Source organism: Centruroides sculpturatus, unplaced genomic scaffold (assembly GCF_000671375.1).
Source record: "Centruroides sculpturatus isolate CEXI.00-Female unplaced genomic scaffold, Cexi_2.0 scaffold309, whole genome shotgun sequence".
Lineage (NCBI taxonomy): Eukaryota > Metazoa > Arthropoda > Arachnida > Scorpiones > Buthidae > Centruroides > Centruroides sculpturatus.
The window spans coordinates 589812-729385 of NW_019384521.1; the positions used below are offsets into that span (position 1 = coordinate 589812).

The 139574-nt window shown below is 31.2% G+C and overlaps 5 protein-coding genes and 1 long non-coding RNA gene across 8 annotated transcripts; 5 read left to right on the top strand and 1 right to left on the bottom strand.

Annotated features, from left to right (window-relative positions):
• Positions 1 to 19126: 19126 nt before the first annotated feature.
• Positions 19127 to 22135, top strand: LOC111622738. Its single transcript, XM_023365155.1, has 3 exons — positions 19127 to 19541; positions 20873 to 21097; positions 21859 to 22135. Exons 1-3 carry the CDS (start codon positions 19137 to 19139, stop codon positions 21985 to 21987), a joined length of 759 nt encoding a protein of 252 aa, XP_023220923.1. The 5' UTR covers positions 19127 to 19136; the 3' UTR covers positions 21988 to 22135.
• Positions 22136 to 36716: 14581 nt separating this feature from the next.
• On the top strand, positions 36717 to 40544 carry LOC111622756. Its single transcript, XM_023365183.1, has 3 exons — positions 36717 to 37255; positions 38587 to 38811; positions 39573 to 40544. The coding sequence occupies exons 1-3, from the start codon at positions 36851 to 36853 to the stop codon at positions 39699 to 39701; spliced, it is 759 nt and encodes a 252-aa protein (XP_023220951.1). The 5' UTR covers positions 36717 to 36850; the 3' UTR covers positions 39702 to 40544.
• Positions 40545 to 41024: 480 nt separating this feature from the next.
• Positions 41025 to 79061, bottom strand: LOC111622755 (protein odr-4 homolog). 2 transcript variants are annotated; one of them, XM_023365181.1, is made up of 11 exons: positions 78904 to 79061; positions 69674 to 69847; positions 69393 to 69488; positions 64506 to 64609; positions 64397 to 64433; positions 58767 to 59072; positions 56317 to 56442; positions 53959 to 54046; positions 52886 to 53068; positions 47521 to 47604; positions 41025 to 41662 (listed from the first exon to the last, which is right to left on the bottom strand). In XM_023365181.1, exons 1-11 carry the CDS (start codon positions 78997 to 78999, stop codon positions 41592 to 41594), a joined length of 1365 nt encoding a protein of 454 aa, XP_023220949.1. In that variant the 5' UTR covers positions 79000 to 79061; the 3' UTR covers positions 41025 to 41591. The 2 variants fall into 2 exon arrangements, with proteins under 2 accessions (XP_023220949.1, XP_023220950.1); XM_023365182.1 differs by lacking the exon at positions 78904 to 79061 and adding an exon at positions 73631 to 74077.
• A 6715-nt stretch (positions 79062 to 85776) lies between these two features.
• LOC111622739 lies at positions 85777 to 100058 on the top strand. Its single transcript, XR_002756331.1, has 5 exons — positions 85777 to 85987; positions 87052 to 87140; positions 98508 to 98556; positions 98661 to 98693; positions 99657 to 100058. It is a non-coding gene; the product is annotated as an uncharacterized LOC111622739 (long non-coding RNA).
• Positions 100059 to 117614: 17556 nt separating this feature from the next.
• Positions 117615 to 126535, top strand: LOC111622758 (PI-PLC X domain-containing protein 1-like). 2 transcript variants are annotated; one of them, XM_023365184.1, is made up of 3 exons: positions 117615 to 117915; positions 120555 to 120695; positions 125118 to 126535. In XM_023365184.1, exons 1-3 carry the CDS (start codon positions 117780 to 117782, stop codon positions 126338 to 126340), a joined length of 1500 nt encoding a protein of 499 aa, XP_023220952.1. In that variant the 5' UTR covers positions 117615 to 117779; the 3' UTR covers positions 126341 to 126535. The 2 variants fall into 2 exon arrangements, with proteins under 2 accessions (XP_023220952.1, XP_023220953.1); XM_023365185.1 differs by lacking the exons at positions 117615 to 117915; positions 120555 to 120695 and adding an exon at positions 123112 to 123287.
• Positions 126536 to 134142: 7607 nt separating this feature from the next.
• On the top strand, positions 134143 to 136635 carry LOC111622740 (calcium-activated potassium channel slowpoke-like). The gene has a single exon (XM_023365156.1). The coding sequence runs from the start codon at positions 134290 to 134292 to the stop codon at positions 134758 to 134760; it is 471 nt and encodes a 156-aa protein (XP_023220924.1). The 5' UTR covers positions 134143 to 134289; the 3' UTR covers positions 134761 to 136635.
• Positions 136636 to 139574: the final 2939 nt, after the last annotated feature.

Genomic DNA, 139574 nt, shown 5'->3' on the forward strand with positions numbered 1-139574 from the left:
AAAAAATGTGAAAAGTTCTGCTATATGTTTTGAAATGAAAAAGTGTAATAGAAAATTGATGGAAAGCTCTTTCTATCAAACATTCATTTTTTTTCCATTTTTGTTTCCACTCATGTCCTCTTAGTGCTCAATGAACACTAAAAGGTATGACCCACATTGAGGCCAGACCCATAATGGATGGTGATGAATGGAACATATATGCAAGACAATTTTCTAGGGCGTTTGCCCGGATTCAATCCTGGATAGCCTCCCACAAAGTGATAGGCCTGGCTATCAACTTTTTCATTTTAAAACATACAGTAGAAAATTTTTTATAGTTATTACTAACAAAATGAGTTTAGTGTTATTTATAAATTCAATACTGATATTTATATAAAACGGTAATAAAAGTAAAATGCTTTTATTTAATTCTAAAAATACAATGATGATCTTATAAAAGGTAGCTTCAAAAAGTTCCCAGAATTATGCTAGGTTAGTTAATTAATTAAAGGCAATGAAAAAGGGAACATGTAATGCATGTCTTAGCTAAACATATCAGGAATAGAGAAATAGGTTCAAACAAATCCATACTCACTGCAAAGATGACAACAGTTACCATTCACTGAAGGTCTTGTTAGTGGAACGACGTGAGACAGAGCCTGGCAAAAACATCTGTGGAAGAATAATGTGCATGCAAAAATCAAATTTTCTGTATTATTGAGGAAAAACTCTCAGAGACCTTGAAGATGCTTCTGGATGCCTATGTTGAATTTGCCACAAAGCATTCTCAAGTTTATGACTGGCAAAAAGAAACTTATGGATAAGAAGAATTAGTTTTTAGTAAAATTTCTCGACTTCTGCTTTAAATATATGTTAAATATGCCGCTTATAATTTTCATCACATCTTATAAAGTTTATGATTATTGCTCAGTAATGTATAATAAACATTCAATTTAAAGGAGATCGTGGACTACAGTTTATGAAACCTTGACCTAAGGAACGAGTTTTTAGTTAAAAATTAAAGCATGATCTACTAAGTAATGATATTCAAGGATTTTAATGTGTTTTTTTGTTTTTTTTAATTTACAAAAACGTTTAGGCACACATAATTTCTCAGGCAAGAAAGGAGATGGCGGATGACTGAAGAAGTTAAGGTATTACCTTACTTCCCTGGGCGACCAGAGATCAAATCCGGGTAGTTAAAAACACCAGGAATTTTTCGGGTATAATTTGTTCCGGGTATAATCGGGCCTCGTCCATCACTACCCAACCGCCCAGTTGTAGGCTTAGCGAACCTACAATAGGCCTGAAAAAAGACCTTCATAGCATCCGTAGGGTAGAAAGAATAATAATAAAAAAAGACAAATAGCATTATTATTATTTAAAATTCTTCACAGAAACGACATTCGAATTTGTTAATCATATGACTCACTTTAAAGCAAGTAGATACAATATATATTAAAAATATATATAAATAAATAATCAATCACTTACTATTATAAATAGGTAAATTATATTACTTTTATTTATTTAAAATATTCAACTGTTTTTACAAATAATTGATATGAAATGGATATAACAGAGATTAAATGTAACCATATAAATTAAAAAATACTAACAGAGGATAAATCATAAAACGATTTTTAATTTGACTGTCAAAATTACATTACATAAATTTAACAGTATTACATAATGCATAAATTCAGCCCATACTGCTGCTTGAGTGAGAAGTTTGCGACACTTGAGTGTTGCCATACGGAGTTTGCCTGACTGTAGTAGTTCTGGTTTGATGCGATCCCATTCCCGGATTCATATAGCTTGTTCCCATTCCCGAGTTCATTGCTGTAATTGGCGTTCCGTTCACGATGCCGATAAGGCCGACGAACATAGAAATGATGAAAGCAATCTTCATATTTATAATGTACATTCTTCGTTTCTGGATTTACCAGAATTGGATTTCAGCCGATTTATATATATTCCAACGTCAGCTGAATACACATTCGTCTTTCTTTGATTTTACGTCAAATTATAAACACAACGTTAACTTCCGTCATCTATAATTAACTTCTAATAAAGTTGCTGCTTACAAAAATTAGAAACAAAAATTGAAAATTTTACATATGTTAGGCTTAATTAAAATATTTTTTGGTTGTGGAATGTTGTTTACTTTTGAAGTAATACAATTTGTATTTTTACTTATTTTTTTAAAGGCCTTTTTCAGTGCCAATTGTTAATTAGATTAGGTCCATAACGGTGGAGGACGACACCAGACATATCCGGATCAAAATCCTTGAAAGTTTTTTGTTTCTATCGGGATTCAAAACACGCCAGTTAACACCTGGCAATCGAATTTATAAATATAGTTTTGAAAGTTGTTTAGAATATTTAATAATTCACTTTGACTTAGAAATATAAATAACAGCAGCAAAATTAACGAGAACAATCTCTAATATTCAGATTTTGTATCTAACATTACAACATTTATACACAAAGGGTTTTTTTGTTGTGAATGTGTCTCTTTAATCCGATCAATTCAGTTCGGTAGACTATCAATATAGCTTTCAGGTTAGATACTTATTTTTTGAAAGGCCTTTTTTTCGCCTGGGATGAATTTTTTCGAATGGGATGAATTTATGCATAATGTAATACTGTTAAATTTATGTTATGTAATTTTGACAGTCAAATTAAAAATCGTTTTATGATTTATCCTCTGTTAGTATTTTTTAATTTAAGTGGTTACATTTAATCTCTGTTACAGTGGGTGATCGGTTAACGAACATAATCCGTTCCAAGACTTTATTCGCTATCCGAATTGTTCGTTAACCGATTATGAATTTACCATAGGTTTGTATGGGAATTTGATTAATTCGTTCTGGAGACATCCCAAAATAAAAAATATATACTTTCTTACTACGTTTATTTATATGTATACACAGATGTGCATTTTTATTAGTTATGGTTTTTTGTTTGTGGGGGTTAAATAATCTGTCTAATGTCGATTGCTTTTCTCTCTTCTTCGGGATTTTTCAGAAGTAATTAATAGCATTGTAATTGTAGAGATCCCCAAGCCTATTAACCTCAACCTGGTTTGTATGCCATTCTAAGACCGTTGATCTGACATCCCCCATTTCTTCAAAAGATCTTTAATTAATAGCAGATATCGGCATTAATCCTCTTTTTCAGAATAAAACATATCTTGCCGAGTTTCTTGGTGTTCTCTATTCAAGAGTTCTTGACGTTCTTCTGTCGTCAGATCCGTTTCAGGTTCCATTATGAGCTCTTCATTGTTCTTTATTTCTCAGATGTGATTTTTGTTATTCCTTTAGCTGCTTGAGTCTTCTTGATAATACAGTATCTTTCTTAGATAAGATTGAACTGCGGCCTACTGTAGACCTGTTCAAGCCATACTGTCCAGCAACATCAGACATCTTTTGCGCACTCTCTACCTTTGCTATTATACTCTCACCTTTCGAAAATAAAAACCGACACAAAACTTAATGAGTGCCCGCCCGACAGTCTCGCGAATACTATAAAAGAATTGTTTGTCAGAAAAATAAAAGGTTGGAATTACAAGGGAGTATTTCAAAGTTCGAGGGATACTATCTAATCAGTATATTATCAGGTTGAGCGTCGACGTTGCGGTCTCCCGCGCTCCAAAAAGTTACCTGAAAACAAAGGAAAATCAGTCGGTATTTGCTATTTCCGTCGCTTCTTTTTATGTCTGTTCAGTGAAGTGTTCGTTATCTGATCATGTGTTCGTTGTCCGATCATAAAAATCTTTCGCGAAAGTGTTCGTTATCCGATTTGTTCGTTAACCGATCTGTTCGTTAACCGATCACCCACTGTATATCCATTTCATATCAATTGTATCTAACCTGAAAGCTGTATTGATAGTCTACCGAACTAAATTGACCGGATTAAAGAGACAAATTCACAACGAAATAGCAGCTACCATAAGTGATATTTAGAAGGTTTTTCTTTTTTTTTAACAAGCCAATTATGTGTTTACAGGCCATCAATGAGGTGGCCGGATGGTGAGGTGCCGGGCCCGGCATATTCGTTCGGACCACTCCCGAAAAAATTCTGGTGATTTTTCGACCCGTCCTGGTTCGATTCCGATCACCCAGAGCAGTAGGCTGCCACCTTGACATCTCGGCCATCCGGCCGTGAATATACAAAGGGCTTAAAAGTAGGTTTATACAATTGTTGTTATGGATAAAACAGAAGGGATAAAAACGTTTATTTTTTTATAAAAAGAAGTAATTCAAAATAAGGAATGCAAAATAATGAAAGATAAAAAATAATAATAATGAATACCAAACATTGTATTTTTCAAATTTACCACTGTAAACCTAGTTTAGCACCTTTACCGTATATGGTGGGTACTATAAAAGTGTTTATTGATGAAGCATGCATTCAGCAACGTGACTGCAGACAATGATAATGTAATATAAAGGTTTGGACGTAGGGAGAACAAAAATAATTTTAAATATCTCAAATTAAATTTGGTAACTTTATCCAGAGTTATGCTTAATATTTACAAGAAAGAGTTATCTTATTCAAAAGAATATTTCGTTTAACTAAAACCAAATTTCTTTCATTCTATGTTTTTGTCTATAGCATTCTTTTAGAATTTATCGTAATTGCTAAAAGAATATATAATTCTGTACAAAATGCTCATTACTCTAATGCCTCTAACATGGCTCATTACGCAATGAGCCATGTTAGAGGATGGCAACTAAAGAAAAACAAGCTTTTATATTTTCATTGTTTATTTAAATAAAAAAAGACAATGTAATAAAAATGGCTATTTTATGTAATTATCCTTTACATCAATGATGCATTATGGTGTATTTATACCATATATGTCATAAGGATTCGGGTTACAGATGTCCGTACTATGGCACTTAGCCCTAGAAGATATTTGAAGCAACAATCATAAAAGAAAAAAATCAAAAATTTTTTACTTATATAATTTTCTAATATGACTAATTTGCTCTATTATTTCAAGCAAAAAAAGAATTGCTTTATATACTCTTCGTAGATACAAATATGTACAGTATATTGGATGAAACAATCAAAATTATATTTTTACATACTGTATTTGAAATATCTAGAAATGTTTATGATATGTACAATTTATGTACAATTTGGCCTGCCGATCAAAAAGTATGCTCCTCGCTGATATATTTGAAATAAGAAACACATAAATGAAATAAAAATTATTTATTTTCAACTCTAAAAACTATTGAAAAACACATCTTTATTGATTCAGCAAGTTTGTAGAGAATTGCGTGAATTTTCGGCATTTCCTAACTCATTATTCGAAGCTGCCCTTGTATTTAGCACGAGACAAGGTCGAACGTTATCCGAATGTGGAAATACAGTTAACTCTAGTATTAAAATATAAACGCAAGAAAAATTATATCTATTTTGTGTACAATAATCATTCATTTACAGTAGTTTAAAATATATATATTATATTATTATATGTATATTCATTGTATTCTTCTTCTCAATGATTTGCACTCTTCTGGTGTCTTGGTCCGATAGATTGACATCGGGTACATTCCATTTATCGGATTGACATCGGGTACATTCCATTTATCGGACCAAGACACCAGAAGAGTGCAAATCATTGAGAAGAAGAATACAATGAATATACATATAATAATATAATATATATATTTTAAACTACTGTAAATGAATGATTATTGTACACAAAATAGATATAATTTTTCTTGCGTTTATATTTTAATACTAGAGTTAACTGTATTTCCACATTCGGATAACGTTCGACCTTGTCTCGTGCTAAATACAAGGGCAGCTTCGAATAATAATGAGTTAGGAAATGCCGAAAATTCACGCAATTCTCTACAAACTTGCTGAATCAATAAAGATGTGTTTTTCAATAGTTTTTAGAGTTGAAAATAAATAATTTTTATTTCATTTATGTGTTTCTTATTTCAAATATATCAGCGAGGAGCATACTTTTTGATCGGCAGGCCAAATTGTACATAAATTGTACATATCATAAACATTTCTAGATATTTCAAATACAGTATGTAAAAATATAATTTTGATTGTTTCATCCAATATACTGTACATATTTGTATCTACGAAGAGTATATAAAGCAATTCTTTTTTTGCTTGAAATAATAGAGCAAATTAGTCATATNTACATTTTTTAAAACACACACACACACACATATATATATGTATGTTTAAAAAATGTAAAAAATATATTATTGAATACACAAAAATTTTTGCAGTCTTCTTAAACGTCACGTCCTTTCACGATCACTGGAACACAATCGACACTGACAGAATCAACTTTCTTTTATGGGTTTTCCCCGTATTTATGGATGGTCACCTCCACAAAAAACGCTTGTGTTTACTTCTTTATCGTTAATATCTTTCTGTAGAAGAATACGTATGTGCTTCACATCGTTCTGTTCATTTATAAGTTATATTTGTTACATAAATACTTAAAGTGATAAACAATGACATCTCGGAGTGTTTTTATCACATTTCTTTTTGTTTGTGAAGAAATGATAAAGTAAAGTATGAGTAATTATTCCGTTAACGAGCATAACTATTTTATAACCATTATTAAGTTATAACTAGTATAAAGTTTAAGTTTTTACAATTACATAATAAATTTTTAGTTACTTATTTTATGATTTTTTCACAAATAGATTATATTGTAGAATACCGTATGCATCAAAGCATCCCATGATCGAGGGTATAAGATTATAATCATAAAATTGATTGAGATATGTAATCTGTGGAGTTTTTACTTGCTCCCGAGGAACAAACGCCTAATTTGCCTCCTATGAGAACGCCCACGTAAGAAATGTTTTATTAAAAATAATATTTCAAGGGAAAAAAATCAATACTTTTTAATAATAAGTAGATTTAAATTAAATTGAATACGCAGGTTTTAAATCCCAATTCTAATTTCTCTCATCTCACGCAGATTTAAAATTTCGTATACTTATTCTAAAAATTACTGCTTTTTTAGCAATGTTCATAATTTTTTTTTAAATAATTATCGTAGGCAATCCTGCATATAGCATTAGAAAATTACATTTTTATAATCTTACATAAAAACTGCCATAAACGTCTCTTTTAACTAATATATATTTTTTGTCAACTTGGACATTAATTATTAATAGGACAATTATACTGGTTTTTAAGTTTTTACGCAAGAACTGAAGAAAAGTTCTTAAAGAAAACAGACTTTCTTTATTGAGCTACCTGTACACATACATCTGTTCATATCTGTGTTTCGGGCTATTATGCCCCTCATCAGCAGGATTACAATTATGATCATGTTGAACTATAAAATAACAGATAGATAATTAAAAATTAAGGTTAAAATATTACAATATATCTATAAAACTTCCAATATACAAGCTTCTGATACCCGACAATAATTGGTTTTTGTATTGATGACTGAAATGCTTCATATTCCTATTATAAAAATTAATTTTATGAGAACTAAAACCTTTTCATAAACTACTAGAAATTATTTCTAAAGGAAACATTTTACCTTTACAATGCACAATCAAGATTCACGATGCTGGCGCTTGTTAAGCACATTAACATATTTATACGCATTCTTTATCTAAGATGGCTGATCATGATTGGTGGATAATCCTGCCTAAATTATTATTTATTCTAATGTTTTCCCTTTTTTATATTTAAGTGTTATTATTAGGAACAAGAATTAGGAAAATTAGGAACAAGAATAAAAGAACATATAGGAGCTATAAAGGGGTAATTATGCAAATTCTGCAGTGGCTGAACATTGTAACACTTATGGTTGTCAAATAAAATTAGATACTGTAAAAATAAAGAAAAAAAGAACCAAATAATTAAAAAAGGCAGTTATATGAACACTTAAAGCATTTCAGTCTACAATACAGAAACCAATTATTGTCGGGTATCAGAAGCTTGTATGTTGTAAGTGTTATAGATATATTGTAATATTTTAACCTTAATTTTTATTTTTAATTATCTATCTGTTATTTTATAGTTCAACATGATCATAATTGTAATCCTGCTGATGAGGGGCATAATAGCCCGAAACACAGATATGAACAGATGTATCTGTACAGGTAGCTCAATAAAGAAAGTCTGTTTTCTTTAAGAACTTTTTCCTCAATTCTTGCGTAAAAACTTAAAAACCAGTATAATTGTCCTATTAATAATTAATGTCCAAGTTGACAAAAATATATATTAAGAAACTAAATGACAGTAAGGCAATAATAATTATGTTTAACTATTTCGAAGTTTGTCCAAATAAAAAAAGCTGGTGCGTGGCTAGAAAAATCAAACAGAACAATTTAAAAAGCATCATTTACTGTATTAGTACATGTGATTGCCAGCTAGTGTGTTGAACAAATAATTCATAAAGTTTTTTTGTGTTTAAAAATTTTTTTTCGCACTGTAGGCAGCAAGAGCTACAGAACGAAGGGATTGAGTAGCCCACCAAATTTTCCCTGCTAAAAATCAAAGAAAATTTAAAATGTAAATCGGAAACACGAGCGCACACCGCTTCAAGTATCATACTTAATGCGTGGTATTCTGTTGAGGCTCTGGAAGTTTTATAAAGTTCAAGAGACTCGTTTTAATAATGCATTGTATATAATGTTTGTGAATCATTTGATAAATCGGAAATATGATGCAAAACCGAAGAATCTAAGGCCCATTGTGTGAATAGTTTGTCGGGGTATGGATCAACGGCTGCAGTTCGATCGGAATCATTGTTTTACCTTCGTTTGATACTATGTAGCCATGGTAGCAAACTTTAGTTTGTAGGAGTTGGCATTTCCGTATGTCCACTTTCAAGCAGAATTGCCGGAAACAATTGCAATACTTCGTACAGGACATTGATATGTTCGTACTGAATTATACGCATGGGTCATAAATGTACGCAACAGCTATGTCGTGCCATTCCAACTCTCTCACCGCTCCGCCCATGACTTCCATCCAGGTGGCTGGTACGTTGCAGTATCCAAAATTCTTCATAACGCATTTGTAACGACTGTCTGTCGTCGTGAATGACGTGTGGATGCCGTCTTCGTGATTTGATTTATATACGCCTTAATAACTTATGTGCAAGGATAGTAATTGGAAGTATTCTCCTTCACTCTTTAAACCTTTTTAAATTGCGGAGAAACTTGTCTGCGCAATTTGTTTTAAGATCAATCTTTAACACTGTGTGTGCAACTACCGCAGCCAACTAAATGTTACCTGAGTGTGTAGTGCTGCATCCTTGTCGGGGTTCTTTTACCCGTACCGGACACTATATAAGGGCACTTATCAGGTGATCTGCTTTCAATGTTGGAATCAACTCTTGACATGCCCAGCAGGGATCTACTTAATAGACCTCAACAGACCACAGCGCTGCAACTCTTCAGTACATAACCACCAGCATTATTTTTGTTTCTATTAACTTTTTTTTCCCCCTCGTAATACTATGTAAACCATTATAATTGTCGGTTGTCTACTTTATTTTATTTTATTTTTCTTTGCTCAACATGAACAGTATATTTGTATATGTATACTTATGTCAATAATTGTAAAATACGACTAACTTCCGACTATTGTATTGTTATCACTACATTTATATATTTTTTATAAATAATTGTAAGCAGATTATGCTACTGCGGAATCTGCAATGTAACCTATGTTACGAAATAAAAAGATGTGTGTGTGTGTGATTTGGTTTATTTGTTTACGATAGGAATACTCAAATCTTTTTGAGTCTTCCTATCGTAAACTATATGGCATGAAGACTCAAATCTTTTTGAGTCTTCGTGTCATATAGTCAGCATAATTATCTTTCAGAATATTTAAGCGTGCCAAAATTTTGGACTTCGAATAACGATATTTAAAGAAATGAAACAAACATGCCTTAATTGGAAAAACTGTAAAGAAGCTGATTGAAAGATGATCAGATAATAAATGAAATAATTACCTGTATTTAAAAACGATAGAAGGTAATCGTATGACACTTTATCTTTTATGTGCCAGTTGATTCTCCCAACTTTGGGCATGCGAGCCATTGATTCGCCATTTCTGGTTTACGGTAAAAAGAAAATGTGACACGTGGATGATGCTTTCCGAGAGGACTTTCTAGGTGAAACTGCCCTTTCTTAGGTGTTAAAAAAGTGTAAAAACCTGAAAAACTCTACGTGGCGAACCCGCGATTAACTACTAGTGTAAAGTGGTTTTATCCACTCGTCCACTCGTAGGCTCGCCATCTTCGTGAATCTTGATATTAAGGAATTCCTGTTTGGTGTCAATTGCCGAAAGGCCTTTTTCGATTTTGTTTATTGTATCGTTAATTCGTGGCATTGAGTAAACGCGGTTGATTATCTTACCATTCAGTTTCTGACAGACAACCTAGTCTTAGCGCCGTTGCGCGGTGAGACAAAATGTCGCAAAGTCTGGACAAAAACTAGAAGATGAAACTTTTTAGATATGTACCAAAACTTGAAAAAAATGTCTCTTCTAAAAGACACAGTACCGAAGGGTACATTATCAAAATTATCAGTATTTCTAACAGAGGGAACATAACCACAAAGAGGTATGATGTTTTAGTAAATATGTTCCGAAGCTTTTGCAATAACATATTAAAAAATTTCATGCACGATATCACCTCCTACCATCTTGAGAGATATCAGCGATTGACTGAACGTTGAGCGGATTAAATTGGATTAATAAATTAAGGAAACGTAATATTTGGGCGATCTGCCAAGGGGGTGCTCACAGAACTTTGTATAGGAAATTGTCCGTATTTAGAATTTAAACATGTAAAGAAAATCCGGAAAACTCCATACGTTGTTCGTATAGACTCAGTCAACTAAGAAATGTTTCGTCTTTCTATAAGTGTCTTGATTTCGTTCTTTCAGTTGTTCCAAACTCGTGTAAAACGTTCAACTCTGTTGTGCTAATAACGTGCAGGTTTCGAAGTTGCGTTGTGGGTGAATAAGAGTACAGTGTCATTGCATATCTACCACGTATTCTAGTCTCTTTCTTTCGTATTCATTGATCCATTCTTTCAGTTACTCATCATAGCTCCGGGCAATTTCGGCAGCATCAGTGATAAGTCGTGTTATGAATGTTTTTGGAGTTATATCTTTCTGCAGTAATTTCACTAGCATGATCTTTAATTGTTGTGTTGCTGTTTTTTCTTTGCCTACGTTTGAGATTTCCTACTTTTTTAGATTTGCTTCTGCGTATGAGCTTGTGCACTGATTAAATCATAAGTAATGAAATATTTCGTATTTGTCTTATTTTCTTCGTTTAGCATTTTTAAGATGGCAGACACGTTCTTGTAGTTTCTGGTTGATTTATAACGAATTATTGTTTTCTAGATAGTAACGCTATTGAAATTTCAAGCCTTTTTTTGACGACTGGATGACCGAAACTGGGAGGATCCTAAGACCTACTGCTCTGGGAGAACCCGGATCGAACCATGATGAATTCCATAAAATTTTCTTGAGCGATCCGTCAAGCTTCGCTCTTCACCCCTCACTCGCTCATTGTGACCTGGCCAAATCCACGATGGGTATGAAAAAATAGCTCTCTTAGTGTCTTCGGGATGGAAAGAGCTAAAAATGAAAAAAGCTCTATTTTCGCCGGTTTTATACGATTTTGGCTTCTTACCTAAACTCATCATTTGGTACCAGTAAGTTTGTTTTGTTTTATTAAGTTATGGCAACGCAACACTTGGGAATGCCTAGGGGAATGCCTTCCGGGAGGTCTTTTTAAGGGTAACTGGCCTCTATTCAGGCGTACAGACGTGGAGAAACTCGGAAAACTCCACGTGAACAGCCCATCCTGGCGAGGCGCGAACCCACGACCGAACTCCAATTGTACAGGAAACAAAACCGCTTGGCCACACAGGTAAAAGACTTTTGTATTAAACAACAGATATTAACTTTAATCAAAAGAAATTACGCTAACCAAAGTTTTTAGTTTTGCGCCATTTATTTTTTAATATCATCCGGAGTGCGATCTAACCTCTTCACTCATAAAAAAAAAGATTTCCTCCTTTGCATTGTCGGGGGTAGATTTCAATAATACATAATACACAGAAATAGAAGTCAAGAAATGGTTCGTTAGTTCACATCAAATTACCTTTCAGAAGTCGCGTTAAAAAACGAACGAGAATATCAGGAGAATTCTCCCGAAAAATTTCCCCGAAAAAAAAATGTCTTTAGTCAATCCTGTACAGTACACTACATAGCCCAAAAGTAGCCGAGTGGATAAAACCACTGAACACTGGTATTTATTTAGTCGTGGATTCGCGCCTCAACAACGGGCCGGCCACGTGGAGGTTTCTGAGTTTTCTTCACGTTAGTAATATCTAAATAGGAGCAAGTTTCCCATAAAAGACCTTCAGGGAAGCATTCCCCTAGGCCTAGCATTCCCATCGCCCATGTGTCGGATGGTTGTAATCCAATAAAACCAAACCAACACTACATGCTGCCTCTAATTAAAATTTGTCTGTGTCCCGTAAAGCTATAATTATCCACAGGGTGTTCGACATGGCCTCCACCACAACGTATAACAAAATTTAACCGAGTAACAATGTCCGTACCTACAGAGTGCAGCAGGTCCGGATGAATGGATGTTACCTCACGGTGACAATAATTTTTCAATTTCAAGAATGTGGAAGGACCTAATCGAATTTCATAATCGGTAATTTAAATATTTCCACAATCAGAAGTCACATTGATTTTATCTAAATAAGATTGTATTTTTAGATGTATATGAAATTATTATCCTAACTAATTTTTTATTATTCTAACTAAATTTCAAAAAACATATTTATTGATATAATTTTATATGTAAACTATTATATAATTATGTAGTTATTTTTGTTGCATGTTTTTTTTTTATAGATGTGAATTTTGGGTAACAGCATCGATTGTTAATAATCTTATATTCCAGAATTTTATTAATTGTATTGTGAAATTCTGTTTTAATTGTATTAAACGAATGTACATACATTACCAAGTGTAATTATTAAATGAAATAAAAATTTTAACTTTGCTATCCAGATATGTCTTTTCTTTAGGAAAGTGAAACAATCGTATTTCTAATGTTAAAGACGTTATTATATATCCTGCTATTATATGCTATCAATTCGAAAAAAAAACAAAAACCATGTTAATAATGGTCGGTATAACCACAGCCCACAGAATAAAACAGCCTAACCATTCGCTCTTAATTAGTGTGTCGTGCCTGCAGATTTTTCTACAGAGCTGCGCTGCTGTACTGCCTGTACTGAGATGAGTATACAGTAATACCAGTGAGCAGCGCTTGCCATTCCTAGTACATTTGTACTTTTCGGATATATTTTGCCTTTTCGAGTTCATTGAAAGTACACTTAGATTTTTAGTACATTATAATATTTCAGTACCATTTATGGTACAAAATAATATTTCATGCCTTAACGAAAAAATGCGAAAAAATTAGTTTAAAGTCTCACTAGTGTCACTGCTTGCTAATTTGATTTACCCAATCATACACATGGCCTACGTCAGTCGACATCAACAACATACAGATTAGGTGCGTTTACTTTTCGCTAGCTTCCAAGCTCGCCGAGCTGACACCTAGCGCGGCCTGACGTCATACTAGCACGCTCGTAAAAGTATACACAGTAACGGATGCTCCATCTTTGAACAAACTCCAAGCTTTTTGTAAATTCTTCGAGCACACCGAGCGCACTAGGAATGCTAGCAATGACGTCACGGGTGCGAAAAGTAAACGTCGTTCTCATTGGTAGCTATCAAAACGTATACAGACTGAGCGCGCTAGGGCGAGATCTGAGCCAAAAGTAAACGCACCCAAATATTATGACTCAGTGGTTCTCTTTCACACGTTTCAGTCGTCTACACATTCTCACGAGGACCTTGACAAAATTTTTCACGCCACGTGGTCCAAACAATTCAACTCTGTCAGACAAAAATAATGGACAGATAAGGAAATCAATGATTTTAAAATTTTGCCATCAATAATATCAAAATATCCGTTAAGTCAGAGTCTAATTATTACACAAAATAGTTTTGAAATTGTACAAGTATAAATAATATAAATACTTTTATATTATTTTCTACCACTATAATTTAATTTTTAATTATGGACTTAAATTTTAGTAATCTTGGTAAAAGAAATAACTTTTTTAAATTTGAATCTGTCCGCGCATGTTTAATTTATAATTTTTTTTATCCTTCACTATAATATTTAAAAAAAATCAACTTTTAATGCTATATTTAACAAAAAACCATAGAAACTATTTTCATAAAATCTTTTTATGAAATATTTAATTTTAAAGTATTCATATTTAACAAAGTATTCATGAATATGAATTTGAAATAAGCACAAAAATTGAGTATCATGGTATATTAATATCAAAAGTAACCAATCATAGAAATAGTACATTTTGAAGGAAAATAGTACATTTTTTGAAGGAGCTTCAGTACATTTTGAAATTTCATTGTGGCAACGCTGCCAGTGAGACTGTGAAAAATGTGTCAACTGATGAAATTAAAGGTGTCAAAGAGTTACTGAAGGTAATTGAACCAGAACTGAAACTACTTGCAACCAGACCTCGTAACATTATATATACCAATATTTATTCTGTAACAATGGCCTACATTGTTATGTACTTAGGGTTGTGGAAGAGAATATTGATTGTTCTGGCTGTTTGGATATAATGGACCAGTGAAGACTCGTGCCCCTTCTATGAGTCTAATAAATTTAAATGATTATCAGGGACTTTTATATCCAAATCCAGAATTTATTGTATTTTTTTTACAATTATAAAAAGCAATCGAGGAAGGTTTACCATCTTTTATTCACTAGCCAGCTATGATGTTTCGTCCGTGCGAGATAATTCAACCGTGGATGGAAAAATCCAATACTTTCATGTAGCAAAGATTAAAAAAAAAATGAATGTAATTTATAATTGGATTTTAAGAAAATTAATTAGTTCCTACATTTCAAACTACACACAAACTTTAAATGATGTATACATAAGGAAGAAGCATGGACTCTGAAGCAAAACTTTACAAAGCAAACTCCTGTCCAAAATAATTACCAAAGTTGCACCTTTAAAAATGTAAATATAATTTTGAATTTAGTAAAACAACTTTTATTTTTTTTGTTAGCTATAGTCATTTGATAGTTCAAGGATGAGGAAGACTTAATTTAAAAGTAATAATTATTTATTTATTTAATTTGTTTTGCGTGGAAAAACCGTATAAAAATAGGCACTATCCTATTCGAAACAGAATTCTGCTCAGGTCGTTTGGAATTTTCTATGGTTATAAGCAGGATGATGAGCCCGAGAAAAAGCGGAGCCTGGTGCAAAGTTGTCGTGAGGGCCTTTTAATAATAAAAAAAAATAGTTTTGAATAATAAAATAATATTTTAATAGTAAACATACCATCCGTTAAATAGATTGGCGAAAAAATGAAATGATCAATTTTTAAATTTCTCAAGAGTTGGGTCTTGCAGGATCGCGGAGCTTTGTGCAGTCACATCGTTCGCACTGCCCTCCGGCCTGCCCTGGTTATAAATTCTGCAGACATGTCATTATTCCAATGAGACGTTAAGCCAAGATACTGTACGATTCCCTTGCTTTAGCATGAAAAAGATCCACACCACAGAAACTTTAGAAAAGAGGTTGGGTCCTGCAAAATTGTTCAGTAAGTCATCATCTTCGTCACTTAGAGATTAAGATTTAAAAGCCTTAGAAAAATAGAGAAAATTAATCAGTCTAGATGAAAACAATTCTGTAATATTGCATTTTATTGATAAAACTTTTATATTTTTGGACTTTGAAACGTCGAGAAATAAAAAAAAAAATTTGGGATTTTTTTTCTGTATTTATGGATGTTAGTGTGTGTGTAGGGGCGCACGATTCTGTTCACTCTCTTTGAAGCTTAATAACTCCTACGCTTTTTATGGAAACTTTCTGAAATTTTGCAAGGACTTGTGTACTAGGAGATTGTTATTATTAAATTTTGATGGTTAAAGGTCGAGAGACTGGGGAGATAGGAGGAGTCACGTGTCATGTCTCGAGTAAGGTTGGACTAGGTTTTCTCATTTTCCGGTCTTTTGCTTGTCTCGAGATTTCGGGAAAAAAATAAACTGTTTCCGGGGATCCCGGGATAGAATTAATTATTTTTAAGATATACAAAATATCTTGAAATCAAATGAAATAATTNAGATTAAGATTTAAAAGCCTTAGAAAAATAGAGAAAATTAATCAGTCTAGATGAAAACAGTTCTGTAATATTGCATTTTATTGATAAAACTTTTATATTTTTGGACTTTGAAACGTCGAGAAATAAAAAAAAAATTTGGGATTTTTTTTCTGTATTTATGGATGTTAGTGTGTGTGTAGGGGCGCACGATTCTGTTCACTCTCTTTGAAGCTTAATAACTCCTACGCTTTTTATGGAAACTTTCTGAAATTTTGCAAGGACTTGTGTACTAGGAGATTGTTATTATTAAATTTTGATGGTTAAAGGTCGAGAGACTGGGGAGATAGGAGGAGTCACGTGTCATGTCTCGAGTAAGGTTGGACTAGGTTTTCTCATTTTCCGGTCTTTTGCTTGTCTCGAGATTTCGGGAAAAAAATAAACTGTTTCCGGGGATCCCGGGATAGAATTAATTATTTTTAAGATATACAAAATATCTTGAAATCAAATGATATAATTATTTTTCATTTTTTAAAGTAATTTAATACGTTCTCCAACCTGCAAAATCATATTAATAATGCTGTGTAAGATATATTAAAAATTACCTTTGAATTACGTAGAAATTTTTACAAATAGAAAAAATTTATTAAAGTTTGCTAGAAACTGCATACAACTACAACAACAACAACAAAAAAATGCTTTGAATTGAGTTGAAAATTAAAAAAAAATGAACTTAGATCAAACTTCTAACTTAAAAGGTAATTNCCTTTGAATTACGTAGAAATTTTTACAAATAGAAAAAATTTATTAAAGTTTGCTAGAAACTGCATACAACTACAACAACAACAACAAAAAAATGCTTTGAATTGAGTTGAAAATTAAAAAAAAATGAACTTAGATCAAACTTCTAACTTAGAAGGTAATTTTCGTTTTTTAAATAAAACATAGTACAAAACATTATCGTAAATTTTTATAAGATTTTAAAAAGCAAAGATGGTCGATACTCCGATCTAATTCTTATTTTAGTAATGAAAAGTCTCGCTACCGAGAATTCCCTTTCCGATTCAATTGATGCGAGTGGAATCGTGTTTAATGCATTTAAGAGAAGACATTATGTGTTTTTCACCTGTAGCCTGGAAGATTTCTAGTTCGTTTTCGAGATTGTAGTACTTCTTTTGTTCTCTAGTATTCTCGATTTGTCTACCTCGGCTGGTTCAATAGTAATATCAAGCTTATAGCCCAATAATTCGGCAGTTCGTTTGTCTTAAATCAGGTTTATGAAGAAAAACTCCTTCATACTCGCAGACTTCGTACTCGTTTGTATCTTTGCCCAATTTGCACAACCTATGTTACACAATTATTGAAGCTACTGGGCATGGTTAAAAACTATGACAGCGTAAACACAATTATTCCAGGTTCTGACATGTAAACAATTTTCAGTCCTGGCATAAATAAGCTACGTATTGATTATTGACCATTTGTGACATGTCATAACGAGCAAAAATTTAAAAAAAGGTTTAAAATTAATAAATACAAATGTATTCTGACAGTTTATGAGTTAATTATATTTGCAAGATTTCCTCGACCTTAATACAAAATAAAAAAAAAGTAAACTTTTAAGAAATTTGCGGGATTTCCCGGGTTAAAAAACAACCGGGATCCCTAGATCTTGTTTGAGAAACCCTAGATTGGACATAATGACGTTATTAGCATTTATAATATTTTATAAAACTATCCCTACTCTCAAAATTAAGCTTTTTGCCATTTTATAATTAAAAATATAATAAATTTTTAAAATAAAATAGCATAACAGATGGCGCCGGGGACGTTAAGCAACTGTTTTCTGAATTTTTTTCCAGTCAATAAAAACCCGCACTGGCAGTAGTCACCACGAAAGTCGCACTTCATTCCAATAATTCTTCCATATTTTATTGATTTTTTTAATGAATTTGCCCATCATATACAGTATTTACTAATTTAATTGCGTGTTCACATTACAGCTATAAAATATATGAGATGCACATCTAATGTATCTAGACGCACTAAAATTTATAACATAAATGTAAACAGAAGCTAATTGAAAGACTTTCGTCTTAGAATTCCTTTCCAATGATCTTTATTAATATTGATTATGTGCATGTCGTTTGCGCAGGTAGTAAATATCTTGCATAATTTCCTCTTTAAATTCCGTAATAAATAATGCTATCAAATTCATTACGAAATTGAAAGTGGAAATTAAGCAATGTATTTCCGCCCCAAAACGGATGAAATTATTAACGAAGGCACGTTAAATTTAGCGTAGAAAGTAGCTTGTGGCACACAGTGCCCGACAACTATAATTTCAATTTTTAATTTATAAAATGGATCCTATGTATTGTAATCAAATTTCCATTTTAACAAGCAAATATGCATAATTATACAAAACAATTTGGTGAATACAGTTGCTTGACTTGGCAATTTCACTCAGTCGCGGTTGCTGGTAGATTATTCGGTTTACATCTGATGACAAAATGCAAATGCAGTCAAAAGAATCATCAATCTTCGGATGCAGCTTTCAGAATCTATGTTAACATTATCGAATTAATTCTATGGGTAGCCGTTTTATTGATGACGACGAGTGTTAGATATTTTCCATGCAGAAAATTATTTCTTATTTTCGGAAAATATGCTTTTCACGTCAATTTTGCTCACTTTATAATTTCTGTATATATCGCCCTACAGTTTAGCATCATCAAGAGAAAAAAGATATGTGTATGCTACAGGAGAAGCTCTTATGATGGCGAAGAAGAAATAGTTAACAAATTTGAATGTAAGCTAATTGGATTTCTTGCCCTCCTCTTTTGCTTGCAAGAATTAATTTGTATTATAACGAGTTTAACGATTTTTTCTTATCTTAAGAAGGAGAATTGCAACAATTTAGAAGCTATGTTTTGTTCTGTTGCAGCACAAATATATTATATTTATATAACTGGGCAAATGATTACCATTCTTGTTTGCTGCTCCGAAGGTCTATTCGTTATGGCAATGAGATCGGTTCATTTATCTAAAGAGTTACAAGATATCGAAGATGATGCCACGGCCGTATTTTTCCAAGGAATGATGGAGAAGCATTTAGAGATAAGAGAATTTTTTCAACAGATAAACAAACAATGGAAAATACTTTTTCCTTTAGTCTACAGTCATTCAGTATACCTCTGCTGCATTTTATTGTATGGAGCTATTTTTGTCGACATGGATGAATCGTTGCGTCAAGTTACCGCCATTGTTGCGTTAGTAATGCTTATAGGGTGTCTGTTCGTTTCCTGGGCTCTATCTGCTATGACATCAATGGTAAGTAAAATTTCAAAACGTATCTACAGTAATTTTAGCGATATTTTGTCAGCATTATCTATATAATGTATTAAATGATTTTAAAAATAGATTAAATGAATACAGTACTTGAAAAACTGGGCACAACACTATTTTAAAAACCCTGTATTATAAATGTTTACGCTAGTTTTTCATATTTCGGTGTTATATTTTTTCCATCAATATTTAAATGAACCTACTAATCTTTATTGTATGTAGAGACAGTCTTCTTCGTCTTCTCTTTTCCCATGTTTATATTGGGTCTGCATTTCCTTCTCTAATGTTTTCTCCATTTCTTCCTATCAACGACATCATCACTCTTAAGTCCCCTCTGATTCAAGTCTTCCTCCACCTTATCTTTCCAACGCAGCCTTGGTCTTCCTCTCTTCTTCCTCCCTTTCACTACCACTTTTCTGACCCTCATTCCAATCTCACTATTTCGCTCTACGTGGCCAAACCACCTCAACCTGCATTCTTGCATCTTCCTGCTCAAGGGACCCACCTTAACCTCTAATAAACTAGTTCTTTATTCTATCCTTCCTTGACATTCCACACATCCAACATTCTCATCTCCGCCACTTCCATCTTTCTTTCTTGGGCTCCTGTGATTGCCCATGTCTCAGTCCCAAAAAACATTGCAGATCTAACAACCGATTTGAACAATTCATTTTTTAGTTTGCAGCTAAGTTTCTTGTCACATAACACACCGCTCAACTTCCTCCAGTTCAATCGTCCACATTGAATTCTATGTTGAACTTCCGAGTTCAATCCTCCTCCCCCATCTCGACAAAAGCCCCTAGATACTTAAAACTCGGAACCACAGGATGCGACACATTTTGGATTTTAATACGTATTGCATTCGTCCCTGCCATCAGAGTCACATAAGCTGTTTTAGTTCTGCTAATCCTCATGCCCCTTTCTTCCAAAACTTTCTTTCTCTCTTCCAGTTTCTTCTCAGACTTGGTCTGGGAAGGTTCACACAGCACAATATCATCCGCAAAGTTGTTTAACATATGAAAGTATGGCACTGTTAACTAACTCATTTTCAACTAAGAGGGTTAGACCACTGTTGACCTCAACCTTTCAGTTAACTTCTATAAACAGGTTAATTTTATAAATCACAATGGATAATATCAGGCGATTTTTATTTCATATTATCATCATCTGACTTTTCTGAACATCAGTAGATATAGGCCTATATTATATATAAATAATATATATATATATATATATGTCTATGTATTTTTCCATTTCAGTTCATTTTCTTCAAAAAAATTAATTAAATTAAACATAAATGTTTTTTATTTTTTCAGATCTACGACAATTTTGTATCAGTAGCAGTGTTTTCTTCTGTTTCGTTCCCATTGAGATTCAAATATAAAGTATGTATTTTTATCGAATATTTCATTATTTTCTCTTATCTTATTTGTGTTTTACTGTTTGCACAGATGGTTTGTTTCCTGAAGAGATTTGGAAGAAACCCAATAGGATTATCAATGGGCGGATATTTCTTTATCAAAAGGAATTTTTTAATTCGAGTAAGATCCAGTTATCGTAATTTGTGTTTCCTCAGTCAAGTGTTTTTTTCCCGTTGAATCTTAAATTGGTGCCCGGAGAGAATTTTTCCAATCTTTCTCTTTTCTGATAAGTTTTTAAAATTTGCTTTGTCTTAATCTTGCAACTTAGATTAATTCTTTTCTAACTAAGATAGACAGCTGAAATTTTGAAAACATGCATGTCCGATAATAATGCATTTTAATGATATTTTAGGAGGTTCCTCACATCTTCTCTAGTACGAAACCCGATAAACGACCAAATGTAGAATTGAATCGCATGTAAATGCATTGTAGTTACGTATATGGTGGGGATGACTGACCTCCATCCCCCCTCCCAATCTCGAATTTAGGGAGTATCTGCATCCCTTCCTACGGTTTTTCCCGAGTAAAACCGGTAGTAAATAATTTTATAAGATACATTATTTCCTTTCTGCATCCCCTCTAAACTTCCAATTTCTGAATTCGCCACTGCAGTTAGAGGACATTCATTATTTTCAACTTCCAGATTAAAATTCAAATGAAATGTAGATTCCAAATAACAAATTTGCTCTTTTTGATTTACATAGCTCTCGTTTTTAACAATGAAATGCCTATATATATATATTCATTTTAAAATGAAAATATGGCCATCTTTAATTGTATTATTCTAAAAGTTAACTTAATATTTTGAAATTTTAAATAAGAATAACTAATATTTTTATATTTCTTGTATAATTAAAAGCTTAAGTGGATATTCTTTACAGATGGCAAGTGGACTTTATTCAGAATTTTCTACTTTACTTCAGTTAACTGGAGTTTTGGATCGAAAGAAATGCACCAGACACATTACGAATGAGTACAGGATGTCTTTACAAAACGAAACGAATGTTTAAGATAGGTCACACTTGCATTCAGATAATCTCATTTCAGAACTGAATATAGAAATAAAGACTATCGTAACTATGGTCCATTCGCTGTAACTTCGTGCATGAAACGAAGTAGTAAACCAAATCCTTCATCACTTATGCTACAAAATGTATCCCTCCACATTACCTGTATCTTTGTAAAAGCAATAAGTGTCCTAATAAAAATGTGAACATCCGTTAATTATTATGAATTTAGTCCCAGAGACGATTCTAATGAAAGAATGCTGATTTCTGTAAACTATTTCTTACAGAAGCATGTATATAGTTATAGTGACACACAACAGCAATTTAAGTATTAACTACTATTAATATGCACAAATGATTGTTTAGCATATAAAATTATTTTAAAATTACGTTAAAGTAATCATTGTGAGGCTCCAGACAGGGTTCAAACCCTCATCAAAAATTTGCTCTCCCAAAAAAAAATTGTTCAATTAGAAAAAAACCGAAACAAGACACAATATTTTCGTTTAAAGTTACACTATAACAGAAACTGATAAACAGTGTAAGTCCTAAGATCAACCATCTCCAGTTGGGGTTGGAATTCGGCATTGAATTAAAATGTTTCAGCTGATCTCGAATTACCCCTGAAATAGGTACTGTATGAGACCAATCAGAAAACGTGGAAACGAGACTAATCAGGTTGGGCTATCGAAAGGCCAAGCAGATAAAAACTCCTGTCCCAAGGACCTGAGGTTCCTTTTTGATATTCGTGTCAATCAAGCCTCTTCTCAAGTTTCACTTTCAAAGTGCTTTTTTACAAAGTTACTTCTCAATGTTCCTTTCTTTGGGTCTTACTCCTCAGGTGATCAGCTTCACGTTCCTGTGAGAAAGAATCAATTTCTATATGCCTTGTTGCATCTGCTTTGTCGCAACTTGGAAAAAACTAGTGTTGCTTTGCACTTTTTTCATCTGATAGTTCTTTGCTCATTGAAGTGTGTACTGACTTGACTTGTGGATCCAAAACTTTTCCCCTTTGTCTGATGGACACTTTGAAGCAGGAGTTTCATGGATCTAAGGACTTTCTTTGGTGTGATGAGTGACCAAACTGTAGAACTGTGTAAGATCCTCTCTCTCAATAGATGACTTTGAACTATCTGAGTCCTACGACATTCCCTTAATTATGAGAACAATTATATGGGAGTGTCTCATATCTCAATCACTTTATGATTATAATTTGTGGATATTTCTACTCTATCCCAGGAAAGTGTCCAGTTTCCCATCTGCCAACGCCTGGTTAAATAATGAATGCTGTGATGTATTGTATACGTTGACTTTTGATAAATGCATTAAAAAGTTCATATAAATTTATTACTGAAGTGTACACATATACATATTGACACACTGTACATTTACAAAATGCTTTTTCTTCTTAATTTTAAGAAATTGCCCTAAATCCATTATTTAAAATAGAAAATTAAAATTATTAAGAATATATAACCAAAATTAAAATAAGAAAAATATATTTAATAATTTTGCAATCACTTTTAATTTCAATTTTTCATAGCCATATAAAAAAATAGATTGTTTTTGTAAGTCATCAAATCAAAGGCACAACAAAGCTCTTTTGTAATTTTAAATTTCATATAACTGACAAGAAGTGATGGATACATTGCAACTCAAAGAATTAAAACAGGTATCAAAATTAATGTAATGCTGGTGAGTTTGAGCTGAAATTACATTTATATCATTAGGAATGATCTCTCAAAAATTGCAAACAACGTCTGGTATTTAATCATTTGAAATATTACTTCACATTGAAAATAATTTAAATAGAAAATATTGCTAATGAAAATCAGATTACTATCATAAAGAGCACAACTAATAAATCAGATGACAACAATTCAATTCAAATTTCAGATTTCTTGTGAAAGAAAATATGTAACTCCAAAAGCTAAAACAGCCACTGCAGCACCAACTATAGGATCTAAAATAATAATAAAAATTTTACTATTAATTTTTATATATTAATATATATGTGAAGTTTCTATAAAATTATTAATGAAAAAAATGTGAAAAGTTCTGCTATATGTTTTGAAATGAAAAAGTGTAATAGAAAATTGATGGAAAGCTCTTTCTATCAAACATTCATTTTTTTTCCATTTTTGTTTCCACTCATGTCCTTCTAGTGCACAATGAGCACTAAGAGGTATGACCCACATTGAGGCCAGACCAATAATGGATGGTGATGAATGGAACATATATGCAAGACAATTTTCTAGGGTGGTTTGCCCGGATTCAATCCTGGATAGCCTCCCACAAAGTGATAGGCCTGGCTATCAACTTTTTCATTTTAAAACATACAGTAGAAAATTTTTTATAGTTATTACTAACAAAATGAGTTTAGTGTTATTTATAAATTCAATACTTATATTTATATAAAATGGTAATAAAAGTAAAATGCTTTTATTTAATTCTAAAAATACAATGATGATCTTAAAAGGTAGCTTCAAAAAGTTCCCAGAATTATGCTAGGTTAGTTAATTAATTAAAGGCAATGAAAAAGGGAACATGTAATGCATGTCTTAGCTAAACATATCAGGAATAGAGAAATAGGTTCAAACAAATCCATACTCACTGCAAAGATGACAACAGTTACCATTCACTGAAGGTCTTGTTAGTGGAACGACGTGAGACAGAGCCTGGCAAAAATATCTGTGGAAGAATAATGTGCATGCAAATATCAAATTTTCTGTATTATTGAGGAAAAACTCTCAGAGACCTTGAAGACGCTTCTGGATGCCTATGTTGAATTTGCCACAATGCATTCTCAAGTTTATGACTGGCAAAAACGCTTTTGTGAGGGACAAGAAAGTATTACTGATTATTTGTGAAGTGGTCATCTGTCAACATTAATGTCTGAGGGGAAAGTGTCAGTTGTACATGAGATTGTGCGGTCAGAGAACCTCATACTCACAACTCAAAGTAAAAATGCCTCTGCTCCACTAAATAGTACTACAGAGTACAAAGAGACTGTACTTTAATCACAGGTCTGGTCTGCCATCCAGTAATCACTGAAGTTAAATGCTCTGTCTCTGGTGATACAACCAATGGGGACTAACCTTCCTTGCCTTCCTCGCCATCAAGTTCAACCCTCTTACAATGTCGTACTGTTTTGTGTGCAGCCTGTACTGCACTTACAAGTTAGAGTACTATATCAATGAAAAGCCAGCTTTTATAAACAATTAGCGGGATCCCTATCCTAGAAAAGGGGATCCCGCTGCGTCTACTGAGCTTATAGGTTGAAGAGACCTATTACTATTCCCATCAATTCCTTTAGTTTCAATAGGTTTCCTTTACTTGCTGCAAGCATTTGAAGTACTTGTTTGTAAGGCTTAGACCAGTCAACCTGGTCAGTCCCTCGGCAGAAGTCCTTGGTTAGAAGACCTTCAAGTACATACTGCCTCGTGTCACCACAAGGACACCCACAGGAGCAGCTACCATCTCCTTGTCCAAACTTGGACTTGAAGTGGGGAAACCTCCCATGTCTGGTCAGTATTTGCATTGTATATCATTCACAACTCACTGGAGTTCAGCCACAAAGATATAGGTTGACCTACCTATTGTACTTTGAGTCCAGCACTCTTGCCAGTATGTCATAGACCTTTTGAAGCAGAGTACTTTTTATGTAAGAAGTTGAGGGTTCAACATCCTCATAACAAATCGACCCCTGGCTGCTTCCTTGGCCAGTTGGTAGGTACACTCATTGCCCGGGGTTCCAATGTGGCCTTGGATCCACCTCAGATCAAATGTCGTGTGTGCCTGGCCCTCTGTATCATACCCCTGATCTCCTGTACCGACTTATACTTATGATACAGCCTGAAGCGATGACTGGCTATCAGGTCAGACAGCCAGCAGTCAATTGTGCAGATTGCCAAAACAGCAGAAATTTCGGTTGAAAGTTGTCATTCCATCCTGCATGATCAATGAACTTGCACAGTGTTTGCCAACACATGGTGCCACCAATGCTCATGGCAGACTTCATGCTATTTCTATCTCTTCCTCAGGTTGAAAGATGACATCAAGGGATGTCACTTCAAGAATGCAGATGAGATTGTACAGAGTGCAATATCTGCATTGCAGGCACTGTTGCAAGATGGCTTCCAAGAATGTTTTCAGTAGCTATACCAGCATTGGTAAAAGTGTGTAGTTGCCAAAGGACAATATTTTGAAGACACATTGCTTGATTTGTCAATTGTACAGAAACTTTTGAGTAATAAACCAATTCTGGAAATTTTTTGAAGCTACCTTGTATATTTGTTATAAGAGCTTCATTGTAAGATTTATATACACCTGTATTTATCACTTCTATATAAAAATATGGCTTTGATAAACATACATATACAGTCATACTTTAATACCTGAATGTAAATTCCTGAAAATGAATATTGGGAATTCAGATATTGGAAAATGTTTCCATTATTTCTTATCGGAAAAATTCTAGCTTGTGCCTAAATAACTAACCAATTTTTTCAAATGACACTAAAATATTGATCTATCAATTCATGTTCTTAACATGATATTAACGTTACAATTCCAATTACCCTACTAAAAACACTTAATGAAGTCATTGCAGGATATGTTAGTAAGTAGTAATACAATGATAAATATAATATTACATATTAAGAATTCTATAAGAATTGCATTTCCTTTAATATGCATTAGATAGCAACAAAAAACATGAAACAATGCAGTACATTTTATATCAAAATATTAGTATATAAAAATAAAATAATAAAAGATAAGCTCTTAAGAGTGCACTAGAACTGTGACAAGCATCACTAAATTGAAAAATTGCATATAATACAGACAGTGCCACTGAAACAAATGAAAACAGACACTGGAACAGAATCGATTCCAACTTTCCACCACTTTTACTAAAAAAAAGTTTTGAATTTTTCACAAATATGCTTTTAATAATTAATTATCATCAGAAGCATATTAAGAGGATTATTTGATTTGGATATCATGATCAGGTATTAAACTATGTCTTTCAAATACTGAAAACAGGATATAGGGAGTGAGATACCGAAGTATTGCTAGATAAAATGACAAAATACTAAACTTGTATCAAGTAGAGTGAGACATCTAACAATCCATTTTACCATTTCAGGATTAACATTATTTTGTAAAAGATTTAAAACTATTTTAAAACTTTGTTATTTTAAAGTTTTTAAAAAACTACTTTTGATTTTTCAACAACTCTTAACTATTTTCTAAATTTTTTAAAACTAAAATTTCAGGTCTTAATTATCATTGCCTCTCTTATGCATTATCATTCTTTTCCTAAACACACTTTTAGTTACTCCTATGTAGTAGATATTTCTTTAAGTTTTAAAGGANTACGTTGCAGTATCCAAAATTCTTCATAACGCATTTGTAACGACTGTCTGTCGTCGTGAATGACGTGTGGATGCCGTCTTCGTGATTTGATTTATATACGCCTTAATAACTTATGTGCAAGGATAGTAATTGGAAGTATTCTCCTTCACTCTTTAAACCTTTTTAAATTGCGGAGAAACTTGTCTGCGCAATTTGTTTTAAGATCAATCTTTAACACTGTGTGTGCAACTACCGCAGCCAACTAAATGTTACCTGAGTGTGTAGTGCTGCATCCTTGTCGGGGTTCTTTTACCCGTACCGGACACTATATAAGGGCACTTATCAGGTGATCTGCTTTCAATGTTGGAATCAACTCTTGACATGCCCAGCAGGGATCTACTTAATAGACCTCAACAGACCACAGCGCTGCAACTCTTCAGTACATAACCACCAGCATTATTTTTGTTTCTATTAACTTTTTTTTCCCCCTCGTAATACTATGTAAACCATTATAATTGTCGGTTGTCTACTTTATTTTATTTTATTTTTCTTTGCTCAACATGAACAGTATATTTGTATATGTATACTTATGTCAATAATTGTAAAATACGACTAACTTCCGACTATTGTATTGTTATCACTACATTTATATATTTTTTATAAATAATTGTAAGCAGATTATGCTACTGCGGAATCTGCAGTGTAACCTATGTTACGAAATAAAAAGATGTGTGTGTGTGTGATTTGGTTTATTTGTTTACGATAGGAATACTCAAATCTTTTTGAGTCTTCCTATCGTAAACTATATGGCATGAAGACTCAAATCTTTTTGAGTCTTCGTGTCATATAGTCAGCATAATTATCTTTCAGAATATTTAAGCGTGCCAAAATTTTGGACTTCGAATAACGATATTTAAAGAAATGAAACAAACATGCCTTAATTGGAAAAACTGTAAAGAAGCTGATTGAAAGATGATCAGATAATAAATGAAATAATTACCTGTATTTAAAAACGATAGAAGGTAATCGTATGACACGTTATCTTTTATGTGCCAGTTGATTCTCCCAACTTTGGGCATGCGAGCCATTGATTCGCCATTTCTGGTTTACGGTAAAAAGAAAATGTGACACGTGGATGATGCTTTCCGAGAGGACTTTCTAGGTGAAACTGCCCTTTCTTAGGTGTTAAAAAAGTGTAAAAACCTGAAAAACTCTACGTGGCGAACCCGCGATTAACTACTAGTGTAAAGTGGTTTTATCCACTCGGCCACTCGTAGGCTCGCCATCTTCGTGAATCTTGATATTAAGGAATTCCTGTTTGGTGTCAATTGCCGAAAGGCCTTTTTCGATTTTGTTTATTGTATCGTTAATTCGTGGCATTGAGTAAACGCGGTTGATTATCTTACCATTCAGTTTCTGACAGACAACCTAGTCTTAGCGCCGTTGCGCGGTGAGACAAAATGTCGCAAAGTCTGGACAAAAACTAGAAGATGAAACTTTTTAGATATGTACCAAAACTTGAAAAAAATGTCTCTTCTAAAAGACACAGTACCGAAGGGTACATTATCAAAATTATCAGTATTTCTAACAGAGGGAACATAACCACAAAGAGGTATGATGTTTTAGTAAATATGTTCCGAAGCTTTTGCAATAACATATTAAAAAATTTCATGCACGATATCACCTCCTACCATCTTGAGAGATATCAGCGATTGACTGAACGTTGAGCGGATTAAATTGGATTAATAAATTAAGGAAACGTAATATTTGGGCGATCTGCCAAGGGGGTGCTCACAGAACTTTGTATAGGAAATTGTCCGTATTTAGAATTTAAACATGTAAAGAAAATCCGGAAAACTCCATACGTTGTTCGTATAGACTCAGTCAACTAAGAAATGTTTCGTCTTTCTATAAGTGTCTTGATTTCGTTCTTTCAGTTGTTCCAAACTCGTGTAAAACGTTCAACTCTGTTGTGCTAATAACGTGCAGGTTTCGAAGTTGCGTTGTGGGTGAATAAGAGTACAGTGTCATTGCATATCTACCACGTATTCTAGTCTCTTTCTTTCGTATTCATTGATCCATTCTTTCAGTTACTCATCATAGCTCCGGGCAATTTCGGCAGCATCAGTGATAAGTCGTGTTATGAATGTTTTTGGAGTTATATCTTTCTGCAGTAATTTCACTAGCATGATCTTTAATTGTTGTGTTGCTGTTTTTTCTTTGCCTACGTTTGAGATTTCCTACTTTTTTAGATTTGCTTCTGCGTATGAGCTTGTGCACTGATTAAATCATAAGTAATGAAATATTTCGTATTTGTCTTATTTTCTTCGTTTAGCATTTTTAAGATGGCAGACACGTTCTTGTAGTTTCTGGTTGATTTATAACGAATTATTGTTTTCTAGATAGTAACGCTATTGAAATTTCAAGCCTTTTTTTGACGACTGGATGACCGAAACTGGGAGGATCCTAAGACCTACTGCTCTGGGAGAACCCGGATCGAACCATGATGAATTCCATAAAATTTTCTTGAGCGATCCGTCAAGCTTCGCTCTTCACCCCTCACTCGCTCATTGTGACCTGGCCAAATCCACGATGGGTATGAAAAAATAGCTCTCTTAGTGTCTTCGGGATGGAAAGAGCTAAAAATGAAAAAAGCTCTATTTTCGCCGGTTTTATACGATTTTGGCTTCTTACCTAAACTCATCATTTGGTACCAGTAAGTTTGTTTTGTTTTATTAAGTTATGGCAACGCAACACTTGGGAATGCCTAGGGGAATGCCTTCCGGGAGGTCTTTTTAAGGGTAACTGGCCTCTATTCAGGCGTACAGACGTGGAGAAACTCGGAAAACTCCACGTGAACAGCCCATCCTGGCGAGGCGCGAACCCACGACCGAACTCCAATTGTACAGGAAACAAAACCGCTTGGCCACACAGGTAAAAGACTTTTGTATTAAACAACAGATATTAACTTTAATCAAAAGAAATTACGCTAACCAAAGTTTTTAGTTTTGCGCCATTTATTTTTTAATATCATCCGGAGTGCGATCTAACCTCTTCACTCATAAAAAAAAAGATTTCCTCCTTTGCATTGTCGGGGGTAGATTTCAATAATACATAATACACAGAAATAGAAGTCAAGAAATGGTTCGTTAGTTCACATCAAATTACCTTTCAGAAGTCGCGTTAAAAAACGAACGAGAATATCAGGAGAATTCTCCCGAAAAATTTCCCCGAAAAAAAAATGTCTTTAGTCAATCCTGTACAGTACACTACATAGCCCAAAAGTAGCCGAGTGGATAAAACCACTGAACACTGGTATTTATTTAGTCGTGGATTCGCGCCTCAACAACGGGCCGGCCACGTGGAGGTTTCTGAGTTTTCTTCACGTTAGTAATATCTAAATAGGAGCAAGTTTCCCATAAAAGACCTTCAGGGAAGCATTCCCCTAGGCCTAGCATTCCCATCGCCCATGTGTCGGATGGTTGTAATCCAATAAAACCAAACCAACACTACATGCTGCCTCTAATTAAAATTTGTCTGTGTCCCGTAAAGCTATAATTATCCACAGGGTGTTCGACATGGCCTCCACCACAACGTATAACAAAATTTAACCGAGTAACAATGTCCGTACCTACAGAGTGCAGCAGGTCTGGATGAATGGATGTTACCTCACGGTGACAATAATTTTTCAATTTCAAGAATGTGGAAGGACCTAATCGAATTTCATAATCGGTAATTTAAATATTTCCACAATCAGAAGTCACATTGATTTTATCTAAATAAGATTGTATTTTTAGATGTATATGAAATTATTATCCTAACTAATTTTTTATTATTCTAACTAAATTTCAAAAAACATATTTATTGATATAATTTTATATGTAAACTATTATATAATTATGTAGTTATTTTTGTTGCATGTTTTTTTTTTATAGATGTGAATTTTGGGTAACAGCATCGATTGTTAATAATCTTATATTCCAGAATTTTATTAATTGTATTGTGAAATTCTGTTTTAATTGTATTAAACGAATGTACATACATTACCAAGTGTAATTATTAAATGAAATAAAAATTTTAACTTTGCTATCCAGATATGTCTTTTCTTTAGGAAAGTGAAACAATCGTATTTCTAATGTTAAAGACGTTATTATATATCCTGCTATTATATGCTATCAATTCGAAAAAAAAACAAAAACCATGTTAATAATGGTCGGTATAACCACAGCCCACAGAATAAAACAGCCTAACCATTCGCTCTTAATTAGTGTGTCGTGCCTGCAGATTTTTCTACAGAGCTGCGCTGCTGTACTGCCTGTACTGAGATGAGTATACAGTAATACCAGTGAGCAGCGCTTGCCATTCCTAGTACATTTGTACTTTTCGGATATATTTTGCCTTTTCGAGTTCATTGAAAGTACACTTAGATTTTTAGTACATTATAATATTTCAGTACCATTTATGGTACAAAATAATATTTCATGCCTTAACGAAAAAATGCGAAAAAATTAGTTTAAAGTCTCACTAGTGTCACTGCTTGCTAATTTGATTTACCCAATCATACACATGGCCTACGTCAGTCGACATCAACAACATACAGATTAGGTGCGTTTACTTTTCGCTAGCTTCCAAGCTCGCCGAGCTGACACCTAGCGCGGCCTGACGTCATACTAGCACGCTCGTAAAAGTATACACAGTAACGGATGCTCCATCTTTGAACAAACTCCAAGCTTTTTGTAAATTCTTCGAGCACACCGAGCGCACTAGGAATGCTAGCAATGACGTCACGGGTGCGAAAAGTAAACGTCGTTCTCATTGGTAGCTATCAAAACGTATACAGACTGAGCGCGCTAGGGCGAGATCTGAGCCAAAAGTAAACGCACCCAAATATTATGACTCAGTGGTTCTCTTTCACACGTTTCAGTCGTCTACACATTCTCACGAGGACCTTGACAAAATTTTTCACGCCACGTGGTCCAAACAATTCAACTCTGTCAGACAAAAATAATGGACAGATAAGGAAATCAATGATTTTAAAATTTTGCCATCAATAATATCAAAATATCCGTTAAGTCAGAGTCTAATTATTACACAAAATAGTTTTGAAATTGTACAGTACAAATAATATAAATACTTTTATATTATTTTCTACCACTATAATTTAATTTTTAATTATGAACTTAAATTTTAGTAATCTTGGTAAAAGAAATAACTTTTTTAAATTTGAATCTGTCCGCGCATGTTTAATTTATAATTTTTTTTATCCTTCACTATAATATTTAAAAAAAATCAACTTTTAATGCTATATTTAACAAAAAACCATAGAAACTATTTTCATAAAATCTTTTTATGAAATATTTAATTTTAAAGTATTCATATTTAACAAAGTATTCATGAATATGAATTTGAAATAAGCACAAAAATTGAGTATCATGGTATATTAATATCAAAAGTAACCAATCATAGAAATAGTACATTTTGAAGGAAAATAGTACATTTTTTGAAGGAGCTTCAGTACATTTTGAAATTTCATTGTGGCAACGCTGCCAGTGAGACTGTGAAAAATGTGTCAACTGATGAAATTAAAGGTGTCAAAGAGTTACTGAAGGTAATTGAACCAGAACTGAAACTACTTGCAACCAGACCTCGTAACATTATATATACCAATATTTATTCTGTAACAATGGCCTACATTGTTATGTACTTAGGGTTGTGGAAGAGAATATTGATTGTTCTGGCTGTTTGGATATAATGGACCAGTGAAGACTCGTGCCCCTTCTATGAGTCTAATAAATTTAAATGATTATCAGGGACTTTTATATCCAAATCCAGAATTTATTGTATTTTTTTTACAATTATAAAAAGCAATCGAGGAAGGTTTACCATCTTTTATTCACTAGCCAGCTATGATGTTTCGTCCGTGCGAGATAATTCAACCGTGGATGGAAAAATCCAATACTTTCATGTAGCAAAGATTAAAAAAAAAAATGAATGTAATTTATAATTGGATTTTAAGAAAATTAATTAGTTCCTACATTTCAAACTACACACAAACTTTAAATGATGTATACATAAGGAAGAAGCATGGACTCTGAAGCAAAACTTTACAAAGCAAACTCCTGTCCAAAATAATTACCAAAGTTGCACCTTTAAAAATGTAAATATAATTTTGAATTTAGTAAAACAACTTTTATTTTTTTTGTTAGCTATAGTCATTTGATAGTTCAAGGATGAGGAAGACTTAATTTAAAAGTAATAATTATTTATTTATTTAATTTGTTTTGCGTGGAAAAACCGTATAAAAATAGGCACTATCCTATTCGAAACAGAATTCTGCTCAGGTCGTTTGGAATTTTCTATGGTTATAAGCAGGATGATGAGCCCGAGAAAAAGCGGAGCCTGGTGCAAAGTTGTCGTGAGGGCCTTTTAATAATAAAAAAAAATAGTTTTGAATAATAAAATAATATTTTAATAGTAAACATACCATCCGTTAAATAGATTGGCGAAAAAATGAAATGATCAATTTTTAAATTTCTCAAGAGTTGGGTCTTGCAGGATCGCGGAGCTTTGTGCAGTCACATCGTTCGCACTGCCCTCCGGCCTGCCCTGGTTATAAATTCTGCAGACATGTCATTATTCCAATGAGACGTTAAGCCAAGATACTGTACGATTCCCTTGCTTTAGCATGAAAAAGATCCACACCACAGAAACTTTAGAAAAGAGGTTGGGTCCTGCAAAATTGTTCAGTAAGTCATCATCTTCGTCACTTAGAGATTAAGATTTAAAAGCCTTAGAAAAATAGAGAAAATTAATCAGTCTAGATGAAAACAGTTCTGTAATATTGCATTTTATTGATAAAACTTTTATATTTTTGGACTTTGAAACGTCGAGAAATAAAAAAAAAATTTGGGATTTTTTTTCTGTATTTATGGATGTTAGTGTGTGTGTAGGGGCGCACGATTCTGTTCACTCTCTTTGAAGCTTAATAACTCCTACGCTTTTTATGGAAACTTTCTGAAATTTTGCAAGGACTTGTGTACTAGGAGATTGTTATTATTAAATTTTGATGGTTAAAGGTCGAGAGACTGGGGAGATAGGAGGAGTCACGTGTCATGTCTCGAGTAAGGTTGGACTAGGTTTTCTCATTTTCCGGTCTTTTGCTTGTCTCGAGATTTCGGGAAAAAAATAAACTGTTTCCGGGGATCCCGGGATAGAATTAATTATTTTTAAGATATACAAAATATCTTGAAATCAAATATAATTATTTTTCATTTTTTAAAGTAATTTAATACGTTCTCCAACCTGCAAAATCATATTAATAATGCTGTGTAAGATATATTAAAAATTACCTTTGAATTACGTAGAAATTTTTACAAATAGAAAAAATTTATTAAAGTTTGCTGGAAACTGCATACAACTACAACAACAACAACAAAAAAATGCTTTGAATTGAGTTGAAAATTAAAAAAAAATGAACTTAGATCAAACTTCTAACTTAGAAGGTAATTTTCGTTTTTTAAATAAAACATAGTACAAAACATTATCGTAAATTTTTATAAGATTTTAAAAAGCAAAGATGGTCGATACTCCGATCTAATTCTTATTTTAGTAATGAAAAGTCTCGCTACCGAGAATTCCCTTTCCGATTCAATTGATGCGAGTGGAATCGTGTTTAATGCATTTAAGAGAAGACATTATGTGTTTTTCACCTGTAGCCTGGAAGATTTCTAGTTCGTTTTCGAGATTGTAGTACTTCTTTTGTTCTCTAGTATTCTCGATTTGTCTACCTCGGCTGGTTCAATAGTAATATCAAGCTTATAGCCCAATAATTCGGCAGTTCGTTTGTCTTAAATCAGGTTTATGAAGAAAAACTCCTTCATACTCGCAGACTTCGTACTCGTTTGTATCTTTGCCCAATTTGCACAACCTATGTTACACAATTATTGAAGCTACTGGGCATGGTTAAAAACTATGACAGCGTAAACACAATTATTCCAGGTTCTGACATGTAAACAATTTTCAGTCCTGGCATAAATAAGCTACGTATTGATTATTGACCATTTGTGACATGTCATAACGAGCAAAAATTTAAAAAAAGGTTTAAAATTAATAAATACAAATGTATTCTGACAGTTTATGAGTTAATTATATTTGCAAGATTTCCTCGACCTTAATACAAAATAAAAAAAAAGTAAACTTTTAAGAAATTTGCGGGATTTCCCGGGTTAAAAAACAACCGGGATCCCTAGATCTTGTTTGAGAAACCCTAGATTGGACATAATGACGTTATTAGCATTTATAATATTTTATAAAACTATCCCTACTCTCAAAATTAAGCTTTTTGCCATTTTATAATTAAAAATATAATAAATTTTTAAAATAAAATAGCATAACAGATGGCGCCGGGGACGTTAAGCAACTGTTTTCTGAATTTTTTTCCAGTCAATAAAAACCCGCACTGGCAGTAGTCACCACGAAAGTCGCACTTCATTCCAATAATTCTTCCATATTTTATTGATTTTTTTAATGAATTTGCCCATCATATACAGTATTTACTAATTTAATTGCGTGTTCACATTACAGCTATAAAATATATGAGATGCACATCTAATGTATCTAGACGCACTAAAATTTATAACATAAATGTAAACAGAAGCTAATTGAAAGACTTTCGTCTTAGAATTCCTTTCCAATGATCTTTATTAATATTGATTATGTGCATGTCGTTTGCGCAGGTAGTAAATATCTTGCATAATTTCCTCTTTAAATTCCGTAATAAATAATGCTATCAAATTCATTACGAAATTGAAAGTGGAAATTAAGCAATGTATTTCCGCCCCAAAACGGATGAAATTATTAACGAAGGCACGTTAAATTTAGCGTAGAAAGTAGCTTCTGGCACACAGTGCCCGACAACTATAATTTCAATTTTTAATTTATAAAATGGATCCTATGTATTGTAATCAAATTTCCATTTTAACAAGCAAATATGCATAATTATACAAAACAATTTGGTGAATACAGTTGCTTGACTTGGCAATTTCACTCAGTCGCGGTTGCTGGTAGATTATTCGGTTTACATCTGATGACAAAATGCAAATGCAGTCAAAAGAATCATCAATCTTCGGATGCAGCTTTCAGAATCTATGTTAACATTATCGAATTAATTCTATGGGTAGCCGTTTTATTGATGACGACGAGTGTTAGATATTTTCCATGCAAAAAATTATTTCTTATTTTCGGAAAATATGCTTTTCACGTCAATTTTGCTCACTTTATAATTTCTGTATATATCGCCCTACAGTTTAGCATCATCAAGAGAAAAAAGATATGTGTATGCTACAGGAGAAGCTCTTATGATGGCGAAGAAGAAATAATTAACAAATTTGAATGTAAGCTAATTGGATTTCTTGCCCTCCTCTTTTGCTTGCAAGAATTAATTTGTATTATAACGAGTTTAACGATTTTTTCTTATCTTAAGAAGGAGAATTGCAACAATTTAGAAGCTATGTTTTGTTCTGTTGCAGCACAAATATATTATATTTATATAACTGGGCAAATGATTACCATTCTTGTTTGCTGCTCCGAAGGTCTATTCGTTATGGCAATGAGATCGGTTCATTTATCTAAAGAGTTACAAGATATCGAAGATGATGCCACGGCCGTATTTTTCCAAGGAATGATGGAGAAGCATTTAGAGATAAGAGAATTTTTTCAACAGATAAACAAACAATGGAAAATACTTTTTCCTTTAGTCTACAGTCATTCAGTATACCTCTGCTGCATTTTATTGTATGGAGCTATTTTTGTCGACATGGATGAATCGTTGCGTCAAGTTACCGCCATTGTTGCGTTAGTAATGCTTATAGGGTGTCTGTTCGTTTCCTGGGCTCTATCTGCTATGACATCAATGGTAAGTAAAATTTCAAAACGTATCTACAGTAATTTTAGCGATATTTTGTCAGCATTATCTATATAATGTATTAAATGATTTTAAAAATAGATTAAATGAATACAGTACTTGAAAAACTGGGCACAACACTATTTTAAAAACCCTGTATTATAAATGTTTACGCTAGTTTTTCATATTTCGGTGTTATATTTTTTCCATCAATATTTAAATGAACCTACTAATCTTTATTGTATGTAGAGACAGTCTTCTTCGTCTTCTCTTTTCCCATGTTTATATTGGGTCTGCATTTCCTTCTCTAATGTTTTCTCCATTTCTTCCTATCAACGACATCATCACTCTTAAGTCCCCTCTGATTCAAGTCTTCCTCCACCTTATCTTTCCAACGCAGCCTTGGTCTTCCTCTCTTCTTCCTCCCTTTCACTACCACTTTTCTGACCCTCATTCCAATCTCACTATTTCGCTCTACGTGGCCAAACCACCTCAACCTGCATTCTTGCATCTTCCTGCTCAAGGGACCCACCTTAACCTCTAATAAACTAGTTCTTTATTCTATCCTTCCTTGACATTCCACACATCCAACATTCTCATCTCCGCCACTTCCATCTTTCTTTCTTGGGCTCCTGTGATTGCCCATGTCTCAGTCCCAAAAAACATTGCAGATCTAACAACCGATTTGAACAATTCATTTTTTAGTTTGCAGCTAAGTTTCTTGTCACATAACACACCGCTCAACTTCCTCCAGTTCAATCGTCCACATTGAATTCTATGTTGAACTTCCGAGTTCAATCCTCCTCCCCCATCTCGACAAAAGCCCCTAGATACTTAAAACTCGGAACCACAGGATGCGACACATTTTGGATTTTAATACGTATTGCATTCGTCCCTGCCATCAGAGTCACATAAGCTGTTTTAGTTCTGCTAATCCTCATGCCCCTTTCTTCCAAAACTTTCTTTCTCTCTTCCAGTTTCTTCTCAGACTTGGTCTGGGAAGGTTCACACAGCACAATATCATCCGCAAAGTTGTTTAACATATGAAAGTATGGCACTGTTAACTAACTCATTTTCAACTAAGAGGGTTAGACCACTGTTGACCTCAACCTTTCAGTTAACTTCTATAAACAGGTTAATTTTATAAATCACAATGGATAATATCAGGCGATTTTTATTTCATATTATCATCATCTGACTTTTCTGAACATCAGTAGATATAGGCCTATATTATATATAAATAATATATATATATATATATATGTCTATGTATTTTTCCATTTCAGTTCATTTTCTTCAAAAAAATTAATTAAATTAAACATAAATGTTTTTTATTTTTTCAGATCTACGACAATTTTGTATCAGTAGCAGTGTTTTCTTCTGTTTCGTTCCCATTGAGATTCAAATATAAAGTATGTATTTTTATCGAATATTTCATTATTTTCTCTTATCTTATTTGTGTTTTACTGTTTGCACAGATGGTTTGTTTCCTGAAGAGATTTGGAAGAAACCCAATAGGATTATCAATGGGCGGATATTTCTTTATCAAAAGGAATTTTTTAATTCGAGTAAGATCCAGTTATCGTAATTTGTGTTTCCTCAGTCAAGTGTTTTTTTCCCGTTGAATCTTAAATTGGTGCCCGGAGAGAATTTTTCCAATCTTTCTCTTTTCTGATAAGTTTTTAAAATTTGCTTTGTCTTAATCTTGCAACTTAGATTAATTCTTTTCTAACTAAGATAGACAGCTGAAATTTTGAAAACATGCATGTCCGATAATAATGCATTTTAATGATATTTTAGGAGGTTCCTCACATCTTCTCTAGTACGAAACCCGATAAACGACCAAATGTAGAATTGAATCGCATGTAAATGCATTGTAGTTACGTATATGGTGGGGATGACTGACCTCCATCCCCCCTCCCAATCTCGAATTTAGGGAGTATCTGCATCCCTTCCTACGGTTTTTCCCGAGTAAAACCGGTAGTAAATAATTTTATAAGATACATTATTTCCTTTCTGCATCCCCTCTAAACTTCCAATTTCTGAATTCGCTACTGCAGTTAGAGGGCATTCATTATTTTCAACTTCCAGATTAAAATTCAAATGAAATGTAGATTCCAAATAACAAATTTGCTCTTTTTGATTTACATAGCTCTCGTTTTTAACAATGAAATGCCTATATATATATATTCATTTTAAAATGAAAATATGGCCATCTTTAATTGTATTATTCTAAAAGTTAACTTAATATTTTGAAATTTTAAATAAGAATAACTAATATTTTTATATTTCTTGTATAATTAAAAGCTTAAGTGGATATTCTTTACAGATGGCAAGTGGACTTTATTCAGAATTTTCTACTTTACTTCAGTTAACTGGAGTTTTGGATCGAAAGAAATGCACCAGACACATTACGAATGAGTACAGGATGTCTTTACAAAACGAAACGAATGTTTAAGATAGGTCACACTTGCATTCAGATAATCTCATTTCAGAACTGAATATAGAAATAAAGACTATCGTAACTATGGTCCATTCGCTGTAACTTCGTGCATGAAACGAAGTAGTAAACCAAATCCTTCATCACTTATGCTACAAAATGTATCCCTCCACTTTACCTGTATCTTTGTAAAAGCAATAAGTGTCCTAATAAAAATGTGAACATCCGTTAATTATTATGAATTTAGTCCCAGAGACGATTCTAATGAAAGAATGCTGATTTCTGTAAACTATTTCTTACAGAAGCATGTATATAGTTATAGTGACACACAACAGCAATTTAAGTATTAACTACTATTAATATGCACAAATGATTGTTTAGCATATAAAATTATTTTAAAATTACGTTAAAGTAATCATTGTGAGGCTCCAGACAGGGTTCAAACCCTCATCAAAAATTTGCTCTCCCAAAAAAAAATTGTTCAATTAGAAAAAAACCGAAACAAGACACAATATTTTCGTTTAAAGTTACACTATAACAGAAACTGATAAACAGTGTAAGTCCTAAGATCAACCATCTCCAGTTGGGGTTGGAATTCGGCATTGAATTAAAATGTTTCAGCTGATCTCGAATTACCCCTGAAATAGGTACTGTATGAGACCAATCAGAAAACGTGGAAACGAGACTAATCAGGTTGGGCTATCGAAAGGCCGAGCAGATAAAAACTCCTGTCCCAAGGACCTGAGGTTCCTTTTTGATATTCGTGTCAATCAAGCCTCTTCTCAAGTTTCACTTTCAAAGTGCTTTTTTACAAAGTTACTTCTCAATGTTCCTTTCTTTGGGTCTTACTCCTCAGGTGATCAGCTTCACGTTCCTGTGAGAAATAATCAATTTCTATATGCCTTGTTGCATCTGCTTTGTCGCAACTTGGAAAAAACTAGTGTTGCTTTGCACTTTTTTCATCTGATAGTTCTTTGCTCATTGAAGTGTGTACTGACTTGACTTGTGGATCCAAAACTTTTCCCCTTTGTCTGATGGACACTTTGAAGCAGGAGTTTCATGGATCTAAGGACTTTCTTTGGCGTGATGAGTGACCAAACTGTAGAACTGTGTAAGATCCTCTCTCTCAATAGATGACTTTGAACTATCTGAGTCCTACGACATTCCCTTAATTATGAGAACAATTATATGGGAGTGTCTCATATCTCAATCACTTTATGATTATAATTTGTGGATATTTCTACTCTATCCCAGGAAAGTGTCCAGTTTCCTATCTGCCAATGCCTGGTTAAATAATGAATGCTGTGATGTATTGTATACGTTGACTTTTGATAAAATGCATTAAAAAGTTCATATAAATTTATTACTGAAGTGTATACATATACATATTGACACACTGTACATTTACAAAATGCTTTTTCTTCTTAATTTTAAGAAATTGCCCTAAATCCATTATTTAAAATAGAAAATTAAAATTATTAAGAATATATAACCAAAATTAAAATAAGAAAAATATATTTAATAATTTTGCAATCACTTTTAATTTCAATTTTTCATAGCCATATAAAAAAATAGATTGTTTTTGTAAGTCATCAAATCAAAGGCACAACAAAGCTCTTTTGTAATTTTAAATTTCATATAACTGACAAGAAGTGATGGATACATTGCAACTCAAAGAATTAAAACAGGTATCAAAATTAATGTAATGCTGGTGAGTTTGAGCTGAAATTACATTTATATCATTAGGAATGATCTCTCAAAAATTGCAAACAACGTCTGGTATTTAATCATTTGAAATATTACTTCACATTGAAAATAATTTAAATAGAAAATATTGCTAATGAAAATCAGATTACTATCATAAAGAGCACAACTAATAAATCAGATGACAACAATTCAATTCAAATTTCAGATTTCTTGTGAAAGAAAATATGTAACTCCAAAAGCTAAAACAGCCACTGCAGCACCAACTATAGGATCTAAAATAATAATAAAAATTTTACTATTAATTTTTATATATTAATATATATGTGAAGTTTCTATAAAATTATTAATGAAAAAAATGTGAAAAGTTCTGCTATATGTTTTGAAATGAAAAAGTGTAATAGAAAATTGATGGAAAGCTCTTTCTATCAAACATTCATTTTTTTTCCATTTTTGTTTCCACTCATGTCCTTCTAGTGCACAATGAGCACTAAGAGGTATGACCCACATTGAGGCCAGACCAATAATGGATGGTGATGAATGGAACATATATGCAAGACAATTTTCTAGGGTGGTTTGCCCGGATTCAATCCTGGATAGCCTCCCACAAAGTGATAGGCCTGGCTATCAACTTTTTCATTTTAAAACATACAGTAGAAAATTTTTTATAGTTATTACTAACAAAATGAGTTTAGTGTTATTTATAAATTCAATACTTATATTTATATAAAATGGTAATAAAAGTAAAATGCTTTTATTTAATTCTAAAAATACAATGATGATCTTAAAAGGTAGCTTCAAAAAGTTCCCAGAATTATGCTAGGTTAGTTAATTAATTAAAGGCAATGAAAAAGGGAACATGTAATGCATGTCTTAGCTAAACATATCAGGAATAGAGAAATAGGTTCAAACAAATCCATACTCACTGCAAAGATGACAACAGTTACCATTCACTGAAGGTCTTGTTAGTGGAACGACGTGAGACAGAGCCTGGCAAAAATATCTGTGGAAGAATAATGTGCATGCAAATATCAAATTTTCTGTATTATTGAGGAAAAACTCTCAGAGACCTTGAAGACGCTTCTGGATGCCTATGTTGAATTTGCCACAATGCATTCTCAAGTTTATGACTGGCAAAAACGCTTTTGTGAGGGACAAGAAAGTATTACTGATTATTTGTGAAGTGGTCATCTGTCAACATTAATGTCTGAGGGGAAAGTGTCAGTTGTACATGAGATTGTGCGGTCAGAGAACCTCATACTCACAACTCAAAGTAAAAATGCCTCTGCTCCACTAAATAGTACTACAGAGTACAAAGAGACTGTACTTTAATCACAGGTCTGGTCTGCCATCCAGTAATCACTGAAGTTAAATGCTCTGTCTCTGGTGATACAACCAATGGGGACTAACCTTCCTTGCCTTCCTCGCCATCAAGTTCAACCCTCTTACAATGTCGTACTGTTTTGTGTGCAGCCTGTACTGCACTTACAAGTTAGAGTACTATATCAATGAAAAGCCAGCTTTTATAAACAATTAGCGGGATCCCTATCCTAGAAAAGGGGATCCCGCTGCGTCTACTGAGCTTATAGGTTGAAGAGACCTATTACTATTCCCATCAATTCCTTTAGTTTCAATAGGTTTCCTTTACTTGCTGCAAGCATTTGAAGTACTTGTTTGTAAGGCTTAGACCAGTCAACCTGGTCAGTCCCTCGGCAGAAGTCCTTGGTTAGAAGACCTTCAAGTACATACTGCCTCGTGTCACCACAAGGACACCCACAGGAGCAGCTACCATCTCCTTGTCCAAACTTGGACTTGAAGTGGGGAAACCTCCCATGTCTGGTCAGTATTTGCATTGTATATCATTCACAACTCACTGGAGTTCAGCCACAAAGATATAGGTTGACCTACCTATTGTACTTTGAGTCCAGCACTCTTGCCAGTATGTCATAGACCTTTTGAAGCAGAGTACTTTTTATGTAAGAAGTTGAGGGTTCAACATCCTCATAACAAATCGACCCCTGGCTGCTTCCTTGGCCAGTTGGTAGGTACACTCATTGCCCGGGGTTCCAATGTGGCCTTGGATCCACCTCAGATCAAATGTCGTGTGTGCCTGGCCCTCTGTATCATACCCCTGATCTCCTGTACCGACTTATACTTATGATACAGCCTGAAGCGATGACTGGCTATCAGGTCAGACAGCCAGCAGTCAATTGTGCAGATTGCCAAAACAGCAGAAATTTCGGTTGAAAGTTGTCATTCCATCCTGCATGATCAATGAACTTGCACAGTGTTTGCCAACACATGGTGCCACCAATGCTCATGGCAGACTTCATGCTATTTCTATCTCTTCCTCAGGTTGAAAGATGACATCAAGGGATGTCACTTCAAGAATGCAGATGAGATTGTACAGAGTGCAATATCTGCATTGCAGGCACTGTTGCAAGATGGCTTCCAAGAATGTTTTCAGTAGCTATACCAGCATTGGTAAAAGTGTGTAGTTGCCAAAGGACAATATTTTGAAGACACATTGCTTGATTTGTCAATTGTACAGAAACTTTTGAGTAATAAACCAATTCTGGAAATTTTTTGAAGCTACCTTGTATATTTGTTATAAGAGCTTCATTGTAAGATTTATATACACCTGTATTTATCACTTCTATATAAAAATATGGCTTTGATAAACATACATATACAGTCATACTTTAATACCTGAATGTAAATTCCTGAAAATGAATATTGGGAATTCAGATATTGGAAAATGTTTCCATTATTTCTTATCGGAAAAATTCTAGCTTGTGCCTAAATAACTAACCAATTTTTTCAAATGACACTAAAATATTGATCTATCAATTCATGTTCTTAACATGATATTAACGTTACAATTCCAATTACCCTACTAAAAACACTTAATGAAGTCATTGCAGGATATGTTAGTAAGTAGTAATACAATGATAAATATAATATTACATATTAAGAATTCTATAAGAATTGCATTTCCTTTAATATGCATTAGATAGCAACAAAAAACATGAAACAATGCAGTACATTTTATATCAAAATATTAGTATATAAAAATAAAATAATAAAAGATAAGCTCTTAAGAGTGCACTAGAACTGTGACAAGCATCACTAAATTGAAAAATTGCATATAATACAGACAGTGCCACTGAAACAAATGAAAACAGACACTGGAACAGAATCGATTCCAACTTTCCACCACTTTTACTAAAAAAAAGTTTTGAATTTTTCACAAATATGCTTTTAATAATTAATTATCATCAGAAGCATATTAAGAGGATTATTTGATTTGGATATCATGATCAGGTATTAAACTATGTCTTTCAAATACTGAAAACAGGATATAGGGAGTGAGATACCGAAGTATTGCTAGATAAAATGACAAAATACTAAACTTGTATCAAGTAGAGTGAGACATCTAACAATCCATTTTACCATTTCAGGATTAACATTATTTTGTAAAAGATTTAAAACTATTTTAAAACTTTGTTATTTTAAAGTTTTTAAAAAACTACTTTTGATTTTTCAACAACTCTTAACTATTTTCTAAATTTTTTAAAACTAAAATTTCAGGTCTTAATTATCATTGCCTCTCTTATGCATTATCATTCTTTTCCTAAACACACTTTTAGTTACTCCTATGTAGTAGATATTTCTTTAAGTTTTAAAGGAAGTATCATTTAAAAATCTGAATTTGAAAATATTGAATTAGCTGGCAAAATAAAATACATTATTTATTATTATATAGTAATAATGTAAGATTAAAAAGAAATTATTTATCAATAATTGTACAAATATAAATTTTCTTATACGAGGTGTGTTCAAAACATATGTGGACTGTTTGAATTGTGCGGATCCAGTTGGTTCCAGGGGAATCAGCTTGGTGTCGCTAGGTTTGTACAGATTGTCTGGTGATTGAGCCGTTTCCCAATTACAAACATCTTTACTTGTTGATTAGCTATGCGGTTTTTAGTGAAATGCGATTTTTTCGTTTGTCGGATTTCAGAATGAATGACCTGATGGAGCAATGACTAGCTATGAAATTTTGTGTTAAACTTGGAAAATCTGCAACTGAAACATTTGCTATGATCAACCAGACCCAAAAAAGCTCGCCAAGTTCAATTCAATGTCAAGGGGATGCTGACAGTTTTCTTTGATGCTAAGGGTGTTGTTCACCACGAGCACCTCCCTCAAGACTCCACAATAAACCAGACTTACTACATCGAAGTTCTGAAACGTCTGAGGGACGCCATCCGTCGCAAAAGGCCAGAAATGTGGAGGAGTGGCGACTGGTATCTTCATCATGACAATGCTCCAGCCCATTCAGCCTTCAGAACTCGTGAGTTCTTGGCCAAACACTCGATCACTGTTCTTCCCCACCCCCTACTCATCTGACCTTGCTCCTTGTGACTTTTTCTTGTTCCCCAAACTCAAAAGACCCTTGAAAGGAAGAAGATTTGAGACAATTCCCAAGATTAAGGCAAATGCGACGAAAGCGCTGAAAGACATTACAAAAGAAGCATACCAGGACTGTTTCAACAAGTGGAAACACCGTTGGGATAAGTATGTGCATTGGGAAGGAGAGTACTTTGAAGGGGACACAGACATGTAACTTCTACATAAAGTACATTTTGTTTTATGACGTCAGTCTGCGTATTTTTTGAACATACCTCGTATACTTAAATATACACAGTGTGGTGCCAAAATCCAGACAAAATTAAATTTCAAATTTCTGCTGTTCTATATCACCAGTAGATGTTGTGTTTGGTGTTCAAATAGCTTGATACATGTACTAAACCATCAATCTCGAAACAGTCACAATATTAAAACCAAGCGCGGAGTATAACCGAAAAGCCGCAATTATCTAAAGTGTTTGCACTGGGCGCTCAGTGACAGAAATCATTTGGTTCTTCGGATACCCGAGATCAACTGTGTATGATATCTTGTCCTTTGAACACTCTACAGAACTCTCTTGACCACTTGGCCAGATGGCCAAGTGGTCAAGGTGGCAGCCTACTGGTCTGGGAAACCCAGGATTGAATCCGGATGGGTCAAAGAATCCCCAGGAATTTTTCGGGGTGATCTGTTCGGATATGTTTGGCCCCGTCCCTCACCACCTGGTCGCCCCATTGTGGGCCTGGCCGAACCCATAATGGGCCTGCTATCAGAGGTCCTCTTAGTGCCCACAGAGCTGAAAGAGTAAAAAAAAAAACCATAGTGTAAACACACAAACATTTAGCAATCTTCACCTTAAATTTATTCTGTTTTTAGTGTGTATGATATCATTGCAAAGTACAATGAGCCAGAGAAATCCAACAAAGGTTTTACAACACCAGCAAGGAAAACTCATTCGAAAGAGCACGTTGTCAGGATGCACAAAATCATTCAATGGGCTCAGGAGCTGATTTTTGAGGATCCAGGTCAGTTGATCTGAAAATTGTCGTCGGTTGTTCGTGTGAGCAAGGGAACTATGTGTAGAATCGTCGAGGAGGACCTCTGCTACAAGTCTTACACAATTAAAGTGAGTCATTTGGTGCAAAATTGGTTGATGGACAATGTCGACATGTTTTGGTTGAAAGAATTCTGCCCTCCCAACAGCTCATATTTGAATCCTTTGGACTTCTATGTAAGGAGCATAATTGAAAGGGTCATGAACAAGTCCAGACATCCAAATGTCGCATTGCTGTGAGCCACTATTGATGTGGCATTCACTGGTATGGACTATGGTGCACAAAGTGCACCTGTGCACACTTCAGACCAAGGATGGAGGCAGTCATTCAAGCAGGAGAGGGGATATATTGAGTAAATGTATTCTTTACGGCCATACAAACAATATGGTTAAAAAAATTTGTAAACCATTTTGCTTTTTGCAATAAAAATTATGTTTGGAAAAAATGTGTAATTTGTCTGGATTTTGGCACCCCACCCTGTATTATTATTATGTATAGCTTACTTTATTAGTGAAGTTGATTAAAATATATTCCAAAATGATAGTTTATTTGGAATATATAATATTTTCTTATCATAAGTGCAAAAATATCTAATCAACTCTATTTCAAAAGTCTGGTATACTGATACTTAATTTAATAAATAAATTTCCAAACAAAAAACTTACATAAAATATTTCTTGTTTTAGTTTTTTCTGTAGTTTCTGAATATCCACTTTGAATAGTCTCTGGTTGAAATAATTGTAGTGTATCTGAAAATCATTCAAATTTTAGTTTATTTAAAAATCAAAAACTATCTTTATCATCATTATAGTTATTAATTACAAATATAATTGTCTTTTCATTTTTTGTTTTAAATATAATGTTTAAAATGATATATTTACTACTTACTTCTGTTAAAATGCAGAAAATTTTGGAAAAATTGAATATATAGTACCTAATTCATTCTTGTCTCAGTTATTACTTAAGCCCATAACCCGAGATATCTCGGGCAAGTTACATAGCGTTACATAAAATGCGGTCCTTAAGGCCACATTTTATGTAACGCTAAAATGTAAATTTTATGTAACTTTTTGAATTTTTTTTTTATTTTTGGAATGTTTTTTAAGTCTCCAAATTTTTTCAAAATTTTTTTCCCATGCGAAAAAATTTTATCGCGATTTTAATTTACCTTTAATGACGCACGCTTCACGCTAATTGCTTTTTAATAGTTTTTTAAAGGGAGTTTGATATCAAATTTCATTCATCGTTATAAAGTTGTAGTGACGGATTTTCCTTTGGTAAAGTTATTTAAAGCTAGTTTCTGATGTCAAAAATGACCTCCGATAGTTTTTTTAATTTTTTTAATTAATAGATTTTATTATATATACGTTTAATTAAGTCGGGGGGGGTCGGAAATCGCAATAAAAATTTGAATTTTTTTAAAATATTTAAAAATATATGGCTAGCTAGTATTCACCCTACTATAAACCCATCACCTCCCGAGACTTCTATGAGAATGTCCCGGTAAATCCAACTCCAGCAGTGTTCAAGGTCATCCAGCTGTGTAAACAATGACTCATCAGTGTCAAATTTCACAGAAAGACCAGACAAAGGAAAATAAAATTTGAAGCTTCTTCTTCAAAATAAACACATTTCTTTCGTTTTTTTTCAGTTTTAAGTATTTTTAAGTATTTTTTATGTTTTATTACATTAACATCAAAAATGTCTTCGTATGTAACCATTTCCATTGAATTTAATTTTATAAATATTAAATTCAATGGAAATATTTTAAACATAGCTTTCGGTTCTAAATATACTTTTTACTTCACAATCACAAATAACTATCACCAATGCACATTTAACTAAAACTTTTCAGTGCTTTAAACAAAAATTTAAATGACACTTTCTTCTTATTTAAACAACTTTATGTATGTACATTTATGAAATTGTCTACATGTTCTGTATTTGCTATATATTTTTTTCATTGTAACCTTGTAGATTCTGATATTGAGAAATGTTTAAGCAAATGAATAATGCTTATCTTTCAAATAGCAATAGTGAATTAGTCACACGTTTTGAGATTTTTGTGTAATTCTACATTGAATCAACATTTATAAATTGGTATTTCATTATCATCACACAGGGTATTCCAAAAATAATCTATGATTTTAAATTATTGTATTTATGCCAATTATTATCTGAGACTGTTGTAATGTACATTAAAATATTGAAAGATTGTTCAAGTTTCACATTTATCCATTACAATTTCTCAATATGTGTACTCTGTCATACAGCACAAATTCAACTAATACTCAAATTCTTACTATACTCACTACAGCATATCCATTGTCACTCCTCCTAAAGCAACAAAATTCCACACAAATTAGAATATGAATGGCCTGCATAATTGCCAGACTTGACTTCAACTGACTTTTATTTGTGGAAATGTTTAAAAAACGTTGTCTATGAACCGAAACCAATAACTAGAGAAGATACAATTGGGAGAATTTAAATAACTTGTGCAAACATACTGTGATATGTTTTATTAAAACTATGACACATTTCCAACAAAGAATTGACTTATGCATTCAGCAAAATAGAGGTATCTTCAAGCATCATTTGCCATAGGAAAAAACTGGCAGGAACTCACATTAATTAAGCATTTCACTAAAAGTTTAATTAAAATAAAAAATGTATTGAGTACATTTAAGATAACCTTAAGCTGTGATACTTCAGTTTACTATTTAATAAGAATGATTCTATCAAATAATAATAGTTTTTTTAATGATTTTTTTTTACCAATTTTCTTTCTTTGTTTTGAATGAACTTCACAGATAGCAACAGACATGAACATGCTCAGTGTGGCAACCATATAAAAGTTTGAATGCTCATAACTTCTAATAAATGCATCTTTTGAAAAAATTGTTTTAGATAAAAGTTGGTTCTGATGTAAATCATAATATCCAATAAAAACTAGTAGGTTCCTATTTAGGAAAAATAAAGTTAACTCTGATTTTCCCCAATTGTAGTTCTATCTATGATGAAACTGATATACTCCAAGGGACCACAAAATGGTACTAACATTTTTGATTCAATGAGGTTTTTTTTCGAGGTGTATTTTTTAAGTTATTCCATGGATTGATTAAAATGGACCATTCTGTATATACACATATATTGATGCAATGCTGATTTGTACATTTCACCAAGCTCTTCTAATTCAATAGAAAATACAGAGTATATTTGTGAAATTTCTGTTGTTGTACATAACTGGCTAAAAGCTGTCAAGATATAATAAAATGAGTATATAATTTATTTATTAATGTAAATTTTTCTTTCATTTATCTTATTTACCATAAATGTTATACATCATAAAATATAATGTTAAATGTAATAAATTATATCTTATATTTTGAATATATTCTATCACTTTTTGAATATTTGTTCTTTTGTATTATTTCTTTTTCCTCTGTTCCAATTTAATATTTTTAGTCTTATGATGGCTCATAAATCAGATTGAAAATATTTCCACTTTAAAATATTGATTCACTGTATATAGCATAAATTTTTCATAAAATGACCATTTACACAAGTCTATGCTGCAGAAAACAAACTTTGTCAAACCTGAAATCTTGTTTTTATAAGAACCTAAAATGAATTTCAGCTATCATCTTATATTGAATATTTTCACTCATCCTCCAAAATAATTTTATTCTCAACCAATGGTGTTCTTCGTTCTTAACTGCCTATCTTAAAAAGAAACCAGACTTATTTGGACCAATTACCATTTCATCAGTAATGTTACAACTTTTTGAATCTTGTTTGCATTGATGAATATATTCTTCTATTAACATTAAATTACCCCTTATTCAACACTGGTTTCCATTTTCATTCCATGTCTTCTAACTTAATGATCATGCAATCTACAAGTTTAAACATTTAGAGCTTAGTCAGCTTTTGTTATATACTTGGATATAAAACAAACTTTTGACTCAAGAATTTCAAGTACTCTGTTCAAAATTTAGGTGCCAAATTTGGTCTTGATCCTGTTTTCATACATGATTTATCCTTTTCCCCCCAAGCTTTTCATGTTAAAGTTGGATTTTTGAGTTTTGCTTTAGTGATTTTCCTCTTGTCTGCAGTACTCAAAAAGGTTCAGTCCTTATTGCTCTGTTTTTTAGTTGCATATATTAGTAAATATTTTAATAATATACATTCCAAGATAAATGCTTATGCTGATGAAATTCAACTAATTAACAACAATCCTATCTCATTATAAATAGAGTTAAATACCCTAGCTGACATGAAAAATCCAAACCTAATACTAACAGTTAACATGTGTAAAACAGTTATTTACTTTTCTTTTGCTTGAAATCTTCCTACTCCAGATTTCTTTTTATTGAAAACTGTTGTCTGTCATGTTCAACGATCTTAATGCTTGTTAAACCTAATAAATAATGAACTTGATAACATTTTTATGTTATTTACTAAACTTGCTACTTTACCTTTCACTAATTCTATCAATGTGGCTCATACTAGACTGAGGTTTCCCAATTTACACAACTGTACAGGTTATTTTGATTAAATTTTATATTTTAAATTTTTTAATGTCTTTTATTTCTTGATAAAGCTTGGTCTTTATGTCCTGATTCTAATGCACATAAAAAATCTTGTCTTTCTATTCATAAATGTCAATTAAGTATAACTAGAGGCTTTTTTTTTATTTGTGCAGTATCCTCAATAGGACATTCAAGACGTTCTTTATTTAGACTTTTTTTATTTTAAAAAGATATGTAAAGATTTACTGTATCCTTGTTGATTTTTTTTGTATTATACATCTTTTAATGTGTATTGTAGATTTTTATGTTTTATTATTGTAATGTATTATATTTTATTATATTTTAATCAAGTGATTTTATCTATACTAATATATAAAGAGGTAATGTTTGTATGTAAGTAAGTTTCGTTGCAGCAGGTAATCTCCGAAACTACTCATCCGATTTCAAAAATTCTTTCACCAATATTTAGAATGGAACCTCAGGGTGGACATAGGCTGTATATTATTCCGTTAAACATTCATATAAATTAAAATATATAATCGAGGTTAAGGCTTTTATGTCCAACAGATAGCGCTACGAGTACGACGCCCTAAGTTTGCTTTTCTGCGAGGCATTATGCTTTTCTGTGAAAATGAACTAAAGCAGATCATCTTCTATCTATCTATATAAATAAAAATGTAATGTTCGTTTGTTCCTACCGATTCCTTTGAAATTTTGACATAACGCTGCATTCGAATACGCAAGTGTTTTTATATAATATAGGTGTCGAAATTCCCCCCACTGAAGGGAGATGGTTAGGATTAAGGCTTACGGTAAAGAACTCTGCTTCTATTTATACTATTTTAAATGCGGGTTTTTGCGTGTTTGATTGCGTTTTAATAGGGTACATCAACAGAATGTACACTAAGAAGGGATTTTTCGATATTTCCCCGTGGGGGAGAGGGACAAAATTAAGGCTTACCATGAAGAACTTGTCTTCTATTATATTATTTTAGATGCGGGTTTTTGCGTTTTTGATTGCGTTTTAATAGGGTATGTCAAGAGAATGTACTGTACACTAAGAAGAAATTTTTCGAAAAATTTCCCCTCACGGGGGAAGTGTTATACATTTATAATAGATACATTTTGAGCCACAACAACGCGTGGCGGGGTCTGCTACTATTTTATATTTTTATTATTTTATATATTTCTTATATATTGCATGTTTATTATTGTTGGTTTTTGCTTTTACTTTAGGGTCTATTATTAGGGGCAGTTGTTTCTTGTTCACTGGCATTACCTTTATTAAGTATTAAATTTAAAAAACTTTGTAAATAATACAATGTTACCTTAAAATATATTATTGTTGTTGTTCTGAATAAAAAGACTAAATCTTTTAAATTATTTTATCCTACAAAATTTTGACTCCTAGAAAGAAGCTTATTTAGAGATATAGAATGTTAAAGCAACTTTCATATAGTATGTTAGAAGTAATAATATAAAATAGAAATCTCACCTGGAGTTTTTTCAAAATTCATTTCTACATCATCTTCACTTAAATTCAAACCAAGGAGTTCCTGAAAAGCTTCTAATGAATCACTGGCAGAATCTCCGTGAAAGAGATAATCACAGACAGACAGATTACCTTGAGGAAGAGATGCAAATACTCTACGTGGAAGCTCATGAACAACATGAGGATCTAGATAAATATAAAAACAACAACAAAAATAATTTAAATTTTTAAAATAATGGATTAAATTTTTATTAATTTCTATATAACTTTTTAACTTTCCTGAAACTTATGACTACAGTAATATAATACATGATATCAAAAAGTCTTCCAGATATTGAAAAACTGGTTAATTATAATTTTCTATTATTAAGAAATTTTAAATTAATGTAGTTTCTTAAAAAATATGTCTGAGTTAGTGGGGTACAAGACAGCAGAGTTTTACTGTACATTACTTCTAAAAAAGTCTCCAGTAGTATGACTTCTCCAAAAACAAAATATTCAATCTCAACTGATTTGAAAAGATATGATTAATATGTTCAGTGATAAAACTACTTTTACTTATTCATGCCATATGAAACAACAATAAATGCTGTGCATTACAACAATTATAGATCATTTTCATGAGAGAGGTTGTTCTGAGAAAAGGACCTTGGTCCTTTTCTCAGAACAACCTCTCTCATGAAAATGATCTATAATTGTTGCATTTTCATGTGAGATGTTATTCTGAGAAAAGGACCTTGGTCCTTTTCTCAGAATAACATCTCACATGAAAATGCCACACCATATATAGTAAATCTTAAGCATTCTTTCTATAATCCTGGTCTATAATCCTAAACAATTGTTTGTTCTGAATTGTTTAGGCTACTACAAAAACATTCAGGAGGAATAAAATTGAGTAACAAAAGATATAAGAAATACCATTCTTGAAAGATTAAAATAAAATATTACATAGAAAAGAAATTCTAATTATCATCAGTACAGTATAGTATGTTCTTTTTTTTATACCATTTTGATAGAATTTAACTACAAATTGTTCTTTTTGAACAATACTCACATATTATGTACAAATACATTACCTTGTTGTTCTTCATCTATTAATAAAAGATCTTCACATTGTATTTCACATCTAGAAGTCATACTTCTAATAATATCATGCTTAAGAACCTGCATTGCAATTAAAATAAATTTCTATTGTAATGAATATAGCAAAAAACATATGTAATAATAAATTTTATTTAATCTATTAATTAAACACTGTATTTTCTCAATTCTAAGATACATCATGAATTTAAAATTAAGTTTAAAAATTTTTCATGAAAGAAAAATTTTTAAATTATCAATCTTATTAAGTTTTGTTAAGTAACAAAAAAATTAGAAAAAGAACATAAATTCTATAAAATAATTAGTAACAAAGTAATTTTGTTGATTAAATCAATATTATGAACATACAAATAATTTTCAGTGCAATACTATGGTTCTGTCTTCTAAAACCACGGTGTACAATGGGTAACATTGGAAAGATTTTAAAATACAGCCATTAAAAACACCGCAAATACATTTTCCAACATTAATACGGAAAACCTGTTTTCTCAATCTATTTGTTTCCAATATTCTTCTAAATGTTGGAAAATGTATTTGCTGTGTTTTTAATGGCTGTATTTTAAAATCTTTCCAATGTTACCCATTGTACACTGTGGTTTTAGAAGACAGAACCATAGTATTGCACTGAAGAGGAACTTAACATTTATATAAGTCCGAAATGCACATGTGGAAACAATAAAAGAAGTGTCTAACGTGAAAGCTGTAATGATAGTCTACCAAACTTAATGTCGGATTAAAGAGACATACATACATAGAAAAAAATTAGTGTTAAGTTATTTTTAAGTTATTGTTACATTATGTTATGTAAGCTAAGTTTTAGTACCATTTTCTTTCTCCCTCGCCTCTGCCACCAGTTTACATCTCCCCCATTGTCTATCCTCAAAGGTAAAGTGAAAATAAAACTANATTTTTAAGTTACTGTTACATTATGTTATGTAAGTTAAGTTTTAGTATCATTTCCCTACTCCCTCTCTTCCGCCACCAGTTTACACCTCCACCGTCGTCTATCTTCAAAGGTAATGTGTAAATAAAACTATATTTTTTTATCAATTATTATTCTATTATCGTTATTTATACATTTATAACTACAAAAGGCACTTTTCAGTGTTTTCCTTACTAAAGTTTTTTTTTCAATGTACTACTTAGCATTTATTTGAGTGTGTTTTTCATGTTGGAATGGATTATTTGCTTTTACATGTAATCATATGGGAAAAAATGATTCACCTAACAACATTTTCATGATATGATCTCAGTTTAGGAACAGATTAATTTCGTATCCTGAGGTAGTATTGTGTATATATATATATATATATATATATATATACACACACACATTGTCATTATGTAGTTGCAAAATTTTTAAAAAGTTCACTAAAAATTTCTTTCTGAGTTCAAATATATTGAAATATAAATGTTTATCATGAAGAATAAACAGATTCAATTAATAATATAACAATTTATTTTTAGTTTATAAATACAGTGGAACCTCGGTATACGACCTTAATCCGTTCCTGATGTTTGGACTTATACTGAATAGGACGTATATCGAACCAACCTTTCCCATAAGAAATAACGTAAAAACGATTAATCCGTTCTCATGTAAAAAAAATGGCTGGCTTTAAACACCTCGCTTTCCTGGTTAGTTCCTGTTTGATTTTTCATGAGATCAGCATGTATCTTTTTCGCTTTCTCGCAAATAATTGCTTCTGATAGGATGTCGCCAGCACACTGTTTTTCAGTTATCCAAAGCAAAAGCAATTTCTCAACATGATCTAATGTCTTCGATCTCTGTTTAGAAATTGATTTAACCCCTTTCGCAATGTTAGCAGATTCAATAATGTCTTTATTTTTCATGATTGTCAATATCATCGTTCTCGGAATACCTTATGCAACAGTTAAATCTCGAACACACATGCCACCTTCATATTTCTCAACAATCTCTTTTATCAGTTCCATTGTGATTCTAGTAATTTGTTTTTTTAGTTTTCTTTTGCTTTTTGTTTGCCTTTTTGCAATTCATGATTAATAAAAATAAGAAAATTTTACTTACAAATTAAAATCAGAAGAAATTTAACAAAGTTATAAACTGTGGCACGGAGAACGTCTAGTCTGGTCTAGTACACCAATAATGCTACTTGTTCATAGATGGCATGTATAATTGAATTAAGTTGTATACCGAACAAAAGTCATATACCAAGCAAAATTTTTTTCGTCCAAACAGGACGTATTCCGAATTTGACGTATTCTAAAGCAGACGTATACCGAGGTACCACTGTATTTTCATAATTTTTTAATATATTTGAAAGAAACATTTGTTGAGTATAGATATTTACCTGTATTGCTTCTTTAACAGTTCCTTTATTGTGAATATAAGCACGACATTGAATTGTACCCTTAACTGTCATTGCAGCAGAACATTCTAAAATTTGAGGATCCTTATCATCACTATTGTTTAAATGCTGAAAACAAAAAATAATAAAATTCTTAGCACCATATAAAAAAACATATTAAATTGCTATGAGCATTATATTATAGCTTCATTATTATATAACATTTATGAAATATTATAAATTAAATTGTACTTATGTTATATTATACTAAACAACATGAATTTTTACATTATAGAAAGATGTTTTGATTGAGCTGCAATTTGAAAAAACTGTAGATCTATAAATTCCCACTGTTGTTCATCTGCCTGTTTGTCCTTAATCATGAGAACAAAGTTACATAGATAAAAGCCAAGATCATATATGGAAAGCTTAGGGACAAAAGGCCCTGATTAAATATATACCAGGGATGTGGAGTCAGAGTCGTGGAGTTTTAGTATTTTAGTCAGAGTCGGAGTTGTCAAAAAATTCCCCGACTCTGACTCTTTTTACTTACCAACTTGTTATGTATATAAAACAGAAAAGTATTGGAATCATGTCAAATTTGACCCTCTAAGTCTTTTTTGCAAATCTACACGTTTGGAGATCTCCCAAACCCCAAAAGAGTCAATAAAAGGGAAAAAATTAGCGCGCGCACGTGTCTTGGCATCTAATTTGTTTAACTTCTTTATTTTTTGTTCTGAGATATTAAACCATATCTCAGAATGGGTAAAGTTTAAGAAACAAAATGTGGCGCTGTAGCTTGCGTATAAAGGGGCATTAATACTATTAAATTTTGGTTCTTAATTAAAGGTGAACAGGGTGAAGACATAAAAGGGGTCATGTGTCATATATCTTAATGAATATTTCACTTGTTATTAACATTTGAAATTAAAAAGAAATAAAATAAAACTCGTCTCTACCCACAAAGTAAGCTCTTTTTGCCATTTTATAATAGTACAGTAAAACCTGTTAAGATGTTCTCGCCTAAGATGTTAGAATGTGTATAGGGACATGATTTAGTTCAACCACTTTAACGCTTAATAAATAACTCCTGTGTTAAACCATCTAACTCCGATTCTGACCATTCTGACCACAGAAATTATTAGGCTTCAAACAGAGTGAACAAAATCATTCCCCCATACAGTCTAACATCCACACATATAGAAAAAAACCTCAAATCTTTTGCATATCTTGAAATTTCAAGGTGTCCTGAGTCCAAAAATGTAAAAATTTTGGAGGGGACATTTTTCGACTGAGCGCTACACTTTTCCTCTGTTATATAACGGTCAGAAAAGTAAATATTATCGAATACATATTTATATATTACTTAGAGGAGTCATTTAGCTTTGGAATAAAAGGTTTCTATGTTCTATCTTTATTAGAACTCTATTTATTGAATCTTCTATTCTGAGGTCACGTAATGACATCAGAATTTCCAGGTCTCTTTCGGTAACAAGTCAACCTCTGGTCGGAGTCAGAGTCGGTCAATTTTTACGTGGCCCCACAGCCATGATATATATGAACTTCTAAAGCAAACCAGAAGAATTCAAAAATTTCCCCTGAAAGGAGTTAGATAGATGACCAGCATGACTATTCTAACAACAAAAATATGATTTACAGGGTCCAAGACACTACTAATTTGAGGTATGATTTTGAAATCATTAAAATATAAAAATAGTTTTCCAGCACTGCATAGCATATTTATCTACAATAAATATAAATATTTTTTAAAAGAAGCATAAACATTAACAAAAAAAGCAACTACATATATATATTTGTAATTGCAATAAATGTATCTTTAATTATTTTGAAGTTAAAAAGAAACAAACACTATCAGACATCCAGGGGCAGATCTACGTAGGGACTAATAGGGCTTAAGCACCGGGCCCCAAGTGTCAATGGCCCATAAATATTGAATTATCATCATAAATTTTTAATACTTTTTCATTAACAATGAGCACTTAACACGTAGTAAAAAATAGTTAATATTAATAATATAATAACAATGGTAATTTATAGTATTATTTGTTTTATTGTGATCAATTGATTTCTTAATCTAACAAAAAATGGGGCCCCATTGGACTTCAATAGGCCCCAAAAAATCTAGATTCATCCCTACAGACATTAAATTTGGTAGTGCCAGTAGACTGTACAAATTTTTAAAGCCAATTAATGAATTCAACTTTCAAAATTCTGCACTATACATTAGTAGAAGAATTAAATAAGATTCTAATGCAAAAAACTGTTTGGTTCTATATTTTTCTTTTTTCAAAAATTCTCAAAAAAGGATTTTCCCACAGAAAAAGAATTAACTTTTTAATGCCATTTGCTGGAGGTCATGTGTATAGTGAAACAAGTTACAATCAGCCTTAAAATTGATAACTATTAAAAAAGTAATAGTTAACTTTGCTTACCAAAGGTAAAAATAGATCTAATGCAAAGTATTGTTGGGAAGACTTATTTGAATGCTTTCCTTTTTTTCCTTCCATGCTTGGATCTAATAACTCTTCGTCTTTACGAAATTTTCCATTAACTAATGCTGCAGCTCTGCTGGTAGTATTGAAAAATGGTAAAAGTCCAATTTCAATTTGTTTTAATAATGAATGAGTAATTTTATTTTTGTCGACAGGTATCCGAAAATCTAAATTGAATTTACATTCTAGTTTATGCCATTGAAATACCCCTGAAAATTGTTTCCATTCTGCTGGCTTTGCTGAAGACTGAAATTAAAAATAAATACTTTTAAAAGTGTTCACTTTTTGTTTCACTTTTATACATTTAAAATTTCCAAATTATTTTATTCAAGAGTTTAAATTAATATTAAATTATTACATACTTACATTAAATTTGTAATTTTATACATATGATTTGTAATATGTAAAATGAGTATTGCTAATATATATTTTTTCATATATATTCAGTTTTGCCTCAATTTAAAATTCTTTTGTCATTATCAGTAATATTACAAACTTTTTATGTAAATCAATTTGAAATCAAAGATTCTTACTTAATACAGAGGTGTAAATAACTCCTTATAAACAAGTTTACAATCTACTTGAACTATAATTTGGCATATTGAAAATGTTATTGGATATTATAATAGAATGTACTTTATTTTCTGAACTATAATAATTCTTTTTCATATTAGTGTTTAGTTTAACAAATCAATTTTAACATTTTTAAACATTTCTGTTTTGAAAGACTATTATTTAATGTACTCTTAATACTAAAATATTTCATTAAGATTAATAAACAATATGTCAAGTATATTTCATCTATTTGTTTGAATTACATAGAAATTTAAAATTTTGAGATAACTATTTTAACTACTAACTCTATAAAAATTAAATAACTTTTTATTAACAAAAAATAATAATCATTTGCAATTAAAAAAAATTTAAATTCCACATTAATCTATCTAAATGTATATTATTATTTAATATTAAATTAATATCACTTAGTGCTTAAAACTCAATAGTAAACAGAAATATTTAATATAATTTTTATTACATGCATTTGATGCATAACTTATTGAAGAGCCGTAACTAGGCAGGTGCAACAGGTGCATTCGCACAGGGCCCATTTGGAAGGGGGGCCCAAACTGCTGTTTACAAGGAATTATAGTTTTAAATCTTACATTTTTCCTCTTTTATTGGCGATTACATTTTGCCTTATTTAGACCCTAGATGTTTGCTCACCAGTGTTCCCAACCATAGCGACTTTTAGAGGGACGTAGTAAGATAGCGGAGACCGCAGACAAATCAGCCAAAAGTAGCGACTTTTGAAATTTTGTTTATTTTTTGAGAAATTTTAATTTATGTTTATAGTTTTCAAATTTATAGATTTTTCTCTACTTTATAGAGCTCTCTGGCGATGACTAATATTATTACAATATACAAAACTGTATTTCTAGATTTTTCTAGTGTGCAGAGCTAGAAATCTGTAAAGGTAACATTTTGTAAGAAAAATAAATCTGCCCGAGGATTTTTTTAGTTGCTAAATAGAAAATGTGGTAACTCTCGAATAAAATCTTAGTCTCGAGGTTGTAAAAAACGTGCAGAAATTCTGACATAATTTTTTGCTTTATTGTGATACGCATATGTGTTGTATACCTCAACGGCGGATTAAGCGGTAAGCGAACTATGCGGCTGAGAAGAGCCTCGAAGGGGCCCCCCGAGGTCTTTAAAATGTTACTGAAAAAAGGCTAAATTTTGCTTTCTCTATGGCTCTTCTTTACAATACATGAGTGTTGCTGATTTAAAAAAAAATCAGCTGCAGTTCTCGTTATTAAATATAGCAAAGATTTAAAAAAGTATGAATTCACAAGTGAAATTGAAAGTTTTAAGTTTGAAGTAACAACTCTTATACAAAATATAGAAACTGCATCTCCACTTAATATTCTACAGGCTCTTCATGATTTTGGCTTAATTGAGTCTTACCCAAATATCAATGTCGCTCTTCCAATATTTCTAACTCTTCCCATTTCTATTGCTTCGTGAGGGAGAAGTTTTAGCCAGTTAAAATAAAAAATTTACTAAGATTAACTATCGGGCAAGAACGATTGTCCAATATTTCTATAATTTCAATAGAATACATTATCATTAAAAATATTAATTACGATCATGTAATTAATGAATTTGCTAAAATGAAAGCCAGAAATGTTCAATTAAAATAAATCTTATTAAAAATCTATTGTAATATATTTGTTTTATTTTCCCAAACCAAATAAATTAAGGGGCCTAAATGCAAATTCTTGCACAGGGCACAGGGCACAGGAATGGCTAGTTATGGCTCTGACTTATTGTGATTTCACACACAACTTACAATATTTAATGTATTGCAAGTCAATTTGGACTTGCAATGTTCCAGTAAAACTAATTTTTTTTAATTTTCATGAGTTTCTGTAGTCATTTTATTTTAACCCTAGTTTGCCAAGTTTTAAGTGATTTGCCAACCATTTTATATCAACATATAATACATCACTGTTCTGTTATTCTGATGAAGAGCTTCAATACAAAATAAAAATAACACATCAATTAAAAGCTTATTACTTCTAAAACCCAAAAAAATGTATGCATCTCTAAGGCTTGAGCTTCATATTTCTAGTCTTAACCAGGAATAAACCATTCGGGACTACAGAAAAAACTTGTGACTGGTATTTTTCTTTTCATCAGTCAGCACTAGAGCTATTGACGACAGTTTAAATGGCAATAAGTAACAGTATTGTAAGTTTATGTAATGAAAGCAAAAACATATATTATGTATGCTGTATATGAGCACTATGTAACTAAGCTGAGGGAGCTTAGACACTTCATAGCCCCAGTAACTACAAGTCTGCACATTTCTAAAAACTAAAAACAACACAAATTGAAAAGTTAAGTGATTTGTTTTCAATTTAATTTCTATTTCAGCTAAGCTCTATACTATTTGAAAATTATACCAGATAATTTATGGCAATTGCTAAAACTAATTATTTCAAAAGAGACAAAGTGTGACAATTCCACATAAACTGTTAATTTAGCACTAAATTTTCCTTTATAACAATTTTTAAAAATGTGGAGAATAAGGTTAATGTGATAACATTACAAATATTGTGTAATTGATTGTGACTAAAACAACTGAATAGAAATAAAGAAATTAAAACATTTTCAAATTTGTGTTTTATTCTGATTTCTGCCAAACTAAAAGTGCAAAAACTGTGAGTTGCATAATTTGAAAAGTCATACTACCTATTGTAGACAATTTATTGAAGTAATCAATGAACCTTTAACTCCTTCAAGATGTGTGTAGAATTTACAAACATAAAAATGATGTAATTTTAATTTTTAAATGAATATTTGCTTTTTTTGCAGTTATTTATGGCCTATATCCAGTGATCTAGCTAATTCACAAGAACATTTAATACCAATATGACAACTAAATACCATTTGGCACTAAAACTGAATTAAATGTAGTCAAAGGTATAGTTTAAAAGAATATACCTTGTATACATTAATGTTCTTCAGAATGAATGATATTCTTGTTTATGATTTTATATTCCTATTTCTTTTACTTGTTTCTTTTTTGTATAAAAAAACAATAAAAATATTTGAAATATAAAAGAGATTCTATAAATTGAAAAATAAAAATCAGATTCACAATACAGGTAGGCCTCCTACAACGCGGTACCTTTACAACGTGTTTTCGCTCCAACACAGTTGGGAAAATGCAGTAATTTTCTTACAACGCGGTACTTTTACAATGCGGTTTACGGTATTTAGAAACGAATTATCTTTCACGTAACAGAAAAATCGCAACGGATCACGTGATACGAACCGCAATTTGGCATACAGAACTAAATGTCTTCGAAAACAGCTGTTTGTCGCTGTTGGCATGTTATTTATTCCCTTGAAAGTTTCAGGGGAAGACCAGTTTCTAGCCAGATGTGCATCAGTTACCGTAAACACTCAAATATATCACTAAATTTTCCATCATTTATACTGTTTCAATAAGTAGGGACAGCAAAAATGGTCCAAAATACAGTATACACTTCTATTGGGTGTATATTTTTAACAACATAGTGAAGAAAAGTTATTTTTTGTGATTTTTACAGTCCACAAAACAGATTGAAAAAATTTTAGCCATAACGATGCCGAATGAAAAGTAAGGACCATCATTAAAAAGGAAATTTACAACTCTTCAAAGATAGAAATTTTGGATCGAATTAAAAATCAAGAGCGGATAGCTAATATTAGTAGGCATTTTAATTTAAATGAGTCAACTATTCGGTCGATTAAGCAATCGGGAGAAAAGATTAGAAATTTGGTCGCATCCAGATCATCTATTCTTGCGAAAAATGTTGCTAGTCCGAGAGCACCTATAATGTAAAAAATGGAAAAAGCGCTAATATTATGGGTAGAAGATATGAACAAGAAACAGTTGCCTTTAAATAAAACTGCACTTAAACACAAAGCCTTAAAAATATTTGATTATTTAAAACAAATGGGACAGTCGTTAGCTGCAGTGGCGTAGCGTGGGTGTCAGTCGCCCGGTGCGGAGGAAAATTTCGCTGCCCCCTTATTTAGGTATCTCAATTTAAAAGACTAAAATTCAGTTTCATCACAGAATAAGTAATGAACAATTCCGTGCTCATTTCAATCGGTCCGAATCGTAGGTGCGACAAAAATATGAAATGAAATGATTCAAATTTTTACAAGATATTATTATTGTTTATTGAGAAATTTTGCGCCCCCACTATGCTACGCCACTGGTCAGCTGATGAAACCAGTGTTAAATTTGTGGCTACCAATGGCTGGTTTGAAAAATTCAAAAAACGCCATTCAAACGCCAAGTTTTTCTCTTTTTAGAACCGAATCCCAGTCTTTGTATTGAGTTGGTGTCTCCTGTAACGCGATTTCTCACAACGCGGTATTTTCAAAAAATGTATCTACCGCATTGTAGAGGCCTACCTGTATATAATTTTGGTTTTTAGTGAATTTTGTTTTTTCATACTTTATGTTCTCCAAAAAGTTTGCCATGATGAGCAAAGCATATTTTTTAATTTGAATAGTCATTGATATACAAAGCATCATCAATCAATCAAATCAATACAGTAAGAAAGTTTAAGAATGATTTTTTCAACATTAAAAAAAAATTACCTTGACTTAAAAATTTTAAGATTTGATCCTTAATTTTGGAATAAGCAAGGTAATTTGACTCTCAGATTTTGTAGCTAAGAGTAATATCGAAATTCCTATTCTTGAATTTTTCTAAATTACAATTCTTGACAATAATAATAAAGAACCAATAATAATGCATTGCTACTCAAAAAATTCCACAGGTAGTCATTAATTATACTATCACAAACATGTTCATTGTACTATTAGTAGGAAATGATTATACAAAATCATTAATTGACAAAATTTATGCCTCAAAATTTAAAAATTGTCATATTGTATTGAAAAGAATAATTAAATTTATTACATAATCAACTTTTAAAAATTATTTTTAAATACCTCCTTTAAATAATAGTGTAATGTACATAAACAAAACATAAGATATTTACCTTATAGTCACTAACATCAAATGTTCGACATACAAATCTAAAAGAATTAAGGAGAATAAATGAATATACTATTTTATAATATTTTAAATACTAATTTAAAACAGGATACTTTTGTGCAAATGTAGCAATCTGTAGAAGAATCTTCTCTGTGTTCTCATGACACAATGATAATTTCTGGTCTTTACTTAATACTTTAAATATAGCAAATAGAATCTGAAATGCAATAACAAAAATTTATAAAATAACTGAAATAACTAAATAAATTTTAAATAAATAGTATGTATTTATAAAAAAAGGGCTGATGAATATACAATTTAGAAAAAATGTAACAGAGACAAAAAATGTCTTCACTTTTTGCCATGTCCAATCATCAGAAATACTTTTTTAAATTATAAATTTGTCAGCCCTTTTTTACAAATGAAATATTATATTTTTAATTGTGCTGGGATTGTCATCTGTAAACTTTTAGACTGTTTTGCATTTTTTTGCAGAAGCATAGCCTCTAAAGAAAGGTCATCTCTGTTGTGGAAGACTGTTGTTCCTGGTGATTGGGCATGGCAAAAAGTGAAGACATTTTTAGTATATGTTATGTTTTTTTAAAATAATATGTATACCAAGCACTCATGTCTCAGACTAAGAAGAAACTAAATGGTATAGAATAAATATGTTGTAAACAATATACTGTTTTATTAATATAGTAAACTTTTGCTGTTTGAATTGGCAAACTCATCCACAATCTCCTTACTAAAGATATTAAATCTCATTGAATATTGAACAAAACAAGATTTCAGTCATTCTTCTAACATGAAATTTGTGAGATATGTTCTAAGTTGCCATAGATTGGACAATGTTTATGCTGTTGCTGTAGTAACAGGGAAAAATGGTTTGGATTTTCAAGAGTTTCTTCGGTTTTCAAGAGTCTGCTACATCATCACTTCTGCTATGAATTCATCCTCACCAACGCATTCAAGGACTGACTCATAACTTTTGTATAAGGTACAATAATTGTCTTCATTAAAATTAATATGTCTTTGAGATAACAGACTGTTGAAATTGCTAACAATTTCTTCTCACTTTATGAATCTACATTCAATATGACTGTTAAGTTCATTTAAAAATGGTATAAACACTATCACTCAGTAGTATTCTCCTGAAAACTCTGCTTCAGTGCTGGTTAAGATGTTAAGATTACATGATATAATTTCCAAAAGGATTTGGCAGCAAATTTGGAATTGGCAATTTTTAATAGTATTTATTAGTTTCAGCTGCTATTTTTTCTCTTTCATAATATAATTTTTTTCTAAGGCTTTTTCCACACCTTCTTGAAACTCACACTAAATTGACACAAACTGATGACAATCTATCTAATTTAACAGTAATTTTTCATTGTATGTTCTTTGGAACTTAGCATAAAGTTGCTATTGAAAACAAATCATACAGAACATTCCTTTTGACGGAAAAAGTAATTTATTTTCTATAATTTACAATGAATATGCATTTCAGGCTCTATGCCCCTCTTCAGTCCTTATTTTATTATGTATATCGGTAAAACTAAAAATAATTATAGTGACAATTGGAATAACTAATTATTAAAACCATGGGATAATACAACTAAAACTGTTAAAATAAAAATAATTTGGTTAAAATGTATAAATTTGACTAACAGATGTAGTAAAAACATAAAACCAATAAAAACTGGATAAAAAAACAATATGTAAAGGCTTTCACTGTATGTTTATCAGGAAGTTTGATATGTTATACAATACAGTGGATTAAAAAAGATCAAGTACCAAGTATTTTTTCAGTTTTGAGTGATTTGTTTTTAGTGAAATTACATTTACGGTTTCTTGCAGAATAGACTATTGTTTGGAAAAATCAAAGGAAGTTATATACAGATTCAATGGTTTCCAAGCAATTTCTGATGATTAAAAAGTTAAAATGCTAAAGTTATAGCAACATTAAGGCTATGACAGGCACAATGAATGTAAAGTGCCACCACTCTCTCAAATCCTTGACCATATAAATAAGATGTATCAATGGCCATTCTCCTATAAAAATTTGATTGCACTTGTGACTGGATTTGTCACAAATACAAAATCTATAAAATCATCTTTAATCATTTTTATTTACTGTATAACATATAGGTATAAGTTGATTTAAACCAGAAATGTCTACTGTTTTGTCAACTAGTGAGAAAGCTTTACATTGATTAATACTTTCTACTAACTTTCTCAAGATTTTTTATGAAAAATAAAAATGACTTCATTTTGCATTCTATTATATATACAGTTAGTTTTGATGCTGTCTCTAAATGTTTTTTAATAGATCATGTTTAGTAGTTCAATACTAGAGAAGGACACAGAAGTTATCATTTAGAGCAGGCACTTCAGTTAATATTTGACCATTGTTCTTTGACTTTTAATATCTCCAAATGCATTTCACCCTGGCTATAACAGGACCTCTTCAGTGAACAGTATTTGTGATCCTTTATCCACTGAAGAGGTCCTGTTATAGCCAGGGTGAAATGCATTTGGAGATATTAAATAAAGCTTGTTCCTTTTTAGAAGAAAGTTGTAGTCTTTAGTTTTTTAATTAAGTATTCTCAAAAACTGGTAAAGACTGAGAAGAATATTTTCTTATGGTAATTTTTTACAGTTTTTTAACTTTTTACTTTTTTGAAATATAACCTTTTAACTAATAAAACACACCAATTCCATTATTTAAATTTTTCATAAAAGAAATAAATAGTTATTTCACATTTCATCTAGTTTCAGTTTTTTGTATTCTGTTGTAGTTTTTTAGTAGTCTGTTTTGTATTTCTGTTTTCACATACAGAAATCAAGGCACACTAGTTAGCCATAAAGTAATTAAAATAAAATATGAACAACATGTATGCAATTGTTTATATTTACTTACAGTAGTCTTTGTTTAATCACATTGTTCAAAATGACTGAAAACTAAAATGTCATTTTTATACACATTAATCAGTCTCAATCATTTGAATTTTTTATTGTCCTTCCATATCTGAGGCAAGTTCCTCAAATTTTTTGTAGATATTTTTCTCATTTATCTAATGTATAATACTAAACTAAAAGACAAAACAGCACATCACCAGTTAATGGAGTTGGAAGTCAAGGACAAGATTGTAAAAAACGAATATAAGCTAGACATTTGGTTTTGTTTCTCAAGAACAAAAATACACATGAAATCTTTTTGAAATCTTCTTTTTGTACTTTCCTTTTTTTCCAGTTCACTCTTTATAGTATTAATAAATATAATAATCATATCTCTCTTAATATTTAAAATAATAAGATTATTATTCAAACCAATTGAATCAAAAATAATTTATCATGTATGCCTTTTCAATGAAAATTTTTCTGCAATAGCCAACCAGACTGATTTTTTTAACTTATGAGGATTTTAATCCATATAATTTGGATCTGATTTATTGTATAACCAATAATACTTCCTTACCTCATCTGCAAATGTTTCTAAATTGTTGTCAGGCAACCTCTACCATTTTAAATTTCTCACTGCACCTTGAAACTGATATAATTGCATATGATCTAATTGCAAACTATATCTTTTTGTCTATTTGTTGACTGTTATAAAGAGAAATGTTATGAGATAATGAAAAGTTAAACTTTCCTGAACTCTCTTTTTAACCACATTTTCAGTTATGGTAAAATAAAAAATGTTGCTGCTTTAAATTTCTGTCTTCATTTTTGGTGCTTTATCTACACCTGTAGAGTCAGTGTTTTACACTAGGTCCTGGAGCAAAACTCCATTATACGTCAAGGACTTCCATTGATTTATTTAACTCACTCATTCTTGTTTAAAAAAAAATATATACTTTTCAACATACCTATCAAGCTAAACATCCCAGTTTTTTTTAATTTATATGCAATCTTTAGATTTTAGGAATAAGATTAGTATCACATAATGGTACTAATCTAATTCCTAAAATAATGATATTTATTGTTTTAATACTATAATTTAGAAAAGAACTCACTTTTCATAATTATAAATTCAAAAAATTTTTTAAATTTAGAAATTCTGTTTTTATATAATTTTCAATAATTTAATCTCAATGTAATTCACTTTTGTGACTAATGATCCTTGAAAAATTAAACGTATGATCAAATAATCTCAAACTGGATAAAATTAACTCTGTCAAAACAAAAAATCTTAAATTCCAGCACAACTAGGGTATATGATATAGTTGTTGGCCATTTAAAAAAATTTTTATTTAAAAAATTCTATGACATAACAAAGATTAAATTGAGAAATATTAAACTTACTGAATATTCAATTTTTATAGTCTTTCTACTGCCATTTAGATATTACAAATGCCAATCATCAAAGTGAGCCTTGTTTTATGAAGATGCAAAATTGTATGTTTATTGGCCAAATACAACAAAAGAAAAACATGCAGGATATTTTGCTATCTACTGGCAGCTGTAACTTGTATTAATATTGTCATGTAATATTTCCAGGAAAGCTTTCATAGAACTCTTATTAAAGAGATTTAAATTCAAAATGAACAATAACTGTATTAAACAATACTACTTCCACAGACTTACTTCTAGAATACAGTTATGGTAAACAATAACTGTATTGTTTACCATATTTTTATTTGCTAATTTTTTCAACCTTATTCAAATGCCATCATCAGGCTAGACAGCATATATTATACAAATTCTATATTGAATTTGTATAGTATATTTCATGAAAACTTTGTTCAAAAGTTCTTACAATTGAAAGCAGTTTAGGCTGATGATGACTTTTGAATAAGATTGAAAATATTAATGAATATAAGTAGTTGTGCTGGAATTTAAGATTTTTTTGTTTTGATTTATTGAATTTAATTATTAATGAAAGCTAAAATGATTCCATTTTATTTTTAAAGGTAATTTTTAAAACTGTATTTACTTTAAATATAAAAAGTTTGAAAATAGAAATTATATAAAAATAAAATAAAAATTCACAAACTTACTTGTCTTAAATTATGTTGTAATTTGTTTAATTCATCTTGTCCTGCAATAACAAAAATTCCTAATATATCTAGTCCACCTGGCAACATTCTTGTAACCTAAAATTTCATTAAATAATAAATTCAAAAAATATAATTAATTTAATCACTTTATAAATAATTTGTATAAATGAATGTAAATTATACATTCATTTATACAAATTATTTATAAAGTGATATTTCATACATAGATATTTATATAAAACTTCAAATAAATTTTTAAAATATTAAAGACAGTTGATCACCTGTTTAGCATGTTGACAAATCCAATTCTCATTCAATTCATCTTGTATTTCTGGTTTTTTTTTCACCTGTTTTCCTTTCTTCGAATCCTTTTCTTTGTCAGAATCTTTAACAGCCACTTCATCTTGTGAAGGGGTTGTGCATATGTGTACAACAATATCCTTTTGAAGAGTGCTCTTTAATACAAAAAAATATGCATTTAAAATAATTTCATAATAAAATTTAATTACTTTAATTAAATTTAAATCTATAGTTTTCGGAAATATTTTATAAGTGGCTAAACCTAAATAAAACATATTTTTAAGTATAGTCTTCATCTTTAACATTAAACTTAAGAATATTTGATAAATATAATTTAAATTTGATTGTACTTTTCATAGCAAAAATATTTCTTAATTATTAGAAATATAAAATAATGTTCCTAAATAAACAGTTAAATCATGAAATCAAATCTCAGATGTCTTAAAAAAAATTAGATGATTAAAATATTTACAAACTCTATATTGAATGGTACTTTTTCACAGACAATTTAAATATTTTCAAGAAAATCAAACCAAAATATATTTCAGAAACATATAAAAAGCAATAACTTGTTTTGTTCTTCTAATATTTAACAAATAACTGTGTAAATCATTTAATAAATTATAATAATAAACAAATTGGATTGAAGATTTAAGATTATAGCTTTAATCAATATGATCTACAGAATGACCTTTATTGAGGATAGTATGTAAATTGAAAATATCTTTCTAAATCCTTGATGGTTAAAAATACTGATTATAATCATTATAATTATTATTATTCTGAATTCTATATTTCTGATAACGTTTTCAATGATTGAAATTACAGCTCAGCACAGGTTGTGTGTATTCAAAAGGCAATTGAAAAGCAGTTGCAGGTTATGAAATGGAATGAATTATATGATGATTTTAAATTGCAATTATAAACTCATCAAACACTTTTTCTTCACTTGAATTCACTAAGAAAATTTTAGAAAGTGTGAAAAATCCTTTGTATGCTGTAGATATTAGCATTGTGATGTTTATTGTGAACTAAAGATACACACATGCATAACAATCTCATTCATTTTCTGAGTGTCAATCCATGTTTTAATTATTATTATATTATTAGATATCTCTCATTGGAGTTTTATTTTAAAAGCTAATACATTTCTAGTAAATTCCTTTCCTGTATACAATGTCATCATTTCAGAAAACTATTTAGATACTTACTGTTATGTTTATTATTTGTTAACTCATTACAGCATTTAAAAAAAATAAAAAATTTCAATGATTAAAATAATTATATACATTTAAAGCAATAGCTCTAGCTCATTTTTGCAATGTTTCTCTTGTTTATGCACAACAGAATTATTTTCTACCATATTTCTAACAAAATCAAAATGAAATATGGCATTACCATTTAGATTTCTGTTTAATTTTTTAAATTCTAGAATACAAATCTGCTTTATATTCATTAAAGGAACATCTGTTTAAAATTTATTGTTTAATAACTTCAAAGTCAGAATATACTACTAAGATAAACAAAAATTAAGTTTAAATTTAAGAGTTGGAAGAGAGAATGGATAAATACCTTATCTATTCTCTACAAGTGTTTTATTTCTTGGGCAAGTTCTGAATACTGTTATTTATTATTATTATTATTATTATTACTACTACAGTCACATGCAAAAGTTTAAGACCACCCATAAAAGAACAACAAATGTGACTTACAAGTATTTTTATTGAAGAATTGAAATTAAACTCAGTATTTTTTTAGCACCTCCTTTGTTTTTAATCTCTGCTGCAATCCTGTTAGGCATATTATAGATCAGAGAATGACAGTAGGCTTGAGAAATCTCTGTACACAGATATTCTTTATGACTTTAACAAGTTCCGTAACACTTGATGGTTGCTTTTCTGCCACTTTATTTTTTAAAGTATACCACATATTCTCAATTGAGTTCAAATCTGGGCTGTTACCTGGCCAGTCAAGCGCCTGAATTTGCTCTGCCGTCAGATAGTCCGTAACAGTTTTTGACTTGTGACACGGAGCCCCATCATGCATAAAAATGGAACATTGATGAACATGCATGTGAAGTTTCAACTTATCACGTAACAAATTAAGATACTGACTTCCATTCATAGTGGTTTTAGGCAACAGGAAATACAGAGCAGCAGTACCAGATGCAGACATTGCACCCCATATCATCTGGCTTGGAGGATGTTTCACGGTTGGACTCGTATATCTTTTCTCATATCTCCTTCCCATTGGGCGGCGAACACTTCTAGCACAAGCAGAAAATTGCTAGATACTTGACTCTTCAGAAAATAACACTGCACTCCACTGTTATACTGTCCAGTTCTTACGTTTCTGGGTGAAAGTCAGTCATTTCTTTTTCATATTTGGGGTAAGCCAAGGTTTCCTAGCTGGTTTGTAGGATAATAAAGCGAAATCTTTGATCAAATGTCTTAAAATAGTACTCAAACTGATGTTGGTGCCCTTTGCAGCCAGTGTATGTTTAATCTTCTTGCTAAGGTTGTTGGAGATTTCACTACCATCCTTCGGATCACATGATCATCACGAGCATTCGTTTTTCTTGGGCGACCGCTTCTCTTCAGGTCTGTGCATTTTCCTGAATTGTTAAATTTACTGACAGCTTGATGAACAGCAGTCTTGCTAACATGTACCCTTTTAGCTATTTCATGTTCAGAAAAGCCGACTTTATGCAGGGCCACTATTTCTGCCCTTTTTTGCAACAGTAAGTGATGACTTTTTACCCATTACAATGATTAAAAAACAGCACCTCTATGGTTAAATCCACAAAACAACTGGCGATGAATGAATGGGGTGGTTATTTATGTCAGTCAAAAGTGTCTGATGCATTCAACACACAAAATGATGCAATATTCTGTGTAAATGATGCTATGCTTTAAAATACAAAAACTCAGCTGCTGGTCTTAAACTTTTGCACACGACTGTACTATTGTTAAGCCAAATTTCATTGATTAATTAATAAATGAGCATGAATATAGCCTAAAATTAATCTGGTCTTTAGTCTTATATTTAGTAATATTTTAAGGCTTTAGTTACATTGTATATACTGCATTATCACTGTTTAAGAATAATTATTCTGAAGTTTCTTATCTCCCACAGTTGGGTTTCTAGTTCTATAGTATAAAACTAGCAGATGAGCCAGCATTGCTTGGGCAAGAAATAACAATAGCAAAGATTAAGATTATTAGATTATTTCTTACTTCTAACCCTTCTATTATATTATATTATTTAATTTATGTAACTACAAAGATTATTTTATGTATGGGTTTATCACACTGAGTGGCCAATCTAACAATCAAAAATTCTTTAAATTGTGTACAGTATAAGAATAAAGAATTTTTAAAATGTGTTAGATTGGTCACATGATGTGATAAACCCATACATAAGATGACATTTGTAATTATATAAATCAAATACTATAATATAATGAACATTAAAACTAAAACCATATAAAGTGTGAGTAGCCAGGAGTACACTCCATAGAAACTGTACCACTTACTCAGTACAGATTAAGTGAAATCTGTTCTCAGGAGTTCACGGATCGAGAGATCCGGTCTCAAGTCAAAGGATAGCCTTAAGGGCGTTAAAAAGGGATCCAAATTCTGAGATTCAGATCCAAGTCAGGATGATGACACCAGTTAATCAGTTATTTTACACTCGGATTAACATGCATTATCCCTAACTTGTGAGTAAGAGGAGCAAAGGAAATTTAACTACAAACGAGTATAAATAACCAATATTAACCAAACCATTTTTATAATGATAAACAAAACATGTAATAAATCAAAATATAAAAGTATACAAAAGAATAAACCTAAACCTAACCTACTACTTAGCCTAATCTTATTCTAAACCTGACACATGAGAGAGAGTTCACATCAATCTATCTCTGATCATATTACCTTCATCGGGTCTTTCGAATGTTTCTCTGAATGAGGGTCTTCTTCAACTCTGGGTATTCTTCTTCCAACAGTTTCTTTGGAAAGTCCTTTAAATAACTTCTCTTTTAACAATCTTGTCGTATACTTCGTTTATTGCTATATATTTATAATTTTCATTTAACTGATTCGTATAACAGACTTGTATGACATACACTTTGTATGACGACTGCCTTTATTTTATGGCGAGCTCTATTTTTGTGGCAAACTCTTTTAGTGTAGCAACCTCTTTTCGATAGACTGCCCCGAATGGCAGGAAAACATCCTTTTTATTTGCTCTCCAGTAACGTGTGCAAAACTCATGCAACTCATCTTGAGTCGGCCTGGGAAAGGAAATCAACTTCCTTTCAAAATCGAAAGTTTCATCCGTTTTTTGTAAAATTTGTTAAAGTTTAAAAATATTATTTTCTCTTAATTTTATAATTCTTTTTCTCAACTTTGTTAATTTCAAAATGACCCTCTCCTGAATTTCCAGATTCTCACAAGAGTTTGGTTATTTCAGCCTACCATTATCACATTTATCATGATACTTGGATGGTATGAAATGACACAAATTCAATGGTCAAGTAGACATAAATTGAAAATATATCTTAAATTTTTCAGATATAATATTTTCTAATGTTAACTTTAAGAAATTGTACCATTCACAGCCAAATATCAAATGGTAATCTGTGAACAAATCAAATTTTGGAAAACCAGACGAAATATTAAAACTCGGCATCCTCAAAAACCACTTAAATCATATTTTGTGCTCACCAGTAAACATGCACAGTATTATGTAATTTTCCTATTCAAATGCCAAATTACCACTTGTCTGATAGAAAGGAGACTGTTGCGATAGGGGGCTGAAGTAATTTGACCAAAAGTAGTAGTTGTCCTCATGGGAGAGTGGATGCTCAACAACTACTAATTAATATTGGCCTACTATTAATATTTGAAAAGTGGTCTGTGTTCGACAAGATGTGATGGTTGTGATTGAAGTTCCTAACTTTGACATCGAAAAGACTTCATATAAAACTTATTTAAATAAAAAAATCTGGTAAAAATGCTAGAAGAATTTTTTTATGTGATAATAGTGTTTAAATTTTGGCAATAGATTGTATAAACTATTGGGAAGTATGTTCTTGTAAATATTGCATTTATAGAAAAATTATTGGGTTGCAACTTGAAAAAATTGTAGACCTATAAATTCCATCTGTCATCCCACCTGTCTGTTTATCCTTTCTTAATCTCAAGAAAGAGTTAGATAGATGAAAGTCAAGACCAGATGTGGAAAGCTGAAGTCATATATGAACTTCCAGTTTGGAATGGAAGTTCATATATAGTTAATTTTGGCTTCCTGACTGAAGTAACATAACTTCCTGGAATGGAAGTTATGTTACTTCAACTCAAACTTTTTCCCCGAATGGGGTTAGATAGATAAATGACATGACTATTGTTAAAGGAAAAGCATGATGTACAGGGGCAAGAACTGCTAAAAGAACTGAGAACACTGTGACAAACAAATTTCAGCCTATCACAATAAATAATCACTCATTAAAATTAGTTTGGTTTATTTGCTCACAGCAAAGCAACACGTAATGATTGATCTGCCGAGGAAATGCACCCAGAAAGACTTTTATGGGAAGCCAATCTCTATTTAGGTGTTATTAAAGTGAAGAAAACGTAGAAACTCCACATGGCCAGTCCGTTGGCTGTGCACAAACCCACGATTAACTAACTACCAGTGTTTGGGAGTTTTATCCACTTAGCTTTTAGAGGACACTTGTTAAAATTAAGAAAGAAGTATTTTTCAAAATAATTGCCCTAAACAAATATATTTCTCCAATGTTTTTGCCAATTCAGGAAATGTTTCAAAATAAGTTTGTCCTAAAAGAAATTCAGGACAAACTTTTTGAAAAATTTTCTTTTATTCATATAAGTTTTTTGACTCAAACCATTTTACTTTTAAATTCTGTTTTTTTTTTCTTTTAAACTTTAGATAAAGGAAAAGGTTACAGTAGAGCATCGTTTATCCAAATCAATTGGGGACTGGAGTTGTTCGGATAACTTATTTTTCGGATAACCGATTATGTATGAAAAAATATATTAACCTATCCCATATTGAAATTTTTCTCTGTTGCATGTTGCTTTGCGTTGAATTTTCATTGATATTAAGCCTAATGTAACTTTTAAAAATAATAATCGTGTCTATTGTATTGTTAAAAGTTATTTCTTTATTTTTTACAAACAAAATAAATATATTGAAACATAAAAACAAAAAAAAATTATACTTAGAAGTTAATCTAGTATCAAAAATGTTCGATTCAGCATGACACACAGTCCTCAGGAAAATACCACACATATGTGTCAGTGCTGCCAGCTAAAACACACACATCAACAAAAAAAAAATATTGGAGTAGCCCAAGATATAGGCAAAGATTGCAGTGCCACAGCACTAGCAAAAATTTAAATTTGCCGACTGGAATTCTTTCAAATAACCGACGTTTAGGATAACTGACTTTCGGATAAACGACGCTCTACTGTATTAGGATCTATATTGGAAGAATAGCAATTTTGTGTTTCACTAGATAAGTGATAATTGTAATGGGTGTTTTTATGAAAGAATATCCAATTAGTTTTGTCATTTCAGAAAACTAGTTTGTATAACTGCTATAATATAAACATATTAATTGTTTACTGTTCAGAAAAATTCATAATGCGCATGTCATGTCAAATATATCACTAACAGTCTTATAATGATTCATCCGGTTTTGAATTATTGATGCCACTCATAACATCTTGATTTTGATAAATTTGCTTTCTGAAAGCTTGATAGTCAGTTGACACCAGGTCTGGGCTGTAAGATGGATGAAGCAGAATTTCCTGGCCCAGATTTGCCAACTTCTCTTAGGTTAGCTTTGCTATATGTGCTAGTGCATTGCTGTGGTAGTATCAGACTAAGTTTTGGATGAAATTCTTTTATCTTGAAACACTGAAGTTGTGTTAATTCTCTGGTGATCAACCAAGGATTATTGTCTATTAATTGCAGGAGATTATCATCATTATCAATAGTGGAATTGTTACTTGGATGGGATTCATCTTGAAGTGAGAAATCACCATCCTTGAATTTCTTGAACCAATTGTAGAAGGTCTGCACGTTGACTGTGTCCTCACCAAATGTTTTGTAGATTTGATCACAAACCTTTGTTGCATTATGGCAACTTTTGAAGTGATAGAGTAACAGAATGCAAATGTGTTATTTCAAAAGTTTCGTATTGTCAGACATCACTAATGCATCTATTTCCAACAAAATACGTGATGAAATGTCCCTGGTTATTCTGTTTAAATACCCATATTCAATATGCTAGAACATTTTTTCCAGTTGTTTCTAGAAAAAAATCAAAAATGCCTAAATTTCACCTTTACAACCTGATACATTTTTATTGTTCTTTTCTAATTGAATGCAAAATTTGGTGTTTATTCTCTTTTTCTAACCTTACATACTATTTAATTTTTTAAAATGAAAACAGGCATTATTACAAATGTAGATGTGAAACGGTTCTAATTTACAAAAGTTAAGAACTGGTGCATATAATTACTGAAAAAATAACAATTATTTTCAATAATTTACAGTATAAATATGCTTTCTTTGAGTTTCTTGGTAGAGTTGCTGTTTTGGCCCATCTATGACATATTCCCATGCAATAATCTATAACTCTACACACAAAAAATCTTGCTAATATTTTTTATTGTCTTATATACAGTATCAACAATTAATTTGTTTATTCTCAATTTTCTCAGATTAAACTGAGCCCATTCTTATTTGAATAAAAGGCATGTGAATTTTTTCAAATTTTTGCCATTTAAAAATAATGATGAAACTTGCCAGCTAATAACATGTATATATAATTATTATAATTAAAATGACAATAATCTTTATGCACTTATGTACTATTATCCTTAATCTTTCCTTACACTGTATTTATTCTAATAAACAGCATGCTCTTTACAACTTTTCTCAACTGCACTGTTTATTAGAACAAACATAATACCATCATTTCACCCTACAATTAAAGTTTTTGATAATATTAAGCTTTAAGTATTAGTACTGATAAATAACCAGAACTTTTTATCATTAAACTTTTTGCAAGATCACAATTATACTACAAAAATATAAAGCAAATTTCTGACTGTCTCTGTCCAGTGTGGATCTAAATTTAAAATTTCATCATTATACATGGTTTTTTGTAAAATGTGTGATAAAGAATATATCTTTATATGTACAAATTTCTATAGTGAATGTAAGTTTCCATTTTTTGTATTTCTTATGTCATAAAAAAAAGTTTTAATTTAATTTGTAATGAAAAATACCGTATCACTTATAGACATCCATCCCTTTTGTAACTCATCCTAGTAACAGCAACGAGGGACTTGCTCCTAAATGCATTCCACAATAAAATACATAAGTTATAAAAGACGAGTTTTCCTTTTAATCTATGTGTCTCCTCGGTATAGGTTCAATATTAAATGACGGTCTTATAGTCCCATGGTTCTCAATCTTTTTGAAGTTGGGGAACACTAAACTTTGACATTTTTTTCCGTGGAACAGTTAGAATAAATTGGCTTTAAAGCAGGGGTGGCAAACCTTTACAAAATCAAGAGTGCATTCAGTCTAATATATGATGTCATTAACATTTGCTGATTACATTCCCATACAAAAATTATTTTACATTGTATCGATTTTTCTTTTGCAATAATTTTTAATTGTATATTTGATTTTTTTGCAGAATACTTGAAGTGGCTTCATGGAGAATCCGTGTTCCGTGGACCACAGAATGAGAACTGCATTATTGTCAAAATGCAAATACAAAAACGTATGCAAATTTATAACTACTAAAAAAAGGTATAAACAAAAAGGAATGAAAATTTGTAATCTTATTATATTTAGCTTTCGTATGTTTTAACATTGCACAACTGAAATTACTCACTTAGTAACGTGATATATAAAAACCTACCAGGAAAATAATAACACTTCAACTTTCAGCTGATCATATCTAACTAATAAAATATTCAAGAGGCATTTGTTGTGTTAAAATTTGATCTTTAACTGTGATAGGAATAAATATTCTTTTGTACTTCTATACTAAAGATCGAACAGAGATAACTTGTTATAAGCGTATGTTTTGATGTTCTCATTGCATAAGTAATGAAGCGAAATAGGCTATGTATGTCGAAGATTTCTTCTTATTACTTACTTGACCGATTAATAATCCAGTTTTGAAACTGTTGGACTTAGTTAATGAACATATGGCATTGTGCACGTGTTCGTCAAAGGTGACAGTTTTTCCCATCTGGAACCAAAACCAGGAAACGAAAGAGAGGCCACATCCGATATCAAATCCTCCTCCACATTGGCATTTTGCAACGCCCTCTTCGAAAAATTTTTATTTTATGTCATTCGTATATTTAAGCTTCATAAAATTATTCATTTTAAAATTTTATTCAATAGAATAATGTATTTAAAATAAATTATTAATAATTTTAATGAGTATAAATGAAATAATTTTAATTAAATGAGAATAAAATACGAATATTTAAAATTACATAATATTACGGCGCACCACACAATCGTTATTTGCCAAAGACCTTGTGCGGAATCGTTTCTTTTTGCCGAATTTCCTCACTTGGAATGCACACACGTACAGAACATACATAGATTCGATTATTTGTCGAGCATCGATTCGTTGCGGGAATGGCAAACGTTCGTCCGAAATCTAGAAAATGGACAATTTTGAAATAATAATTTGTGTCACTGCTTTATAGTTACGAGTAGTTCATACCTTCTAATGAAAAAAAAGCTTAAAATAAAAAGATGGCATCATTTCACCGATGCAGAAAAATGTGAACATGAAAAAGGAATTTAAAAAGAAACAACAACAAAATATAAAAAAATATTGCAAAAAAGACCAGAAAAAAATACATAGAAAAAAATAAAGTAAATATTTAAACTATAAACCAAATCGAAATAAACTAAATTCAAAAACGAAAGATTAGATCTACTTTTTTAAAAACTGAAATAGGAACACTGATGACCAAATCCACACATTCGCTATTCGCCGAATGACGAGTAATGTGAATGGACAACACGAAAGCGTGGAGGTGAATATTCGATTCCTTTGATTCGGCACAATTTAACAGGAAACGGCGAATGCCGAATATTCGTCACGAGTAAATTATCCACACTATTCGACAATATTACTAGATAATATGGTTTGGCATTTGCTATTGTAGTTACCTCTTGTTTGTTCTAGAGACAACTGCTCCCGATAAGGCGGCGTTCCAATCGTTCAATGGACTAAGTTGGCGGGAGTTCCGTTAGCACATGTTCATTTTCAAAGTTATTCTTGGGCAAAAAGGGCAATTGCCTGGTGGCCCATCAACAGGGGACCTTAAACCAATTTTTTTTTTTTTTTAAATATTCCCCTCAGAAAATGCACTCAAAGAAAAATATCTATAACAGCAAACATTGTATATTTTTTCCTTCACTCGCAGATTGCATTTTTTGCAAGGAGGAGAAACGAAATGTTCGCTTCAAACCAGAACACTTAATCGGCGAGAAGCGTTTTAATGTAATTGTCCCAATTACATTAAATTTAAAACCATAATAAAATTTTGGATAATTTTATGTAAATATTGCTAATAAACTGAATGTTAATAAAATACGAAACCTATATTCAAAGCAAGTTTTATTGGAAAGCTCTAAATTGATAATAAAGCAAAAACACAGCTATGTCAGTGCGATGGTAGAAAAATATCATAGAGTATCATTGCATAATTCCAGCAGGGCTACCAGTTGTCTTCTACCGGTTATTAGATTTTCGATAGGAGAACTATCATCAATGTATCAAGTGCTAAAATTTTGGAATAATTTGAGCAATGACTATAGAGCTAGTGGAACTGAGTTGAGCGCCACCTGTAGGCAAGCAAAGAAAACTTTTTCGGGAAAACACGTGCATCTTTGGGTTAGATACAAAGTGAAACACGGTGCTTGTTTTCTTTCTGTATAATGAATCACAGCTTTCTGCCACACAAAACTTTAAAAAATACCTGTTGTGTGGTCAGTTGTAGTGTTATAGGTACAAAGCTTTATTCGTTTCCGAATGAAAAATACCGTGGAAGGAAAGAGAAATGTCTGGCTGCAATTCGGCGGATTGAGTAAGTATTATGCTTGGGTATTTTCATTGAAGGTATTTTTTTAAAGTTGTGTATGTATTAGTGTTGCAACGAATAGTATATTCGGCTTGATTAACGCACGTACGAAAATTGGCGCGCAAACCGCATTATGGCAAGGACCCTGATCTCTATTGGCCCGCTGTCACTACGCTTCGCCAATCGCGTTAATTCTTGACAGTTGTAGTGGACAGACAAGAGCGTCATGGCAGTATGCGATAAATGATGATAGCAAATGTGGATAACAATGAAATGACCTACACGTGTAAATAACGGAAAAAGAACAGAGAAAGACAGCGAAGTGAAAATGTGAAAATAAATACGAAATTGAGTTGATAACATAATCGAACGAGTCGAAGCAGCTTATTGGCGCGAAATTCGCGGCCGTTAATGCCAAACAATTGTTTCATAGACTTCGGAAAGCAAAATGCTTGTAATGAAAGTCACTTAGCGTGCACGGGAGAAAGCCTGGGACCGTTCGGGCTACCAAGCTGTCTCGAATCTGTGAAATCATAACTGTGACATATACCGACGTCCTATCTGTCTCTTTTCTCCGTTATCACCAGGCTATGAGTCACGTAATTATAAAATGAAAAAACTACGACAGAAAAGTGACGAATCGAAAGTATCGTGAGCGCGTATTATGATATATGCATAGGCATACGTGGACTAGAGAGATGGAGGAAAGAGAAAGGAAAGAGCAAAGACGAGCGCTTAAAAAGGATAGGCAGGGTCAGACCCTCACATGTGTGCGACGAATCTCGAACGAATAGACGTGTGTGAAAATCTGACTCTCTTATTAGTTGGAATTCTCTCTTAGAGAGTTCTAATTGATAGAGATATAGAATTCTTCTTTCATCATTATCTCAATATAATTCTTCTTTCATCATTATTTTCGTTATTTCTCCCGTTCTCACCCCGTTACCCGAGGAATAGACCCCGGATAATGAACTGCGTAATTCGTCCGTCAAGAAAGTCATCCCTAGGACAAAGTCGTCCGAGGCGACCGCGGAAGAACTTCCCTCTCCCCGGGGCATTTGTTTGTTTTTGCTAATTGGTCACACCGCAGACACCTTGTAAAAGAGTAGTCTCCTGCGAGTGTCCGGTTGACGGAGACAGATGGGTGTTCCTGTATTGAAAGTAGACAAGAGGTCACCTACAAGGGTCACCCGTACGGTGAGAACATTACCAAAAATGGTCAGTCATCTCCCCAGGTGATGACGAATTTAACATGAATTGGTCAAGCGATGTCTGCATTGTCGTCACCCATGACGGGGGAGACTGTCATAAATCGGGAGAAGTGACAGATTGAGTCAGAGCAGTCCCCGAGATTTCCCACGCTAAAAAAGTATAAAAGGGGAATGATCGGAGGTCTCGAGGCGATCATCGGAGAAAGAAGACTACAAGCGTCTACTCTGGAAGGACTTCAAGGTTTCTGATCGCCGACCTAAAGAGGTAAATACTTAGATTGTTTTTACTTCACTCTCTCTCGGTATACTCGGGCCTTAGAAGTTATTGTCTCTCGGTATACTCGGGACTTAGAAAATATTGTCGCTCGACTTACTCGGGACTTAGAAAATTGTCGTTTACCGATATACTCGGGACTTAGAATTTATTTATCTGTTCCTTTGATAGGACTTAGTCATATTTTGTGTCGAGGACCTTGGACGGTCCCACATACGGGATAGACGGACATCGGTTGTCCGATATTGTCGCGACTCGGAATTTATTATAATTATCGCTTACATTTTGTTTAGAATTAATATGTAATTTTAATGTATTTGTATTATTTTTAAGTTTATATTAAATGTTATTCCTAATTTAATGACTCTTGTTAAGTACTATCGACATCTCATCACGACTTCATTACGCCTCCCACTCCTTTTGCCCTCCTATAGCCATTTCCTGACAGCCAAGCCGGTAAGTGGGGAGAAGCTCTCCGCTTCAGCCCCCTCGGTTAGCACACGTGTACGTGTGCTGATCTTTGTAATTATAAATTGTGAATACATGTGACTAATATTATTGTTTTTTTTTTATTATTTTGTGCATGTTATAAGTTATAAATAAATATAAACAAACAACACTAACCCGACAACATTAAATCTAAATACCAAAATGATTAATTTATTGTGTTTTTGTTATTTCTTACTAATTAGTCTGGAAACAAGGGGACCCAATTCTTGCATTCTGTGACTGAAACGTAATAATCTTAATCTTACTTTTGCCCGAGCAACGCCGGGCCTACCTGCTAGTATAAATATAACTGTGACATTTAAAAGCATTGTAATGTAATGAACTCTGTAAATGGCTAGGGTGCCTTTTTTAGCGGTAAATAGGTGTAGTCCACTTTATATTACTACCCATTGTTTACGTAGTGCATTGAGTAATAACTCATTAAAAATACCAAAACATTTCGTATTTCTGTAAATCTAAAATTCTGATAATAAATAACAAAATTTAAAAAATGCTTAATGATGTCATTATTAGTCAGGGACAGTATTAAAGATCATTTCAAGTAATTCATTAGTCAAAAAGTGACCAAAGTTGCTCGATAATTGTAATGTAATGTAATACGTAAAATTAAAAACACTTTTTTCAGAAAAGATGGCAAACTTGGCAACCCACAAAGTATAACAAAGTTTGCTGTCAGCATTTTGTAGGGGACTGAAAATTGACCACCCTGACCATCCAGCATACGTTCCCACACTTTTTCCAACATGCTACAAGAAACAGGGTTGTGGAAATGCTGATAGGTTTTTAAGGCAGGCAGGAAGGAAAGAAGCATGGATAACAGCATGGATGTGGACACCGAAACCATACCTGTGTCACCAAACATGACACTGGAACACAAACTGATGTAGGGGAACCACTTTATATGGCAGTCTTATTTTGTGAAAAGTTATGTAACGATGTAGGTACCCAAACTAATATTTATTGTAAAAAGCAGTTTCTCTCCTTTCTTTAAATTAATTTTTCTCGGGGTTTCGGTAGATATTGCTTCAAAACCACACTGCCTTCTAAGAAATATTATTCGTACGATATGAAAAGGAGAAGCACATGCCACATTTGTAACCCTGATTTTGTTTCCCCGCGTCGCCGGGAAACAAAATCAGGGTTACAAATCTAGGCGCCTCGATCTAGTTTCGCCGTTCCTTCCACTAGCTCTATAAAGATGCATCGAGTTTTTAAGAACAGTATTAAGATCTCGCAATCATCCAGACTTTAACACCCATATATTGGGCAAGAACAGACCTCTCATCTAGACAGCACGTGCAGGCCCTCGAACGTTACGTAGCACGCACACATCGATTTGACTAATTGCGGACAAGAGTTCATCGGAGAAAAAGTGACCAGCCAGAATCTCCATATCAGAGAAGGAAAGAAAGAAAGAACAGTATTAAGAATTTGCCTCTTTTAAAGTTTCGTTTACAAGTTGTTTTGCTTAAATCGTTAGCATGCTAATATTTTTGTTGCTTGTACATCATACAAAATTTATGATATTTTAATGAATTTATTGAGAAAATGTATTTTGCCAAAGCCTCTGACTTTTTGTTTAGAAAATCATTAACCAATACTGTTTTAATAGTAAAAAAAAAAGAAAAAAACAACAATTATTCTAGAGGAAGGTGAAAATGAGTACATTTCTAAAGTAATGTACACTTTCGAATAAATGAGAAAAAACTAGCACGATTAATTTTTAATAATTATTTTATTTAGAAAATATAAATTAATCGTGCTATTTTAGATTATATTAAACCTAAGTTTTTTTTTTTTTTTTTGTCATTTATTCGAATGTGTGAACCTACAATTTTGAAAACGGGCTCAACATTTCTTTTTCTGAATTTACTTATATCTACAAACATCTTCATTTATATTTAGAAGTCAAGTCAAAATGTATATCAGTTTGTATACATTTTGTATTGAATGTATACTCGGCCTGCTTTCCGCCTGAATCCTATCTACAGCACTTCTAGTGAGCAAAAGTGGCTCTCCCAACCATATTATTTAGTAACCTTGCTACTCGGTATGTATGGATGCGCCCTTACGTCTGTTCGTTGATATCAATGCTCTTGATAAAAGATTAATAAAAAATTGTGCCCCTTATTAGAGCTTTAAAACAATCACCATGCCATATATTAAAGAGAAATTATATACTGTATATTCATTGAATAAATGATGAATTAAAACGGATTGATGGAATAAGGCAAAGACATGGCCACTCTGTCAGCGTCATGCTTTCCGGGAGGACTTTCATCAAGAATCTGGCAACTATTTAGATATTTTTTGAACTCTTTTCGCTCTTTGATCACAGATGGCCTTTATTTAGCGAGTTCATTACTGGTTCAGTCGGCTGGGTGGAAGTGTAGGATCACATATCCGGACGATCCTGCCCCAAAACATTCGTAGGATTTTTCTAACCGTCTGGATTCGATTCTGGTCTCCTAGAATGGCCTTCCAGCCGTCGCTATTTAGATGTTAGACATGTGGAAAAACACGGAAACGCTGTACGGCTAACTCGTTGGTAAGTCGTTCACTCAGAATCAAATACAATTGGTTGATGGTTTTATCCACCAGCCATTAGTGGGTGAATAAGTTATAAAATTCGAAAATTATTAATGAATAATTTCGTTCGGAAATGTTATACCCATTCTATCACTATCCTAATGTAGGTTTGGCAGAACCTATGATGGGCTTATAAAAATTTTTCTTAATCCTCCAATGCAAAAAGAATAATTACTATTTAGACAAACGAATAATATAGAGCAAGATATACGGATGAACTTCTTTAATTCAAAACTTGGTTAATCCAAGTTAGAATGCAAATCTTGGTTAATCGGGAATGCAAAATAATTCGAATTTTGTATAATTTGAATTATTTTGCATTTTCGTTAAACTTCGAATAACCAAGTTTCGCTGTATAAAGAATTTCATCAATAGGCATAACTGAAACCACAATGTCAATAAATTTTATCGGAGTATCGGTTTTAGTTATGATTATCGATAAAATATTTAATTTTATTTAATTTAGATATTTTGATTTAAGAATTTGTGACTGTGCGGGATTCCAAACAAAACGTTCAAGAAATTCAAATCCATTCTGGGACAAATGTAAGTTTAATGAAGTACAGTAGAACCTCGATTATCCGGACTAATTGGGGATGAAGGTAGTCCGGATAAGGAAAAATCCGGATAATCGAAACAAATACTTTAATTTGTCTTTTAATGATAATACAACACGTTTTCTTTTCGATGACATATCGGTAATATTAAAAGTAAATACTGTATTTAAATCGTGATCAAATTTTCAAGAAACAAACGTTCGTATTGAATTTGGACTACTACTGACCAACGCTAACAGACTACCTATTGTTTAAAAGGCCCTCTGGTGGCGCAAGAAGACGGATTTTATAAAATAAAAAGCAGTTGAAACTGCATTTTTATGAATAAAAATTTGACAAACTATTTATCGTTTTATGACGAGTAAAATTTTTTCGTCGCGTTCGCGGCTTTTAAGTAATGCATAAACCTTCGAGGCGCGAGGCCCTTCGGACCGCGAGGCATAGGCGGTGGCCCACGTCGTCCATGCCTTACGCCGCCCTTGGTCATAGAAATGATGTAATTTGAATATAAATTATTTATAAATACGTATGTCAAGTTATATTTTTATTACTACGTAAAATATATTTAAGAGTTTACGACCACTGTGATGGGTGAGACGTTGTTGAAACAAAAAAAGTTATGCATTCCGTCACGTACATAAACAGTGTCGTAATTCGCCAAGTGCAAATCAGCAAATTCGTAAAATTTTTGTTTATTTTGAACAATCCGGATAATCGAAAATCCGGATAATAGAGGTCCGGATAATGGAGGTTCTACTGTATGTATTTGTAATATTGAAATACGATTGCTAGGTGTTTAGATTTTTTTTATTTTCGTCCTGTGTGCACTAAGAGAACCTTGTTTCAAACCCATTGTGGATTCGACCAGTTCCACAATAGGATGGCCGTGTGGTGAAGGATAGAATAAGTTTGATAAGAATAGATTTATAAGGCATATTTGTATATGATAATAAATTTTTGTAATTTAAGAAATTATGTGAAGAAATATTCAGTTATATAAACTTTAAATTTTTAAAATTAAATCAATTAATAAATTACAAATTTCTATTTAAGTGACAGATTGAAGAAAATAAGAAAACGTTGTTTAAAATAAGAGAATTATCTGTGTATATAGACGACCGTTGCAAATATATGGGAAACAGGTTTGTATATTAAAAGAGAGCTTTTTCAAATTAAGAACATTTCTATTAGCTAAGGAAATGATAATCGATGCTTTTTTACGCTATTATTAGCACTTAAATAGGAGATCGAGGTAGATGTCTGGAAGCAGTTTACAAAACGCTTCTAATTTCAGCTAATCACAAATGGTTTGCCGTTTTCTGCGTTACAAACACCCTTGCGCATTATATATAGATTCAGAGAGATTTAGACTATATCTATTTGCTGTTATTAGTCGAAGTTTGGAAGTGTGGGCTTTTCGTTTGCGTTGTGGTGAAATGAGTTAGAAAGGTAACGTAACGAATTCCAAGTGTCAAAGCTAAGAGATTATATCTTTATACGATAGTGCATCGACTTCATAGGAGACAAAAGAAATACAATGTTTGACGAAATCAAAATATTATTACAGATGTTTGAAAATGGTGTGAAGGCAATAAACATCGTAACAAACGTAGGAATACATAAATTCGCCGTGTAAAAGACATTCGAGCATATGAAAAACAAGGTGTTCTAGTAAATGACATACTAAAAGAGAGCTATAACAGCAAAAGATAATGAAAAGCGCAAAAATTGGAAACAATATATGCATCATTGGAGAATTGGAGCAAACTGTACAAAGAAATAGTTTAACCCAACAGAAGTTACGTGACTGTGGCGATGTGCACAGAGTATCGTCAATATACGAAGCACTGAAACGTAAAGACATAACTGGGAAACGTTTGAAACGAATATGTGGACAATTGTTCGACCAACCTCTTGTGAGTGAACGCAAAGTATATGCACGACAGATTACATATATCTAACAAGCAAAATCTAATCAGCAAATAACACATAGACAATTGATATTTGCTGATGAAACAGATCCTAACAACTTTTCTCATAAACACTATGGATATTCACTAAAAGTGATGACTGCTACTATTTTCCAACCCTCTCAAAAGATAGGATATAAGTATAATAGCCATTCTCAGTGTTAATGGTTTAAGCGCGTTTTAACGTATCAAAGACGCCATCAATGCAAAGCTATTTTGAAGTTTCATCGAATGTAATATAATAATAAAAGATAATATCATTGATTCCGTTTTATTGTGGATAACGTTTGTTTCCATCAAAGTGCCACAGTGACTGACTATCTTAGAGAATGACAGCTACAGTTAAAATATCTGCCTCCGTTTTCACCTCATGCAAATCCCATAGAGAAAGTTTTAAAACAGCACTTCAACTTTTGACCACGTCCCAGGAACACTAACGTTCTAACTTCCTGCGTAGAGCCAATAATTAGTATCATGAATAAATTTTCTTGCAATATGTTCCATTATAACTCCTAATCTCGAAATCACTGGCTGCATTGACGGCAAAGTCTGCTTTAATTAATAACGAAATTTTCTAGTCTTGCAACGTCGATTTTAGTTTTTGCAGTGCTTTCTCTTAGTAACTTCACGCTTTCTCTTAGTTTTGAATTTTTTTTCTCATTTCACTAAACTTGTTCCCCTAATTTAAAATATTTACTATATTTCTTGATGAGTTCTTATTTTCTACAGTTCGTCGCTTAGAGATAAAAAGTGTAAGATGTTTAAATTTCATTGCATTCACTAGATTACTTGCAGAAAAAATTTTTCGGTTAAAATATTCTGTTTTATCTAATTAATTATTCATATTTAATTTTATAGTAAACCTTTAAATATGCATAGAAACGAAAGAAATAACTTGTTCAAGTACAAACCGTATAGAAACATACCAGACAGTAAGTGGTCATTCTATAAGAAAAAAAATAAGGAAAAACAATGGAAAGATAGAAGAGTGAGTGTCATGGAATACCAAAATAACGAAAGAAAGAATGAAATTTTGAATCCTCAATTTTATCAAAAAAGTACATTTAATATTACTGAATCGAAGAAAAGATGTAAGAAACAAGATAAATATACAAGCGCCTGGAAAAAGGAAAGAAGCTATTCCCAAAGAAAAAGTGATGAGGTTAAAGATTATGAGATCAAAGATAATTGTGAAGCTTGTGGAATTCTCGGATTTACAAACGTACAAGCATCAAAGGAACATTTTAATACTTCGGGTCACATCAGGAATATGTTTAAAACTGTTATACTGTGAAACACTTTTAACAATCACTACATTTTGAACATTCCTATTACCTAAAGATATAATACAATAAAATGTTAAGTTTCAAACTAATTAAAAACATTGAAGATGGGATGTTTCAAATATGTAATTAAAAATAAAATAAAGTTTTGAATATTTTAATTGAAAATTTCACTTTGTAATGTGATAAAATCGATTATTTAGGAAACAATTTTAGTATCCAACATTGGCTTTGTGTGACGGAAAATATGACTATTCAGTTAATGGATGCTATTTATTGCTGTATGTTAAATTAAAATAAGAATCAACTTATACTATTATGGTTATAAAAGCAATATCCAGAGATTAATCCAAGGTTTTATTCTGAATTTAAGGCAGTAAATTTAAAAAATAAATTTTTTTAGCTGTTTCTGCCCTGTGAGCTCCAAGAGGATCACCAGTTAGCGAGAAACGGATCACTCCTGAAAAATCCATTAAGAAACGCAAAAATCCGATTATATTCATACAAATAGAAATATCACTTTATTGTTTAATATAATATTGTTTTATAAAAACAATTATAATTGAATTTTAGACATTCCATCTGAAAATAATGTCAACTTTGACACGTGACTTTATTGTGTATTAAAAGAATAAATTATGAAGATGTTCTTTTATTTCATATTATTTTAATTTTTTTAAATGTTTCTTCTACCGTAAAGAAATTTTTTAATAATAAAACATTTTTCTAGTAAAAAAAAGAATTAAAATAATCAAATCCAAGCTTCGATACTACTTCGAACCCAACTGATTATTAAATTGAGTCTATTAAACCAATTGTGTTAGATTAAATTTCTTCTTGCAACTCTTCTAGAACTTAGTTTTTCTTATTTCTTTCTTGCAGGAAATTTAATTAGAGTTAACAGATCCAATTAGTGTAAATCTTATTAACGTGAACGAAGTATTAAGTTTGTTCGTAAATGAGAAGTTTATTAGAATTATTATTATTCTGTCCTTAATCTCAATAGTCACATATATATTTTATATAAAATACTATAAAAATATTAAATGATTATTTAGAATCTCAAGATATCTGTGATATGAACATTATAATTTATTTGATTAAAAATTAATCCTAAATATTTAATTACATTATCAATATTCAATATATAGGAAAATTAATTATTTTAAACAACAGTCATGCAAATACTTTATGAAAGTAATTAACTAAATAATTAATATTAAAACTATAGAAATAAGCCAAATTTAGTTTTTAATTTTTATCTCATCCTGAGATATTAAAGGAAATAGCTTAAACGCCAACACACATACATACGTATTTCGTGTATGTTTTTTGGCTTTTTTGGGTTTAGAGTTGTCAAAACATCACAATTCTAAATATATGATACGATTACAATATTACAACAGTCGTGAATGTAACCCAAGTTACGTTAAAAAAGTCAGGAATATAAAAAGAAAGTGAAAATTTGAGATGATTACAATACTTTCCCGTGTTATGCTATAGCAGCCGGGAAAGCAAAAGTGAAGAGAATAGAATACCATTTATCCCCTTAGTGATCTTCTTACCTCTGATATGGGAGCATAATTCAGCGATCCAAGGGTGCTCTTTAAAGCGACTGTACACTAAAAAAAAGGCAACAATGTTTTGACTCCTTTCCTCTTCTTAAATTGCATACGTAATTAATGAAAGGTCCCATTACATCCCAAACTTGCTTCTTCAAAGTTTCAAAAATATTTGTTAGAATTACCGAAGATGTTTTGAGCTGTTTTACTTTTCAGGTTATTATAAATAACAGGGAAAGTATGGCGATCGATCAAAAAATGACCCGTACACACAGCTGGCCATTAATTTGCCACACCATGAAGGCTGCATACAACAAACACGAAATTTGCATGAAAGATACGACATTCTGGGTGCTCTATACCTCAAGATTACCCATCAATTTGATTATGTCTTCTTTTTATTATATTGTATGTGTAAAACAAATATAATTATGTTATTTGCTTTCCTTCTTGGTGTAGCAATTTTAATGACCAGAAGTGTACATTTTCGATGATGGGTTATTGATGATCGTGCGTGAGTGTATGACACGATTTTGATCATCCACTCTGAAGATTAATGGTCCACTTTTGATACTTTTTGTCGAAAATTTCTGAAATTTCGCAGACTGTGTCAATACACAAAATTTAATCTCCCCACTCATTTGATCTTTAACGACCAAAATTTAATAGCATCAATCCCCATTGGGGATTGATGCTATTAAATTTTGGTCGTTAAAGATCAAATGAATGGGGAGATAGAGGGAGTCGTGTGTTATAACTATGGTCGGACTTAATGACTTTACTCTTATTAGCATTTACAATTTTTATAAAACTCATCTCTACTCTCAAAATTAAGCTTTTGCCATTTTATAATAATTAATATTGCAAAAATTTTTAAAAATAAAATTTTATAACAGCGCACACACAATTTTAAAGTTTAGCCGGGAAAGTTATGAAATTCATTGCTTGATTTTCTTAGGTTTCCTTCATATGGCCATTGGTGGATACCCATATACTATACTGAATATATTACAATTGGTTTGAAATAATCTGCTTATGTTTGAAAGAAACTTTCAGTTTTGTCTTCTGAATGATTCTTAAATTCAAGATCGATAAGACGAATAAAAAATTCAGCAACGAGTAACTTTCTTGGTTGTTATAAGATTTTATTTAAAAAATAATTTTTATATTATTAAGCAAAGTAAAGAAAATTGTACGTGGCGTGTTGTAAGATTTTGTTATAAAAACGTTTTATATTTTTAAATGTTATAAAATGACAAAAAGCTTATGAGCTTTTTGTCATTTCATAAAATGCTTTTGAGCTATTTTCTTAAAAGCTTTTGAGGATAGGGATAACATCAATTGTCAATAACAATATTGTAATTTAAAATTAATAGAAATCCTTCATTTTGCCAGCTTAATTTTAGCATCTTTTGTTCTTTCTTCTTGGAAAACATATACACGTACTAATATTTTAAGGGATTAATTAATTAACATTTTTCGCATTTATATAATACGCCAAAATTGTATAGTAAAATTTCACAATAAAACAAATTTACTGCACTTTGGTTTTATAGCCAAAACTTCTTGAAATAATATGGATTGTAGTTAGGTTTTTGTGCGCATTAAAATTATTGTATTCATGCATACCGTGTTTCCCCGAAAATAAGACAATGTCTTATATTAATTTTTGCTCTGAAAAATGCGCTAGGTCTTATTTTCAGGGAATGTCTTATTTTTTCCAGGAAGAAGAATTCACATTTATTATTGAACAAAAAAATTCCCAAATCGAACTTAGACGANATCTCAAAGCGCTCGGCTGACGCCCGCAAAACGCGCGATCGCATGTACGGTAACATGGCAGCACATATATCTCAAAGCGCCCGTAAAGCGCTCGCAAAACGCGCGTTTTAACAAAAATCTATAAGCGCTCGCAAAACGCGCGTTTAACGCGCGCTTGGCTTTTGAGTGTGTACGGCTACATAGAACTCTTGGTTCTTATAAGCGCTCGCAAAACGCGCGTTTAAAAGCGCTCGCAAAACGCGCGTTGAAAAACGCCTAGTGTGTACAGGGTTTAACGCGCGTTGAAAAACGCCTAGTGTGTACAGGGTCTTATGCAAATTATGCCGTGTGGCGTAATTGTCTGCTGACCAAAAAGCCAACGGCCACTTTTAACCATCTGTCGATGACCGTTACGACTAAAAAAAACTTCGCTAGGTCTTATTTTCTGCGGGTGTCTTATTTTCGGGGAAACACGGTAGTAAATTATTAACGCTATCTGGTAATTTTTCGGAATTATTATGAATAATACCACCTTTACAGCACCCTTGCTCTGCAGCCAACACTCCCTTAAGTACCGGGTGTTTTTTTAAAACTGATGGTACTCAGAGACATCTGTAGAGCAATCTAACAGCCGGACTGTTGCCAAATTTGGGAGGGTGACTAAGGACGACATGGGAAAGAGATTCCTAAATTTGCCAGTAGGGATAGATTTGGCGCTATTGTAGCGAAACAGCTAAGACTTTGCATAAAACCCAGTTGCAATTAACAAACACATGAATGAATAATTAGACAGAGGTTTCAGTGCAATAATGAAAGTTTAATTAATTAGCAAATAACCTTCTCTCTCCTTCAATGTGACCACCATCCTGCTGGACTACACATTGCATCCTGAACACCGTGTTCTCAACGGCCGAACGTAACATATCCGCAGGAATGTTCATCACAGTTCGAGAAATGTTGTCCTTCAAGGTCATCAAGTTGGGGACACCACCAAGATAGACCTTGTACTTTAAGTAACCCCACAGGAAAAAGTTACATGGGGTTAGATCCGGGGGTTAGAACCTTCAACGAGTGCAATCGCAACATCACTAATTGTCTGTGCAGACACCGGTTTTTGCCTTCTACCAGGTCGAACTGCTAAGGATCTTCAACTTTCTTTATCAAGTCTTTCAATTAGTGTTGCAACGAATAGTATATTCGGCCTCAGGCCGAATACCGAATATTCGGCCAGGAGCGTGGCCGAATAGCCGAATATTCGGCCAAACTATTCGGCTTGATTCGCATTATGGCAACGACCCTGCTTTCTATTGGCCCGCTGTCACTACGCTTCACCAATCACGTTAATTCTTGACAGTTCAGACAAGAGCGTCACGGCAGTATGTGATAAGTGATGATATCAAATGTGGATAACAATGTAATAACCTACATGTGTAAATAACGGAAAAAGAACAGGGAAGGACCGCAAAATGAAAATGTGAAAATAAATATGAAATTGAGTTGATAATATAATCGAACAAGTCGAAGCAGCTTATTGGCGCAAAATTCGCGGCTGTCAATGCCAAACAATTGTTGTCATAGACTTCGGAAAGCTAAATGCTTGTAATGAAAGTCACTTAGCGTGCACGGGCGAAAGCCTGGGGTCGTTCGGGCTACCAAGCTGTTTCGAATCTGTGAAATCATAACTGTGACTTATACTGACGTCTTATCTGTCTCTTTTATCCGTTATCACCAGGCTATGAGTCACGTAATTGTAAAATGGGAAATCTACGACGGAAAAGTCACGAATCGAAAGTATCGTGAGGACGTATTATGATGTATGCATAGGCATGCGTGGACTAGAGCGATAGAGGGAAGAGCAAAGACGAGCACTTAAAAAGAAGGATAGGCAGGGTCAGATGCTCAGATGTGCGACGATTCTCGAACGAATAGGTGTGTACAGTACGTGTGCTGATCTTTGTAATTATAAATTGTGAATACAAGTGACTAATATTACGTTCTTTTCTAATTTGTGCATGTTATAAGTTATAAATAAATATAAACAAACAAACACTAACTCGATAACATTAAATCTAAATACCAAAATGATTAATTTACTGTGTTTTTGTTATTTCTTACTCCTGTTTTTAGGTATTCGGTATTCGGCCGAATAGTAATTAAATATTCGGTATTCGGCCGAATAGCGAAAAATAGGCCGAATAGGCCGAATACCGAATAGTAACCGAATATTCGTTACATCACTACTTTCAATGCATTAATTGATAAAGGACCTCTGCGCAGGTTGTTACGGTTTCTAAACTCACGAAGAGCGCCCAATGCGCTCGATTGGTTAAGATAATAAAGTTTCACAAGCAACGTACGCTGAAGTAACGAAAGATGCGTGTTGAACACTGCTGAAGTCTGGAATCCGCTTCGGACTTTTGCCCTTGTCTTTTAAGCTCAAATTAGGTGGCGCTGCAGTCGACCACGCCATTGTGAATTTCGATTTTGAGGTGTTACCAGTGCGTTATGCAAATTCTTAGTTGTCTCGTTACAACAGCGCCAAATCCACACCTACTGGCGAATTTAGGTACTACTTTTTTCTTCGCGGAATTTCTTTCCCATGTTGTTCTTAGTCACTCTCCCAAATTTGGCTACAGTCCAGCTGTTAGATTGCTCTACAGATGTCTCTGAGTACCATCAGTTTAAAAAAAAAAAAAACACCCTGTAGTATGTTTTTGTTATGCTCCTTCTTCACGTTATAATACATTTCTCATTGTCAGTACATTATCAACACTTCGCATATTTTCAAAAATTATCATAATTACTTTAACACATACTTTAAAGCACCAATCAGCATTGGACACTTAAAAGTCCTTCTATCACTGCTCCTGCCATTTTCCCACAATGACTTATTGATTGGACACATATCAGGTAATACTTATCCGTAAGAAAATTTTTTTCTTAATGTACAGTACCGTACATTACCCAATTCTGTCAGATTTTCTATTTTTTCTAATTATTAGTTTTTGATTGTACTAACACTAGCTATTAGTCTTTCTTTGTACTAACATTAATATTCGCTTTGGGGCTGTGTGCATAAAAAAACCGTGTTGTCTCTATTTGTTAAATAACTGTACTTTACATCAGAGCCGTAACCAGGGTATGGCCAATGTGGCCCGCCATAGGCGCCAATTTAATAAAGGCGCCAACGAGAAGGTTTCGGAATAATATGTATTCGAAATTAACAACAAAAAAATTTTATATTTATATAGTATTTAAATGTCATTAGATAATTTTTTACAATAGCATTTTTTTAGAATGAAATTATTATTTTTTTAATAATAAAAATTAAAAAGGCGCTGTTTTTATTCTTGGCCATAGGCTTCCAAAATTCTAGTTACGGCTCTGCTTTACATTATTTAGTAGGATACTGAGTGTTGTTGTTTTCCTCCTGGCTAGCTTCGTTTTTCTTCTCTGCTTTTATGTTGACCCGCTCCTATCTGGTGTCACGTGCCTGATGGGAAAGGGGCCTTTTCCTCACTTTTACCTTGCTTGTTTTCGCAGTAGTAGGAAATTGTTTGCTTGTGTCTGTTTATTTCTTTGATATATTCATTTAACAGTACTGTACATTAGTTTGCAAGCATCTATTGGTAATGCCTCCTCCAAGCTGTCTTACAAGTTAGCCATGCATTGCCATGTGAGATAGGGGCCTTCTTCTCACTTGATTGTTCCTATAGGAGGAAAAAAGAGAGAGTGAAATTGTTCTGTTATTTGTGTGGGGAGCTTAACATTATGTCTGTAAATTTACTCTGTTGTCAGTAGCTTTCTGGGTTTTTGGCATGAATATTAATTCTCAGTTTTCCTGGATCTTGTAGCAGCGAATATGTAACTATATTAACATAAAATAACTGAATATACTAATATACTACCTTGGCCCCTCTCTTGGCCACAGTTAATACTAAATGATTTCAAAATTTAAAATAGTACGATTGGAAGAAAAAGAGCACAGGCTCATTGCTACCCACGTGATGAACACCTTTTGAACCTTCATCAAATTCATTATACTATACTATCCTTTTTCAGTGGTAATTGGTTCCAGCCCCTTTTCTGCTTCCCCATTTACATTGTACTGGGTCTCCCTTTTGTTTTACTTACCAGAAGTAAGGTGATTAAACTGTACTGGTAGTTGGCTTCCTTTTCTGGCTTGCCAACGAGTTGGTCGTGTGAAGTTTTAACGGTTCCTTTACATTCTCCTGAATGGAGGCCAGTTTCCCTTAAGTCCTCACGGTTGGCACTTACTGGTTTTGTTCATAGTAACACCAGCCCTCTTTTAATTTGACATTCCAATTTTGCTGGACCACTTTGTCATTGGATTGTCCATCCTTGCTTTTTATTTCCTCAGCGGTCCCACCAGTGGCCAAGCGGTTTTCGTACCCTGAACACTGGGAGTTCGGTCGGACGGGCTGGCCAAGTGGAGTTTTTCGGATTTTCTCCACGTCTTTAACGCCTAAATAGGGGATATAATTAAAACTNACCTTGGCCCCTCTCTTGGCCACAGTTAATACTAAATGATTTCAAAATTTTAAATAGTACGATTGGAAGAAAAAGAGCACAGGCTCATTGCTACCCACGTGATGAACACCTTTTGAACCTTCATCAAATTCATTATACTATACTATCCTTTTTCTGTGGCAATTGGTTCCAGCCCCTTTTCTGCTTCCCCATTTACATTGTACTGGGACCCCCTTTATTTTACTTACCAGAAGTAAGGTGATTAGTAGTTGGCTTCCTTTTCTGGCTTGCCAACTAGTTGGCCGTGTGAAGTTTTACCGGTTCCTTTACATTTTCCTGAGTGGGGGCCAGTTTCCCTTAAGTCCTCACGGTTGGCACTTACTGGTTTTGTTCATAGTAACACCAGCCCCCTTTTAATTTGACATTCCAATTTTGCTGGACGACTTTGTCATTGGGTTGTCCATCCTTGCTTTTTATCTCCTCAGCGGTCCCACCATTGGCCAAGCGGTTTTCGTATCCTGAACACTGGGAGTTCGGTCGGACGGGCTGGCCAAGTGGAGTTTTTTGGATTTTCTCCGCGTCTTTAACGCCTAAATAGGGGATATAATTAAAACTAATAATTAATTAATCATTTCAATATTAAAAACTATAAGAATTTACACTAAATTATTTCCTCTTAACTTTTTCTATATTCAAAACTGATTTCGAATCCAAAACTTTTCCTTTAATGGTTTCATAGTGTATTATTTCTTTGTTTTTCAGTTTCTAATCTACTAATCGAAATTGTTTAAATAATTTTACTTAATCACAAATTAGTTGTCTAATATTAAATATTCAAATTTATAATTTTGAATTGTTTGTGAATTTTATTGAAAAATTCTGGACACAGATATATTGTTTGATAGCGTTGGAAATTGCTGCAGATAGTTCATCGTGTGTATTTATCACATTTTTCAACAATAAGATTAAACGATTTTTAATTATTTCCGCTCTGTGGACGCTAAGAGGGCCTTTTCCATGTTCGTCACCGGTTCGGCTAACAAGTAAGACCACAATGGAGGTGTATATGTGTGTAAATTCATTGTAGTGACGTATTTGGTGGACCCGTCTCACCATCCCCAATCTTGAAAAATATGACAAATAAAAGCGTATTTTTAAGTATTATTAAAATCTTTAGTCATCTATCGGATGAATAATCAAATTAAATTACTTCTTCATTATGCAATTTCTTTCTGTATGAAAGAAATTTCGTAATGAAGAAAAAGAAACTAGTTTACAATTGCATTTTGTATTTTAGATCATTTTGAACACGATGAAATAAGCTTTATTAATAAAATAATATTTTAAAACTTCTAATATTAATTGATTATTCATTAATTTTGAAATAATTGACTTTCAAAATGAGGTTATTTTACATATTTCTACACTGTTTTTAATTTCAGATTTCCCTTTCAATTCAGGTCTATTTTTGTGAATAAGAGAGCGAAACAAGTAAGAAAACAGAGAAGCTTAAATTTTCGATAAAAGTTTATTTATATTTTAATTTATGTATTTTTTACGCTATTGTTTTACAAGTTATCTATTTTGTTTATTAGTTAATGGTATTTATCTCGATGCGAATATATCAGGTAAGTGTTAATCCTTTCACAAATCTTGAATTTTAAACTGTTTTTTTAAATCTAAAATCAAATTTAATAAACTATCTTATTATAATTGTTTTATTTGAACAATTCTGAAATCATTCTGTAGCATTATAAAGGTTAAACAAAGTCAAATTTTAGTAAAATCGATAATCATAAAACAATTTTGGTACAAATGCAGCTGTGAATGAGACGATTAAGACCTTATCAGCGTTGTAGACCATGCCATGGAGTAAAAAAGGCAAAAAATCCAACTGTCTATACGTCACTCTTCTCGAGATATAACCTCCCGAAATCTGCCTATCTCGCGAAGGGTCACATATAGACATTCGGTTCTTCTGACTGTTCCTCCTAAGATGCTCAATTAATGATATCATATCGATAAATTCGACAATTCCACAACAAAAACAGTCTTTTATGCTCCTATGAATTTGGTCATCTCTGATAAGGTCTCAACCCGTTTCATTTAGAGGTGTAATTGTACCTGTTGTCCTAAATATGTATGCAGTTTAAGTAAAATTAAAAAATTGTACTTGCGGTTGAATTTTTAAGATTTTATCCGAAAATTGAAATGTGTACATTATGTGTACCAGTATGTGTACCAGGACATTATGTGTACCAAATATGGTTAAGATTTACTCAATAGTTTTTTTTTACAGAGAGCTCTGAACACATCTTTAATTATGATTACCCTCTAAATCGGATATTTTGCTTTAAATTTCGAGTCTTTGCGCTACTTAGCATTCCTTAACAGTTTTAACATGAAAGACGTTAACATAAGTTCTTGTTTTCAATGTTTTTAATTTAAAATTTTGTGAAAAAATCTATGTTAAAAATTTTAAGTTGTAGACAGTCAAATAAACTAGTTGGTTAAATTAATAAATGTATAACTTTACATATATTGAATATACTGTAGTATTATTATAATATTGATAAACCCTTCATTTCTAGAATCGAATTCATTTTGTATAATGGAGGATGAAAGTATACTGATGTGTAAATTATGTAAAAAGGTATTCAATGGGAAAATACCTTACGGCCAACATATGATGTCTTCAAAACATTTAAAGAAGAAGAAGGAGATTCTAATTTCTGTTCTATGCAGAGATGATACTTTGTCTGGAAGCAGCAAAGAATTAAGAGAAGAAGCGAACTCATCTGGGATAACATCCGATTCTCCTTCCAGAAAAGAACAAGAGACAGATACTTCTACGGAAAAATCTGTTATGAAAGGCTGTATTTGTTGTGGAATTGCCGAATTTATCGATACAATGTCATTAATTGAGCACCTTCATAGTTCCGATCATGTTAGAAGATCTTATGAGAAAGTTTAACATTTCGAGAATGTTAACGATTCCTTACAATAATTTGATATAGAATAAAACTATAAAAATAAAATAAATATCTGTGTTTTTGTTATGTTTTTAACGAAAAATTAGTATAAGAAATAATTGTAATAGCAATATAATATTTTTTACTTTCCTGGCTCTGTTATCAATAATAGTATGGCGAGTAATCAAAAATAACCTCCGAGATTTTTACATTTTTGGGCTTGGGGACCATAAAACTTCGAGAATGCAAAAGAAAAACAAATTAGCAACGAGTTGTGTAACTTTTCCGGCTGTTATGAGTTTTTATTAAAAATCCCTTTTATACTTTAAGCAACAAATAAAATTGTATGTAACGCCATCTGTTATCGGATATTGTTATAAAAACTTCATATTTTTAATTATAAAATGGCAAAAGCTTAATTTTTAAGATAGGGATGAGTTTAAAAAAAAAAAAGTAAAAATGTCAATAACGAATAAAATCGTAATTAAGTCCTATCTTTCTCGAGATATTACATATGACATCCCTCTATCTCCTCACTCTCTCTACCTTTTACCATCAAAATTTAATAGCATCAATGCCCCTCATATACAAGCCACCATGCTAAATTTTGTTTCTAAGATATTAAGCAGAATAGACGCTAACACATACACTCACGAAAATTTTTGCCGTTTTTGTGACTTTTTTGGATTCAGGAATTCTTAAAACGTTGAGATTTGCAAAGAACTAGGAAGGTCAAATTTGACATGATTCCAATCTTTGTTATGTACACACAAATGTCAGGAAAGCAAAATTTGGGATTTTTTTTCTGCATGTATGGACTATGGATGTTTGTGTGGAGGGCACGATTTTGTTCACCCTATTAGAAGCTTAATAACTCCTGTGCCTTTTATCGAAATTTTACAGGAAGGTTTATGTATTAAGAGCATTGATGCTTTTAAATTTTGGCGGTTAAAGGTTGAGGGGTGGGAGACAGATAGGACCATGTTTGATATCTTGAGCGTATTCGAACTTAACAAAGATTTTACCCTTTATTAACGTTTACAATTTCTTATAAAACTCATCTCTACTCTCAAAATTAAGCTTTTCGCCATTTTATAATAATAACAATTTTAACATAAAATATTATAGCAGAAAGTGCAACACACAATTTGAAATTTTTGCCGGGAAACGTGTTGCTGGACTTTTTATTAATTTTTTTTTTTTTTCATTTGCATGCATTGTATCATGTTCTGAAATGTAATGAGTGGCCAACGAGCTGGCCACGTGGAGTTTGCCGGAATTTTTCACGTTTGTAACACCTAAACAGGGGATAGTTTCCCATAGAAAGGCCTCCCGGGAGGCATTGCTGTAACCAAACCAACGATTGCATATTATATTTCATATTGTTTTTAAAGTACAGTAATAAAATAATTGTAATTATTAAGTAATATTTTAAACTTATAACATTGATTGATTAGTCATTAAATTTGAAATAATTAATTTTCAAAATAATAATATATTTTTCGATTTCTACGCTGTATTTAAATAGACGTGATTTGATTTCTGTAAAAGTAACAGGTAACAGGTAAGAAAACAGAGAAGCTTAAATTTTCGATAAAAGTGTATGCCAAATTTGATTTTAGTGTTTTTAAAATATAAGTTTTTTCTTAAATAAACATTAAAAAATATTTTAAGTATCATAAAATATTTTTTTATTAAAATAAAATATTTGGGGGGGACTCGTTTCGCTCTGCACTTACTAACAGGATCATTTTTCAAACACTTCGGATTAATTAGTACAGACCCACAGTGGGAATTTTGAGGGATAGGGTCTATTAGACCCAAGTTTGTAAGGGATAAGACTCGAAATNAGTTTGTTTATTTTTATATTTAATTAGTACATTAAAAAAATACTTTTTAATAGTTTATTAAAAAGTATATTTTATTTATAAGTTGTTTCTTAAAAATGTTTAAGAATTAATAAATAATGTATTATTTTAAATTAAATATTACTTTATAAATTCTATAAATTACACGTCCTCGTACGTGTACATGTATATGTATATGTTGGGAGTATTATAATTTCCAATAGACTAAACAATTGTTTATTACAGAAAAATGCGTCGTCGGCTTTTTATTTTAATTTTAAACAGAATAATGGACTTTAATGTCACGCGATACGACATCTCTTCGTAACACAAAGAAATTTGATCGTTTAACGGATCATATGACAGAAATTGATATATATCCTTTCCAAAAAATTTTGGATATTATCTTTATTTCAAGTGAAAATAATTTAGATATTTCATTTATTAAAACTTTATTAAATTTAAATTTTAAAAATACTTTGAATTTTATAAAATTTATGTTATTAATATGAAATCTTTACAACAGATGGAGCTACGAGAGTATAAAGACGATTTATATAAGTTGATTCGCATGTAACAGGATTTATAATTATTTGGAGAAAAAATTTTATAAATATGGGCCCTATTTAAAGAGTCACAAACAAACGCGTTTTGATAAGCAATGACATGTTTTTCAGAAAGAATTTACTGTATTAAACAATACAGTATTGTAAATTTGGTTTTACGGGTGTTCTCTCTAACCTTTACAACACGAGTATGTTCTGTAGATCTTTAAATATTAACAATAGGGCCCATGTTTATATAGAATTTTCTTCCTAATATACCATAAAGTCACCTCATTAAGTCCTGTTGATACATTCTGATCACCCTGTAATGTTACATCAAGCGACTCGTGACTGTACTGTAAACTCAGTGACAAGCTAACTATAATAGACAATGTGATAACATGAATTATGATAAAGTAGAAGGGCATTTAATATTTAATTATCTAATTTTATATGTATTTATTGATAAATATGTACATAATTGTACATAAAGTTCAGACCTGTATACTAAACAAGCTATTCATTATTTTCTTTCATAGGAAAACTAATTATATTTTTAATTATGTGCTATACAGATCAATATAGGGCTTTAAAAAGGGTAATTTTAAGTTTAATATATTATTAACATGAGGAATATTTTTAGATTTCCCTTCAGGAGAATTTCTTAAATAAATAATTTAATTTAATTTTAATTTATATCTGTTTAGAAATCTTCTCTATAACAAAATTAAATTTACTTGGTAATTTATTTAATATTTAATAATAAATTGAAATCAAAAAAATTACTTATTATATATGAATTATAAATAAAGAATAAAAATATGTAATTTATTTAACAAGTTAAGTAAATAAAACATGAGTTTAATCAATTAAATACATGGTAATATTGTCTTTAATTAGACAAGAAAATTAATAATGGATATTATTTATTCATTTAACAAATGTCTATGATATAGAATTTATTGTTATATTAATTTTTTTTAATATTAAAGTTAGAGAATTTAGTTAAAATAAGAAAAAAAAATCCAAGTCGTCGATGATAGATATAAAAATATATAAAATTCTTTGTTACTTCAATTTAGATACACTGAAGATACCTTTAAATGTAATAATATATATATTTAAAACAATTGAAAATACATCTATTTGTTCCATAGTTGAACTAGTTTAAAATCTGATTAAGATCAGCAAACATTCGAAAAAATAAAGGAATTAAATTTTAAAAAATTAGATAATTGAGGCCTATTTTTGTGTGTGTGTGTAAAACTTCATATTATATTGTTAAAAGTTGCGCTTTTATCATATTATTTTTTATGGTTTGTTAGTTTAAAAATTCAGCAACGAGTTGCTTAACTTTTCCGGCAACATATGATGGCGCCATCTATTATGATATTTTATTTTAAAATTTTTTTTATATTTTTAACTATTATAAAATGGCAAAAAGCTTACTTTTTAAGTTAAGAATGTTTTTTTTTTTAATAATCGTAAATACTAATAACGAGTAAAATCATAAAGTCTGATCTTAATGGAGATACACACGATCTTCTTTATCTTCCCACTCCCTCCACCTTTAACCACCAAAATTTAATAGAGTCAATCCCCTTAATAAACAAACCACCCTGCAAATTTTCAGAAAATTTCGACAAAAGCACAGGAATTATTAAGCTTCGAACAGGGTGAATAAAATCGTCCCCCACATATACAAAAACACCCATACACACAGAAAAATTCCCGAATTGTTTTGCATTTCTCGGCGTTTTATGATCCTCTGCGTCCAAAAATATAAAAATTTTGGGGGGTCAATTTTGATCGATTGCAATACTTTCCCTCAATTATATATAACAAACGGGGAAGTAAAAATTGTAATTTTAACAATTGTGAAATTGTTTCCCTTCTAGAAATGTGAAAATCGAACTTATATCTTCTGAGAAATCGAAATTGTCATCAAAGAAAACTGTTCTCTTCCTAAATTGGCTTCTCTGTCAAGTCTTGCCTGACAGATAGCATTAATCACGTGGTTTCGATCGTTCACTCAGTTTTGTTTGCGTTTCAGTTAAATCAAAGATTTTAATAATTTTTTTAAAAAATTCTATAGGTGTCTCTCAAATTTAATTTTATGTGTAGAATTAGAACGGTGTAGAAAATTCTATAATTTGATTTAAATACGTAAACAGAAATGTCGATTTATTACTTCGATTAGAAGCGTTTTTAGTAGTGACAGAGAGCCACATTCTTCACTTTAATCCAAAATATATATGTGTTTTCATGTCTAAAAAGTAAAGTTTTATGCACAAATCTTCTTCTCTTTCCTAACAATTAAAATATATTCAGCTAACATATAAAAGAGGTAAATTTTGTTTGGAAAGAATGGATCTAAATTTAGGGGATGAACCCTGTCATTCTAAGATCTGTAACGTGTTTCTGATGTTATCTAACGGTGCTCGATCAATTTTTTTATTGAAAAAAATCAATTATATAGAAAATTTTTACTCAAAAAGTTGGGCCATAGCAAAAGCTTATCTTGGAGCTTTAATTCCAGACATTTGATGCACCACTACTTCTGTAATTCGAGCGCTTTCAAACCATCTCCTACAAACTTCTACAAGAAAAAAAAATTTAAAGTTCTTTACGCTAAAGAATTAATCATTCGGAGATTAGAACGATAAGGGATTTAATTAAATACTACTAATTAGAAATTTTAGAAGTGGATTGTAACTGAATCGCATTCCTCTAAAGTATTTACAAAATTACCTTTCCTTTCAATTATTTAATTTCCTGGATTAACATTACATTGCTTCGAAACGCAATCTATTGTCACCAAGAAAAAAACCCGTGTAGAGAATTAATGCAAAGTGCAAAACGACGCTCTCCGATGGCTCTAATTATAAAATGAATAATTGAAGACATTCATCAATATCGTTATTCTACTGTATTTTCTTTAACAAGTGCGGAATTTTGTGACGTAACGTGTAACCTAGAACGAGGAAGATTATCTTCTTCTATTTTTACTGCCAATTTGTATGGAACGTACTCGGTTTTATACGATAATCACAAGTGTCTAACGTCACACAACGTTTTTACTAGTAGATTTAGGACTTCATACAGCTTTATTAATTCATCTAAACTCTTAAGGATCTTATTTTACGACAATAATGATACAGTAGTGCAGATTTGAAGCCTTGTTAATTACTTTAAAAAAAAAAAAAACTTTATTTCATATTTTTTATGTTTCATTATTATTCATATTTGATGTTTCTCTAGTTTTTCACTCTGTTTTTCTATAAAAAAAAGTTATTATTTAGGAAAAATAAACTTTTAATATCGGGCTATCATCATCTGATATGATAAAGAATGTCTGTGTTCTTGTTAGGAGCTTACAGAAAAGAATAAGTATAAAAATTACAAAATGGCAGAAAGTTAGGACTGTATGAAGTATCTTAAAGAAAAAAAATTATAATTGTGTGAACGAATAATTACCCTGAAAGCACAGTTAAACTAATCTAAACTTGCAACACAAACGGGACGTCAAACGAATGTTATGTTTGTTTATGTCTTTAAAAGTAGATATTATGTGTGAGTACTAAGGAATTAAATGCTTCTTCCCCTTCTCTATCAAGGAATTATATTCTTTCTATAGAAAGGAATTAATTGCTTCTTTCCCTTCTCTATTAAGCCCCCTCTATGGCTCTACATTTGTATATAATACAAATAATTAGTTCTAGCAAGGAGTCAGCAGTGCCATTATATATTTAGAAATGATGCTCTGTTGTATCATTTTATATAAAGGACCTTCTTAAATCTTAAGTAGTAAATTTATAAAGTAATAAATATCATAAATTTATTTTACAAATTCAAAATGAAAGTTAATCAATGCTTGATTAATATAGGCCCTGCTATATTAAAATAACTTTTATGCATATCTTAAGATCTGTGTAATTAAATAATAATTTGTATAATAATTACTTTCTACTTTTAAACATGACTCCGTTCCTGCTAAGATAAGCTATCGAGATGTTCTGGTTCGAACTCAGGATGCATTTAATTTTCCACATTGTCACTTAAATACTTAGCTAGTATGATATATTAGTATACATTACACACATACATATTCAAAATTATAGAATTTACATCCCTTTTGATTACAATCAGTTCATTCAACTTTCATTTCTACAAAATTCTTTGAATAAAAAAAAGGCAAATTACTTTCATCAAATAGGGTAGAAGACAAGAATTTAAACACAGTTATCTGATAATTAGATTTTTGTACCGCGTCAGAATTTGTCGTCAAATTTGCAAACTTTTCGTCGAGTTTGCGGCGATTAGTTGTACAAAACACATAAATCATACAGGTAAACGGACTCTGCAGGATAGCCATTGATGTGGTTAACGACCTGGGCGCATTAAGCTTTAGCCTGTTTGCTTATCTGCTACTATGGTAACAAATATGCGTGTTGGCACTAGATAACGTTTCTTGAAATTCGTAGAAACGTCTATCATGTGCTTAATTTATTAATTACATTTCTGAATGCAACGTTGGCCTACCGAGAAGTACAAATTATTAAATGTTGAATAGGTTTTCTGCATAAATCATAGTTCTTGCATTGTGCAAACAATACTTTGCGTGATATAATCTCTATTTGTTGTTATTCGTAACATGTTTAAAGATATGAATTGATCTTGATCGATGTAATCTATAAATTCCAACCAGTTTACGGGATAATTGTTATTTTATGCTGAAAGAATTGGTAATAAATTCTGCGAATATAATTTACTTTTTTATGTGTGATTATAGGTATTGTACATATACAAAAAGAAACAATTTATGTTTATTGATCGATATTGTTTCATGCTCTCAAGTACATTTATGTGTTTTTTTGTGTGTATATATGTAGTATATAGGTATTGTAATTCGTGTGCATTCTTTTTGTTGTTATTGTTGTTTGTCGTGTATTGATCAATATTATTTCATTTATGTGTTTGAGTTTAATATTGTTTCAATTCTCGCGAGTTTTGTCATATTTATGTGTATATATCTGTTGTGTATATGTGCAAATGTGTTTTGTGTGTATTGTATTGTTGTATGTGTTATTGCTCATTATTATTTCATGCTCGCAAGTGTAATGTAAGTTCTGACACATTTAAGTTATGTGTTTCATGTATATTTGTGTTTTTGTAAGCTCTCGGGATTTCACCAATTTCAAAAATTAACTTGATAGTTTAATAACAGACGATACGTAAGTTAAAAAATAAAATATTTTAATGAGAACATTTGCTTGTTACACTCGAACTTCGTCAGAATATTTTAAAATGTTCTTGTGTTTTATATCGTGGCCGTTTGCACGACATGTGCTATACTTTGCGTATTTGTATGGTTACTGTGCTGCTGATTGTATGACAGATCATCCACACTGAACCCAGAGAAGAGCTCAAAATTTAATGTTTTAAATAATAATAATAATAATATGAAAATAATATAAATTTTGTTTTAATTAATGTTTAAAAAATTTATTTTTATTTATTTTATTCATTTTATTCCTATAATTATTATGGTATTTGGAGAAGGGTGGGCCCCCTATTTGTAATTGGCCTGGGCCCTTGTTACCTTTCTAAAGACCTTGTATTTGTATGTAACTTATACTTAATCTAAGAATATTGTTATCTCATTCACGCACAAGAAATTAAAAAAATTAAATTAAAAAATATATTTATTAATTTAGAACGTAAAATAATGTTTTAAACCTAAAATATTTATCATTCAGCATTTATTTCGTCTTAAACAGTAGAAAACTTTAATGTAGTTTAGTTATAAAGCGTTCTGTAACTTTATTATAGAATTCACTATAACTAAACACGAATATGTTCATTATAGATCAAATTTAATGAAATTATACGCTTCATAACATAACTCTAAGTGAATTTCATCCAATTAAGTGATGCTTAAGCCTTTAAAACAATTAAATCTAATCAATAGTAAAAATTTAATAAGTATCAAAATTAATATACCGATTTATGACATTTATTACCTTGAACTATCTATATGAAGTTTCAGGGCGTGCCACGAGCACGTGAGGAACATGCCTAGGGCTCTACCTCGGGAGTCTTTAGCCATGTTCTTCATCTACACGTTATTTGTTTATAATGTAAGATTAAGTTATAGAGAAACCAATCTTATGTATGTAGAGGCCTGAAAGGCCTTAATCCCAAAAGGAAATCATATGTTCTTCAACTAGAGGTTATTTGTATGATATGAGATTAAGTTATATAGAGGATCCCCAGTTTTATGTATCTAGAGGCCCGGAAGGTCTTAATCCATCGTTTGGAGGTGACGTTATAACTTTGTTCTAGTTATATATACTAATTTCTATTTCTTAAGGTTTATAGATTATAAATATAATATTTAACCTTGTAACATTTATCGATCAAGGTTTCACCCTACATTAATATAAAGTTGGAAAGAAGAACAATAACACGACACAGATATGCTACTACATATTCCAATATCCTAAGAACATGTTCCTGATGCTTGCATAATGTTCTCGCTAATGATTTTCTTGTAGAATTATGTTAAATAGTCGACTATACTTTAGCAAGTTCGAGTTTTAAGTGAGTATTATTTGCATATTCGTTATATATTAAATAGTATCAGATAAACTCGGAGAATCTTCCATTTAATGTAATGTTAGAGCGAAGTAAAATAAATTTTCCTAGACGACGACCAAGTTAGAAATTTGACTTTTTTTAATATAAGGAAGGAAAAATTCATATATTTTCGATCGTAAATTATAAAAATATCGATCATAAAACTTATATAGCCTTATAATATCTTAATAAATTTGTTAAAATTAATTTATTTTAAGATGGATATACGAAGGAGCCTATATACATCACATAGAATTTTGACTCGTTTCAGACTATTTTAACATATTATCAGGGCCTCACATTATGAATATCTATAGCTTATGGCCTCATATTTTTATATGTATTATTATTTAATAGATAGGTAAGGTAGCCTATATTATATTTTGTAGCCACAACATGTACTGTGCAGGCCAGCTCTGGACATGTATATAAGATCTTATATAAATAATTTAATATTTAAAATTAGTCATAGTCACGTGTTAAGAGCTATTGATTTTCACAATGACTCAACACCGGAAACGGAAGTTCTCACCGCAGTTTCATTGAGTTTTTGAAATTTTTGTCCTTTGCTACTTCAAAAGTTTACGTTTTCGTGTAAGTCTCTTCATATATTTAACTCTATTTGTGTTATTTTGCTATTTTTTTGGATGAATTTCTGAAGTAAAGATTAAAGTTTTTATGTATAAATACCTTCTTTTCATAAAAATTTATAATAATTTAAAGATTTGAGGGTGAAAAATGATGTTTCTACAATAGAATAATAGAAAATATGTGATAAGAAGAACAGCAATTAAAGAAATGTGTGAAAGGAACTATAGAACATTCGTGACTATAAGGAAGTAATAGTCTTTGTGACCTTCGAAAAAATATTTTAAAAAGGAAAAACTCCATAAAAAGAACATAATTTATATTTACCATATTTAAATTCTCATTGCTTAATTAATATATCAATAAATTAATTATATAAAATGCACAGTGATAAGAAAAATTAATATTTCCACACTGATATAACAAATTTTAATTTAAAATTCAAATGTTCTATATCTTGTTCATAAATTCTAATATTTTTTCATATTATTATTATTATTATAAAAGGGTAGAGTCTGCTCAAGGATGAGAGTGAAGAGATTAGAAAGAGGAGAGACGATCCCAGCAGGGTATTGAGCACGGGGAGTGATTTTATAATATTTTAAATGATTTTAAAGATTCTCAGTGTAAAATAATTTACAATTTTATAAGTAATTGATTTTACATATATATGAATACGTGTTTATCGTGTCTGCATGTGTTTGTTTGGTGTACATAAAGCTTATATAACTTGTGTTAAAATATTGCATGTGTAGGCCTACAAAACGAAATTAGGCAATTGAAATTTCCAAAATAATTCCATATATTTTTATCAAAAATCGTTTTTAATGGTTTATTTATTTATTTTTTTGTTTTTAGAAGAAACTTTTTAAATTTTTTTTTATTTTCTAGTGTGATATGTAACGCTTCAGTAAACTACCAAATATAAACAGTCGACTACTGCTGAACAATTTTCGTCAATAGTCAAAAATAAAGTTATAGAGTGAGCAATTGAATGTTACAAAATCATATCTACTTTAAACTCTTCGAAGTAAAATTCTGTAGATTGAACGGTTTTCGACTTTTCAAGATAAATCGAATTTTCTGAAAAAGTAAAATATAATGTTTTGTTATTAAATTCGGGTTATATACACAATTTAAACTGATTTGGTGGAATAAGGCAATACAACACGTGAGCAATCTGCCAAAAGGATGCCTCCAGGAGGACTTTTATGAGTGCCCATCAATGGCCGAATGGATAACACTGGTAAAATTACACTGGTAGTCGTTCGTGGGTTCGAACCTGGCCAACGGGCTGGCTACGTGGAGTTTTTCAGGTTTACTTCACGTTTGTAACACTTAAATAGGAGCCATTTTCCTATAAAAGTCCTCCCGAGAGACATTCTCCCGTTTCTATGAAAAACTGTCTCCTGTTTATGTGTAGACACGTGATCAGGCCAACCCGTTGATCAGGTGTTAACCCGCGACTGACTACCAGTGTAATATAAATTGTAATTAGCGATAGATATGCGAACGTTCTTTATACTGAGGACCAACAATGTTGTAGCTTCTTCTGTCAATCAAATATTGGCCATTTTTTCTTCTTTCCTCTTCTAAACCTAAATACGTTTTAAGACACTCGAAAAACAAACAAATTGGATTTCTTTCTCCACTCCTCTTTGTGCACTCTCGAACAAAAACGGCATTTTTGCCTTCCTTTAACCCATTTTACTTCTCGATTTTTTCCTCGAAATGGAAGTAAGTATAGGCGAATTCTGTAAATTTTTATGTCTTCTTACATTCTGTAACAATCTGAAAGGAAATTTATATATTCAAAATAAAAATAAGAAGCAATTTTTCTATATAAATTGAATAGTAATCTTGTCTTGATTAGAATTCCTCACTTGCAAAATCCTCATTATAAGAACACGTGAGGAACATGCCTAGGGCTCTACCTCGGGAGTCTTTAGCCATGTTCTTCATCTACACGTTATTTGTTTATAATGTAAGATTAAGTTATAGAGAAACCNACTCCTCTTTGTGCACTCTCGAACAAAAACGGCATTTTTGCCTTCCTTTAACCCATTTTACTTCTCGATTTTTTCCTCGAAATGGAAGTAAGTATAGGCGAATTCTGTAAATTTTTATGTCTTCTTACATTCTGTAACAATCTGAAAGGAGATTTCTACATTCAAAATAAAAATAAGAAGCAATTTTTCTATATAAATTGAATACTAATCTTGTCTTGATTAGAATTCCTCACTTGCAAAATCCTCATTATAAACATTATCTCTTTATCTAAAATATTTCATTTATAATTTGGAATAAATAGAATTATTTAAAGTAGTGTGATAGGGGTTTAATTTTTTTTATATTTATTTCCCTTCTTAACGTAGAATTTTCTAATTAAACGAAACGTTAATTGAAAAACTTAAAGGATTTTTTTCTGTTCAAACACTTCATTCGTTTCTCACTGGGACTTCCTTAAAGTAAAAGATTCGTAACGAGTAAAATGACTTTTGTATAAGTTTTTGCTGGGAAAAAAAGAAAAAAAAAACATTTGATAAATGGATTCCGATCCCAAAAACTGGGACATCTTTACAGAAGTTGGCACAATAGTAAATGACAATTAGAGTTTCACAATCGCTGATATCAATCAAGGATGTTCTAGATGTTCAGAAACAAAGAAATGATAAATGCTGCCATTTTTGCCATTTTTCATTAATTTTCCTTAAATTGAAAAATAAAAAATCTAGTTTATAAATTCTTGCAAATTCGTAATTACAGTTTTTTTTGGAGGGAGAGAGAAGTAACGTTAAAAACCATATTTAAAATCTGTAATGTGAGGTTTTTAAGTACACTCGACGGTAATTAGGAAGAGTGAATTATAAGCCAGCAGGAGAGGAAACAAACAAAACTCTTAAGGTAATTATATAAATTTCAAGAGGGAAGAAAAAAGTAGAAGAAAGTAGAGAATGAGTTTTTACATAAATGTCATCGCATTTACATTAAGTAAAATAATTTATGAAGAAAATAATGTGCAATGATATCAAAGGCGGCTTAGGGCATCAGACTAACGTTATGGGGGATCCGGGACCGAATTTGAGCGATCGTAAAGCCTCAGTAAGTTTTGGGGTGGTCTGTTTCGGATATATTTGGGCTCCATTCCTCACCAAGTCGGTCGATTGTGGACCTTGCCGAAGATGAGTAGGATAAGCAACACTTGAGCGATCTGCCGACGATACTCTGGAGGTATTTTTATGAAAAAACTGATCCTTATTTAGGTATTTTTTATGGGAAATTAATCTTTATTTAGGTGGTGTTCTTAATGAAAAACGGACCCTTATTTAGGTGTTAGACACATGATGAAAACCGTTATAACCAGTTCCTCGGTGAGGCGCGAACCCACGACAAACTATCAGTATTTTCATTAACCCGACATTAGTGAACACTTGCGATAAGATTATAAAAACCCCTCTTCAGTAAAAATTTAAAAATTCGAATATTGCTTTAAATTTAATTGAATTACAAGATAGATTGGTTTCTAATTATAAAATTAAATGGTTTATTTTAAATATTATATACATACAAAATTTAATTTTGAAATTATTTAAAGTTATCAAGATCAGTTTAGAATAGATATTCTTAAGAAAATATGGCTGACAAGAGCATATTCAAAGTTGAATGACAAGTAGAAGAGATAAGAGTTGAATATAAAGATCTGGAATGCACGGAAGAAGATAAGATGTGCATAGGAAGTTGAAAGAATACAGCCGACTGATAGAGAAATATGTATAAAATTGTGTTATCAAAGTTTGGAGTTGAGTAGAAAATTGAATAATTTACATACAAAAATAAATATTATAAAAGTTGCCAACAAAATTGAATTTATACAACACAAATCAAGAGTGAAAAAGAAAAAATTTCATTGAAAAATAGGTTCAAAAGACTTTGCATTGATCAGAAATTGCCTTTAAACACAAATATTTAAACTAAATTTGAAATAAAAAATAAATATGATTAAATTAGCAGTAAATTAAGCATTAATTTAATAAAAAAAATCACTTTAAAATCGGATAAATCACGCAAAAACACTCAGTATCTATGTAGTACATTTATTAGAATATTAATACAAACTTAATGTGAAAAAATCGAAAAATTTAAAAATTATATTTTTTTAATAATAAAAATGTCAAAACTTTAAAAAATATTCAAATATATTCTTTTATTTTATGTAGAAAATATATCAAATTTCTGTTTTGAAAATCTTGAATGACGTAAATCCAGGATCTCCAATGGGAGATCAGCAGGATCATTTGAATCGCATTTGCTTCAGCCTCTAAAATATTTGTTACAAATTATTCATTCCATTGCAGTTTTTGCGTATTATTTATCTATTTTTCTGACAAATTATTGTGTTATTTTAAAATATAATACAATTTATAACGCTGTTACGTACTTTTGAATACTCTGAGAAGCCTTAAAAATAAATAGCAGGAGCCTTTCTCCAAGTCTGAAAGGATGTGAATTAATCTTCGTAAAAACGAATTAATCTTCGTAACGTTTAAAACGTACTCATTAAAACTGTCAAACATTTAAATTTTATATTTAGGAATGTTATAGGATTATAACTTAGAAGTTTCTTACTGGAACAAACAACATAACACGGGGAATGCTAACAGGATGTAACCCCTATTTAGATGTTAAGGGGTGAGTTTCTATGCGAAACTGGCCCTTGTTTAAGTGTTGAAGAACACCAGAAAAATCACGTGGGTAGCCCACGTGATTTTTCTGGTGTTCTTCATGTGTTTAATAGTCAGTCACACTGTAGTTAGTCACAAAAACCGCAACTAACTACAATTTTCAATGATTTTATCCACTCGACCACTAGTACACGTTGATGGAATATTAATTTTATAATTATAGATTATTTAAATATTTTTATATATAAAAAGATCTTAAATAAAATATATAAAAATATTAATACTTTACTCGATTTCAAGACGTATTCCGATTTTTGGAAAATAATTGGATGATAATTGGGAGTAAATATATTTTAAATGAAATCTTTAAATAGTGAAAACGTTTATAACGTATTTAAAATAAGACATAATTAACGGAAAATATGGAATTATATATATATAATATAATATAATATATATATTCTATTTAAGCCTAATTCCTACTTTAATTTAAGGAGAAAAATGTGAAAAAGTGTCTTAAATTTAAATTAATATATTATTATATTAAACTTTAAACAATTCAGTACATTTTTGTCATAAGTATGTCTTATTTTACTGCAAACAATTTATCTATTGACTTATTATTGTTAGCAAATACAAACAAAATGTTTAACTTTGAACTTAAACGTGTCATTGTTTTTCAATTATGTCATTCAGAGATAATGTTCGACGATCAGATTATTTAAATTTTATCTGAAATCAATCCGAGATAAGCGATAAAAATCGTTAAATTTCTTTAGATTTTACATGTAAACAGTCCTAGAAAATTTTCACTTAGACAAATTAAGTTTCATTTTAAAAATAAAATATTAAAATAAAAAAATATATATATAAATATTATACTTAAAAACTAAGTGCTTTTATTTGTAATTTTTCAATTTTTTTTTAAGTTATAAACAATAATAACGTGAAATTTCTCAATTAAAACGATTAAAATGTGCAAAGTAATTAAATGTAATTAGTAATGTAATATTAAATTTACAATTATTTACTTATATTAATTTTCTTTTATGTTATTTATAGGATATTTAGCCAGAAACTTAAGTAAATTCTAACTTAAATGTGCGTGCAAATACTATACTTATCATAAGTATTTATATTTTAAATAGTACTTTTGAATGATTATTTACATTAAATCGTAGGAAATGCTACTTGAGTGCGACTTTTAAGTATTGATCTTGAGCTTTTTTTTATATTTTACTGCAATTTCCACTTTATCCTCCGTGTAATCTATTTATAAGCAATATTTCCACACATTCCATTAGCAATATTTGAAATTTGCCGGTTAATTTTGGTAATATTTTACCTCCCAATGAACTTTAATTGTCATTTACCTCTCTACTAAGACCTTCTTCTTAAAGGCCATTAATTTTTCTTTTATAGTCTTTCATAAAAGACCGCAAAATGTCACTTTTGATGATTGATGCAAAACTATTTAAACTGATAAATTAAATTATCTATTTTGGCTATATTTAGAATCTCTAGTGAGCTGTTAATTAAAATAAAGCCTCTGGGATCGATTATTCGGTTTTAGATTCTACTTATAGATTAATTTATGCCATAATCATCAAATTATTGTTCTCTAGAGAATTGTTTTTTCTATCAATTTCCTTTCATGTTCTCACTTTAAAATATATTCCTGTGGTATTTTATATTTATAAAACGGTTATCTACAACAGAGCTCTTATGAAAATATTATTTATTTAAAAAAAATAATACAAGAGTGTGAATCTGTGATAAGAAATGAAGAAATTTTTAAATAAACACTTTCTAAAATACTGTTTCACCAAAGCTTTCAAATAACAACTTTCAAATAAAATAGTAGCCAATTATAAACGAGGATTTAAATCACCTGACATGACGTCATATGCATGACAGCAGTGGAAATACAACAGTGGCCAATTAGTTATATTTCAATTGCTAGATATGACGTTATGTCACGTGATTCAAATACTCGCTTTTTATTGGACGCTATTATACTTGTAATCGTTAGTGTCAACATACTACTGACATCCTACATTTTCATTCCATTAAAAGGAACTTTAGATATCTTTATCTCGTTTTATAGGAAGCCTATTATAATAATTTCTATTCTCGTGTTTTCTTGTGTATAGACATTTTGAGAATTTTACAATTAGACTTTAAGTAAAGAGAATATAAGAATACTGTATACAGAAATAAACTTAGGATCTAAAATAACTCTTCCGTATACAATAGTGTAATTAGAAACGATATTAAGGGGAGGCCTGAATTAGAACGTGCAAACCTACATTCACTCCTGTACAGGGCCCTCGAGAAGATGGAGCTGGAAGAACTTAGGGCCCTTAGTAGTTCCTATCCCTATAAAATTAACAGAAAATAAAATTTTAAGACTGCTTTTTATTAATAAAGAAAGAATTTACGTTATTTCCTTTGTTGCAAAAAAGAAAAAAAACAATGGCTAAAGAGGCCCGCTCTATTCTACAGCCCTGTACTATTGTATATACCTATAAATGTGGATGCACATACACTATACAAGTGATGAGTTTTCTCTTATTTACACTAGCGCTATTAATGAAGAGTAAACTCTTAGTGTACAGTACATGTATATAAGTGCTTTTGTCACATTTAAGTCTTTCTCCTGTACTTATTTATTTACCGGTATTTACTCCACTGTCCATTTATCTTATAGAATCTTAATTAGTTTCTGCAGTGTTTATAAAATAAAATATCTTGTTTTATATTACTTTATGGTATATTCTAGAATATCTCAAGTATAAAAAATAGCTAAAGATTGTTTTATATATATAAATATAAAAATTATATATATATTTGTTACGTAAAACATCATATATAATGTCTAACTCACCTTGTTTACAGGAAACAGCTTTATTGTTATTAGTGTTTGAAGGAACAAAGTCGCGTACAGGAGAGATTTTTACGTAAAACGCAATTTAAATTACATAACTAAATACAGACTTTATATCATTATCAAATTAATATTGTTTATATTAACATATTTTTATCTATTAAAATATCTAATACGCGATCAGATTTCATGTGTGACATATGAAACGATTAGACATTGTTTTATAATGAACCGAGCAACATTATATAGTAAAATATGCTAAAATATTAATTTTAATTTTATAAAATAATATTAATATTGCTTAATGTAGCCTATATACAATACAAAATGAAACAGAAAGAACGTCAAACTCGATGATGATTCATCGCTCGCAGCACACATATGACCAGTAATAACCTAGTAGTGCTGCAATCACATGATTTTCTTGTTGCCAGTCGCTTCAAGGACAGTTTATTTTTTTTTTCTATAAGCTCAACTAATGACTATCTCTTTGTAAATATTTGTGACTATTTACGAAAAAACGTAACGTGTACTGTACTTCGTTCACGAGGTAAATGGGAGTGTTCGATGACAATTATCTATTGGACAAGACAATTGTCCAACCGTCAAATACATCACCTTTGTCTCTCGTATATATCTCTTCTATAAATGCCAGAATTGAAAATTACCTTTATACTTCTCTCCACCGCAGTAAGTTACATTGTTTTCGCTTTCAGTAATTAGTCTATTGTTAATTTTACTGTAATATTGATTTATTTAAATATAGTTTAAAATATAGTTATATAAAGAATAAATTGATAGTTTTTGGTCGAGCAGAAATCAATTAATAAGCATTTTTTTTAAATACGTACAGTACTTAATACGTTTACATAGGTTGCTGGCTCAACTGTATTAGTGTTTATGTAAGCATGATAGTATTTAAACACGTGTTAAAATCGAAGTCGTGGTAACTCACAGTAGAAAATTTTAAGGAGAAAAATATATTTCATATTAATTCTATTGAAATTCTTGCTTAAGTTTTTATAAGGTCAAACCTCTGAATAACGGCCACTGATGGGAACATAAGAAACGGAGGAGATGGCCATTATTGGAGATGCTACTTTACTTGTCTACAAGGAAGTAAAATTGCAACAATGCAAAAACCTTTTTCAGCTGTAGATCTGTATTAAATATCTGATCTAATGTTTTAATCAAAATATTTTGATATAAATTATTATTTAATTATTTCATAGCAATGAATTTCGTAAAGTTTATAAGGAGCTTTCAAGAACTAAAGTTTTTAAGCCATCGAAATCAAGCCTGAAAAAGCCTTATAAAAGCCTGAAATCGAAATGATTATTTTCGTATTAAGGAACTAATTAATTAAGAAATTTTCAATACATTTAATTTTTTTTCTGTATCTTTTATTCGCTTCTAGAGGATCTTATTGTATAAACAAGCCTTTGTTTATTACACTGTTTCAGATTCACTCGTTTAAACATTGCATATCGAAAGTTTCTTTACTACTTTTAACAGGAAAACTTCATCCAACTTTTGTCCTTCTCATAAAATTTGATCGGAATCATGTAAATATTTGATATTCATTATATAATCTTATCCCATGAGATATTTACACAACAGATTCACGAGCAACATCCATTTTCTTTTGACAGTCATCTTCTATACAACTAAATCCCATCATATACAAAAAAATAACTTACTACAAGTGTCAATCATAGGGAAGAAAATATCTTCTGACCGCACAGCTTGCACTATTCATATATTTATGCTATTATATAACTTGTAGGTCCTCTTAATATATACATTTACCATTTATCTGTCTCTCTTATCCTCTAAAATTATTAAAAATTATTTTAATTTTATCCGAATAAAGTGAATAATTGCTTTTTACATCATATTTCACGCTTGTTAATAAATATATATAAATTGTATCATATCTGAATCCATATTTTATATTTATTGATCGATACATAAAAAATTTATAACGTAAACATATGAAAAATGAAAGTAAAATGAGGAAATTCCTCAATCTCGACGTTAGTTTCCGACGAGTTTATCCCTAAACAGATTAAATTTATAGTATATTTATTAAAGTATGATATTTTTTATTATCATACTTCAATTGGAGAGATTTTGAGGCATTCAAAATCCTAAAATTGGACCCAATAAAAGCAAATTTGGTTAGAAGTAAATCTGAATTGCAAATTTAAATTATTGATAATCTATGCCAGTTAATTATCTTATCGAAGTGAACGGTTGATTCTCTTTGTTCTAAACTTTAAATTATCTAATTTTAATCCTATTTAGCAACGCTTTACATTATTAATTTTGCTAGCATAATTACGGCCTATTACTTATCTAAATTAGGAATTAATCTGTCTTAAAAATAATTTCAAATTTCTCCTACACTTTATAAATTGTTGAATGAACACCAGAGAATTTGCATCTACTTTAATATGAAACTTTCAAATTATAAATAAATTTTGCAAAATTGCTACGCTAAGCCCTAGAAAATATGCTTAAGTTTGCATTTATTATAATAAACAAATACTATTTTTAAGTTTTAAACGTGAAAAATTCCCGTTAAAGAAAAAAATTCTGTGGCACGCTTTAATAATCAAACATATGAAAATTTAACATCCTTCATTCATTTACTCGCTTTACCTAACGAGGTGAATGAATTTATAAATTATTATCATTAATATAATTTTGTTTGTATTAACGCCAGAATTTCTATTTTTAATAATGCTAAAGTTAATTACGTAACATTTTACTACTCGAGTTTAAAATTAGCTTGTAAGTTTATATATTTTAAAAGAGTGGTGTGAATGAATTTTAAAGAATTTTTCGCCGAAATTCCTGAACTAAGGAAGTTAATATATTCACCCATTATAAAACTTTACATTACTTTGTTTAATATAATAATTTCCTTAATGATTTAAAGATGTGTTTACAGTATACTGCAANATTGCATACAATACTTTTGTCACTTTAAAAAAACTTGAAATTTAAGTTGTTTTTTAAATGTATTTTGCTTGCTTGTTAAAGTAAATTTCTCAAGTTTATTGAGGGCCTGATTGCTTCGTTTACGTTTTTCCTATCCCTCAACAGTTTTATAGAATAAAAACAATTTTTAAATAAGTAAAAAAAAAAAAAAATGGTAGCAGCGGATAAATCAAATAGAACGATGTGCATTTTCCCAATTTCGACATCTGTGAAGTGGCTGATTTTTTTCTCATTTCTCTTAAAAATCTCAACCCTTAAAGAAAAGTAATAACTAGAAAGTACTTTATTTTCCACTTTGTACTAAGTTTAAACTTTTCTATCAGGTATTAGGTTAGAGAGGAAAGAAAGAAATAAGAAAAAAAACATGGCGAAGATGATCCTGGCTTTATTTCTTTTGCTGATAACCGACTGGATCGGAGCCAAAGCACTTTATAATCTATCTTTAAGAGCAACAGCTGACACAGGTAAGCAAAGGTAATTTTGACTAATTTACATTAAAAAAATTGACATAAATAATTCATTAGTAAATTCTCCTTTTGTTATCGACAGTTACAATATTTTTTTTTAATTAAAATGTGTCGAGACTCTTTGATTATTCGATAATTCATCTATCATCCGAGGCAATTTAACATCATGCTCCACCCCGAATGTCAGTTAAATGAAGATGTTATCCCCGTTCGATATGAATGTTGATAAAAGCTTTCCTTTTTTATGCAAACATTGCTTATTGTGGTGATATTTACATTAGGGGTGAATGTAGAAAAGTACGTTTGCTGTTGTAATGTTTGCTAATTTTATAGTTTCGGAATGTCTTCGTAATTAATGTGTGTTTATAAAACAATTCAGAAGTCTTAATTAATTTCTATAAATGTCTCTTATGAAGCTTTATATTTAAGATGGATGTGGAATTTTTTTTATTTTAAGGGATTTTTTTCTTTAAAAAATCTACAATGAGTCGCGTAATTTTCCCGGCAAGTGCTAAAATTGTCTATGATACCGTCTGTTATGAGATTTTATTTTTAAAACTTTTTATATTTTTAATTATTATAAAATGGCGAAAAACTTAATTTTAAGGGTAGAGATGAATAATACGTGTGCAGTAATTAACACGCTGTATTGTTTATAGCTACTGAAGCAGACTTGTAGACGTTACAACATGTAAAATTCACAATTAATCAAACATGTAATATATTTAGTTCACGTCCAAGCTAAAATTCGTAGCATTGAATGCGATAAAAGACCGAAAAATTACCAATTTTTACTACCAATTCGCTCGAAAGGACACAAAATCAATAGGATTACACTGCGTTACTCGCCATTGAATACCGAGTTTAAGTGGATAAAGAGCGATCGAAATTAGATTCTTGTGTATGAAAGTATTAAAATTATATTCGATTTTGTAGTAGGAAGCAATATAATTTGAATATATTTCTAGTAAAGGGGAGGTTTCACAGTAGAAGTATTTGAATATTGCTGGAAATTATAAAGAATCAACAAGAAAAAATGGAAGAATGAGTATCAACAATCACGAAAAAACCCATTTCTTCTAAACTGTATTTTCATTTCGACATCAATCAGTCGGTTTTTGTAGATGGAACGAAGATTTCCAAGCAATCTAGCGAAAATCTGTAACGATCATTTATAACAGGAACTAGTCGTGTTGCGTTGCACGATACCAGATCCTGTTATCGAATGGATAAGTAAAAATTTCAATTTATTTCTGTAATCACTTTCTAATCATTACTTCGAATAACTTTTATAACTCAAAAATTATAAAAAAGAATCAAATATACTCCAGTTTAAACCCGAAGTTCGATTATTATGGCTGCAACATTGATATATATTCTAGAAAATTTAATAAAATTTTTGGTTTTTTTAAGAGAAAAATATTAGAAAGTAGTATATCAAACTAAAGAATATTTTAAGACATTTTTCCAATTTCTCTCTTCTTTTTTTGAGTTTGAAAAAAAAAATGATGTTCAAAATATTGTAGAAAAATTTCTAGTATATTATTCACGAGAAATTTAACATATTGAGAAATTTTTTTATTGTTTTTACATGAAAATTAATATAAAAATTTACTAGAATTTACTACAGTACAATACAATACAATATACAAATAATTTTTCTACAATGATTACATTATATAAATTAATAATTTTTGTATAGAATTTCGTATTTTATTTATAAAAATTCATTCCTTTTTTATTATATTTTAGACGCGCTACGAAGATAAATTCCAGAATAATTCTAGAATTCTTTAGCGCCTCTAGAACACAGTGAAAAGGAAAGAATTTTTAATAACTTGTTCAAGCGTTTAGCGTTAAGTAACTGATAAAATCCTTGAGAAAATAATGAAAAATTTTGATAAATTGCATAAAAATTCGAATTTCTAATCCGTTTCTTCACTAATTTTTAACACAAAGTACTTTACATAACGTTATCTATAATTTCAAAATAATTTATATAGGAAATTAACATTTCGTCACTCCTGCCATCTATTGCAAAAACGAAACACTAACAAAATTAAATTAATTTTTAAATAAATAATAAAGATTTATTCAACATTTAACTCCATTTTACTCTTTATAATTACTTAACAATTAATCACGATATAAATTAAATTAAATAGGTAATTTTAATATAACTCTTTTAGTATTGTTTTTTTACTCTTCGAGAGCATTACAATAACCTGAAAATTTTTATTCTAAATAAAAACAATTTTTAAATAAGTAAAAAAAAAATGGTAGCAGCGGATAAATCAAATAGAACGATGTGCATTTTCCCAATTTCGACATCTGTGAAGTGGCTGATTTTTTTCTCATTTCTCTTAAAAATCTCAACCCTTAAAGAAAAGTAATAACTAGAAAGTACTTTATTTTCCACTTTGTACTAAGTTTAAACTTTTCTATCAGGTATTAGGTTAGAGAGGAAAGAAAGAAATAAGAAAAAAAACATGGCGAAGATGATCCTGGCTTTATTTCTTTTGCTGATAACCGACTGGATCGGAGCCAAAGCACTTTATAATCTATCTTTAAGAGCAACAGCTGACACAGGTAAGCAAAGGTAATTTTGACTAATTTACATTAAAAAAATTGACATAAATAATTCATTAGTAAATTCTCCTTTTGTTATCGACAGTTACAATATTTTTATTTAATTAAAATGTGTCGAGACTCTTTGATTATTCGATAATTCATCTATCATCCGAGGCAATTTAACATCATGCTCCACCCCGAATGTCAGTTAAATGAAGATGTTATCCCCGTTCGATATGAATGTTGATAAAAGCTTTCCTTTTTTATGCAAACATTGCTTATTGTGGTGATATTTACATTAGGGGTGAATGTAGAAAAGTACGTTTGCTGTTGTAATGTTTGCTAATTTTATAGTTTCGGAATGTCTTCGTAATTAATGTGTGTTTATAAAACAATTCAGAAGTCTTAATTAATTTCTATAAATGTCTCTTATGAAGCTTTATATTTAAGATGGATGTGGAATTTTTTTTATTTTAAGGGATTTTTTTCTTTAAAAAATCTACAATGAGTCGCGTAATTTTCCCGGCAAGTGCTAAAATTGTCTATGATACCGTCTGTTATGAGATTTTATTTTTAAAACTTTTTATATTTTTAATTATTATAAAATGGCGAAAAACTTAATTTTAAGGGTAGAGATGAGCTTTGATAAATTATAAACCTTAAGTCCGACCCTACTCAAGATACGATGCACGATCACCCTCTATCCCCCCTCCCCGTCGACCTTTAACCACCAAAATTTAATAGCATTAATGCCCACAATGCATAAATTTTCCTGCAAAATTTCAGAAATTTTCGACAAAAGGCACAGGAGTTATTAAGCTTTGAACTGGATAAACAAAATCGTGCCCCCCTCACATACACACTAACATTCATACATACAGAAAAATTTCCCGAATTTTTTTTCATTTCTCAATATTTAAAGATTCCCTGAGTCTGAGGGGTTATTTTTTGACCGATCGCCATACTTTTTCACTGTTATATATATATATATATAACAGCTAATTGCTGGTTAACTTATAAATAAAACGCTAGAAGATAAAGCAAAACAAAAAGTAATTGGAACAAACATCAAAATTAAAGACATATTAAAAGTTTGGTTATTTTAAGCCAGCTTAAATCAACAGCATTATTTTGGCAATGCTTCCAAATCCAGAAAAAGGCCCTTTACTCTATGAAATCATCACTAAGAATATGATTCATGGACCGTGTGGTGTCTTCATTAACTATTACGCAATACTACTTACATAATAATGAATTAAATTATCACAAGATGTAAAGGGATGAAATCAGCAGACTTCTAGGTTTTATGGTAGCGTATATTTCCCACAGGATCCAAGAGGATAACTATAAAAACTTTGGTCCATTGATTTAGAAGTATATAGGGAACATACAGGCAGACGTTCTATTATATAGGTAACACAGAATTTAAGAATGAATTTATCTTATAAACTAACACCAGTGTCGATCTGTATATGTATTGGGTGTTCCGGCCAATTATAATATGTCTAGAAATTTAATTTTCTACATAAATTTAAACTCAAATTTTTCGGTAGATTTTCTGCAGTAAGTATATATTAATATTTACTGAAATGAAGGTGTATTGATGGAAATATCGAAAGGTTGGAGAAATAATGATAAGCTGGGCGTATTATTGATCCTATTTTCCAGATTTTTAATGCTTAAAAAATGTATTTGTATCTGTAAATTTTATTGTAAAAATCTTCACAGAATTCTATTTATATTTCTATTTATAGGGATTTAACAACGTGTTTTTGATTTATATTCTGAATAAATTTATAAATTATTTTTAATATTTTAAAATATAAATAAATTGTTAATGTGTTTCAGATTGCAAGAAGATTCAGGAAGATGTGAAAATTTACTTATCAGTTTCATCTCTAGCTTGGGATAAGAATTCTATAATTAAAAAACGTCAGATAGAATTAAATTGGGACGTGAAAAGCCCAAAACCTAAAGATGCAGTTGCTTTGTTCGATTCTCTTCCTATTGAACACATAAACCCTCTTCAGATTGTTTACGTGGCAAATCAACACACGGGGTATTATAGAACTAAATATGAATTGCCATATTTGAACTTCACCAAAGATAATATTACAGATGGTTGTTTGAACTACTATATAGCTTACATAACAGATGATAAGATAACCCATCTTAACTGCTTGAAGACAAGACCAAGATGGATGAACAAGAACCGAAAATATATAAGTAACTTGTCATTAACGGAACTGATGATACCAGGAACACACGATTCGGGTAGTTACGCTACTTTTCCTTATGATGATGGTATTGTTACAATCATATCAAGGTATGTTTACGCTCAAGAAGAAAGAATTTTTAATCAGTTAACTTATGGAATTCGCTACTTTGATTTGAGAGTGGCTCGTGTTAACCATCAGTTTATTATACAGCACGGTAGTATCATTACCAAAAACACATTGGAAGAAGTTCTATCTGACGTTCTTGATTTTGTTGAAACCACCAAAGAAATTGTTATCTTAGATTTTCACAGGCATCCGGATCATGAAAACGTTCAGGTAGACTTACTTAATTTTATTAAAAGTAAATTAAACCCGTATTTAATACCAAAAGGGAGCAAGTTGAAGCTAGGAGATATCCTGGACAGCCCTTATCGGATTTTAGTGACTTTTAATCAGGCTAAAATTTCGGATCCAAAACTTTGGCCATCACTATGCCAAATCTGGCCAGATGTTCTAGAGGTAGAAGACCTTAAAGAATTCTTTTCTGCCTTTTATAATAGGTCTGAAGTTCCACCTTTTCTATGGTCGGCAATGGCAGAACTGACTCCAGATATGAAGTATATACTCGAACATCCAGATCAGGGATTAAGGGTTTTGGCAGATTTTGTCAATCGTAACATCACTGATTGGTTTAGAGATATGTGGGGAAAGTTTTCGAACATCGTTGCCACCGATTACTTTTTAGGTAACGATATTATATCGGTAGCCATCGACATCAACCGGAAGAAAAAGTGTGAAAGTAGAAAACCTCCCGCTGAAGAAGTAAGCACGTTTTCATGTTCTCCTCAATGAAATTTATTTGCACGTGGATACTGTCTAAAATGTTGTCAAACTGTTTACGAGACTCCGCTCCTATAAAAAAAAATTGTAAATTAAATTATTCAAATGACATTTCAATACGTTTTGTTATATACTATGTAAAAGGAATTTAATGGCGTATAATTATGCTGATAATTAATTTGTGAATAAAAACTGCATTTATAATAACTGATAGGTAATAAATATATTTTTCTATTTAAAAATTTCCATTAAACTGTTGTAAAACTTTAGATTTAAAGAAGTTAAGGCCTTAGTACGAAGTTAAGGCCTTAGCCTACTGCTCTGGGATACCCGTGATCGAATCTGGAGACGAAAAACTCCACGAATTTTTCGGGAATGGTCTGACCCAAATATTTTTTTTCGGGTTCCGTTCTTCACCGCGCGGCTACCTGACCGAATTCACAATGAATTTCAAAAAGCCCTCTTATTGCACACAACAGTTAAGGAATTCAAAGGCGCGTTATAACTTTATGGGGCCCAGGCGAATTTGAATTATAGGGCCCGAATTTCAGTGTTGACTTCAGTCATTTTTCTTCGGAAGGATGTTTTAGAAGAAATATTTTCTTATAAAAGATTGGTTTGGGGCCCCAGGCGATTGCTATTTTTGTCTATGAAGAAATTAAAAGAACATTTCAGATTTAAATTGTGGTTAATTGTGGCAAAGATTATTCTTAACTTAACCAAACATCGTCTTCATATATTTTGGGAGTAAGCTATATAAATAAATAGCAACTAAATTTACTTTAAAATATATTTAAATATGTATATTTTTTAAACTAAAGAAACATTTCCTCAATTTATAGAAAGATTATTCCATATTATTCTTTATTTTTAGCTTCTTTTCAAAGATTTCTATTAGAGGAAAAAATATATTTATTTAAATAAGTTTAAGAGATTTGAATAATAAATTCTATATAATTAATTCTTTAAAATGAAAAAGAACTTAATAGAAATCTAAAAGTATGAATTGCTTTTATGAATATAAACAATCTCTGGTATTGAAAGATAAAATTGTCTTCTCCTCTTTTCATTTTTCTCGTCTCGAACAAGTGAATAATGCAGCTGCATCCAGATTCCTTTACTTCTACTGACAGTTGACTTGACAGATGGAAGAACTTCGATCGATATTTTAAAGATTACTATCGAAGCAGACCCGAATCTCATTTGTCAATTATGTTCTATAGAATATGTTCCTTCCCAATCGCCCATCCGTAAACATTCCAATAAAATAAATTACAACAAACAGATTTAAGTAATTGTAATCATTTAAGCTTGGTTACAATTTGGCTCCATGCTTTAAGGCTGTTAAAGCCTACGTTATACAGCTGTTTAAAGTGTATAAGTGCGTTTAAAGGTCTAAAATATTTATTTTTTTATTAAAAATTCTTGTATAAATACGTATAATTTTTACTATTCCGGCTCTGTTATAGCCTATATAACAGAGGAAAAGTATGGCGATCGCTCAAAAAAATGACCCTCTCCAATGTTGGACTCGGGGGACCTTGTAACGTCGAGAAGAGCAAAAAATTTGCGGGGTTTTCCGTATGTATGGGTGTTAGTATGTGTGTATGGGGGCATAATTTTGTTCACCCTCTTTTTGAAGCTTAATAACTCCTGTGCCTTTTGTCGAAAATTTCTGAAATTTTGCAGGGAGATTTGTGTATTAGGGGGATTGATGCTATTAAATTTTGGTTGTTAAAGGTCGAGAGGGTGGGGAGATAAAGAGGCTCTTAATATATCGAATAGGGTCGGACTTAATGACGATTTTACTCGTTATTAGACCTGTATTTACAAATTTTTATAAAACCCATTCATACCCTCCCTCAAAATTAAGCTTTTTGTCATTTTATTATAATTAAAAATATAAAAATATTTTAAAATAAAATATCGTAACAGATGGCGCCACACGCAGTTTTAAATGTTGCCGGGAAAGTTAAGCAATTCGTTTCTAAATTTTTAAATTTAGATATAAATCTTGTTTGATTATTATTATAATAGTGTATAAGGCGTTTAATATGGTTAATTAAAGTAAAATTTAATGATATTTTGAAAGTTAAATTGCTTAATTAACGTTATTTAAAGATTATATTACACTGTTTTTAGATATAAAATGCGATTTTATTGAGTTAGAAAGTGAATAAGTGTAAGCATAAAATGATTTTTTTTTTCAATTTTATTTAGTTACAAAGAAGAGTTTATAATATGGTTTAGGAAAGAAAATCTTATAAAAGTTAAAAGCTTAGCTTCAAATTAACCTATAGATTTCTTTTTTCTTAGTTTATTTTTATTTATTTTTTTTCCTTTGTATATAGTTTCGGTCATAAGAATTTAATTTTAAACGAACGTAAACAAAGAATCAAGCCATTAAAGCAACGTAAAACGATAAAAAAAATTACTGAATAATTTCCGTTAATTAAAAATAAAGCGCGGAGTAATTTTGAACTTTTTTCCACTCTAAAATTTGTTTTTTTATTTAAAATTTTGTAGTTTTTTCGATTTTTTTTTAAATCTTGCTGATAATTACGGTCATTCACACCTGAATTTGATGTGTGGACATTTCTTGTTTATTCTGAGACCACACAATAAACACCATCCATCCTCTGCAGCAGCCGAAAGGAATGAGATTTAAAGGAAGAAAAACTCACTTTTAGTAGCTAAAAATAGGAATTAATGAAGCAAACAAGATTAAAAAACTTCTAAAAGTAAAATTTTTTTAAATAAAAAAGAAAATTTTATACTCAATTCTTACGAAACATATAAAAACCATAACTAAGTAATTATACAAGCTTTCCCTTTGAGTAATTTTAATCAATATATGTCATAAAACATTTGCCTAAATTTTATTTAAATAACATTAATATATTTTGAATTAATGGTCTAAGTGTACATAAGTTGGAAGCATCCATGTTAGTTTCTTTTATGAAAAAAATATGATTTAACATATATATATATATATGTAGGCTTATGTAGGGTTGGGATTTTTGTCATTGATCTGACAAATCAATTTTCATAGAATAAAAATAAATTTCGTGGATATGACAAGGCGCGAGTGAAAAGATGAGAAACGAAGAAGTAAATTCTCCTGTAGCGGAAATGATCGATAGAAGGATCTCGGTAATAATGCTGACGTCATTTCCTGAAGTTTAAAAGTCGGGGAAGTGATGACTGAAGTGTCACGTGTCTGACTGTACACGGACTCTCCCCCCCCCCTTTTTTTAAATTTCTCCACGCTTCTCTAAGATCTAAAATTTAGTTTTCTTAATATATTTCCGTGTTTACTATCGAGATAAAACGATGCGGATCGATTTTATTTATTTATTTTATCCATAAACACGACCAATCAATGGGGAGAGCTGATCTATTTTCTGGTTTGCATTGGGATGGAGACGACTTTACAATTTTTTTTTTTTTTTAGAATAAGTAGATGATGCTTTAGAGGTGGAGCCGATGTAAGTTTTGTTAGCAATCCTCCCTTACATAATTATCAAATTTTGATGTTCAGCAGAAGCAAAGAATAATTCGAAACTAGAAAATTAACGTTTAGTTAAATTTCCATTATCTTGTTAATTATAGATTACTGTATACATAATTAAATTTCAGTTAGATTTTCAATTAGATAATATTCCGTGTCATTTATAAAATTTACGGGATTTGATCATTAATTTTATAACATTAAAATTAAGCGATTTTTGCAACTCTCAACGTTTTGATAGAAATTTAATTAAAAGATCAATTAATGATATATTTAAAGAAAAATATGTATTTTTAAAAAAATTATTTCATAAATTTTCATTTAAAACAGACGTCAAGTCGATGTGCAATAATCTAGAAAGGAGGAGGAAATGAAAACTTTGGCTCCGTCCCAATGGCATGTTACATATTACACATTACGTTGACGTCTATTGGAGTGTATATTGAATTCGAATCTGGTATTGTATCGTTTAATAAGCATGGACACAACACTGGGGTTAAATTTAGAAACCTTTTTCTTATATCTTTTCTTTATTGGGTTCCTTTAAATTGGGTTATTCCACAATCAATCACAGGATATATCTTGCTGGGCGTCCTATCAATGAATCTTTTCAATGTTCACTTTTTGTATGTCCATTTAGAATTGGACCATTTTTATTATGATGTATCGAATAATAAAATTGCTCTTATATACTATTGCTATTTTTGTGGAAAAAATTAAAATTTACTAGAATCGCACGATTTAGGGTTTGAATTGATAGAAACAAGCAAGCAACACGTATAATCTGCCTCCTATGAGTATTTTCGATAGGAAAGTAAACGCTATTTAGGTGTTAGACACGTGAAGAAAAATCGGAAAACTTCACATGGTTGGTGACACGAACCCACGACTAATTATTAGTTTTCAGGTTTTATCCACTTGTTACTGTGGCAAGTGGATAAAACCTTTTTGTTTTGAGTAACGACTTTTTGAGTGAATTAAAACTTTTAAAAATTGCAACTTTTAGAAGCTAAATCCTTACTATTGACGCTCAAGTGTAAGAGAGTATTTATTAATATCATACAATGAGTTAAATTCCTATTTATTTTACGATATTCAAAAATAGAATTCAATATTTAGAAAATAGTCCACCAGTGGCCAAGTGGATAAAACCACTGGTCGTGGGTTCGCGCCTGGGCAACGAACATGCCACGTAGAGTTTTCTATGTTTTCTTCATGTTAGTAACACCTAAATATGGGCCAGTTTTCCATAAGACTAAATAGGTGAATGCCTCCGGCATTCCCCTATTTAGAAAATATAAATGTTAGCGTTATATTGAAGATTCGGATTCAGCATCATGTTGCGAAGCTCCATGTTGTGACACGGCGTGACATGTAATAATTGTAAAGCATTTCAATAATCTAGATTGAATGAAAGGAAAACTTTTCCTAAAAAAGAAATCGCAATTATTCTGTATAAGGGATTAGTAACGCTTGAAAATACTTATCCTACCTCATAAGTAATGAGGATCTCTAGAGTGCATAATCGCGTGATAATTTCAAAATACTTCAATAAATCTTTTTCTAAACAGGAACGCTTAAAATCTCATCTTCTAGATAACAAGATGAGCTAGAGGATGCAAATTGAGGTATCCTAATCCATAAAAATAAACCAAGTGGATGCGTGCTGAAGGCATTGACCTGAAATTTCCAACAACTTAATATTTTATTGCTGTCGAAATTTATGCAAAAATTATCATGACATAGTGTAATTCGTTTAAAAGCATTCTTTTCTCTCTTAATTATAACAGCTAGCTTCAAACCAGAGCCAGTGACGTTGGTTTGAAACTAGTGGGAATTCTACACAGCACCTAATTAATTACATTACTGCATTCATCCATGTTGTAACTGTTATTAAAATTTTACTGAAACTTATATATTGCTTTTCCATATTTTACATTAATAATCACATATTAAATATATGAAGACGTGTTTCTTAGAAAATAATAAAAGTATTGAATGAGGAGGAGAATTTTAAGGATTATATTACTCAGTCTCTACTAACGAGAAACCAAGAGTTTAAGTTTGTTAAGATTTTAATCTTCTTAACAAACTTTGGCTTAAAAGTAAATGCCGGATTAAGTGCTTTTTTAATATAGAATGATTGGATTTATACAGATTTTGTTTTCATTCTCAATACAAATTGTATGATGTCTTCACTAGATTACATTGTTTCTTCATACCTCATCCTTTAGTAAAAGTTTGAAAAATATTCTTTCTGAAATTTACCCATCTTTCCTTATGTAAATGTTAATTTTAGTATAAAAATGGATTATATTTTAAAAAGAATACAAATTGAAGATTAAATAAGAATAAAATTTGCTGTCTTCTTACAACTTTCAGAGTCACAGGAACAGAATTAACATGAACAGAATCGACCTTCCCTTTGAGATTCTTCTCTGCTTACGAATATGTAAATTGATTAAAAATCCCTCTGGAACAGATTTATTTTTAAAAATTTCTTGTGGAAATTTAAAAAATATACGGAATATATTTTAAAATAATACAAATTGAAGACTAAATATCTAATTTGCCGTCTTTTTACATTCTTCACAACCACAGGAACACAATTAACATTAACAGTGTCCACCCTTTAATGCTCTTCTCTGCTTAGAATTAGTAAATTGATTAAAAGTACTTCTAGAATAGGATTCTTGTAAAAAATTCGGGATGAAATATATTTTAAAATATTAAAGTTGAAGACTAAATACAATTCTCAGTCTTCTTACATCTTTCACAAGCTTAAAACTATTTCATTATAAATTAATAGACCAGTGATATTAATTTTGCATTTGTAATGACTTTTATAGTTTCTATAGAAGTTAAATGATTTTATTAATTCAGAAATATTAATTTAAAATTCATTTTGACAAAAAATAATAATTATTACGTTTCCTTCTATTTTCAATGGCGTTAATTTTAAAAGTACATCTCTTTGATCAGCTTAAAAATGCAAGTTTTAACTGTTGTATGCAGCCATTACTTTGTTGCTGACTAATTTAAACATAATTTAAAAGGAAGAAAATAAAATATTTATTTAAAATTTCGTTAAACTTTGCTACATTTTAATTAGAATTAACAGAAATGTTAAAAAGTAAGAATTAAAGAATTTAAAAAGGATTAGAAAGAATCTCATTATAAATTAGCTAGCAGCGTGATAATATATTATTAGTATTGTACAATTCTTTCTACAATACAAATAGAATAGGATTTAGAATTGATGGAAGAAGGCAATGCAACACTTGGGCGATCTGCCAAGGGGGAAATGCCTCCCGGAAAGACTTTTTATAGGAATCTGATCCCTATTTAAGTGTTAGACACGTGAAGAAAATCAGGAAAATTGCACGTGGACAGCTCGCGAGTGTCCACGTTAGTGTATCTACTCGTCACTGGTGGGCCTACACTACATAAATTCATTTTCCTGTACACAAATCTAAATTATGCATAAAAATTAGACTGTAGTCAAGGATTTTATGTGAAGTTTCTCTCCTAAAATTATATTGTATTATTTAAGCGCTAATTATTAAAAGAACCATTTAATATTAAATATATATTTTGCACATTTCATAACTTTTGGGCGGAGCAAACACATGAATTTTGCATTAACTCGTTCTATGTTGTAGCTTATAATTCTTTTCGAATATTTAATTATTCATTTGTTATTAAAATTGATTCGCTCCGCCCAAATTATCATTAAAAGAATACCGTTAAACATAATAAAAATATTTACCTAAGTCAAATCCCTTTGGAGTTTATACAAATTATTACGTGCATTTAAAATGTCAATATTTGTGACTTTAACCTGAATTTAATTCTAAATAAAGCAAACATTTTTTTAAAAGTTTAAATTATACATTTTTTTAAAATTTGTTTTAACGAATTATCTACGTTTCGTATCCGTAAATTATGTAATTAATAAACGAGCAATGCTTATCAGTTTGTTTCCATTTTCTGTAGAAGTTCTACGTCTCGTCTGAAAGCCAAACAACTGATAAACAGTTTATAAAATTAATTAGTAAAAAAAATAATAATAAATAAAAAAGGCAATGAATAGAGATGAGAGTTAATTGTGTAAGAATGTCAGAGAATAAGAAAATTGTTGCAAATTGCCAATGCTGAGAGGAGAACATTCTCTTAATTCGGCAGATCTGCACACTACTACAAAAAAGCACAGACACACACTCTTTCTCTCTCTCTCTGTCACTCCCATGGCACATGCGCATTAATGTCAGCGACAGCGCCTGCTCCACACCACTCCAGTCTGCGGAGTGGGGTGATTCGGAGTTAGCAGGCAACGACTCTACTACACCAACTAAATGTATCTATAGTAGTATCGGCTGGCGTTTTTAGCAACAGATCGGTGTGGACAGCCGGATCTATTTTTTTTTAATCATCGCCTCCACTTCCCAAAATGGCCGATGACGTCACAAGCATCGGGGACAACCAGACGACCACCTTAAGCCCAGAAGAAGAGTGTCTACAAGAGAAGAAATGGTGGTGTTTCCTATTATCCAGTATCTTCACCTTCCTGGCCGGCATCCTCATCATCCTCTTGTGGAGGGCCTTCGCTTTCTTGTGTTGCAAGAAGACGGCCACGCCGACCAAAAGGAAATCCAGTTTGAAGTCCAAAGACCTGAAGGCGGCCAAAGAAGCCGAGATGGACGAAATCGGTTTCATGACCGAAGCCAAAGATTGGGCAGGAGAGCTGATATCCGGACAGTCTACAACTGGAAGAATATTAGTGAGTGTTTTAAATTTATTTACTTATTTGTTTATTTTTTATATATTCCTCTTTCTGTACTTTAATTACACCATGCGCTGTAGACAAAGAGGGACGAATTTATCTCGAATTTTGGCAACTTCTCAAGCCCAAATAGGCTAAAGTGTTCCAATGCTGTGACGAATTTACTCGCCAATTTTTGCTAGTTTTTCTCTCCCCCCCAGCGTAAAATATGCGATCATTTCAATTAAAAAAATAATAATTTCAGCTATGAATATTTATAATTAAATCTCTCCGGGAATAGTTTCTATAAATCACGTGTTACATCAGACGGACACACGTAAATTACTTGTTGACTCTATCCCCGAATCGCTAACTAATGTCAATTTATTTATCCCTAAAGGGGGATATTTTTATTAACATTATTATTCTATTTTGTAGCAGATTTTTAAAAATATATTCTCGTTTCGGGTATTGTTTTCATTTCAAAATTGACTTACGTAAGAATTTGGAGTGTTTTCTAATTACGATCTTATTAAGAAAGGTCTCAATTTGGAAAAATTGGAATGCGACTTCATTCCAAACAGGAAGGATTTATTCTTTATAGGGGTATTATAGTCTCCAAATTGGTAGAGTTGTAATATATGGGTATTATTATCCAAAGGTGAATGAATCTTATCTACTGATATACTATTATTATTCCTAAATTGGAAGGATTCTACTTACTATGTTACATCAAATTGGAGTTTTTCCTTATAAAAATATTATTACTGGTTATTTAGTTGATCATACATCTATCGGTGTGTATGTCTGTACGTATTATATGCTAGTATTATATACATATAAGATGGGGAGTTATACCTTTATAATTGATAGATTAAAATCGATATAATTAGAATTAATAAATAGATATTTAATTAAATTTTCTTAAATTTTAGGGATTTTCGACTAATTAATAATAGAAATAAGAATGAGTCTACAGTGTTGACAAAAGTAGTCTGTCGGTTGGTGGAAATCATAATTTAAAATATCCTTTAACCAAAGAGAGCGGATTAAATCTAACTAATTGACTCACTGGATGACTCATCAAAGCCAAATAAACAGTTAACAGGCAGGATTTTGGCACCGTAAGATAGAGTAGAAAAACACGTTTACCACTGCTTTGGGATAGTACTAGGTGAATAAATTTGCCAAAGCGCGGTAATGCACTTATGTTAATTATTATTTCGTTGCAACTTTTGCCGCCTTGGGCTATAATTTTGTCGTCGTATTTGATTATTTATCGCCCGAAACCACTCCAAAAGTTAGATAAAGAGTAGTGTGGGTGGAATGCACCCACTTATTAGTGGGGTGAAGCAGTTGGGGTACCGCTATGTAGTGGAAAGTATCCAAGACAGATGAAGTTAGTTTGTTTTGATGAAAGTTGCTAACAGGTGTACAACGTCGCTATTATACTTCACAGATTCTATTACATTAATAACATGTAAAAAACTCATAACATCTCTCACTAACTATTCATATTATGGCATTTGTTCTGTGTATATGTACAACTGCATAAAAATAATATTGGATTGAATCATACGGAGATATTTCGAAAATGTTGGCTTTTTTTTGATAATATCAATAAAAGTTACATCTACTTTACATAAATAACAAAACAAATTTATCATTTTGAAAGTAATATTGTTGCTACACAAGAATTAAATTAATAAAATATATTATTTTATTTGTTTTAATGGCATCAATTTGAAGGTGAATTAAGAATTTGGAATTTTAATAACTCTACGCTGAAGAGGTTTTACTAGAAATTAAATATTTTTATCGTCTATTTATTAAGGATTCGTAATAATTTTAAGATTTTACACTAAAGATTGTATCTGAGATGCTGGAAATCTCAACAGATTGATCATTTTTATCCTTAAACAAATGGTATTAAATCTGGTAAATAAAAATCAATATTAATAAATAAAATCTCCTCACTATATATTGATTTATTAATTAAGTATGTATGTTTAAAAATCAAAATATTTAAGGAAACATTGACTAATTAAAATGTATACATAGAGTAATTATATTAAATTCTTGATATAAATGATTACTTTATCTTGAATATATTTGCTAATTTTAATGTTTATTTTTATAAAACGTAATAATAACAAACGGTTCCGGATTTTAACACGGCATTGAGCTGAATAATAAAAGAAATGGATCATTTATATAGAGCTGGATCGTTGTCATTAATTTGACAGGGTAACACAGTATACGTCGATTCTCTCTCATCAACTTTAGTTAACCGAAATAGTAATGTGCACGTGCTGCGAAGGATGCTTAATCAGATTGTTCATCTAAGGATGGAGGTCGGAGTTCTAATCTGATAATGGTTGTAAACGATAGATCACTGATCAATAAGAAGGAATTGGGTTAAGGCGACATATTTATCCCTGCATAACTTGGAAGGGTTCTATGTATATATTAATCCAAACTAATCCGGTTGGTCTAAAGGTTATTTCACACAGTTTTCTCTACTCTTATCACAGTTATGAAAGAGGATAAATTAAATATTTTGATTTAAATTAGTGTAAAGTGATAACGCGCCTATCACAGGAGCGGATTAAATTGTGTCGAATTTTAATAATTTCGCTATATTATTGGTTATTTATTATTAAAAGTAAGTGTTATTATTGTTTATTTTTGCCTGTTATTTAATTATAATAAAAAATTTTACTATATAACCATACATTAATGTATTCTTTATGAAACAGTAAAGCACCGAAAGGAATAACACAATAATTAATAAAGTGATAATGAAAATTTCATTCTATAGATATTTTAACTGATAGTAGAAGCCATAAATATAAATCCTTTGTTGTTATAGTAGTAAGTATAGTGAAGTTTACTACTATAGTATCATGCACTATTATATAACGATAAGTATTTATTAATTAATAAATTTAATAATACAGTAGTGTAGAGATAAATTTTGTGATGATTTTAATTCAGAATATGCTATTACTTCAACAAATATATTTGTAAATTATTAAAGTTTAAACGACAAAGCAAAAAATGACTTTGAAGACGATACATTTATTAATAAATGTCAGATCACTGGCAAACGTCTACTTAGAACGTACTTTGAAAGTATCAGGTTCTAAAATAGAAAATACGATTAAAGTAATAATAATTTGATATTAGTCTAGTCTACTCGGCGACTTTAAAGAGAATTTTTATTTATTTATTTATTTAGACCCTTTTCATCATCAATGGAAGTCATAAATTGAGAAGAGACAAACACGTAACAAAAGACACAATTCTTTGTTTATTATAGATCGATAGAATTATACTAACACCGATTCTTTTCTTTGATAATAAGCTGAATGGACGATTTTCTTTCGTGTAGAATACTATAAAATTCCGTTTGTGCTTCGGGACGTCTTTCTGTGGGTCAGCCTGTATTGACAGCTTCTCCTATCTGCTGGTATGTTCGAACAGGAAGGCCACCTTCCAGGGTTGTATTGAATAATACCTACCTTTATTCGGAAAATATTTCTCTATTTTTTTCTCTTCTTTTTGTATTGAATTGCAAAGTTTATAACATTCCTTAAGTCGATAAGGTTAGGGTAAACTATATTTTAAATCACTTATTGAATAATTTAATATTTATATAAAAAATTCTTTTATATCTTTCCATATTTTTCAGTTATTATTTTATTTTCTACTATTTAATAAGTATCTTCTAATAATATAAACGGATGTAACAAGTTGATTAACGTTAATTATTTTTAATTTAAATTAATAAATACACCTCTGTATCTTAATTATTTACTAAACACACTCTAACAAAAAACTAGGTTCTGTTTGTTTGTTATCCATCGACCTAATTTAAATGTTACCTATTATTTATAATTAAGTACTCGTATATGTTCTTATTATCTAGCTTTGTACCCTTATAAATTTTTAAAAAATCATTATAAAATCATCCGAACCCCATTAGAACAGACCATAAATTCGGTATAAATATTAAATTCCGAGACACGAAAGTCACCTTAAGAACATATCGACGTCGTTCCGAGAAAGTACGAGACTAAATCTTCTTGAAATTTAGCAAAAAACATTGCACCTGGGGGATTTTTTGTGAGCAGTTCGAGAGAGAAGAGCAACCCCTGTAAATCCGCTTCTCCTTTACACAAATGTAAACTAACTACTGTACACGTTTAAAACTTTATAGAATTTTATGGTTACAAGTTGTAATTTTATAACGAAACCTCTAAGTTAAGGTAATAATAATTATTTTATTAAATTATTTTGAATTCAGTTATATTTATGGATTTTTCATGTGTCGAGAGAAACCATGGAAACAAACAAATAACAACAAACATTCATATTTGTTGATGGAAATATAAGCGCTATCACGAATAAGAGGAAAAAAAATCGTTTAATAAGTATTTGTAAGAACGTGCCTTTTATTCAGTCAAATAAAAAAACAAAAATCTGTTAAATAATTTATTTTTATTTTAAATTTTTATGCTAATTTATTCCACAGTAATTGCTAATTTATGAAAAGCTTCCATCGATAATCACCAAATTTCGGTCTGTTTCTGTGTTTTTTTTTTTTAATCTAAATTTTTGCATAAGCCTACCGATCTGAAGGTCCCGGGTTCGAATCTGAACAGAGGAAAAACCCCTGGAATTTTTTTAGTGGTGGTCGGGTTCCCACTCTCACCACCTGTCCCCCAAATTGTGGGCCTGGCCGAATCTATAGTATAAAAGGTCTTCTTAGTGTCCATAGGACGGGGTGGGAGAGAAAGTAAATAAAAAAAAGTCTAAATATTTGCTAATCAATAATATTGTCAACTATTATTTGTTCTGTTTACATTCATTTTATTGCAAGTTTTTCAAATACAGTAAAACCTATGTGAAGCGGAATTTCACGTGCACCGAATATTTTTTCCGCTTTGACAGGTTTCCGTTTTAAGAAG

What these genes read in the sequence shown, in the direction of transcription:
- LOC111622738 (XM_023365155.1), top strand. Translation starts at nt 19,137, where the DNA reads ATGTTTTGTTCTGTTGCAGCACAAATATATTATATTTATATAACTGGG. An exon ending in TATCTGCTATGACATCAATG is followed by an intron (nt 19,542 to 20,872) that starts GTAAGTAAAATT and finishes TTATTTTTTCAG; the next exon opens with ATCTACGACAATTTTGTATC. An exon ending in AAAGGAATTTTTTAATTCGA is followed by an intron (nt 21,098 to 21,858) that starts GTAAGATCCAGT and finishes TATTCTTTACAG; the next exon opens with ATGGCAAGTGGACTTTATTC.
- LOC111622756 (XM_023365183.1), top strand. Translation starts at nt 36,851, where the DNA reads ATGTTTTGTTCTGTTGCAGCACAAATATATTATATTTATATAACTGGG. An exon ending in TATCTGCTATGACATCAATG is followed by an intron (nt 37,256 to 38,586) that starts GTAAGTAAAATT and finishes TTATTTTTTCAG; the next exon opens with ATCTACGACAATTTTGTATC. An exon ending in AAAGGAATTTTTTAATTCGA is followed by an intron (nt 38,812 to 39,572) that starts GTAAGATCCAGT and finishes TATTCTTTACAG; the next exon opens with ATGGCAAGTGGACTTTATTC.
- LOC111622755 (XM_023365181.1), bottom strand. Translation starts at nt 78,999, where the DNA reads ATGGGAAAAACTGTCACCTTTGACGAACACGTGCACAATGCCATATGT. An exon ending in TACAACATAATTTAAGACAA is followed by an intron (nt 64,610 to 69,392) that starts GTAAGTTTGTGA and finishes ATTGCATTTCAG; the next exon opens with ATTCTATTTGCTATATTTAA. An exon ending in CTGTTAAAGAAGCAATACAG is followed by an intron (nt 54,047 to 56,316) that starts GTAAATATCTAT and finishes ATTGCAATGCAG; the next exon opens with GTTCTTAAGCATGATATTAT.
- LOC111622758 (XM_023365184.1), top strand. Translation starts at nt 117,780, where the DNA reads ATGGGAGTGTTCGATGACAATTATCTATTGGACAAGACAATTGTCCAA. An exon ending in TTATACTTCTCTCCACCGCA is followed by an intron (nt 117,916 to 120,554) that starts GTAAGTTACATT and finishes CTTTTCTATCAG; the next exon opens with GTATTAGGTTAGAGAGGAAA. An exon ending in AAGAGCAACAGCTGACACAG is followed by an intron (nt 120,696 to 125,117) that starts GTAAGCAAAGGT and finishes AATGTGTTTCAG; the next exon opens with ATTGCAAGAAGATTCAGGAA.
- LOC111622740 (XM_023365156.1), top strand. Translation starts at nt 134,290, where the DNA reads ATGGCCGATGACGTCACAAGCATCGGGGACAACCAGACGACCACCTTA.